At 44.4% G+C, this 126,570-nt stretch overlaps 2 protein-coding genes across 3 annotated transcripts; one reads left to right on the forward strand and one right to left on the reverse strand.

Annotated features, from left to right (window-relative positions):
- The first annotated feature begins 15,006 nt into the window (after positions 1–15,006).
- ADORA1 (adenosine A1 receptor) lies at positions 15,007–70,821 on the forward strand. The gene is made up of 3 exons (XM_081010606.1): positions 15,007–15,331; positions 20,752–21,117; positions 69,853–70,821. The coding sequence occupies exons 2-3, from the start codon at positions 20,777–20,779 to the stop codon at positions 70,499–70,501; spliced, it is 990 nt and encodes a 329-aa protein (XP_080866732.1). The 5' UTR covers positions 15,007–15,331; positions 20,752–20,776; the 3' UTR covers positions 70,502–70,821.
- A 13,370-nt stretch (positions 70,822–84,191) lies between these two features.
- On the reverse strand, positions 84,192–109,675 carry MYBPH (myosin binding protein H). Of its 2 annotated transcripts, none has more exons than XM_081009867.1 (11): positions 109,219–109,675; positions 107,821–107,955; positions 105,401–105,568; positions 98,318–98,406; positions 91,851–92,049; positions 91,224–91,363; positions 89,427–89,586; positions 88,255–88,391; positions 87,104–87,290; positions 84,901–84,954; positions 84,192–84,529 (listed from the first exon to the last, which is right to left on the reverse strand). In XM_081009867.1, exons 1-10 carry the CDS (start codon positions 109,427–109,429, stop codon positions 84,944–84,946), a joined length of 1,437 nt encoding a protein of 478 aa, XP_080865993.1. In that variant the 5' UTR covers positions 109,430–109,675; the 3' UTR covers positions 84,192–84,529; positions 84,901–84,943. The 2 variants fall into 2 exon arrangements, with proteins under 2 accessions (XP_080865993.1, XP_080865994.1); XM_081009868.1 differs by lacking the exon at positions 109,219–109,675 and adding an exon at positions 108,973–109,096.
- Positions 109,676–126,570: the final 16,895 nt, after the last annotated feature.

Consider the following 126,570-nt stretch of genomic DNA (forward strand, 5'->3'; position numbering starts at 1 on the left):
TCTAGCTAGTGTGTTATGGGATTGACTGACCCTATGAATGCTTACTCCAAAGTTAGTTCCACTCTGTTCAGTGGGGCTTATCAAAGTGTGCACAGGATTGTAGCCTGAGTTCAGACTCCACTGAATTTCAGAAAGTTTGGGGGCCATTTTTTACAGGTGAATCATGGGCCATAGTCTGAATATTCAAACCAGCTTGCTGATTTGCATTAAGTGGATATATGCATTGAAGTTTTATATTGCAATATGAATGGCCCTTGTTGTACCAGTTTGTAAAGGTAAAGGGACCCTGACCATTAAGTCCAGTCGCGGATGACTCTGGGGTTGCGATGTTCATCTCACTTTATTGGCCAAGGGAGCCGGCGTACAGCTTCCGGGTCATGTGGCCAGCATGACTAAGCCACTTCTGGCGAAACCAGAGCAGCGTACGGAAACACCATTTACCCTCCCGCCGGAGCGGTACCTATTTATCTACTTGCACTTTGACGTGCTTTCGAACTGCTAGGTTGGCAGGAGCAGGGACCGAGCAATGGGAGCTCACCCCGTTGCAGGGATTCAAACCGCTGACCTTCTGATCGGCAAGCCCTAGGCTCTGTGGTATAGCCCACAGTGCCACCTGCGTCCCTATTTACCTCGGGACTGAAAAAGAAAAGGTTTGCAGTAGGGGGGAGGGGGAGAGAGAGCAGTATCAGCGGCCAGCTGAGGCCAAGACCTGATTTTTGGACAGAACAGACACCTAACAAGCATCTGGAGAGAGAAAATCTAACTTCTTTTGCTATCATGGCTGCATCGTTTTCTATATCCATCCTGGGAAGCCTCCAGAAATAGACTCCTTTGTCAGAAAAGCAGTTGTTCTGCAGGGCATTGGTGTCCTCCTTTTGCAGCTCATCTCCCCTCCATCTGCAGCGGATGAAACCATCTCTTTCTTCTCTCAACCTGGGAGACCTTGCCAACTTCATTCAAGCACAGATTTGGTTTGGAACAAAACTGCCTTTCAAGAGTCCCTGGGGGAAAAACAGGTCAGCATCCACTACGTATCTGCTCCTGCTCACGTCTCACCAAAGGATCCAACATCAGCTACCATAATTCCTTTTGGAGTATTATAATAGGGGGGAAACCCACCCTCTTTGCTCTGAACACACACACAAATATCTCCATTTTCTAGAGGATGCCCACATGCTGCTGCTGCTGTGTGTTCTTGCAGCCAGAAATGCAACATCTGAACTGGGACATGCAGATCAGAGTACATTGGAAGAATTTCAGTGAATGTCTCAGTAAGTCTAGCTTAGGGATGAGCGGATCTATCAATTCCAGTTTCTCATTTTCTCAGCCTTAAGTTCTGTTCTCCACATTCCTGCATCAGTTTGTGATCCGCCCCCCCTAAAGTCATAAAATTAGCATTTTAAAGTGATTTCCCCCTAATATACACATTTTTCTATCCAATTTTACTTAATAGACACATTTTTACAAGCCAGCTTCTCCTAATATGATGCATTTTATGCTATCTTCACCAATATATGCCTTTTAAAACACACTTTACCTAAGTATATGCAATTTTTAGTATATGATTTGGCTGAGGAACTGAATTTCAAAATTGGGAGGATGTGAATTTTGAAGGATGGCTTTGTTTCAGTTTGAGTTTTGTTTTGGAAAGTGTGAATTAGGTAAATTCCCCTTTAAATGATACCTTTTAAATGAAATATTTTGTTGATTTTGCAAGCACCAGTATGATAAAGCCAACATTTATAAAACAAGCAAATGTAAGTTTCATGTGAGTTATTATTGCAGGTTTGGCTTGGAAAGGAATAGCAGGTGTGAGAATCAGGTATGCATACGTGCAGGACAATAATCTGATATAATCTCCCGAACCAAGCCTGGGTACCTGAAGGTCATAAACCCTCAGGAGAAAGACAGATAAAGGTTAAGAATGGGAAGCACACTGTATCAAACTGGCCAGACTGGGCTTGACCTTTGTGCGCCATAAATTAAGCTCTCCACAAGGGCAGGATGTCAAATACGTCTGTACCAGTTACTGAGTGAAAAATCAGAGGATGTTTTCTTGCCTCCCACAGTCATCGATCTGACTGCCACTAAGAGAAATATAATAAGGTCTTTATGAAGCAGTTTTGGCCAGTGAAAATTGAAAGACGTGCTAAAGGGGCTGGTTTGGGGGCCACCTGATTAGTTAATTGGAGAAATGCAGCTAAAGACTAAGAAGTGCTAGAAGCATAAGGGCAAAACCACCACATGTGGAGGGATGAACCTGACCCAGCACATCCCCAGCACTCGGACAATGAAGAAAAATGGATAAAACTCAGTTTTACTGAAGTAAAGTACCATCAGTGAATCAGTTTCAAGAAGCTTCTCTCACCATGGCTGATATTACCTTGGGGGGCGGGGCCATAGGTTCAAAGGGATCCCCCAGGTCTGATTTTCAAACATTTTGCAGTCCTTGGAAACTACCAAATTTTGCATTGCATCTGATATCGTTCTGACACTGGACCCTTTCTAAGTGAGGCCTGGGGAGCGTCTCCACCCCTATCGCTATGCCCGGACACTGAGGTCCAGCACCGAGGGCCTTCTGGTGGTTTCCTCGCTGCGAGAAGCCAAGTTACAGGGAACCAGGCAGAGGGCCTTCTCAGTAGTGGCACCTGCCCTGTGGAACGCTCTCTCACCAGATGTCAAAGAGAACAACAACTACCAGACTTTTAGAAGACATCTGAAGGCATCCCTGTTTAGGGAAGCTTTTAATGTTTGATGCATTACTGTATTTTAATATTTTGTTGGAAGCTGCCCAGAGCGGCTGGGAAAACTGAGCCAGATGGGTGGGGTATAAATAATAAATTATTATTATTATAATTATTATATTGCAGTCACTTAGATCCATGCATTTAGCAAAACTATGAGCTTGCAGTGCTGCTAGCCAGTGTTCCCCACCCCACCCCGAATCAAGTATAATGCTTAGCAGTCATTCCAGGAAACCCCTGCCTGAAACAAGTCTCCAGATCTCTCCACTCCAGCCTTCTCCTATGTGCCAAATTGATTATCGTGTTCCAGGAGAGACAACCCAAGACGGTCTAGAAAAGGGTGCAACAGAGAGGAAAAGGGTGCCAAGCTCCCCCGCCACCTCCACCACATCTGCAGTGCAGTAGAAAGAAAGGGCTTATTTAGGCTCCAGAAGCACCTGAAGTGAAAGGGAACCAAGAGAAGAATCCTCCAGTGAAGGCCAGGATACCTCTGCACTGCGTTTAATAATTGGGAGAAGTTATTTAAGTTGGCAAGCCTTCTGGTACCGTCTAAGTTGAGGGTTCCCAAGCTCCCTTCTTTATATTTCATATACAGAACCATCCTCACTCTCTTCCCACTGTTAGAAAAACCATCAGTGTACTGTAGCCAAATTTGCAATTGGGAGGAGGGGGGGGGACAAGGGAGGTCCTGAGTCCCAGTGGCACAATCCTAAACACGTTTCCTCAGAAGGAAAGAGTTCCAAGTAAGTATGCTCAGAATCAAAGCTTCAACAGGCCCTGACACTGGCTGTCCAGTTCCTTTGTGGCTGCGTGAGGATTTGAGCCCAGATCTACTCACAAGCCAGCGTTTTAACTGCACTACCAACTGGCTCTCCAGGGTCTCATGGCTTGTGGGGACCAGAGGACTCTAAGCCACAGCATTGCAGAGCTGAAGGGCAGCAGACTCTGGCCTCTGCCGCCAGCCAGGGGACCAAGAGCCACTGCGAGGCTCACTGCTTCCTCTGCCGCCCAGGAAAAACATTGTGGCAAGTGGAAGACCAGCCTGCCATCATCTATTGGCAAGAGCTGCAGGGAGCTTGCTTGGGGCAGGGGGAACTACTCTGCTCCAACTGCTGGTTGTCCTGGGGCTTCACAAGCAAGATGGGTGGAATGAGGACATTCTGGCCCCATCTATTAGCCAAAGGCAAAGGAGCCACCAGCTGCTCTTCAGACGAGAACACCAGCAAGGGAAGATCAGCTTGGTTGAAACTGGATTGAAATACTTAAACTCAGCAATTTGCTCAGGTCCTGAAGATCTTTTATCTTTTCCCTCTGCTCTCCTTTCCATGAGGCCGTGAAGTAAATTACAGTAAAATATAAAATATAGTAAGTAATTAAATAATAATAATTGGAGTACTTTGCATGAAAGAGAGCTTTCATTTCCCTATACATATTCTTCCCTTGTAATTATCAACAAATCACAGAGATTGACTTAACCTTTTGTGATATTTTTCTTTCCAAGGGATTGCGTCACCCCTACCTCTCTTTCCCAGGGAACTCTGTTCCATTTCAGGCTGAAATTCGGAGAGCCCAGGACCCCTATTGCATCTAAGCCTTGAGGTCACCAGATCACTGGTTTGCTGTTTTACACTCTTCTGCATCTAAGAGTGCACAGGGGAGAGAAAAGGCTGAGGGAATTGATCTTATTTATTCTATCAGCTGAGACATACTAATGTTTTTGATGGAAACGTTTGGCCCACTCCTGCCCTGCGCCAAACATTAGATTTGTTATAAATGGTATTAGGAATTACTCTTGGAATGTTTCCCAGGTTGATAAAATTAATAATGTGAACTCTTTCCAGTGATGGCTGAGATAAAATGAAATAAAATAAAGACTCTGTGAGTGGATGCAATACAGTGAATTGAAATCAGGAGGATTCTATATAAATTCATCCCAGGCAGAAAATGCTGACTTCTGCAGGAGTTTCTTTCCCAGTAAATACACTAATCTGATTCAGGGCTTCAGAGTTCACTGCTCAAGGATTGTGGGGATGGGAAGGAAATACCATAATGAGTGGGGGAAGGAAATAATGTTTTGCTATAGGCAAATGAAACAGAACAAACTCGCCCCTAGCCGATTCTGGAAAGGGCAATGCCAAGGGTACTGCAATTTCTGGCACTTTGGAACCTCACCTGTTTTGCATTAATTTGGCAGATGTTTCAGTGCCTACTTACAGAGACTTTTCAATATTGTGTTTTTCCTCCAGTTGCAGCTATGTGACTAGCACCAGTATTTATGCAAGCCTTCCCAACAGAGTTGCCTCCTTTTTTCTGGTGGGCAGAAATAAAAGAAGTGGCGTCACATCATCTGCTTGCTCTGCACCTGGTTTAATTATTTTCCAGGCAGGTATTAAATGCAATAGCATCCTCTGTCTGCTCATGCCCTTCTTTGACTCCCAGGGTGCAGACTCAGCGGTGTGAAGGCACCTTCCCCTGACATGAACTACAAGAGGTCTCAGGCCCAGGCCCAGGCCCAGATCCCCAAAAGAAAACAAAAGAAAACAAGTGGAGATCAGCCACTGCTCTAGTGAGAAGTAGGTCAGAACCCATGAAAATCCTCTAACCTTTCCTTGTGGAATAGAAACATCCATAATCAGTATGCAAGGTGATGAGCTATCTCTGCATTCATAATAGCTCTGCTGCAGTGTGACATCCTTGCCTCACAAAGGCCTATTATGCACCTTCCTTATTGCATCTTGTTTGTGTTCGGCGCCGTGTCAAGTTCATGTCAATCATTTATTTTGCAAAACATTATCGCATCGCCGAACCAAATGTTTATTCAACTGCTGTAGTTCCCATCTTAATTTAGTATTTCAGTCACAGAGAGAAGAAGCTTCCAAACAGGAGTGCCGGGAAAGATTTTGCAAGTGCAGAAGTGAGAGATCTGGTCTCTTTCCCTCCTAGGTTCATCAGCTGCCGTCTTACCAGTAATTTCTTTTGGCGCTTGGAGCTCAAAATTCTCTCCATCAAGGTCCGCTTGCCATTTGCAGAGGCAAGCGTGTATCCCCAGGAACAACCTTTTGGCTGCTACATAACACCTTCTGTTACTCTAACTTGGAGAAGACCCAGTTTTATCACACAATTTACCATGAATTGGAAAGCAATTAATTTGCTTTAATTCCATTCTTAAGAACTTCCCAAGATTATTATTTTTTTTAAAGAACTTGTTACTGCTCCAAATCCCAGAGTGGGGATTGCTCACTCCATTAGACTGGAGTACCACCTTTTTTTGTATTGTGTAACCACCTCCACTTGCAAGAGGTGGCAAGAGCAGGCATTTGAGAGCCTATTGCAGCAGTCTGAGCTGTTGGGAAAACAGCTAGAGAAGACTAGTCTGCTTTGAATGCACAGGACATCAATAACTTTGAAGAGGGACAATACAAAATGGAGACAGGGTCATGCAGGGGCATAGTGTGTGTGTGGGGGGGGGCATGGCTCATGGTGCACAATTTTTGAGGGGGCATGAACCAGACAAGCCCCCCCTGGCCTGGCCCTGTGCTCCCTTCCACCTCCAAAGGGCCGCATTGACCAGCCAGACAAGTGGCTCAGTGTGGCCCTGCTTTGCTCCAGTGGGGGGTGGGGTTGCTCTGGCAGCATCAGTGATGAGGGCTGGGCTGCCCCCCCCCCCAGCGTGTATGTGCCCCCTCCTCAGGCGCCGGCAACTGACGCTACACTGCTGGGGTCTTGTGCAAGGTGAGGCAACTGGAGGCTCAAGACCCTACTGTTGCACACCACCCAATCTCCATGGGCCATGAGAGATTCCAGGGGTTTCAGGTACACTTACCAGAGTCTGTGTTTCCTTTGGAGATAATAAGGCACAGCAGAGTCTGGTGTCCTTATGATATATGTGTCAGGGAATGGTCTGAAGCTGAGGATTGGGGAATGCATTCTATGGCAGATCAGCTTCTCTCAGAAGAAGAGCAGGAGGAGGAAGTCACCCACCCCTCATCCACAGCATGTTCAGAAGCAGAGAGAGAGACAGAAGCTGAACAGCGTAGACAGGAGTTATCCAGCTACGAGATAGGAACAAGGGAAACAGAAGGGAGGGAACAGATAGCTGAGATGTCATTTGAGAGTGTGGGGGACCCCCCTCCTTATGGACTAGAAGGTCTGAATGTATCAGAGAGCAAAGTAGGCAGAGAGAAGAAGGAACTTCCCGTTGGTGTCTTGGATGTGGTGGAAGGCGGAAGATTTAGAGTAGCCAACTGCCCTCCTTCTGGAGACCTGTATATTTGTGCTTGCAACATGATGCCGTAATAAAAGGACTATAAATTATAAACTGCTCGTTAATTCTTATTTATGAAATTACCGAAGAGAGAGGAGGACTCTCCACGCCTGACAATATGGCTTATTTGCACATATATACAACCTGATATAATAATAATAATAATAATAATAATAATAATAATTTATTATTTATACCCCGCCCATCTGGCTGAGTTTCCCCAGCCACTCTACAGAGTATTCACATCCCAAAAAGGTTCTGTTCCTCCCATTGCTGCAGCCTCTGATTCCTAGAGACTCCACATGTCAAGTCTGACCCTTTCTGCAGCATAAAACAGACTGCCTGCCTCCTTCTTCTGCCCCCTCCTCCAGCTTGCATGAGTGACACTTTTTTCCTGTTCGTCTACTTCGTTGTCCACTGTCATCTTGGAAACTTTCCCCTCCCAACTCTGGGATTGTCTTTTGCTAATTACCCAGAGCTCAGGGTGGGGTCTCTCCCCCCACCCCTTTGTTAAAGAATGTATGTTGCCTTGTTGATGGATTTCACTGATGGGTTAACGGCGGGCCATCATTTATTCTCTTAACCACTCTGCCATTAGGGCTGCTTAGGACATGGGAAGCTGAGTCCAGCTATTAAGGGTCTGACTTCCCATTTTGAGTCTCCAAGCATTGAATAATTCTAACTTTTATTGGACCCAGGAATTTAGGGGGCATCTGGCTCCCCACAAACCCATTACAATACTTTGGCTCTTCTGCCCTCTGGCCACATGGCCACGAACCCTCTGCCCCATTCACACTGGTCATTTCTCTCACAGGAGATTGTTGTGAGGCTTGGGAAAGAGTAAGTGCCACATATGCTTTCCTTGGAGGAAAGGTGAGATAAAAGTGCAATAAAATACACCAATAAGGTGAATGTCCTCCTTTTGGAACATTAGCATCAACCTTGGAAGAAGTGAAACTTCAAGTGGACCCACTCCAGAGTCCCCCACTCTGTATAGACCTATCAATTGCCCTTCAGATCTCCTCTGTGTCATAGTAGTAATAATATCAAAAAACTACAAAAAACGCCCCAACAGCTGGTGGCCAGAGAGTATCCGGCTGTTCAAAATAACCTCTCATTGTTGTGCTGTGTGTTTCTCACCTACGTGTTGCATCCACCAGCTGGATTTCACCTAATGCACTGAATTTCCTGAAGCTGCCTTTACAAAGTAGCTGCCTTTCATATGATGGATAGGGTACTGAATTCTAATTGAGGTCCTGAAGGATTTCTGTAATGTATATAATACATGATGACTAGCGCAGTAATGGACTGTGTCTACATCTCCGTCGTTATTGTAGTAATGCAATGCCAAAGTTACATTCAATCAGTGGACCGAAGGATATGACAGACCTTCCCATTTTGTTTCAGGAAATCGCAATGCAGCCATTGCTTTTTAAATTTAATTTATTCATTGCCCTTCATATACATTGCAAGGTGATTTACAACCATACAACAATACAACTAAAACTAAGCTTAAAAAACACATGCACAAACACGAACCAAAGCAGATATCTACTTCTTTTTTACTCCAGCTGGGGAAGCTTGATGAAACAAGAATGTATTCAATTGTTTCCAGAAACTACAAATAGGGGGCACCTGTCGTATCTCAACAGGAATGCTGTTCTACAAAATAGAACTTTGGCAGACGTTTGTTATCATAGTACACCATCAGTTTATATGAAGCTTTACTGTAAGCAAATCTAAGTCCTCAAAGGCACCAGAAATTCAGGGGATGGGGGGGAGGGGATGGCAAAGGACACACAGATGTGGAAGAAACTGGGAAGTCAATGATACCAAGGGCTGGACCAGCTTTTGTGCACATTCACCTTTGTTATCTTTAACTCTCCCTTCCCTTCCTCCCCTCACTAAAAATTTAGACTGAAAAATCTTTGGAGCACGGAACTGCCTTTTGCTGAACTTTGTGGCTACCAGTCACGATGGCTCTCTTCTACCTCCATTGTGAGAGGCATACAACCCAAGACAGGTAGAGGCAGTATGTCTCTGAATGCCAGTTACTGGAACCACAAGTGAGCGGAGTTCTGTTGTGCTCAGATCCTTTTTGCAGTCTTCCCACAGACATCTGGTTGGCCATGGTAACAACAAGATGCTGAAGTAGATGGACCAGTGGCTTGATCCAGCAGAATGTTCTTCTTACATTCTGCCAAACACATATAAATGTAAAACCACAGATGGAGAGCCTGCAACCCTCCAAGTGTTATTGAACTACGATTCCAGCAGAGGTGCATTCCAGCCACAACTGGTGGGCCACAGGTTCCCCATCCCTCCTGTTCATAGCCATGAATATTGAATGTGCTTACTTCCATCTGTTTCGGATTCTTTTTAGCTGGAGGTGAGATTTCTGTTCGCACCTGTAAAATGAAAATGGCAATGGTTGTGTGGATGAATGTAGGAAAGTACTTCGAACTTTCAACCTCCTTAATGACAGACATCTTGCATGAACATTAGCTGTTTGCAGAGTTCCCATAGGCATCTGACTGACCACTGGGAGAACAGGGTGCTGAACTGCATGAGTCTTTGGTTAAATCCAGGAGAGCTGGAGAAAATTTTAGATGTTAGTTAGTAAAGTATCCTTAGAAGCTCTACAACAGCCTTTCTCAACCTGTGGGTCCCCAGATGTTGTTGTCCAACAACGTCTGGGGACCCACAGGTTGAGAACCGCTGCTCTACAGAGTAGGTGCCCCACTCTCCCTTTCATGTGCTTTTGGATACTTGGCGGTAAGTGTGCTGGTCCAGGGGGCTAACCGAGAGGCAAGGTCTGAGTCCAGTCCGAGGTCAATGGTGAGGTATGGAGGCTGTCCATCAAAGCTGTAGCTGAGTCTAAGGCGGGGAGTCAGGTGGGGCCAGGAACTCTGGCAGAAGAGCAGGACAGGGTGCAGGCAGGAGCAGGAACATTGCCCCTGCAACCTGGGACTGGGGCTGACTGGCTTTTATCTGCCCCGAGGCATAGGGCGGGCCCGGTCCACAGGGGACTCGCCTCTCCTGGCCTGGAGGCGAGCACTCCTCCTGCGGGAACTTAGTTCCCTCCACCTCTCTGCCTGAGCCTCTGCAGCTCAGGAAAGGCTGGAGGGTTACCGGACCCAGAGGCAACCTCCTCTTCCCCTGACGGGGCTGAGAGTTGAGCACCTGCAGGCAATGGGTCCTCCATCACCTCAGGGCCCAGAGCAGACTCAGCTGGTGCCTGCACCTGAGGATCCAGCACAGGTGAGAACCCTTCAGGCTCAGGCCCCAGCCCTGGCTCAGCTGGTTCTGGAGGCGGGTACTCCTGTGCAGGCTGGGATTCCTCAGGTTCAGCCTCTGAGTCTGAATCCCAGGCCATCACAGTAAGAATCTGTCAATTTCAATTTCTAGCTTGGTCGCCATCAGCAATTAGAAATTCCACACAAGTATGGTGGAAGAAAGAAAACAAGTGGATGCTAGAAGAGGGGAAGCCTCTCTGCTCTCCCACAAGAGAAATGAAGCTCCTTATCCATCTTCTGCCAACCTCCAAGAAGGTAGTAAAAAACAAACAAACACCGGACAGGTAACTTTTGAGGGCTGATTTACAACGCTGCCTTATCTGTTTGGCCACTTACCTTGCTGGTACAGTGATAAGAAGCAAGAAGGACAAGGATTCCATGCCATTCACAGCTTTTCCTAATGGCCATAACCTAGCCATCCCTTTCCACAACAGACCATGTGAAGAGGTGTGGATTGCACCACCTTCTTACATGCATGTGAGAAGAAGACAATTTTCAGGGTGCCCCTAAAATAGATGCAGTAAATAAAGTGGCACTTGGCAGAACATCCCCATCATAACTAACACCTCATTTCACATTACCATCCTGTCACTTATGAATAATCATATAGTATATTTTTAAAAAATCTAATTTGTGTGAAGAATGATGATACAGGGAACCAAGATGTCAGCTGAAGCCCAAGAGTGATGACAGGTGCACTTTCTTGCAAGCAAAGAAGCCAAGCTTGATTGCAGCAGACTGATGGTGCAAACTCAGCAAGGGAAGAGCAGAAATTAGTCCAGACTCCCTTACGTGCCAGAGATGTGGCAAGGATCAAAGAAACTTAGTTGAGGAGCCTCAGGGATAAGGCCAGGGCGGTCTGAGAATGCATGGAAGTACAAGGTTGCTCCAACAATTGGCTTTGCCTGCCCGGCACGCTTTGGAACAGAGGTGAGGGAGGTCTCTCTGGGTCATGTGACTTGTGCAGGAACATGGCCCTGAAAGACGCACCTCCTGGTTTTCTCCCGAAACATGTTGGAGGGTATGCCTGTTCTATCAAGCCATGTGATCTTACTGAGGGGTCTGGGTCTGCTCCTGCTCCTGCCTCTTGATGTGCTGCCATTGCTTCAGAGACAATGCCTGGCTTTCTGCTTTGCCTGGTGGAAAAGTAGTCTCCTTGGCATTGCCAGGGCTCACCCTGAGCCAAGGCAGGAGGACTGGAAAGACTTCTCAATGAAGTCTCAGTTCCAAATTGGGGAACCTTGAGTGGGAAGGTTCTGATCTGTGGTCTCTTCCATTTCCTTGGTATCCTCATCAAAGTCATGGGAAGACACTGGGGACTTCCGGGGTGGCGCCATCGGCAATGGCGGACTCCCTCTGAACTGGAGGGACTAGCTCCGCGCGAAACGGGTCTTTTCCGCTACGGCGAAGCGGGGACCCTTTTAAAAATCACAGGCGGATGAAGCCTGTGACCATGGGACTCGGCGGGCACCCTTAGCGCCCCCCCAACCCGCAAAGGAACCCACTAACGGGCTCCGAAGCGAAGAGGGGGAAGTGGTGCGGTGCTGTGAGTCAACTGCTAATTCCGTGGAGCGAAGCCGCATAGCCGTTGCCGGAGAGCACTGCCTTTTTCCTGGGACAATTTGGCTTCTAAAATAAGCACCCGTGAGTACTTAAACTTTGAACAATTGGACTTTAAATAAGGACTTGCGAGCAGAAAGGAATTGGACTTAAAAATTTACTTCAATTTGGTACTGAAACGGGAAGGTCTAAACAGGAAGTCAGCCTTCCGTTTCTTTGTAGATAGAATAAAGCAAAGACAACGTAAACTAGAGCTCAGAAAATTGCTTCTAAAGGATTGGCTTTCATCATTTAAAATCCTTGAACCCCCCTTCGGCAGCAGGAGAAGAAGGGGGATCTTTTTCGGACTGTTTAAACCTGCAGAAGTGAGTTTAAAGTAAAGTAACTTTCCACCGTCCTGATCCTGGAGTGGGGTGTCAGGACTGACGTTTGAAGCTCATTGACCAGAGACAAACGTTTTTGACGGATAGCTAAAAGAAGAGAAACATAGTGATTCCACTGTTTCCTTTCGCATTTTAAAGGAACAAATATTGACAAAATATCTCAAAAAAGAAACTTTGTTGCAAGAACAATTAGAAGTTTTCCCCCTAGAGGGAGACTCGGAAACTGTAACTAATTCCAGGGAGCTTGCAGCTGTCACTGATTACAATCGTGGTAAAAGGCTTGTGACCCTGTAGGACAATGTATTCAGAAGCTCTGTTGTGTGCTCTCTGTAAAATAAATGCTCTACTGGAACAGTTAACTGAGAAGACGGATTTGATGACTAATGCGGTCAGAATTTTTGAACAGGCAGTGGGAAACTATACGGAGCCCACCCAGGAATTAAATCAGGAGTGTGCCCTGACAGAACAGATGAGAGAAGAGGATGTTGCGGAATCTTGGGCGCCAGAGATGGAGGGAGCTGCGGCCCAGCAGGAACATGAGCTTTTGGATTTGACAAATGAACTTGGAAAAAGCCAGATTAGGAAAGATAAAGTTTGGACTGGTTTGGAAATGGGGGGTTGGATAGACCCCCCTATGCAGGGATGTTTGGACTTTCCGAGTCTGGCAATGGGCCGTGAGATGTTTGGAGCTGTGGGGGCTCTCAATTTTGGAGGGATTCTGAAACATGTTTTTAAATACTACATGGAGTTTAGTCTGGACTATAGAAAAGGGGCTGATTTGTTGAAAAGGGTCAAAAACATTACCAAACTGGAGTTCCCACGAGTGAAAGGAGAATATGAAGAAGAGCCGCGGGAGGGACATGGAAGGGACTTAAGGGCCTCGGATATAAGGTTACCAGGCTAATGCGCTAGATTAATGGGATAAAAAGGACTGACAAAACCCGTGACCAGGAGGAAGGGACGCTGGATGAAGATTGGATTGTTTTTATTGCTTTTTTTAATTACTAGGATTGTTTTATAAAATTGATGAATGTTAGAAAAATGTTGGAACGAAATTACTTGGCTCTAGCAAAAATGTTTAAAGAATTAGGCAAGAATGTTATGGTTATGAGAAGTGGGTAAAATAAGATTTAAGTTTTAAGGTTTAAGGTTTTTTATAAGATAAGATGAAAATAGATTAAGGTAATGTAATGACAGAATATTATGAAATATGGAAAGGATTTGCTGCGATAATTATTAATTGGGATACAAAAAAAGGGAGGAGGAGGAGGTCAAAGAAAGAAGGTAATGAAAGTTGAAGATTTGAGAATGATGGTTTTATTTTTATCTGTTTGTGGTGTATTTTTGTTTTTTGAATTTGTATTGTTGGATGTGGCTTGTTTTTTTTCCTTTTTTCTTTTTTTTCTTTTTTCTTTCTCTGCTTTGTCTTTTTCTGTAATTTTAAAATTTTTTCAATAAATATAATTTAAAAAAAACCACAAAGTCATGGGAAGACACTGATCTGTCAGTGATTTCCCTTAGTTCTCTGCCTTCTGGTGTTAACTAGATTCAGCTTGTATCAAGCTTTACTGTATCTTCATAACTCACGTTTTTATACTGTGAACTGCCCTGAGATCTTTGGAAGAATGGATATATATAAATACAATACAGAAAGTAAATAAATAAAAGTAATAAATATTTTGACATTTTCCATCGGGATGTTCTACATCGGGGTCAGCAACCTTTTTCAGCTGTGGGCTGCTCCACTGTCCCCTCAGACCATGTGGTGGGCCGGACTATATTTTGAGGCGGGAAATGAACAAATTCCTATGCCCCACAAATAACCCAGAGATGCATTTTCAATAAAAGGACACATTCTACTCATGTAAAAACGCGCTGGTTGCCGGATTGAAAAGGCAATTGGGCCACATCCGGCCCCTGGGCTTTAGGTTGCCTAGCCCTGTCTTTTGAAATCTTTTGAAATCGGTTTAGATTATTATTATTTTATTATTTTGAAATGTTTTAAAATGTGATTTTATTTTATTTTAAATTCTCTTGTTTCAACTTTTTGATGTTTGCCTCCCTGGGCTCCTATTGGGTGGAAGGGCAGGATAAAGATTTAATTTATGAATAAATGTGGGGACCTGTTTCTTAATTGTTGCCATTTGGTTGGTAATGCTGCTGTTAATGATCCACCCTAGATCAGACGTCAACTTGCCAGTAGGTCTACCAGCTTCATTCCAATGGAGTAGAGCATCAGCAGAAGTCCTCAGCACAATCACAAGAGGATGTCAAGGTAGTCATGTCTTCAGATACCTCTGAGTCCACTTTTTGCAAGCAGAAGCAAGAGGGGTCTTCTCACTGCCATGGAGATAAATCTTCCTAGGGAACTCAGCTCTGAAATATTTTTTTAGCAGCAGACCGAGTCTTGGAATGGGTGAAACATTAATAGATAAAAGTGTCTCTGAACATGTGCAGAGATTTCTTTCTCTGGTACTGAGCAGATGAAACCTGTTCTGCCATAGCAAGGGCTAAAGAGAAGAGCCCACTCAATTTTTGAATTAAGCATTTTGCAGCAACAGTGGCTGACTTCTTAGCAAAGGATTTCAGTACTCTGGGATATGGAAGCAAGAGAAGCTCTCCGATGTGGCTCTGTCTGGTGCAACATTCTGTTGCAGGTCAGCGAGCCAGACCCCACCCTCCACCCTGACACACAAACACACATGCACAAAACAGGCCACTACCTCTTTAAAATATTGCAGGCACAGCCGGTGCAGTGTGCTGGACCATGTGATAGCTTGAAAGGCGGTTAGAAGCTGCAGGAGAGGAGACGTGGGGATGAGAGCTGCCTGCCTGCCTGCACCAGAGTTAAGAATACACTGCAGTGAATCAAGTGCTCCTTCCAACCGGGGGAGTAAAAGTTCATGCCGTAGGGAGAGCAGGGCAGGTTTCATTCATCTGCAGGATGCCAGGAGCCACGGGGATCTAACGGAGCCATCCGAGAGCAGAATGGTACCTACGCTCCCACAGCCTGCCTGCCCTGGGTGTGAAGTCTTCACTTGGAGGAGGAAACAGTAACACACACTGGAATCTGTGTAGGAGAAAGTGAGTCTGAATCTTGTACTTCCTTGCTGGTTTGGGTCTCTCTCTCTTTGACCACAGTGTGCAGGGTTATTTCTGCTATGTGTTTATTGAAGTGGTGGGGTTTAATCTAGAGGCAGGGAAATGTTCAAGAGCAGCAGAGGGAGGCGTATCATTTGAAGGGGAAATCACGGTGAGGAAGGGCTGCCTTTGTTACAGAAATCAGGTCTAAGCATGACAAATATTTGCCAGGAATCTGCTGTACATTTTGGATTCGGGGGTGGGTAGTTCGGAGAGAGTAAGAAATTCCAGGAGGAGAGAAAAGTGAGATTAAAGGGGAGGGAAGGGGCTGGAGATAGTCAGAGGTCAGAGGGGTGAGTGTCAGGAAAATGTATGGATATAGAGAGCAGGACGTTATTTCTCAAGTAAGCTTCTCCTCTCTGCTCCACAGAGATTTCACATGCCACTGTCCCTTGAAATGCTACCAATTTGTTCTTTCCAAATGAAATCTATTTTCTCCCGAAAAAAATCAAAATAGAAAGGTGTAAACAAAAGAGAGATGTATTCTGGCATTTCAGAGACAAACTACTTTATTATTATTATTATTATTATTATTATTATTATTGCTGCTGCTGCTGCTGCTGCTGCTGCTTGAGCTTTTGCTAGGCTTTGTATACAAGTAATTGTTTCTTTGGAACAATGGGAATGACTTGCTGCATTTGTAGGACTATAGTCCTGATCCAGGACTGATAGCTTTGTAACTGTAAAAGCATAATGAGAGAAGGAGCAGTGGAAGTGAGGATTGTCTCCTTGCAGGAAGAAAAAACACAGTTCAAAAAGTACTCTGGATATATACGTGTGTGGCGGGAAGGGTGTTATTTTTCATGCTGCTATCCAACAGGAACCCTTGACTGTCGCACCAAAGCATGCAAACACCTATCACAAGATTGCTTGTCACACCTCTTTGTGTGAAGGCTTTTCTGGGGACAGGTTGAAGTACCATAGGAACATGCTAACTCAGTTTAATCAGAGACCATGATGGGGCTCCAAAACTGAACTTGTGTACTTTCTCCAGTACCCATTTGTCTGCACAATAAATCTGCAGTTGCTTCCCATCTGTAGCGTGCAATTTGCATGTCTTCCCTCAAGATAGCACTCATATTGCAGAGTTGTCACCTTTTCCAAACATTCACGCCTTATGAGTGAAACATTGTGTAGCCAGGGACAGGTGGTAAATCCCTTGGATTGCTGCTTTAGTTGCTGCTGTGGTTGATGTGTGGAATGTGGTTGCACAAGTCCACCTATTGAATATTTGTCTGTGAAGTGATTACTGCAAGTACACCTCCTCCCTATTCTTGACTGTTTTGTGAAACTCTGATTCTGTTATCCAGATAGGATAGGCTGTCCCATTTCTCCAACTTCTGTCTGGAAGTGCACATCTTACTAATTTTTTAAGTTTTAAGGGGTATTATTATTATTATCTTTCTATACTGTATTTGCATAAGGATGCCGTGATGCTGTAGTTCACATGGCTGCCAACAGATGGTGCTGTGAGTTCCAGAGTTATAAGAGAACAGCACTGCTACTGGAAGCCTTTCTCTTTCCCAGTGGCCACCATTACCAGGGGCAAAACAAAGCAGAGAAACCTTTCTCCCCTTTGTCCCACTGCTGCCACTTCCACTACTGTTGAGGAGAAAAGCTTCTTTCTCGGCTGCCATCGAGCACAAGAAAGAAGACTTTTTTCAAAATTCAAGCTTCTTTCTCATGCAATGAAGTCTAAGGAGAAGGGGCGATTGGTAGGGTGGAGTGGGGCTGGCTAGTGAGGTGAAATAAAGCAAGCAGCCCCTAGTTAAAGAAATTTATAGGTTGCTTCGCAGCATAAAGTCATCAAAAGGTGTACAAGATAAAATCAGAATAAAACACAGCAACAGAAGCTCTAAAAACAACAAAATCAATGCAACAAACTTGCAAAACAATAAAACCACCACTACAAACTCCAAAAACAGCAAAACCATTTTTCAGTGAGCCCCTAAATATCATGATACAAGGTGCCTATCTGAATTCAGCTAGCAGTTGACTCCAGAGAGCTGGAACTGCAACACTAAAAGCCTACTTTCTGGTACAAGGCATATGGTATTCTCAGCAACACACTGTCTGAGAAACACAATTGCCAGCTTTTGCCAGATATATTTGGTGAGGAAAACCTCAATCGGTGCCCAGTAGTATATTGGCAGCCAGTGGAGCTCCTTTAGCAGATAAGTTATATGGTGTGAATGGTGTGCCTCAGTCAACAACCTAGCTGCATGGCCAGGATACTGCAGTATAGTTCTGCAGAGGTTACTTGCAGAAGTCTCCCCTGTTGGCTACAGCACATCTCTTGCAAGTTTGCTGGGGTGATATGGAAAGATATTCCCACAAAGAAAAGGGAAGTGGACACAGCTAAGTGGCAGAGCACATGCTTTTGCATGCACAGGTTCCTGGGTTCAATCCTTGGTATCTGCAGTCGAAAAAAGGAACTAGGTAGCTGGTGATGTAATTGGCTTCTCTCTTCCCAAGACTCTGGAGAGCTCTAATCCAGCAGAATAGGTATTATTATGCTAGATCAGGTGTGAGGAACCTTAGGCCCTCCAGATGTTGCTGAACTGCAACTCCCATCATTCCTGGTAATTGGCCATGGTTGCTGGGTCTGATGGGAATTGTAGTTCAACAGTACCCAGAGGCCCAAAAAATCCCCACCCCGTGCTAGCTGAACAATATTCTGACTTGCATTTCAAAAAAGAGGTGTTTATTGGCTCCGCCTGATGCTTCCTAGAGAGAGAGAAAAAATGAATGCATTAGGAGGAAGTTTGGGAAGTGCTGTTTAAAGTATACTTCATACAAATGTAATGGTACAAGCCTGTATTACTAGAGGGAGAAGCAGACAGGCAGGCAGGCAGACACATTATAAACTTGCTGTGCTGAAGAAAAGGAAGGCTCATTCAACAATATAGCTCTCCTGCATTAGTGGCAAATGCAAAATGATGCTTTACATTGTTATTGAATGGTAATTGATTGGCTTGTTGTTCCTGCTGAGTCCCAAGCACTCGGAACGAAGTCCCATTGATTTTGGTGAGACTGACTTACTTCCCAATGTAACTGAGATATAACAGTTCAGGGGCTGAATCACGCTAAATATCTTTTCTGGGGCAGGGGAGCTTGCGAAGCCCAGCAGCCCCACACTTAAGAGCAGAACATCTGGAGCCATGGGAGCACTTCTCATAGCTTCCCACAGCAAGTAGGTTAGCATCAAAAAGAATGCAGAGAAACAACAGGGCGTTCCAAATTCATTAATCCACCACCACCTTAATAATACCGGCCTAAATCTGTCCTAAATTTCATGGTCAGTGTAATATGCCGGTTTATGAGGTTCCCCTGGTGGTAACCCATGGAGGAGCCTTTTTGGTGTTGGCTCCGCATCTGTGGGATGGGTTCCTTATTGAAGTGCATCTTGCCCCAGCCTTACATTCTTTTAATTGCAAGGTAAAAAAAGAACACTATTTTTGGTCCAGCTTTAAGAGGCTGCTGGGCTAAGTCGTTTCAGTGATGCAATGAATTATGTTATTTATCATAATTATTTCCGTGTTTCTTTTTATTGTGCATTATGTTTTTTATCCTACCTTGTTTTTGTAAACCACTCTGTGACCATTTTTGGTGAAGGGCGGTATAGAAATCTCCTAATAAAATAAATAGAGCAATAAATAAAATAGGAAGAAAACAGGGATTTCAGGGATGTAAGGAAGACGCTGCAGGATCAGAACAAAGGCCTGTCCCAGGGAAGGTGAACCAGCAGTCTTCCAGATGTTGTTGTACTACAATTCCCATCCAACTTCAACATCTGGTGGGCTACAGGTTCTCCATCTTTGTCCAGTCTAGTCCAGCATCCTCTTTTCTTCCTTGACCAACCAGGTGCATATGGGATGTCCGCAGGCAGGACATTAAGGCGGTCCTGCTGTTTCCCAGCAACTGGTATTCAGAGGAATGCTGTCCCTGATTCTGGAGTTAATAATCAGCCATCTTTACTAATAGCTATGGAATGTGATTTACCAGGAAGAGAGGTTTCTAGAAAATGTGGGACAAACAGGGATTGTCCCTGTTAAATAGGGACACTTGGAGCATTTGCAAATTATCAGTATAGCTTTAGTTACATAAAGATGAAATCCTCCTCTCTGGTATTTTCTTGTAAACCACAAAGCCAGCATATAAAAGACATCCCCAGTGACTGCAATCCTGGGGTGTGTTTTTTTTGGGGGGGTGGGGGGGATACTTTGGAAGTTTGCCAAAGCCTGATAATCTTGTAGACACAATGGAATCTATTTTTATTTAAACAAGAATCTTGGAACTAGGCATGTGTGGACAAGGGTGACCACTTCTCTTAGGAACTTTCATAAGGCTAGTCTTCTGCAACCATGTGACCAATCAGCAGCATTCAGAGATGCTCTCTTAATGCTGTTTAAAAACTACCTGGCTGCTGAACTGGAGAGATAGGGACCAGAGGTGGCAACAGTGAAATTCTAAATCTCTCATTGCAGCAGCCAATATGGGCAGAAGGGCAGGTTCTCTGCGCAGCAGACGCACTGAGATTGCACAGCCCTTTAGTGTGAAGTTCCTGGTGGTGACCAGGCTAGGGATGGCAAATTTGAGCTGGAAATAGTCGGAGCACAGTCAATGGTATGGAAAGAACAAGAGACCATCATCTGCCAGCACTGGGAAATCATTTGAGGAGTTTTGCAGTGTTCGTGAAGGAAATTGTGGCATGCAAGGAAATCTGTAAACTTACTGAAGTATAGAGTCAGGCTATATAACTATTTTAAAAGTTGGTAATGTTTGATTGTGAGGTTATTTTGGATGCCTCTAATGTGGATATCGGGATGCGGGTGGTGCTGTGGGTTAAACCACAGAGCCTAGGGCTTGCCGATCAGAAGGTCAGTGGTTTGAATCTCAGCAACGGGGTGAGTGCCCCTTACTCAGTCCCAGCTCCTGCCCACCTAGCAGTTCGAAAGCACATCAAAGTGCAAGTAGATAAATAGGTACCGCTCCAGCGGGAAGGTAAATGGCGTTTCCGTGTGCTGCTCTGCTTCGCCAGAAGCGGCTTAGTCATGCTGGCCACATGACCCGGAAGCTGTACGCCGGGTCCCTTGGCCAATAAAGCGAGATGAGTGCCGCAACCCCAGAGTTGTCCACGACTGGACCTAATGGTCAGGGGTCCCTTTACCTTTACCTTTAATGTGGATATATTTGTGTATGGTTTTAATTGCTGTTAGCTGCCCTGGGTTCCAGGAGGATTAAAGGCAGGGTATGAAAGCAATACCTAAGCGAAGAAATTCAAAAATGAAAGATGTTTGGGTTTTGAATACTTTGGTGGTCGCTTCTGTCTTTAAAACACATGACTCCTTTGATCCTTTCAGGCAACACAAGGGTTCTCAGAGCACCATGCCGCATCACATCTCGGGCTTCCAGGCTGCCTACATCACCATCGAGGTGCTGATCGCCCTTGTCTCCATACCTGGGAATATCCTGGTGATCTGGGCCGTCAAGGTGAACCAGGCCCTGCGGGATGCCACCTTCTACTTCATCGTCTCCCTGGCCGTTGCAGATGTAGCTGTGGGAGCCCTTGTCATCCCGCTTGCCATCATCATCAACATTGGACCACAGATACATTTTTACAGCTGCCTGATGGTGGCATGTCCTGTCCTCATCCTCACTGAGAGCTCCATCCTGGCACTGCTGGCCATTGCTGTGGATCGCTACCTCAGAGTAAAGATTCCGATGCGGTAAGAGACACCCATGCCGGAGGGAGAAAATATTGCCAGAGGCGGAGTTAGATTTCTTTTGGGAGGGGGTGTCATATGGAAGGTCATGTTGCACAGGGAGAAATCTGTGCTTCTTCTGTGGAGTCTGGTGGCTTTGTCAGGATTCTCAAAATCTCAAGGGCTTTCCCCCCCTTCTTCTTCTTTTTCTTGAACCTGGTCCACTGAAGCATTTGCCAGTGAAGCTGATGCCTTGCCTTGCTTGCCATCATTTGGGACCCTCGGTGGATGGGCTGCTGCAAGCTGTCAGCTTCCGCCTTGCTCTGACAAGTGAGAATGTGTACACGGCAGCGATGTTGTTGTTGTAATGGTTTGTGGACTGAGTAAGTGCAAGGAGGCCCTGCTTAGTTGTTCCTTAGCCTGCGCTAAGAGATAAAAGGAATCTAAGCAGCATAACAGGTTGTATTCCTTTAAATTATACAGCATACTGTACCTGCTTCGGGGGGGGGGGCGATGAAGGAGAAAATTGACTCAGTTCACTTTTAAAGGTGAACCGACCTATTTCACAGCTTCTGAAACAATATGGAAAATCAAACAGCTGTCCTTGGAAATTCACGCTTCTCAAAATTTTGCAGTTCCAACCAAACAATGTTCGCAAAAATGCATTTACTAAAGTGTGCATTGAAATGCATATCTTCGTGAAAATAACATACAAAATGCATTATATTTGGGGGAAATGTTTTGCAAAAATGGATACAGAAATGTGTACGTACATTAGGATGAATTTGAAAAAAAAAATTGCCAGTGAATTTTCATGAGGAATTTAAAAGAAAAATCACAAACTGAGGTGGAAATGTGGACAACCGAGCTTAAGACTGGAAAAATGAAAAACAGAAACTGATGAATTCACTCATCTCTAAAATGGGCTGAAGTTACTCATGTCTCTTAATTTGATGGGTCTGTTCTGAATAGAACTGACATTGAACACAACCCTAAGTAAGTAACCCATGGGTGAGAAGTTGTCAACCCCATATTGCAGTCATTAATAATTACTCAACTTGACACAATGTCTCATGTATAGGACTGAGCTGAGGGTTGGCCCCAGGATCTTTCTGGAGGCTGGTCCATGAGGGCAAATGGTAAATGACCACATCAACCTCAGCCTTCCCTCAGCTGCCTGTCTTCCTACTTACAATCAGTCCATGCAGTGCCACTACCTGTCAGCTTCCTTCCCCTTAGTCTCCGTGTTGCCCTTGTGGATTCAGCAGAGATGGGGGTGGGGCTTTAATTAGTTGGCTCTGCCTGTCATTGATTCTGACTCCACCTATGGGTGGTCTCCCTGCCTGCTGCCTGGCCATTCCTGGTGGGCACCACCAGCCCCATTGCATTCTACATCACATGTCTTTAAAGATACATTTCCTCTATTTCAGATCTTCAGGCTGTGAGTGCTGTTGTTTATGTAGCCAGAACAGCTATTGGGGAGGACAGGGAGATAATAGCCCCCATGAGAAGCCCCCTCTGCGCTTCTCACAGAGAACCCAGGTTTGAGGGTGAATATTTCAAATAACTCTTTGCTGATTGTGCAGCGTACTACGTGTTTAAGAGTAAATAATATAATTATCCTCACTTATGTACACGTTAATAACTATTTGCGCTGACTGTGTACTTAACTTATTACTAGCTTAGCCACTTTCCTTGGGGCTGGCAGAGGGCCCACCCCACATATACTTAAAGGTCACATCATCCCAATATGCCTGACTGAACGGCCTGAGCAGGCTGGGATTTGGGGCATCGTTTTCCGTGGCAGCAGAATTGCTGACTGCCACGTCTCAGCCAGGTGACAGCACAGAACAGCATGTGGAGCTGTTGGCTGTGCTGTGTTTCCACCCACACAGTTAGCGCAATATGCTCTAGCACCAGATCTCAAAATAGGATTGATTTTTTTTAAAAAAAAGCATTTGGCTTGCAACTCAGCCACATAAGGGATCTTTGCTCACCCCCTTCATGAGGCTGAGAGTAAGGAAACCTTCCTCCTTGTGAAAGAGTAAGTCTAGCTGAGGCAATTTGGCTAGCAGAAATGTAAAAGCAACCTTTAAATACCTTTAAAGTGCTGTGGCACCAATTTTAACCAGTCATGGCTTCCCCCAAAGAGTACCGGAAGCTGAAGTTTGTTAAGCTGAAAGTTGCTAGGGATTGTTTGTTAAACCAAAAGGAGCATCTCCACCCCCATCGTTCTGCCCGGACACTGGGGTCCAGCTCCAAGGGCCTTCTGGAAGTTCCCTCACTGCGAGAAGCAAAGTTAGAGGGAACCAGGCAGAGGGCCTTCTCAGTAGTGGCTCCTGCCCTGTGGAATGCCCTTCCATCAGATGTCAAGGGAATAAACAACTATCTGACGTTTAGGAAACATCTGAAGGCAGCCCTGTTTAGGGATGTTTTTTAATGACTGATGTTTTAATGTATTTTTAATCTCCTGTTGGAAGCTGCCCAGAGTGGCTGGGGAAAGCCAGCCAAATGGGTGGGGTATGTAATAAAATTATTATTATTATTATTATTATTATTATTATTAACCATCTTGTGAGACGAATAGGGGCCTCCCAATAACTGCAAACCACAGCTCCCATAATTATTTGGAGAGAAGCCATGACTGGTTAAAGTGGTATTATAGCATTTTCAAGGTACGTTGTGAATGTGGCTTGAAGTTGCCTATCAGTAGACAAAGCAGGCATATGGGCATAGCTGTCAACCTTCCCTTTTTTTGCGGGAAATTCCCTTATTCCAGCACCATTTCCCGCTGCTTCCTGCTGCTATCCCAGATTGTTAGATATCTCGTAGACTGTCCCTGGGACAGGTGAGGCTGCTGATCCCTTATTTTCAAATCTGAAAGTTGACAGCTATGCATATGGGTCACCTGTCCACAGCCTTCCCCACTATGATGAAATGTGCTGCATTTCTTTTTAAATTATAGTAATAATTCCTAAATGTCTATCTACACATATAAATTAGCACAGGCAGGTTCATGCAAAACTGTGTCCTCGTTTAGTCCTCTTTTTTAGACAATGTATTTCCTATTTGTGGTATTGTGTTTGTGGCCCCCACCTTAAGGATGGTGCACATTTGTATGAACCAGTGATAAAGTGCATTCAGGAGAGCTATTTGTCTTCTGGTCCCTCTGCTGTACTTTGGCATTAGTAGCAACAGAATAATTAACAGTTCAGCTGGTAGCCGTATGAGGAATATTCTCCACGGCCAGGAGGAAGGCAGCCAGTGGTGTAGAAGCACTGCATAGGGACACTCATTCCCTTTCTCTCCTTGTTCTAAGCAAATAACTCTCTCCAACATCTCTGTTGGCTTCAGGCTGATTCAACACTTTTGCATTGCTCTTGGACGGTAAATTGAATTGTTAGTTCAAGTGCAAGGCTGAATTGCACTGTATAGTACATGTAGAAGTGCTTGTAGCTCATTGGTAGAGCATGTACCTTGCATGTAGAAATCCCCAGATTCAACCCCCAGAATCTTCAGGTAGAGCTGGGAGAGAACTCTCTCTGAAACTTTGGAGGTAACTTTGAAGCAGCGGCGTAGCGTGGGTTGTCAGCACCCGGGGCAAGGCAAGTAATTTGCACCCCCTAACCCGGGGCAAGGCAAGTAATTTGCGCCCCCTAACCCCTAACCTGCCGTTGCTGCCAGCTTCTTCTTGCTGCTGCCTGGTCTGGTCTGGTGTGGTTCTCTCCCGTGCTCAGCGCTGCGCTGGGCGGCCGCTGCACTGTCCCTCCCCCAGATAGTCCCTCGCTCTCTCTCCGCACCGCACGCCTGGCACCCACCCCCTCCACAGTGGGCAGCGACCCAGCGGCTCGGATCGGATTCGCACAGCCAGCACTGCAGTGAGAGAGAGAGAGTGAGCCAGGTAGGGGCAGAGAGCTGCGAGTGCGAGCGCGCCCCCCCCCCGATGTTGCGCCCGGTGCGGCCGGCCCCCCTGCACCCCCCACGCTACGCCACTGCTTTGAAGATAACACTGAGCTAGATAGACTAATGGTCATCTGACTTGGGATAAGTAAGCTATGTGTTGAACACATTTAGAAGCTTTCTATGTTTTTGACACATTTAGAACTCAATCTCTCTCTCTCTCTCTCTCTCTCTCTCCCTCTCCCTCTCCAACTTTTCAATCTTTTTGCAGTAAAAAATATCCTCTTGATTAGGACCCCCTACTCTGTACTGATGGGACGCGGGTGGTGCTGTGGGTTAAACCACAGAGCCTAGGACTTGCCGATCAGAAGGTCGGCGGTTTGAATCCCTGCGACGGGGTGAGCTCCCGTTGGTCAGTCCCTGTTCTTGCCCACCTAGCAGTTCAAAAGCACGTCAAAGTGCAAGTAGATAAATAGGTACTGCTCCAGCGGGAAGGTAAACGGTGTTTCCATGTGCTGCTCTGGTTCGCCAGAAGTGGCTTAGTCATGCTGGTGACATGACCTGGAAGCTGTATGCCGGCTCCCTCGGCCAATAAAGCGAGATGAGCGCTGCACCCCCAGAGTCGGTCACGACCGGACCTAATGGTCAGGGGTCCCTTTATCTTTATCTTTACTCTGTGCTGACCTTTTTGTAGCTGGGATGTTGGCTCCCAAAAGTACAGCTGCTCCCTAAATGATAGAGTCTGGCATGGAGCAAAGCTGGTTCAAGGAGGAAGAATAGCTGTATTATAGGAATCTAGTTGTAAAACAGTAAATTCTGGGTTGGGGATTCCTGTTGGAAATAAAAGGTTCTGAGATTAACAGATCAGGATGAGTGGTTCGGTCTGCTTTCCCCCAGAACATAATCCCCAACTGCAGGCAAGGATACAGTCATACAGATGCATGCAGAGTTTTAAAAACTGTATCGTCAGTATGTCTCTGCAGTAGATTGGCGGAGAGCGTTTGGAGGGAATGGGGAGAGGTGGGCTCCCTGAATGGGGACCCCACAGAAATGGCTGCAAGCTGGGAGAGGGCAGGTAGAGAATACTGCAAACACACTGTCTCCTTGCCCATAGGCTGATGGCAGGGTCCAAACAGATAAATGCCAGGAAGAGCTTCCCTGCAGGCTCTTGCGATCCAAGCAGCGGGATGGCTGCAGCTGCGGCACACTGGGAGCCCAGCTGCGATCGGATTCTGGAATGCGTGAGCAAGCAGCATTGTGGAAATTTATGCTGAGGCATTCTCTGCTCGGAGACACAGCACAACCCTTCAGCGCGTGCCGAGCCAAAACCTGTCTGCCTGCTATAGTCCTGTGGGAGTCTTGATTGACAGCATAAAGACAGAAGCAAGCCCTGGGCGGTAGCAGGCAGTGCAGAAGGGGCACGCCCGTTGTCTGCCCACATGGATGCAGTTTAATATCTTGTCGGTAGGCTGTGCAGAATTCAGAACCAGAGAAGAGAGGGCAGGTGGTGGCCTTTGCTATAGCCATGGAACCTGTAAAGCAAGATTGCTTCTCTGATTGGATGTAGAAGCATGAAGGGCATTTTCCAGTGCTTCTGCCTGGCTAGGTCACGGAAAGGACAAGCGCCGCTAAACCTCCTTGTTTTGTCTCAGTTGTAGGCAGAGTCCCCTCTTTAATTCTTTGGTCTGGTTATCAGCTGCAAACACACTGGGCCCTGCTTGCAGCCTGCCTTCTTGTTTGCAAAGTGCGGGCGTCACGGGTGGTGTTCTGGCACGGGAAGCTAGGGCTGATTTTCTGGTGTGACTGGTTGCTGGAGCCACCGGGTCCCCGGAGCAGAGCAGACAGCGTGAGTGGCAGTGACTCATCTCCAGACAGGTTTGCTGCCTGAGGTAATAGAGCCTGCCCAGCTTCTGGAACTTGGCTGACTGAGCCTTGCTCTGAATTTCATGACTCACAAACGAAGGTGGTCTCCTTGTACTCAGGTTTTTACGGGAATATTTATTTTTTCTGTACATGATGACCTTTAAGCACAGGCTGGAGATTAACCCCCATTGTTGGCAGAGACAGATACAGGGCTTGTCCACACTTAACTTTCCCCCACTCTTTCCAGGCACAGCCTGCGCTTCAAAGCTCTGTGTCCAGAGCTTTCCCTGCAAAAAAACCAGCACTATTTATTTATTTAGTATACTTCCCTATACCCATAAGTCTCAGGGCAGTTCACAGACAATGGCGGAGGAACAGGGGTGCGGGGGGAGTGCACCACACCCAGCGGCACAATCCCAGTGGGGTGCCATCGTGGCTGCCCCTCCCCCCCATGCTGGGTGCCAGGCCCCCAGGAGGCACGCGACGCCCCGGGACACGCGCCAGCCACGGCCCCGCCTGCTCTTGCCCCCCGCCCCCCCCGCCGGAACTTGAAGTTCCGCCACTCTTCACACAATAAAATCGCAAGATATATTTTTTTTCCCTATTTTTTAAATTGATTTTCAAAAATTCAAAACATACATACATACATACATACATACATCCTGTTTAAATCTTGGTAACATTAATAAGTGACTTCCTCAAATCCCCTTGGTTGAATTTCATTATATATCGTTTCGACAGTTTTCCAAAATCGATTTTCTCAAAAAATTAACTTGATCACTTAACATATTTCATTCTTTCTAATTTAACTTTAAACATCTTATCCTTACATATTTGAATCCTAAGCCTATCTATTATTTGCAAGGTTTTCCAGTTAAGTTATCTTAACATATTTAGCTAAATAGTCTTTAAATTTCATTCATTCTTCCTGATACTCCTCCTCCTTCTGGTCGTGGACTCTTCCAGTCAGGTCGGCCAGCTCTGAAAAATCCACCATCTTCATCTGCCAATAAAATCGCAATATAAAAATACAGCACTATGGGTGGTTTTCCACAGCAATGGTGGTGCCAAACGTAAGGTGGGAAGAAGAATAACGTCAGAAGGAAGTGCTATCAAATGAATTGGCCCTGCTCTTGTGATGGTAGTGCCCATAGTCCTGCTAGTCTTTTTGCACTAGCAGCAATCATGGGAAGTGACAGTCACTGTAGGATTGTATACCAAAGCCTTCTAACTTCCTGTGCTCACCACTTGAAAAAAGAACTCATTGTGCCCACTGCAATGGGAGTTTTGAAGGTGTATTCTGCAACATGCCATTGATGCAATATTAGTGCATTGGTGGTGGAGTCACATTGGACCATCCACACATCATTCTGCTTTATTAGTTGTTCTGTGATGCTTCCCCGGTCTTACTGCATCATTGCAGTCAGAAGGGGCACTCTTGCACTATGGCACTACAAGAGCAGGACACACACAACTCCTAACCTTTGTGGTGTGGAAAACTACAGGAGTTCAGCAGGAATTTGTGGGATGTGCACCAACTGGAAACAAAGCAGTATGTCCACCCTGAAACTTTTGCAAAAGCAAACAGTCAGTTTAGATAAAACTGAGGTAAATTGTCCAAGTATGAGGCAGACTCCAGTGTTTTCTCATGGCGAAATGCTGCTTGATCAAATTATGTAAATGAACAGTTGAACAAGTGAAACCAACCACCTGTCTCCTTGATCCTTGCCCATGCTGGCTAATAAAAACGAACCAGGAAGGTCTGGACAATGGGCTCTGCAGGGTGGTGAATGCTTCCCTCTGTGAGGGAGTCTTCCCAGCCCTGCTGAAAGAGGCAGTCATTAAACCGCTTCTTAAAAAAAATATCTTTGGACCCGGCAGATATGGCCAGCTATCGCCCAGTCTCAAATCTTCCATTCTTGGGCAAGGTGATTGAGTGGGTGGTTGCTGAACAACTACAAGCACGCCTGGATGTTGCAGACCATTTGGATCCCTTCCAGTCGGGATTCAGGCCTCAACATGGGACTGAAACTGCCTTGGTCCCGCTGGTCAATGATCTCCGGCAGGCTAGGGACAAAGGTGAAAGCTGTTTCCTAGTTCTGCTGGATCTCTCAGCGGTCTTTGACACCATTGATCATGACATCCTTCTGGACCATCTAGAGGAGCTGGGAGCTGGGGGCACTGTTATACAGTCTACCACAGGCATAGGCAAACTCTGGCCCTCCAGATGTTTGGGACTACAATTCCCATCATCCCTGATCACTGGTCCTGTTAGCTAGGGATGATGGGAATTGTAGTCCCAAACATCTGGAGGGCCGGAGCTTGCCTATGCCTGGTCTACCAGCTCCATCTGGTATGTAGGCTGAGACCTGCATACTGTCTTGCCAGAGTGGTGCATGCTCTAGTTATCTCCCACTTGGATTACTGCAATGCGCTCTACATGGGGCTATCTTTGAAGGTGACCCAGAAATGTGGCAGCTAGACTGGTGACTGGGAGTGGCCACCAAGACCATATAACACCAGCCCTGAAAGACCTACATTGGCTCCCAGTACGTTTCCGAGCACAATTCAAAGTGCTGGTGCTGACCTTTAAAGCCCTCAACAGCCTCAGCCCTGTATACCTGAAGGAGTGTCTCCACCCCCATCATTCACTGTGGTCCAGCTCTGAGAGCCTTCTGGCAGTTCCCTCACTGTGAGAAGTGAGGTTACAGGGAACCAGGCAGAGGGCCTTCTTGGTAGTGGCATCAGCCCTGTGGAATTCCTTCCCATCAGATGTCAAGGAAATAAACAACTATCCTACTTTTAGAAGCCTTCTGAAGGCAGCCCTGTTTAGGGAAGTTTCTAATGTTTGAAGTTTAATTCTGTTTTTAATGTTCTGTTGAAAGCTGCCTAGAGTGGTTGGGGAAACCCAGCCAGATGGGCAGGGTAGAAATAATTTGTTGTTGTTGTTGTTGTTGTTGTTGTTGTTGTTGTGTGACCTCCCTGCAACTTCTTTGGGTGCATTTGTTGCTTTGATTCCAGTTCCACCTCTCCCCCCCCAGCCCCCCACCTTGCAGACCTAAATGAAGTGATCCCAGTGTTGGAATGTCTGTGTGAGAGAGCAGGCTATTTGCAGTACAAACCTTATCTGCAGCTCTCAGACAAGGATGCTGATAGCCAGGGGTTTGCTTATTTCTGCCCTTGCTTTATTTGCCACGCTAGAAGATTATATGTACAAAGCAAAAACAGAGAAGATTCATCCACTCAGCAAAGGAGAATGCGGTTCAAACTGGAGATTACATGCTCTTTCTGCCACAGAACCACACATCAAACGTGGACTTCCACGGTTATTATTTTTTGCAAACTTAATTTTTGTAGCATGTGAAATGTTGAATGCTAGCAATGACGAGGTTTTTCATACTCATAGAATCATAGAATTGTAGAACTGTGGAGTTGAAAGGGACCCCTGAGCTGACCCTCTGATTCAACCCTCTGCAATGGGGACCTGAACGATTTAAACAACTGTGTAATCTAATGTTATGTACTGAGTTGAATAGGATCCAAAAGGCAGCAGTCTGATTGGTCCTAGAACAATAGGATCCAAAATGCAGCAGTCTGATTGGTTCTAGAACAATAGGATTCAGAATGCAGCAGTCTGATTGGTCCTAGAACAATGCAGAAGTATGATTGGTCCGAAGGAGCCACCCAATCCAGCTCCAGGTGGAAGTGAATCCACAACCTGATTGGCCTAAGGAGAATCCCGGAATTAGCCAATCACGTGCAGCCCATTGTGTAAATAATGTATATAAAGCAGTTATTTTGGGGGAACTTTCATTCCTTACTACTATGAGCTGAATAAAGAGCATGAAATCCACACTCGATTCCGAGTATATTTCATCTAACAAATAGGTTTCAGCAACAAAACGAGAAGAAGCTTGACTATTGTAGTCAGAGAAGCTCTAAATCTGCCTTTCCCAACCTGCTGCCCTCTGGGTGATTTGAACTATAATTCTCATCATCCCTGACTATTTGCTATGAAGACCAGGGCTGATGGGAGTTGTAGTCAAAATATTTGGTGAGCACCAAGTTGCTCCAAATCTCTCCCACCACCTCAAAGCAATTTAATGTTTCCATCACCAACTAGACCTAGTCATGAAGCCTCTGCAGTGTCATGTTATTTGCAGGCTTTACAAAGACAATGCGCATGTGCAGTGGAGCGCATGCACAGTAACTGTTGGAACCAAAGCAGCAAGAGCAGCAGGAAGAGAGGCAGTGCATCCGTGGTTGTGGTACCACCAGACCTCTGTCACCATCTTACAAAACTAACAGTGGTGTGTAGGTGGGGTAGATGTTCAAACCCCCACGGACAATAACACAGGGTATTTATATGGGAATCAAAACACACATTAATGTAACATTAGTGATGAATGCAGTTGGATCTAGTGATCTCCTAAACCTATTCCTACCCAGCTGATTTTAGCTACTCTCCACCCTCTTCCTCTTCCACCTATCAAATAGCTAACTTTCCACTCACATCATTGCACATTTGGTGGGGGGAAAGCAAAGAAAAACTTTCAGAAAGTTTCTGCTTTAATTCAGACTGCAAGCAATTGGCTATACTAGCACTGCAAAAAACAACAACACCAATTTGCTTTTCTGTCTGCCTGATGTTCCCTTTCAAATCATTTTTGTTTTGTTTCTTATTCTTTGGGATTGTTTCTGATTCTTCTCTCAAGCCAGGATGTCATGTCCATTTGGACTCGTCTGCTTGAAATGAAAGGTGGAGATCAAGGTGGGAACGACGGCCTTTAAAATCTAGCCCATAGCAAATAAACACTCAAGTTTGCACAGAATAGCTGTCTTCCTGCGAAGACAAATAATAATACTGGCTCCAGCTGGCTTTTGTTTGATGTAAATGAAGAGAGAAGCGGAGTGAAGCCGCCACCACCGGCATGGCCTTTGCTTGGTATTTGGCAGATTGCAACACACAGCTGGTGAGCAGCTGCCGGCCCAGGCAGATGTGCTGCTTCTCCTAGGAAATAGCAAAAGAGGGTTCACATTTGCAGCCACAAGGGCCAGTCCGTGGCCTTCCTCTCTGGATGGTCATAGATGAGTTGTAAATTGCAGACACCTCCAGACAGTCAGGATTTTGCGGGAGGTTCAAACACATCCCTGGAAATTTTGGTTCGTGCAATTAAAATGAATAAAGACACTCTGTCGCCCTAGCATGGGGTGGGAAATCGGGCCCAGCTGGTGGGCTGCAACCTGGGTTCACCCACCCTTGGTGGGGCCATTTTGACAGGTGGCTATGGCCTTGAGACCCACTTCAAGACCAACTTTCTGCAGGACCTGGTGTGGTGTGGTGAACTTCCTGGGAGACTCTGTAGTGCAGTCAGTGCAATGCACTCGAAGCCTCTGGCTATCAGCTCCTAGGTAGTGACTTCAAGACCTGCTTTCTGCTGAGATAGGCTGCAGTGTCCAGTAGCAAAGATGCCCTAGCAGGCTTGCTCTTGCTGCCAATCATCTGGCTGGCAGTAGCATCAAACTTCCCTTGCCAATGAACAATCGAGACCACACTTCGAAGTACCTGGTTGTACACTGGCAACCACCTCTCTACCTGCCCCAGACCTGGCATCATATATGGGCAGGTGGCTGTGGTTTTCGGGAAAAGCCTTGAAGGCCAATTTGGGACCCTAATTCGGCCCATGGGCAGGAGGTGTCTTCCCCTTGCCCATGCGTGACAAATCCATATTTTTATTTTTGGGTAGGTTTTACAGTGATGGGGGAAAGTATCGAAAAGCAGCATGAATGATGCCCAGCCAGAAGATATACAAACACTCCACAAGCAAATCAGGATGAATGTAGGTTGTGTGTTCATAAGCGGCATATATAACCTCCCCTGAAAGAAACCAGAATGAAGGCTCAATAAAGACCAGATATAAGTTTCATGCATGCAAACCAGGATGAAGGCTTTATGCTCAGCCTTGCTGGACTTCAGTTCAGAAGCAGCAGACAATCATATCAAGTAGGACCCCAGTTAGAGTAAGGACTCCTGGCTTTGATGCCAACTGTTAATTTTTTTCAACTCCCCCAGCTCAGGTAATGCACTCTTGCCAGGGATGCACTGCAACATTTTGTTAAGTGAACCCCTGTAGTACACTAAGAGCAAACTCAGTTCTGTGACTGCTACTCTTCATGGGCTGTTATAGCAGCATGGGGATATTACCAAGTTTAGGGAACTCCACATTGTATAGAAGTACATGCAGTCATTAGAAGATTAGCTAAAGGACAGGAAAACAGTCAATGGGGGCTGAGAATGTTTCAGTGGGCATGAAATGCTGATTGACTGTTGGGGGACAGAAAGAGAAAACTGGGAAGGGGTGTGTGAATGGAAGAGCATATGGCTGGAACTCTGAACAGGATCGTTCCACATAGCAACAGTTTGTGGAATTCGTTCTCTCTTAGTTCTGAGCATGGAAGCTTATGAATGAAGGGTTATGAATGGAGATTTCCTACCATTGTATAAAAGCACCTATTTAACGCAATGATGAATGAGCTCTCTCTCTCTCTTTCTCTAATCTATAGCTGTACTCTTCCAGAACAGATGCAGTGCTGCTGACTGAGTGCATGAGCCACGAGAAATATACAAAAGTGTTTGGAGATGAAGGATTGTCAAGGATAAGGAACTCCCTCCCCTGATTGCCTGCCCACTAGTCTTCCTGTAGCTCTAGAGTGAAAACAGGAGGAAACGTTGTCTCCTTGCCTGCCTCTGTGTTAAGGCTAAACATTGTCATGCCTGCAGGGAAGCTACAGGGGATCTCATTGTCTGAAAGGAAACCAAGGAGCAGATTTAAAAAATGTATTTCTTGTTTGAGATAGTGAACAATAAAGTATGCTGTGAGACTCTGTCCTGGGAATAAAATGGAGGCTTGGAATATCACTCCCAGTCCCAACATCAGGAAACATGTGGATTAATGCAGGTCAGAGATATGACTAATAGTGTTTTGAAGTCTGCAAAATGTGTGTGTTTTTCTATATATCTATATGACGGATAGATAGCTAGATAGAGCTGATGAGAACTGCATGTCTGAGCAGTTCAGTCCAAAAGAGAGACATGATTTCTCCCTGAGTATTGATGACCATATGAAAGAGGCACTGCTGCTGGGCACACCCAGTCTACTGTTGCCTTTGGTAAGCATATATTGGGTTTTGTTCTGTTTCCAAGCCCCACAAAAGCTTTTTGGCCTAAGGACAATCTCCATCTTGTTTCAAGAAAATATTCATCCCCTGCTAAAATTGAAAAACCTGTGAATTTTGGGGGATGAGGGTTGCTTCTTACTGTACTAAAATCTTACAAGGTTGCTGAGGGGTTTACCTCAGTGATCGCTTCCAAGGCATTCCAGGAACTGCAGCCAGCAGGAAGCCACTCAGAGACACATGAGCAGGCCTAAGTCCTATCTAGACCTTCACCATATTGTCAAGGAGGCCAACTAAATGCCTATGGGAAGCCTGCAGGTGCAACAGGACTCTACCGTCCAGTGATTACCAGCAATTGATATGCAGAGGTATACCAATCTCTGATACACAGCCTTCACGGTTAAAAAATAAATAAATTTCAGTTCAGCTCTACTTTGTCTAGTGACAACAGGGCAGACAAATGAAATGTGTGTGCAATAAGACTTTCAACTTTCTTAAAAGCTATTGTCTGTCTTCAGCCCCAGTGGGCTTTAGGAGCTGCCAACCCATCAAGGCAGTTTCCATAAAATGCAAATCTGGGTGCTAATCATGCAAATAAAGTAACTTAAATTAGGGAGCTTAATTTGTGTAATCTCATGCAGGTGCTTCATCCCTGCTTCCACCAATTATCTGAGTGCCAGGTTTGGAGCCCCCAAATTACTTTTGAGTCCCTAAACTCGGCTGAGCTCATTGTCCTTCCACAACCAAATTCATTCCTGATTAACCTAAGCTTTCTTCGTTTTAGGATTATAATGGGGGTTCGAGGCAATGGAGTTGTTGTTGCTAGTAAGAAATCCTTGTTGAAATGCTTCAAACATCCTGAGATCTATGGATAGATCCTGATTTTTGCTTCTCCCCTTCCCTTTTTGCAAACCCCTTGGAAAAGTCCATTGGAATAAAAGCAGATTTTAAATAGAGATGAGTGAATTTGCCGATTTTGGTCTCCACATTTCCACAGCAATTTTCTCGTGATAATTTGCCAGCATTTTAGTGCAAATTTCTCTTAATACTTTTTCAGATTTTCAGAACATACCCATTTTTGCAAATGTATTTATAATGTTATTTTAACACTGGGCAGGAATTATTTTAACACAAAAGCAGGAATTTGCCAGGCTGGTTTCACAATGGGATATCTAAGGGTGGTTTTCATGGAAGAGGCTTAACGCAGTTTTTGCATAATCCGGTTTGTAATATGAATGTAAAAGCATCCTTTTACCTTTGAGAGTACATTTGAATGGCAAAATGCCTCCTTGTTTGCTTTTTATGTCAGATTAACAACATCAAGGTACATCAACCAGCATTCCCCAACCTGGTGCTCTCCAGGTCTTCTTGGGCTCCCTCAATCAGACAGCATGGTCAGCATTAGAGAATGATGGGAATTGTAGTCCATAAGTTTTGGAGAGTAATGTCAGGGCTGGCACAAGACATTGTGCCACCCAAGGCACATGCCACAGCTGCTCCTCTGCCCCTCTCTAACCTCCTCTGGCTTGCTTGGGCATTGCTTTATCACTGCAAATGTGGCTGCACAACAGGATCTGTCCCTTTGCCTCCAGAACTTTTGCACTCACCCTTTGACTGAAAATGCAGATTGCATCACTGTTATCTGGAGCAAACCTTGGGAGAAAGTTGTGATTTCAGCCCAGTGGAAAACAGCAAACATAGAGCTTATCTTCAGACCAGAGACGCAGAAGGACATGTTGTTCTTTGCCGTGTGCCCTGATATCGAAAGGAGATATAGATGTTTAGAAATAAATAAGGAAGGAAGTCATAATAAACTTCATCTTCAGTTCTATTCCTGATAAGTTGCTAAACCAGGGCACAAAACAAATCATCCTTCAATGTTTTGTTTCTCATGTTCTTTTGTTAATGGCTTCCATGGATCAGTGACTTAGTGGGGTCTTCCTCACTAGGTATTTATTGTCAAGTAGAAGCTGTGCAGCCATATGTTGCAGATGCTCTAGGTTTTCTGCATCAAGTGGGGGTTTGATTAGATCTGGGGTAACCAATGGGCATCCCTCCAGATGTTTTGGACTACAAGTCCACACCTGGAATACTGTGTCCAGTTCTGGGCACCACAATTTAAGAAGGGCGTTAAGAAGCTGGAACTTATGTGCAGGCAGGCAACCAAGATGATCAAGGGTCTGGAAACCAAGCCTTATGAGGAATGGTTGAGGGAGTTGGGTCTGTTTAGCTTGGAAAAGAGGAGACGGAGAGGAGATATGATAGCCATTTTCAAATATCTAAAGGACTGTCACATGGGAAATGGCGCAAGCTTGTTTTCTCCTGCTCTGGAGGGTGGGATTCAAACCAATGGATTCAAGATACAAGAAAGGAGATTCCAACTAGAAAACCAGGAAGAACTTTCTGACAGTAAGAGCTGTTCAGCAGTGGAATGGACTCCCTAGGGAGGTTGGAGGTTTTTAAGCAGGTGTTGGCTGACCATCTGTCATGGATGCTTTAATTGAGATTCCTTTATTGCATGAGTTGGACAAGATGACCCTCGGGATCCCTTCCAACTCTGCGATTTTATGATTCTATGAAAGCATTTAGCTCTGGTCATCCATCATTAATTAATTAATTAATGAAAAGATCCTTTACGACTGATCTGTCTAGCTAGCTCATAATCAGAGGGAAGGATTTTATTTGGAAAGCAAATCCCTCCCACCCCAAAATCAATTTTAAAGGTGCCCATTACAAAAGCTGCTGGACCTATTTGTATGCAGTTTGGCAGGTTTCTTACCTGGGGGCACCTCTTTCATGTCTGTGATTTTCAGACCAATAGCCAACAAAACACTGCGGGAAATAAATCTGATTTCTACCCTTGAAACTGTGATGGTTGCCCTTGTAGGAAAACCACTGCAGCTCTCTATCTGAAAACTGGCAGTATTCATTCCCTCAGAAGAGACAATCTTGCTTGTAAATCCTATCAAATTCTATCACCCCCAAAACCAAATAAAAATAAAACTTTATAGGTGTCCAGAACAAAAATACCTGGAGCTATCTACCTGCAATGTGCCAGGCCTAATCCATTCTGGAGGGCCTACTATTTCATCCAGTTCTGCCAAAAGGGGAAAAAAGTTATAGCCGCTTTTTGATTTCCCAATAGGGAAGTGCAGGGAACAGAAAGCAGACTCCAACTACTAGAACAAATTGGGCAGCCTCCATATTGGCCTGAGCCTAACTGGGTTGTTTAATGAAGTGTCCGTTGGAGTCTGAACTGAATCTTGTGGTCAAGGCATACCCTGCTACTGTGTAACATGCCCAGGGCTATCATTGGCTGCTCTGCCTCAGGCAACAAAATATCTTGAGATGTTCCTGTGAACTGGCCCCAAAGGCAGTAGATAAGAATTTCCAAGTCTAGGAATCACCTGCCCTATGGGATTCTGCTTCTGCTGCTATGTTCTCTTGCAGGTGGTTGTTTTTAATCCATACAGGACACCATTTCTCACGTTCAAAACATGGCACCTATTAATAGTGACCAAATAGCATTTCAAAACAGGTACAAAAAGCTGATTCACCAACAACTAAATTAATTAAGCTGTAGCTTAATTATATAGCACAGTAGCATGTGAGGGCAGGGTGTGGAGCAGCAGGAGTTGCACTGCTGCTGTGTTCCAGGATGAGGATGGGGCGAGATGAAGGGCTTGTCCACATTTGTCTCATGCCTTCCAGGGCTGGATTTAGGTTTGATAAGGCTCTAAGCTACTGAAGGTAATGGGGCCCTTTATATGTGCAGCTGTCCTTTGTCAACAACAAATTGTTGATTTTTTTGTGTTGAATATATGCTATATGGTAATTTATGGACCTAATAGGTATCTAAAGCCATTTGCACATAACACAATATGTATTTTATCAAAGCAATTGTTGAACTGAAATACAATTAAGAAGAACTATATTAATAGTGAAATACAATTAAGAAGTATATTTGGGGATGGAGCAAGAGAGTGGGGCCCTAAGCTATAGCTTGTTTGTAAAGGTAAAGGTACTCCTGACCGTTATGTCCAGTTGTGGATGACTCTGGGGTTGCGTGCTCATCTCGCTCTATAGGCCGAGAGAGATGGCGTTTGTCCGCAGACAGCTTCCAGGTCATGTGGCCAGCATGACTAAGCCGCTTCTGGAGAACCAGAGCAGTGCACAGCAACGCCATTTACCTTCCCACCGGAGCAGTACTTATTTATCTACTTGCACTTGACATGCTTTTGAACTGCTGGGTGGGCAGGAGCTGGGACTGAAAAACGGGAGCTCACCCCGTTGTGGGGATTCGAACTGCTGACTTTCTGATTGGCAAGCCCTAGGCTCTGTGGTTTAGACCACAGCGCCACCCTTATACGTAACTCTGGTACTGCACTGATCTGAGAGGTTTTCTGCTCGCCCTGTGCTTTCTAGGCATGGGTAAGAGGGGTTTCTCTTTGCCCTGCCGGTTTCCCCAGGAGAACTTGCTCTTTGAATCGGAGCAAATGTTGTTGTTGTTGTTTAGTCGTTTAGTCATGTCTGACTCTTCGTGACCCCATGGACCAGAGCACGCCAGGCACTTCTGTCTTCCACTGCCTCCCGCAAATGTCAATCTGCAAAAAAACCCTGATTGCTGTTTGCTCCAAATCAGCAGTAAAGTGTGGGTTTTCCTGGGAGAAAGCAGCGGGAAAAGTGGATGAGCCTGAAGAAGTTGCAAGTTCAGGGGAGCTCCGGGTTACTGTGCTCCTGTGGGATGCTACTGCCACAAACCTGAGGTCTCCCAGCCTCACCACTGTTTCACTTAGCTCCATCTCTGCAAGTGGGAATGCCGCTCTGCTTACTTCTGCTCATGCACCACTGCTGGAACACATAGCCAGCAGCTACAAGTTCAACCCTGGGCATCCCTACATAGGGCTAGGAAGGACTCCTGGAGTGCCACTGCCATTCATTGCAAATAATACAGAGCAAGATGGATCAATGGCCTGGCTCCATACAGGGCAACTTCCTATGTTCTAATAAGCTCCATTTCAGACAGAACGCCTATGTTTGCAGTCCATGGATATACACACACCTCTGCAAAGTTAAAAAACAACAAACCTTCTTTCCTGATTATCTGTTCAAGAGGCATGCATGAAACCAGCTTGGAAAGTGACATGGTAGTTTAAAAAGCAGAATCACAACTGGGATGTCTCATGGATAAATTTCTTATAATTGGGTCAGACACGGCTGTAAATTTACTAGGAAATGGACACTGGAAATGCAATAACGAAAGAGAGCTTGGTGCAAATCTCTGCAGTTTGTGATTGATTGGCACAGGATTATTCTTGCCGCAACGCATGTTCTCCAGGGCCACCAATCAGCCTGAAGCAGGACCCTAAAAAGTGCCTTCAGGGATATATGTGTGGTTGGAAAAGTTAAGCTAGGCCAGTGGTATAAATCTTCCTAAAGTCTCCTCTAGTCTGCAGCAAGGCACTGTTTTTCCTGCAGGGAGCTGCAGAGAAGAAGAAAAATTCCAGACAGCTTTGCAGCTAACTTGTGACATGGGAAAGAATCTCACCACACAACATGCCTTCCCTGCAGCCCACAGCAGTACCAGAGATGGAGAGAAAAATCCTGCTTCCAAGGCTTTGGGATAATTGAGTGATTGACCTATAGGAGAAAAGACCAATGGATTTCAGCCACAGGCTGACGCTGGTTAACATGAGAGCAAACCCTAATTAAGATCTTACTTTCCCACTCCAGGAAAGGAAGGGTGTATATACACTGAGTGAAAAGGTAACATGGCTTCAAATGAGGTTAATAGCTTGTTTGAAGTGTATGTGTGTGAATATATTGGTTATGTAACACAACTTGCCGTCATTAAATTTGACAACACTTTAATTGTCACTCTCTGAAAATTCCAGCCAAGCATCAAAGACAGGCAGAGTTCTAAAGAAGAGGCGCTTTTAAGCATTGTGTTTCGTTCTTGCTCTTCTCTTTTGCCTATTCTCCTTGCTCTGAAGTTATCTTTTAAAGGGAAATCTCCAAAATCTCCCTTATAACAATAACTGAATACAGAGGATCCAAAAGCCGGTTCTCAACCTTCTTTCACATTCTTGTGTGACCAAGAGACTGAAGCAAAGATGAGGACACATAGGTGAAGAGACAGGACTAGGTGACTAGAGTGAAGTTACCAGGAGTGGGGAGAAGGTTTCATCCCTACCCTAAAGATGTTTCCAAATGCACTCCTTCACTTTCTCCCCATTTAAGTTGATTGCCCCATGGGAATAAAAAGGTAAAGGGACCCTTGACCATTAGGTCCAGTCGTGGCCGACTCTGGGGTTGCGGCGCTCATCTCACTTTATTGGCCGAGGGAGCCGATGTACAGCTTCCGGGTCATGTGGCCAGCATGACTAAGCCGCTGCTGGCAAACCAGAGCAGCGCACAGAAACGCCGTTTACCTTCCTGCCAGAGCCGTACCTATTTATTTACTTGCACTTTGACGTGCTTTCAAACTGCTAGGTTGGCAGGAGCAGGGACCGAGCAATGGGAGTGCACCCCGTCGTGGGGATTCGAACCACCGACCTTCTGATTGGCAAGTCCTAGGTTCTGTGGTTTAATCCACAGCATCTCCCGTGTCCCTTATGGGAGTAAATGGAAGCAAAGTAAAGTGTTACATTAGAGGACACTTATAGTGAGGGGGAAAGCTGCCCTCTGCGCCTGGCACTGTATAGTCCAGCCCAATAAAGAGATATACTATGTTAACTGTGCATATTCTCAGGAACTGTCCACAAATATAAAACTCTTCATCCAGACTCATCCTTTCTGTCACAATGATGGGTGTTTTTCTACTGCAAAAAGGAAAACAAGAACACAGTCTCAAGTACCAGACAACCAGGTGGCAGCTTGTACTTAGAATTCTTCTGGTCCAAAGATTTGGTGTCATTCCAAAAAAGAAGTGTAGTATCTAAAGGGATTTTGATCTCTTGTGGATGCGGGTCTGTGCCTTGGATCTTTCACAGTGTGTTGTCAAGAAGGCCAGCCATCTTGTCCATGCAGTGAGCCTGCTCAACTTGGACAATGGACATAGTGGAGCAGCACATAGAAAAAACTGAAAGAACCACCTGCGCAATGGCCTAGTGAAAATCAGCTTCTCAGATATGCCAGGTCCCGGGATCATGCTAAGACTTGTGGGGTGGGGAGCAGAGACCATGACCATAGCTGTCAACTTTTCCCTTTTCTTGCGAGAAATCCTATTCAGAATAAGGGAATTTCCCTTTAAAAAGGGGGCAAGTTGACAGCTATGACCATGACACAAATGTGTTTGGGAAAATGAAGGTGGGCAGTGGACAGTGTGACAGATCATCTTGTAAACAAAGTTTTTTTAAAAAACCAAAAGGTTTAAAAAGGGGGGGGGGGAGACAGTGATCTGGGGGTCCAGTCCCAAAGAAGCTTAGATCCCTCAGGACATCCACTAACAATGCCCTTGGTAAGGACCCCTAGACTGACATTCAGCTGTGTTTCCAGACTTAGCAGTTTAAAACACTTACCATGTGGTAGCTGTTCATGTAAAGCCACCCAAAGCTCTCTGAAGAAAGGCATAGTTCCCTTCCGCTGATTCCAAAACAGCTCCATTGCATTGTGAATAAATGCTATGGCAAGCCAATATTCTTACTGCCAAATGTTTGTTGAACAGGTTGAATTGTTGCTGGGCCAGTTTGCTGGGCCAAGATTGGTTTCCCTATAGATAGACCTGGTGTTCTGTGGGAAGCAACTGAAGAGAGCAGACAACAGAGGAGGCCTGATGTGATCATACTAGTAGACTATTTTTGACCTTCAACTAGTTTTCGTTTCTCTGTATTATCATTGTTGCTCTGAGATGGGAAGTGACCAAGAGACTAAGAGGACTATGTGATTGTCTTTGAGAAGGTGGTTGGAGTTGAGGGTGTTTTTTTATAAAGCACCCTTGTGCCCTGAGTCTGTGAGCACAGATGTTTCCACAGAAGTTGGCTGTTATCTTGCATGCACTTCATAACTGGAGCTGGAGAATTTCCATTTGATCTGAGCCTCTTCAGACTTAAGCAATTTATATGGCTGACAAACAACTGGAAGCGGAGCAGACATTCATTAATCTCTTCCCCCTCTTTTACAAATGCCCTGCCTAACAACCTCCCCCGTTGTGCCTCTTCAAATTCCGTCTTACAGTCCTTCTCTAGCATTTCCCATCACTATGCTAGTCTCTGCCAAAAACAATCTTCATAATGTCATCTGCGACAACGGACTGCAACATTTGCATTATGTAAGGAAAAGATGCATGTTCACATGTAAATATTTTGGTTTTTTTCCATGCATAATTTGTGGTAGGTGACAAAACAAATAAGATGTCTACGCGTAGTGGATAGAAATCTTCCCCAAATGCACAAACAGCCATAAGCAAGACCCAATAGATCTGGGGTAGGAAACTTCAGGTATCAGGGTGGGAGTGGGGCAAATGGAACTCCTTTTTGTCTGGCCCTTGAGACTATGACCTTCCCTAGACCTCACTCTTGCCTGGCCCTGCTCCATACTATTGTTATGGGTTAGCCAGAGACAAGGATCCTCTGAAATTCCTGCATGCCAGTTTCTCCCCATAATTTCTGACATTGTTAAATGTAGGGTTTGAAGTCAAGCCAGCTTCCTTAGGCTATTGGCTTAGAAAGGTGCCATTAAAGAACATTACTCTGATGAAAGGTGAAACATTCAGTGTCAGACATGGAGTTGGGGTGGAATTCCTCCCCACTCCCCAGTTTGTGTTAGTTAGCAGAAGACAATAGTAAAGTTGAGAGGGGAGAGGTTGTAACGTTAACATATGAGAGTGCTGGAGGTGAAATAGTTAAACAAGTTACCCAATCAGAACCCAGGGGGTGGAGTCAGAGGGACTAGAATACCAGCTCTGGGAGGGGCGGAAGGGAGGAGTTCATTGGGAGTTGGGTGGGTGGTTGGAGTGGGGAGTGAATTGGGATAGAGTCTGTGGTTAGGTTGAGTTAGTGTAGCAAAATAAGCTGAGTCAGGAACAATTAGGGGCTAGGAAGACAAGTAAATATCTGAGAGGTGGTTTAGTGAGTGACAGCAGGTAGCAGAAGTTATAGGTCTGGATAGGCACTCCATGATTGTAATTGACCAATATCGTTTATGAAATCACACGCTTTAAACTGCAATAAATAAACAGAAGTTTATGTTCCAATTTAACGCTGACTGGACTCAGTATTGTACCAGGTAGGGCGTGGGTGGTGGCAGCGAGAAATAAAGTGGTGGCACAGGGATCAATAGACGGTGAAACATCCAGGGACCCTGGGTGATCACCACAGAGGTTGCCAGGGGAACAGGTTGTGTGATGTCACCACAGGAAAATAGTGTGTCCTTTTAAACAGAGAAAATATTTTCTGCAAAGGCTGCTGGGAAAAAGGAACACAAAGTGGGCAGAACTCCATGCGGCGCTGGCTGGGAGGGGTTGCACTGAGAGGCCAGGGACCATGGCTGCTTGCTGAGGCTATGAGGACCCCCTCCACTGAAGGTTTCAGGTGTAGATATGTGTAAAATAAACCATATTTCTTAAAAGCACTAGTCTCTGCTGTGCCTCATTTCAAAGGGGCACAAACCCTGGTTAAGTGCCAAGACTCCTAGAATCTTGCACCTCTTGGTAGAGATTGGGGTGGCCTATAACACTATCCTGCAGTTGTTTTGCCTGGCTGGAATGTGGGCTTGAACTGAAAAAAATGCTTCTTGCCTGCTTGGATGAAGAGATGTACGTGTAGAAACTGCTGGCTTTTGCATGGCAGAACTGTAGCCTACAGTACAAAGATGCAGGTTGCCTCCATTGCCCCAGCCACCTCTGGCATGCAAATCCCAGAAAGTTGCTATCAAGAGGATGTGGCCCTTGGGTTGGAAAGTATTCCCCATCCCTGGCACAGATCAACCTGTACAATCCAGAAGACACAAGTAGTGGCGTCAGCAGGAGTAAATTGCTCTTACATTTGTTCCCAAAAGAACACATGTTTATTTACAGTATATTGTTACAGTTTCTGGCCTCATATTCCTTTGCTCTTTGCTGATTCATAATCCAGTGTCATTTGTTGATGGTTCATCAATGGGAACTAATTGTTCAGGGATAGTACTGTGGTGAAAACACTCCATGTTTTTGGATGAAATACCTATCAAGGCTTGAAGAAAGTGATAATCCTATATTTGGTAGAAAGAAGTCGTATGTGAGAGTGTGTGTTTGTGTCAGAATCAGCAGCAGCTGACGGTTTGGGGACACACAGAGGCAGGGAGAGAAAGAACTGATGGTGGAATTCAATGTTGTGCTGTTACAAACATTCCCTCTGCGTAAGCAAACCAGCTTGGCTAGATGGAATAACCCCCCTCCTCACCCCTGCTCGGTGTTCTGTTCTGGGGGGTTCTCCTGATCCCCTGAGCCAATTTTAGGGGGCTCTATTGTACAAGGAAACAGACTGAAGGGGTTTGCTAGTTGAATCCCACCTTGATTTTCTAGCTAGAATCTGCTGAAACTGGGGTTGCAGCCTAGTTTTATGCTGTGAACTGCCCTGAGCTCTATAGATGAATGGTGGTATACAAATTTCATTAAGTAAGTAAGTTGCTGTCTTAAGGTCCATCTTTCTTGTAGAAGTGCCTGTTTGTCTCCACTTATACTCTGCTTGTATATTTGTAAACACAGCATGTACTGCAATGATGCTGTAAGACTCCATCCAGAGGAAACTACATCTGGCAGCATCACATTATATTAATTTTAATATGGGCACGCCATCAGGAAAAGGTTTTTTTTTAAAAAAACACCCAGATTGTCATGTGCTTGTTTAACATTCATGTTTAGTTCCTCAACACCCCCCTTTCCCTTCTCTACAACATCATTCCTACAAGGTCAGCCTTTTAGAAAATGTCCGCCCTGTTAAAAACTTTGGATCTTGCTGTGAACCTTCTATATATATTCAGCCACACACCCACATCATTCCTATCTCCATATGCACCACCAAAAATATATATTAAAGAATCAAATGAACAGAAAGCCAGAGAAGAAAATAATGGGATGGGCTGATAGGAGGAGGAATGAGAAGGGGAAATAGTGAACAAACCGGTGCTCTTGGAACAAGACAAATACTGGGCTAGTAGTGCTGGACATCCATTGAATGTCAGCGATCATACTGCCTTTAGGGCAAGAAGTTGAGATTGTGCTACAGATCCATCTCTTGCAGCCTACATGAAGCTACGGCTACACTGCCTGGAGATGTGGGTTGACGATCCCATTAAGAATCAGGTCACTTCTATAAACCACGAGGACAGCAGTCAAGACAGAGAGAGAGATTAATCTCAGCTTTAATCATGTCGTGTTCACAGTGCAAATGCCTGGGATATTTCCCCCCTTTTTCGTATCAGCAAACCTCTCTGTGCAAGAAGCAAAACAGAAAGGCCCTTCAGATTGTGCTCCACCCAAGTGGGAACTTTTGGCAAAGCAGGTGCAACTAGAATGAGCAGGGAGGATGAGCGAAGGTTGGTGGCTTGGTGCTGCATTTTCCTTACATGTATACAGCATTACACATTTGTCTTCCGTACTCCATCCCCAAGGAGCAGGATGTAGCCAGGGAGATGTCTTGCTATGGGCCTTTGCCATGTTCACCAAATGGAAGATGAAATGGATGAGACTCCATTATTTCTGGGTGCTCTGCAGCAGCTTTGCAGAGGGGAAGTGGCCCAGATACTAAAGGTTCTGATAAAGATAAAAATAAAAGTTCTCATGGCGAAAGGGGCAGGAATTGCATCACCAGTAAAAACAAGTCATGTTATATGAACAATCCAGTGTGGTCTACTGGTAAGAGTGTTGGACTAAGACCTGGGAGACCAGGGTTCTAGTCCCCACTCAGCCATGAAGTTCATGGAGGGACCTTGGGCCAGTTCCTGTCAGCAGTGGTTGTGCACTCATCAGGGTAAGGGGAGGCATGGGTGAGGTGGGGGGGGGGCTTCAGGGCATACGTGCATGAACTGATGGGGTCATTTCTGTCAACCTGGAGTTCCCTCAACCTTGCCACCACTGCATCCTGCCCTATTCCTGCCCTAAGGAGTAAAGCATCATCACAAGCCAGATCTTGAGTACCTCTCAAGATTAAGTCAGAGATTAACCACTTCTGCCTAACTGGCTCCAATGCACAGTTATTTCGCATATTAAAAAATTTACAGAGCAAGCTCATTTTGTTAGGTTGGTATAGTGCTCTCCCTTCTGCCAGCTGAAGAGAATGGTTGTCAGGGGCTGGACTGTGGAGGAAGGGGGGGGGCAGTCCCCCTTCTCCTGAACCTTTCCGAGAACAGGAGGACAGTATAGATTTAGAAGACTGGTTTGCAGAAGGACATAGTTCAGAGACTGCAGAGGGGGAAAGCTGGGAAATATTGGAAGAGGAACAGCAGGAAGAAGAAGCACCAGGGGAGAGACAGCTGACAGACTCAGTGTCTTTGGAGAGCATTCCTGAGCCCCCCTCTCCCAGAATTAGGTGTGCATTAAGAGTAGTAGAACAGAAAGCTCAGAGGCAGAAAGCTCAGATCAGCCGGTGCAGGGATGACGTAGGATAAGAGAAACAGAGGGTGTGGGGCTTTACTCAGAGCAATGCCATTATTGAATAAGGACTACATTCCTTTCTCTCTCTTTGTGAATACTGAATAAATTACTTGGTAAGGACTCTTTGTGTTATCTGCTTCTTTGGATTCCACCGGGGGAGGGATAGGATTCCCTGAACCTTCACAATGGTGGAGTCAGCGGTCACTGGAAAACAGGCAGGGGTGAGCTGGCTCAGGATCCACTGGATCCAGTCCTGCTGCTGTCACATGGCAGCATAGGACCTGATTGGTGCACCAGCTCCCAGATAATCCCATCACTTCATAAAGCCCTGCTGGGTGGGCTGGGCTTGCTTTGGCATTACCTGAATGTACATTTTCACCAGTTGTACTCTGAAACATTTGGAGGGCACCAGGTTGGGAAAAGCTGATTTATTCAATTAATGTGTGGGTACTGAAGGGCCCCATTATGACATCCCTCCCTTCAGTTTTCTAACTGCACTTCTGAAGGCTTCAAATCTTTTTAAAAATTTGAAGGTTTTAAGCTCTGTTTATGCTGCTGTCTGTCCTACTATTGAATTGATATTGCCTCTGCTGTTGTTTGTTTTTTATGCTGCATATTTCTTCGTTATGATTGCATTTTAATTGATTGCATTTTTATTTTTGATGTAAACCACTCAGAGAACTCTGGTTATGGAGCAGAGTTGCCATCAATAAATAATTTGTTGGACTCCATGTATTAGATTTTTAGTGCCACACCTCCTCCAATCCACCCTGTTCTTTCTGTGTATTTCAATAGGGTTGCCATTTTTGCAAACAGTGAAAATCTGAAGTTGTTGGGCTTTCTTTGGCAAAGTTGATGAGCTTTTGGGGCAAAATTGCAAAAAAATAAAAAATGCTGACATGGGCTGCCATACGTCCAGATTTCCCCAGACATTTCCCCCAATTTCCACCCAGACGCTGCTGCTGACTGCAGTATTCTGGTTGTGTCCAGGAAAATCCAGACGTATGGCAACCCTAGATTTGACATACAGAGAACTCCTATGCTATGAAAATCACAATAGCAGAGCTACATCAGTTGCATAGGGAGTCTTAAGGTTTAGGGAAGAGAAAGTGTGGGGCAGCAGTAGTTGGAACGGCACATGGACAAGGAAGCACAAGGGGTTCACAATCCCCATTAAGTTGAGGTTTGGGTGGGCCCTAAGTCTCCCACAGTGTAAGCCTGTACATGTTTATGCCAAAATAACTCCCACTGTGTCCAAGTTCCAGGAAAGTTTGGAGGCAGCCCCGGTTGTTTTTTTCCTCCCAGCAGAGAAACCTTGCTATTTCACAGTCCTTGAACCTGGCTCCTTCCCATCTCAAGACTGTGCCCACATTATCTCGTCTTTTAGTTCCAAAGATTTCTCAAGGCAGCTTAGAAGGTCATAATAAGCAATTTAAAGCAGGCATTAAGAATTCAATGAAACCCATAAAAACAAGAATAGAACCATGAGCAATAAAAAAAAAGCTGGAGCCCAAATCACTCATTAGATGGAGATCTTGTAAAACGGAAGCATATTTTGCACACATCTCTTAAATTCCGATAGAGAGGGATCACACCTGTCAGATGGTTGTGAATACAGTTGTGCAAATGCGACATTTTGTAAAATAAAAAGAAAGAAAGAAAAATCCAAGCACGCAATTCCAGGAAGAGTTAGCAGGTTTACTGGAAACACACAGAGATTTATTTTCGGAGATGCAAAGCTAAAATGAAATGTGACGTGAATGTTGGTCTGGAGATACTCCTTAAACCTTGTGTCCATGAGGAATTATGGCCTGGTTCAATTCTCTTTGAATTGGGTCAATCCCTTAAAGGGGATTGAAGTGGGAAAATTCCCTGCATTTATGTCTAATGAGGCTTTGATACCAGATTTGGCAAAGAGCATGCGCTCATAAATACTCATTTTTCTACTCTTGTTTGAAAAGATACAGGCCTATCAGAGCATCATCTTGGCTTGAAATTACGGTTGCATATACACCATACATTTAAATGACATGACTTCCCCCAAAGAATGCAGAGCTTCAGTGCCCAGGACTCTTTAAAAAATGAAGTTCGCAGGATTCTCGGGGTGAAATGCTTCAAATGTGCTTTAAAAATCTATGATATGTATGTATACAGCATCTCTGATGATGTCACAGCATGGAGGATGCAGCAGATGATTGTAACCATAAGGTGATCTGCTTCAGCACTAAGGATGAGGGGGAGAAACTTGATTTAGTTCATATTTAAAGGCAGACTTACCTAATTTGTACTTTCCAAAACAATACATGAACTGAAAAACAGCCATCCTTCAGAAATTGCACTTGTTCACATTTTGCAGTGCAGTTCTCCAGCTAAGTAATGTGTACAAAATGCATATATTAGGGACAAGTGTGCATTAAGATGCATATATTACTGAAAATAATATACAGTAATGCATTCTAGTAAAGGAAATTGGTTTACACAAATGTGTGTATTTGGTATAACTGCATACAAAAATGTGTATATTAGGAGAAATTTGTGCAAAAATGCTGGTGTTTTTCATGAGGACTTTTTAAAAGTTACAAACTGATGTGGAAATGTGGAGAGCTGAACTTAACATTGGAAAAATTATAAACTGAGAAAAACCTAGCACTAGTATCAAATATATTGTTCGGCTCAATGCTCAATGGAGAAAAGGAAAACTTATGAGTGGAATGCAGTTGCCTATTCTACTTTAAAGTTCTAATTACAACAATCAAAGTAATTTCTGTCAATTTTGATCAAAGCACAATCAATTGTTAATACTAATCAACCCAGTCACCACTGAGTAATAATAATAACAACAACAACAACAACAACAACAACAACAAATTTTATTTATATCCCGCCCTCCCCAGCTGAAGCCGGGCTCAGGGCGGCTAACAACAGTAGAATCTCAGGCTCCCTGGGTGCCCTAGGAACGAAGGACAGGACATAAATTTAATGATAGATAGATAAACAAATCTCCTCCTTACTACATCAAGTTTGGCTAAATTGCATTTGCCTAAAATTTATCTCTTTTAGAAGGCAGTGTAATTTCAATTTGAAGACTTCATTATTGGTAAACTTTCCATCTTGCTTCCCAGCTGGTTCCGATGGATATAAATCCAATCTGAAGAATAAATTGTGCTTTCTTTTCTATGCTAAAAATGTGTAGCCTTACCTCCTAGGCACTGGATTAGTATATGCCTTATTATGATAGATTTATACAGTTGCAGGTGTTATGAGATTTATGAGCTTCTATCAGCTCATCACTGTAAAGTTTTTCAACATTCTTCCAGTAGCATATTTTCACCTACAAACAGTAGCATCTTGCCCCCTGTCACCCCCAGCCAGAGATAAGGTTGATGAGAGTTGGAACCTGGGAATCAAAGCCAAGGAACAAACCCAACCCCCTGGTTTTCCTCCTGCTGCTGCAAGCTAAGCCATGGTTTAGTTTAGCATTCTGTTCAAACAAAGGCCCATAGTTTGTCTTGCTGTTTGCCAATCCATGAGATGTGTAACCACTTATAAACCACTTATAAGCCATCTCCAACTCCTCGAAAGATTCCATCATTGGTGTCTCTGAAAAATTTTGCACATCACTTGGGAAGACAGGCAAACTAATACCAATGTACTGGAAGAAGAAACAATCACCAGTGTTGAAGCAAAGATTCTTCAACATCAACTTCGTTGGACTGGTCATGTTGTGTGGATGCCTGATTATCGTCTTCCAAAGCAACTACTCTATTCCGAACTTAAAAATGGAAAGCGTAATGCTGGTGGTCAACAAAAGAGGTTTAAAGACTGTTTCAAGGCAAATCTAAAAAAATGTAGTATAAACACCAACAATTGGGAAACACTTGCCTGCGACTGCTCCAATTGGAGAACAGCCTTTACCAAAGGTGTCTTGGGCTTTGAAGACACTTGAACTCAGGACGCAAGGGAGAAATGTGCTAAGAGGAAGGCACATTTGGCAAAACCTCACCATGATCAACTCCCACCTGGAAACCCATGTCCCCACTGTGGAAGGACGTGTGGGTCCAGAATTGGCCTCCACAGTCACTTACGGACTCATTGTTAAAACCGTGTTTATGGAAGACAATCTTACTCAGCTACGAGTGATCGCCAAAGAAGACAGCCTGTGGTTGTCTGGTGGGGACAAACCACATCCCCAAGTTCAGAAAACACGCTAAACCAAACTATGGCTTATTCACAGCAGGACTAAGGAGCAAAGTGGCTGCAATCTCTTCTCTGGGGACCTGTGCATTTGTGCTAAGCCATTATTTGGCTTGGTGTTCCTTGTGGGCTAGCTAATTGACTCAGTCAAAAGGGAAATACTGTGGTTTTGCATTCTGTATAAATCTAGGATTGAACCAAGAAGCTAAAGAGCAGTCCTTGATCCCTTGCCAGCTCATCAGGTGCAGCCACTACTGCAGTGGTAGAAGCACCTTGCAGCTGGGTGGGCAAAACAGCTTTGTTGGCTGAGCCAAGCAGGTTGGCAACACCTCCATGCCATGTCAATGAGTTGGAGCATTAAGACATATCTTGGACACAGAGCAGGAAGGAGGGTTGTGGGACAAGACAAATTCTGACACAGGCCATGGGACAGCATCCTCCACCATACCTAAATGCAAGGCAGGCCAAGCAGCACACACAACACCTCACGGGCACTGCCTGCCCCCCAGCATTTGCCACCTGAGGCAGCTGTCTCACTTTGCCTAATGGTAGGGCCAACTACGATGGTTAAGTTTGCTCATGGGGAATTAGAGAATTCACCAGAGATTTAGGAATTATGCTGGAAGCAAATGGACTGTTGAAAGGTGTTTTAAAGATAAAACCATCACCATAATAATAGAAAATAGTAGCCGCAGTGGTTCTTTCCATTCAGTATGTTACACTCACTCTTGTGTGACTAAGTGACATAGCAGCAAAGAAAGAGACCTCCAGGGCTTAGTGAAACATTTCCCAACCCTGCCATATCACCCCTTGGGAGGTAATGGAACAAAATTAATCTTGTAAATACCATTGGCACGATGGAGTTTTCATGGGAGCAGAGGAATGGATCTACGACAGCATGCTTGGTAGCAAATTGGCAATTACACCTAAGAACCTTTAGAAGGCAAGAAATATCCTTAGAGGCTAGAGACAGACTAATGGCATTGGTGCCAGATGCCGTGAATCAAGATGTTAAGACTCATGTTGTGTGAAATGGAAGAAAGCCTTTACTTGGGAGAGCTGTAATGCATAGATGCACATTTTTTGTGCCTAGTGCCTCTTCTGTTACCTCACAGCCTCTTCAGGGATTCATTCATAATGCTATAAATCTTAATGTTATGGTGCTAATAGAAGCCCAAGCCCAAAGAGATCATTAACCAGGATGTGTGTCAGAGTAGAAATGATCACCTCATGTTTGGGCTTATGTCTCCTGTTTCGATTGCTCATCGCACCATTCTTCATCCAGGGACAGTGCATGATGACCCAGAGATTATTTGTGCGTATTGAGGTAGCTTTGGTTTGTGGCGAATGAGTCACATGACCTGCTCCCCAAGAACACAAAGCTGACACAAGTTGAAGAAGGAAACAGCAACCAGCAGAAATCTTCTGGTTGAATGAATCAGCTAAAAGTATGATGATACTTAATTTCTCCAGAGGCAGACAAAATTCTCTAACACTTTATCATTATCAGTGGCAATAGCACCACTTCCCCTCCCACTAAGGTTTTGTCTGAACAGCAGCAACTGTGTTCAGAGCCTGGCCACCATTTTGCATCCTCCACAATGCTCCAGTTCTACAGCCATTAAATGTTTGTGTCACTATGAAGGGAGGGGCTGTGACTCTGTTCACTGTGAAACTGCGATAGGTGCATCTGAACCAATGTGCTGTTACTTTCTTTTTCTTTCTATACACATAAATTGAGAGATTGCATATTTGTTAACTGCCCTGGGAAAAAACAGGACATCCAGGTTTTTTTCCATGAGAGCACGGCAGCCATTTTGGCTCTCTCATGATTTCAGGCTGAGATCTTGCACACCCCCACAAAGTGTTAGCCTGCATAAGTCTAATTTTGTTTGCAATATTCATTATTACGCCTTTAGGATTTTTTAAGGACATATTTCCCTTTTTGTTCAGTTTGTTCCCAAGCAGTATCCCATCTCAAGGCATTCAATCCATTAGGAACAGACTTGGTAAGACACACTCAATTTGAAGATTATGGACCATGATAAAAAAAAAAAATAGCCACAAGAACTGCATCCAACTTTTTGCTACTCCATCTCTTAGTATCGGCAAACCTTTTTGAAAGTAACAGTGCAAGCCCACACATTTATTCAGAAGTAAAGTGCCCAGGTAAGTGGGTATAAGATTGTAATATATGGCAGGAGGATTGGATGTAGCTATACCACATTCTTCAGAAATGTAGTCCCATGCTTCCCCTACTCTGCAGCAATATCTGTCAAATTTCTGTCTGAATATCTGAGAGAAAATATTGGCCATAGATACCTGATATGTAAATGGCTAAATGGTAGCAATAAAAAGTGGGCTTGTTATCTGTGGGCTCCTCTTAGCCATTAATGGACCTGCTTGGATGTAACCGAATGTCTATGAACATTCTAATTTCTGAGGGTGAAGCTATAAGCCACAGAATGCTGATAAACTGTGCAGCTGCAGAGGGGAAAGTAAAGGTATAAGAAAGGAATGGCATAGCAATAGACTTTTGTGGGTCAAGGAGCAAAGAGAACAGAGGTTCTAAATGGTATGCTGATTTTGAACTAGTAAGCTAATTCTCTGAAGGAGAATATTTTAATATATATAACAATGACGAAGAATCCAGTAGATAGACTATTGGATGTTGTGACACAGTGATCTTTCTTTTGCAGTTAGTTTCATAATGGTTCAGCTTCCATTTCATGTGTGATGACTTTGTCATGGAGTTGGTTTAGTGCTGAGGCACATCTTGCCTCACACCTGTGCTAAAAAAGAATATAATACATTTTTCATTTAACGAAAAAGTGGCGGGGCGGTGGAGGCTGTGTAAAAACATCTTAAACCAAGCTCATGGTCTTATGGGAGTCATTGTTAATTACTGAGCATCTGAGGCTGCTTCCGTTATCCAGATAATCTAAAGTTGGACTTCCTGTAACACTACTATCTCAAAGCCTCTTCCTAGTGCAATACTCGTGATGTAAGACAGTTGATAACATTTTGAGATGTGTCTTTGTTGTTTTTTACATACATCCCCCCAACACTGTTTAGTGATTTCAGAGAATGAGCAAAAACTTATTTAAGCCAAAAAGAGCCAAACCACCATATTTGAGGTACTGAGTGAGACATTTAGAGCACTCCATAAAAGTGGAGTTAAAAAACTTTTATCTCTAACATTCACTGGAGGTTATGAGGCCATTCTGCTCTCTTCTTTGTGAACAACGGACAACTCTGCTCCACTGATTGGGATGACTGAAGAGCATTTTCTAATAACCAGGAGGGAGCAGAAGGGGACAGCAGGAAGTAGTCAAACTGAGGGTCCTCTGGATTTCCCTTTTCGACTTCCCACGCTTTCCCCCCATGGTGTTCCCATTGCTGAAGAAGTTGCTGCCCAGAAGCACAGTTACAGTTCATAGTAAGGGCACTAAGGGATAGATAACATCACTCCATTACATCACCCTGTTTTGAATCATGGCACACTGTGGCCACCACCTCTAGCAGAGCCTGTGGTAAAACAACACAGCACATTGTTTCTCAGGGATCAGTCAAAAGCTAGCAGTGCTCAAGTAGCACGACCACTAAACTTACTCAAGAATTTCCAACACAACAAAAACATTATACAGTGGTACCTCGGTTACGAACTTAATTCGTTCCAGAGGTCCATTCTTAACCCGAAACCATTCTTAACCTGAGGCGTGCTTTTGCTAATGTGCCGTGCCACCGGCAGGCAACTTCCGCTCGCATCCTGGGGCAAAGTTCTCAACCCCAGGTTAGTGGAGTTTGTAACCCGAAGCGTTTGTAACCCAAGCGTTTGTATCCCAAGGTACCATGCAATCTGTGTTTACTTAGTATGGTTCCAGTCTCTGCTTGATTATTTTCCTCATTCCCCGACCTCATCATGGGGAGAGAGGGAGACTGGCAGAGCTGCACATTTGACAGGTGTGTGGCCAACGCTCACCTGTCCAAACATGTGCCATCACAATGATGTGGTTGATGTGTCATCCCTGCCCACCTGTCAAATTTGACCCATGAGACTAATCCTGATAAGGATCTGGCTGAGGGAGCCAAATAAGTTTCCACACCCTGTTCTGTGATATAGCCAAGGAAAGAGTCTCTGTCAAGTGTGGAGAACCCCAGGCCAAATGCTTCACTCTAAGCTTCTTTACCTGAACCTCAGGAGTTTCCCCACCCTAAACCCCCTCTCCCCAGACCATGTCCCTCACTGGCCCTGCTTTTCACCCTCCTTGAGTGTTTTTGCCTGGCCAGAATGTGATGATGTGTGCCATGATGGAGGATAGAGAGGCGTGTGTGATTGTGTACCGTTCTGCAGATTGATAACATCTGCATCAGTTTTCTCACCATTTTTGCCTCTGGTCCTGCCCCTTGTTGCCATGTGTCCCGTCCCCCCACCCCTTGAAAATTACCCAGAAAGAAATGCAGCCTTCAGGCTAGAAAAAGGTTCCACACTCCTGAACTATGCTAATCTGTCACAAACAATAGTGAAACTCGGAAGCCTTGTTTTCATTGCATTCACTTGCCAGAGCAGGGGAAATCCATCAGTTACTCTGGTGACTATTGCTCCTTTTCTGAGAAAAGTCCCAGAGCTATTCTCTGTAGGCTTGCCATATGTCAGGAAAATTCCTGACATGTCTTGGTTTTCAGGTGAAAAAATGGCGTCAGGGGGGAATTTTGCCAAATCGGCAAAATGTCAGGGAAAACCTGGATGTATGGCAACGTGATGAAAAAAGCAACTTAAAATCACTATGTTTGGGTTAGGTTTACCCAAAAAAGCTCAACAATTTAGGTTTGTTCCCAAATATGAAATATTGAAATATGGCAACCCTAGCCTTCCCCTCTCCCCTAATTTGTGCTGCAGCTCCAAATACCACCTCCGACAGAATCAGGGCACTCAGAACATCGCCATTGCTGTGAGAAATGCTTCTCATAGCAGCAGGCACTCTTTTTTATTTTAATGAAATCTTTATGCAAAAAAGATACCCTGAGAAGAATATCAATACTCCTGTGGATCAGGGGAACCAGCTCTCATTAGTACTTGTTGTATTCAAGAGCGCATTAAGAAAGAGCTGGGAGACAGCTAAGTTTCCAGCCTAAAGCAAATTAAAGCCACCTTCTCGTCTCCATACTTGGAAGGAAAAAGTCTTCCACCAATTCTTTTAGTTAGCTGGTCCTTTGCCCATAGAGTTCCAGCTCATTCACCTCTGCTTGCCCCATGAACCTGTCTCCTTGTACTCCCTCCCTCGCTGTCTTCCAGAGCCACTGTGAAGGACTGATAAAGTATGCCTTGTGACTTCTTTCTCATTATAAGTGAGCCATAAGGTGGGGAGGCAATATTTTTTAATTGCTGGATGTCTGCTGGCTTAAACATGGAAATTTCATGTGATGTTTACAGTTTACTTCTCTCCTTACTGTTCTTATCAGGGCTTAATTTGAATTAGGGCTTAACTTGCCAGGATTTAGCCTTCGTGCCTATAATCATAGCTGTCAACTTTTCCCTTTTCTTGCGAGGAATCCTATTCAGAATAAGGGAATTTCCCTTAAAAAAAGGAAAACGTTGACAGCTATGTATAATGGATCTATACATTGTTCTGGATCTATTAATGCTATTTGTCTGATTTGTGAGATTTACCCTTCCCTCCATCTGAGGGCCATTAATCTTTCCTTGTTGCTTGATTAATCTTAACTCTATGGCCTTTCCCACTCTTAATGACTCACATTTTAAGGCACTACAGTAGGCAATAAATAAAGTATTTTATTACATGCAATGATTTATTGAAGGCCATGGGTGCAGAAAGAGATATTAAAGTGCTGTAGTGGAATGTTATCAGAGTTTGAGATACATCACAAGATTTGAATCTGCACAGGAATGAAAGTTGAAACACATCAAGCATCTCCAGGTGCCTTAGCTACCTTCTCTTTCTGGATGCTGCATATTGGTTTGTGCAGGTATGTTCTGACAGGCTGAAGCTGGCATGTGTTAATAAGTGATGGTGAGAATGCTTTGCTCCAGTCTTCCCTTACAAAGAAAATTGTGATTAACTTGGAGAAAGCAGAAGAAATAATAGTAAAGGGTTACTAAACCAAAATGGTTACTAAACCAAAGGGTTACTTAACCAAAATGGCTGCCATGCTCTTGTGGGGAAAAAATGGGATGTCCCCTTTTTCAGGGTGCTGAAGGAGGTTGTGGGCATTATTTCAGAGCTGCTGGCTATAATTCTTTAGAGAACTGGTAAGGTTGTGGAAGCCTGATGATAGGCAAATATTGTCCCTGTCTTCAGAAAGAGCGGGGTATGGGAGAACAGGGAAACTACAGACAGGTTGGCCTGATATTAATGCTGGGCAAAATTATAGAACAGATTATTAAGTGGCTGACCTGTGAGCATCTAGAAAATAATGCTTTGATTAATAGGACTTATTCTTAAAAACCCTATGCTGGCTCCTATTAATCAAAGCATTATTTGATTAATGCTGAACTCTTTTTTTGATATAGTGACTAGTGCAGTAGATCATGGGAATGCTGTGAACATAGTATATCTTGGTTTTAGCAAACATTTGGCAGTGTCTTTCATGATATCCTAGTACGTATTGGCAAGATGAGAAAATCTGAATCTGACAATGTGCTATTAAGTGGATTCACAAGTGTCTGTGCGATTCAACAAGTGTTCATTAATGGGCTCTCTATCAAACTGGAGGAAGGTCTTGACTGTAGTGCCACATAGCTTCATCCTACACCCTGACTAATTCAACAATTTTATAAATGACTCGGATGAGGGCGCAGAGGGGATTCTTATCAAATTTGCACATGACACAAATCTGCGAAGGATAGTTAACACCATGTAGAAGATAGAATCAAGGGTCAAAATAATCTTGACAGGATAAAACCAGCAAGTCAAATAGGATGGGAAAGATCTGTCTAGGCAGCAGAATATATGAAATGGGTCTAGGTGCAGTAGAGGCAATCCAAACTCCTAGCTAGCAGTGGCAGAGCTTAATGGATCCTGTGCCAGCTTGGGCCTTTCCCTCTCTGCCCCCAAAATACCCCATTTCTGGTTTTATTGCCAGTTGGGTGCTGACAGCAGTAGCATATGCCCATTGTCTGGGTGGGCACATTATGGCATTCCTCGTCAGTGAGGCTGTCCTGTGGGGGTGGAGCTCTCCTACGGACAGAGACTAACAGATCCAGGCAGGGCTGGATGTAGGGATACATCCAAACTCCCTCCAGCACAATGGATCAGTGGTTTGGATTTCTCTGCCCTTGAGCCAGAAGTATGAGACAATTGCTTAAAAAGCTAATGCCATCCAAGACTGCATTAACAGGACCATTGTGTCCAGATCATAGGAAATAATGAGCTCTCTTCAGGCATTAAAAGCTTGTCCACATTTGAGCATTATTGAGCTGTTAATTCACATTCCCTCCCCCCCCCCCCATTTGAGTTAGACCAGAATAGTCTAACCCTGCACGTATTTGAATTTGCATTTGAGGAACAACTTTTCCCTTCATCCCACCAGGCATTCCCTTTTGTGTCTGTCCCTATCTTCTAATTTGTTGATCCTTTTATGCCGATTAAGTACAGATATGGCAAACGTACAGATAGCTGCACTTGAACCTTGTTGGGTTGTTGTTTTTTAAGCTACCCAGTAAGTGTGCAAAAGCACACTATCATGTAGTTGTAAATTTGCTTGTGTTCTGATTTTGTGCAAATCTGAGGGATCAAAGTGGGGAGGGGGGAGGGGAGGGGAGAGAAATATTTGTTCATTCAGGATCACACCAGAAATAGTTATAAGCACAGCGAGAAAAGAAAATATTGAGGAAGTAGTGGGCATGGAAAGGGGAGTAGCAGAAAGTGACAATTGATGCACCCACCCCAAAACACCAAAACAAATGGTCTGTGACACTGAGCGGTCTGGAGACCAATTTACCAGATTAGCAATAACTATAGGATAAACCAGAATTTACAGTGAGAAAGCATTGAGATTGGTATTGTTTGGCAGTAATGTCATGCGCATGGGTAGGCAAACTAAGGCCCGGGGGCCGAATCCTGCCCAATCGCCTTCTAAATCTGGCCCACAGATGGTCTGGGAATCAGTGTGTTTTTACATGAGTAGAATGTGTGCTTTTATTTAAAATGCATCTCTGGGTTATTTGTGGGGCATAGGAATTCGTTCATTCTTTTTTTCCAAAATATAGTCCGGCCCCAGACAAGGTCTGAGGGACAGTGGACTGGCCCCCTGCTGAAAAAGTTTGCTGACCCCTGGTCATGCGGATTACACAAACCAAATGGGAATGCGAACAGCTACAAACGTACAGTGAACTCCAGTGCGGACAAACCCTTTACATTCTAAGCCGCAGCTTTTGCAGCATAGAACAAACTATCTGTGCTAATGGTTTGCCCATACAGCTGTATGGTCTTCAAACATCTAAAGGGCTGTCATGCAGAAGATGGAGCAGACTTGCTCTGCCCTGCTCCAGAGGGCAGGACCAGAAATTGCAGGGAAGCAGATTTGGACTAAACATGAAAAGAAATTTCCTGACAGTAAAATATTCCCCGGTTGCTATTTATATAACAAGAATCAGGCATATTGCATTTACTATATAATATAGTTTGGCCCTCAGCTCATGAAAGGCAGGATAACAATCCAACAGATAAATCAGGTAAATCACATTCCTGGTTGTCCCTAGTTAATAGATACTTTGTGCATATAAAATACATCTTTGATGCCTATCACAAAAATGAATCTTGTAAAACTCTGAAGACAAGTAGATTTTATTGTGGCATCAGCTGTTGCAGACTAGAACCACTTCCTCATATGAGCTCTAATCCATGTAATTCCCCCCACACACTTGGCATTCCCTTCATGCAGCTAAAACAGGATCAGGGAGCCATAGTGACTGTCATAATGTGTAGTTTCAACTTTAGCAGCTATGCACGTTTCATAGTGAGCCACTGCTTATGTTCTGGAAGGATGCATTTGTATTCATTGTGGAGGAATGATGAAAGTATATCATATCCAATCAAATTTGCACCTGGAGCAACTTTGGATATGAACTTGACACACCAAAAGTGCTTAGTATATATGGGACTACTGCCAACAAAATATTATGGAAATAGGGGATTAATTTATCATTAGTGTGGGAAGGATTGCATTTATATAGGTAATAGCTTGCTCATGTTAACCTAAACATGTTCTTTTATAGCCACACACACATGGTTGCAAGACTTCACAGCTAAACTGTCATTTTTGGATGATGTTAGATACTATGGTTATCACAAAACCTCTGTGTGGATAGGAACATGCCCCTCTGGAGCCCTGGGAGCAGGCAGGTCCTTAGTGAAGGGGCCTAAAGCAGTGGGGATGGTCCATAAGGGTAGATGATACACTGCCCCACCAACCTCAATCAAGCTTAATTAGTTTTTAACACTTGCTGGATTAGAAGCGTCTGGCACACAGTTTAGCACCCCAAGCCTTGATTCAATTCTAACACTTGCTGGATCTAGGGCTTATAGGAATCTGGCACCCACAAACTCATAACACCATCATCAATGCAGCTAAATGTAATGTGTAAAAGGAAAATAAAGCTGATAAATTGTCACCATTTTGCAATGTGCAACTTCTATATATATTGAGTAAGACCAGGAACAGAACATCTACATGTACTGAATCAGGGAGGGGGAGTTGTGTGTGTGAATTAACCCCAAGCCTCTTTATCTCTACATAGTCAAGGCACAGATCTGAGCTGATGTTTCCACACTGGGTCCCCTCTCTGTGAAGCCTCCAATCTCACAGGAGATTCCAAGGCAGAGCCAGAAATAGCAGCCAACAGCAGAGCAGATACTTTGCCTTGAGCTTTCACAACCGGGCTCCTTCCTCTCTTCCTGCCCCTTGCAACTCTCAAAGGAATTTGCAGGCTTCCACCCAACACATCTCCAAGGATTTCCCCATTTATTAAATGTCTCCATGCATATGTTTATGGCTCAGCAGCTGGAGTTGCAGAGATGAGAACTCAAAGGTGCTGTGAGAGCCAGGAAGTTAGGAGAGAGACAGCATGGGGATTACCAAAGGATCCCATGGGATGAAGAGAAGCTCTTGCACAAAAGGGTATGCAGCTTCCGCAATAGCTCTGCCCGTTTGGCTCCCTCCTTCCGCACATTGGGAGACAATGAGACATAAGAGCTCAAGTGTTGGCCTGTGTGAGGGAGATCTGTGTTTGAAACATCCCTCAGCCATGCAGTTCACTGGACCAGACCCAGACTAAGCTACTCCACAGGGTAGCTGTGGGGTGGAGCACACACTTTGCATGACATCTTAAGCTCCTTGGAGGAAGGGCAGGATAGAATGAGATGAGTAAATGGATAGGATATTGCATATCAGTTATGGATTTGATAGCTTCGCCAGGGTAATATAATCCCTCAGTGTGTGAAAATTTATCATTTCAAACAATGTGGACCATGTGCCAGACATGTATTTCTAATTGACATTGATCCTTAATTTCCAGTGCAGACATTCCAAGTTCAGATGCAAGCTGGCTTGATCATCCGTTCCCAAACCCTGGAAATTGCCAGGGGCTGTTTCAAGACTGTGGGATTACAGCATCAAACAAACTCTGCATTCTAAACCATCTTCAAGTTTTATTTAGGACTCTCTCCCTCTGTGACTGCTGTCTCCTCTAGTCAGAGGAAGTCACTAGCATTCTTAAATAATTCCTGGTTCCTCCCAGGATGTGCAATGCACTCAGGCTGCATCTAGTGTCTCTTTCAAATTGTTTCAGGGGCAGGGCATTTAACAGAATTCTCAGAACCTCACTAAAGCTCACCTGTTAAACCTTGCCTATTGAATTCGGACTCCACACAGATGTTGGCAGCTTGAACTAATTTATTTACAGGGCTATATACAGCTCTCCTTTGGCAGGGCTCTTAACATAAGCCTGCAGCAGGGTACCTCTTTAGGGTGAGGGGAGTGGCAAGTATGGTGGCTAGGTTATCCTTTAAAGAAACCAGGGCAGTTACGTCACTATGCCTCAATACAATTATTAAGCTATAGCTCCCACTATCTTTTTCCTTTCTTTTCTTAATGACATCACCTGTTCGATGTTTAAACAGCATGAAACAGATACTGAGCGCTGTGTAGCTATCGTTTCAGTGAAGAGGATGTGAAATATACTCAGAGTCGAGAGTGGATTTCATGCTCTTTATTCAGCTCATAGTGGTGAGGAGGAAATGGAAGTTCCCCCAGAAGGTCTGCCTTATATACCGTACATTATTTACACAATGGGCCCCACGCGACTGGCTAATTCCGGGATTCTCCTGTAGGCCAGTCAGGTTGTGGATTCACTTCCACCTGCAGCTGGATTGGGTGGCTCCTGTGGACCAATCATACTGCTGCATTGTTCTAGGATCAATCAGACTGCTGCATTTTGGATCCTGTTGTTCTAGGACCAATCAGACTGCTGCATTTTGGATCCTATTCAACTCAGTACATAACAAGGATGCATAAAATAAACTAGCAAATGCACTTTTATTAAACTGGGACTGGGAACAAACACCCAGGTCTAACTTAAACTGCTCGATGTTCTATACAAAGCGCCATAGTTTCAAGAACTTTGTGGATAATTGCCTGCGCTTCCGCGTCTGCTGGGCATCCAGGAGACTTTTCAGATCACAAGCAAGGACAGGAAGAGAGTAAGAAGCAGAAGCCGAAATGGAGCAAGATCAAAGAGCTTTTGTTGAGGGATTTTCAAAGTCTTCGATTCTGCCTCTGGAATAATAAATTCAAGGAGCTGCATTTTAGATTTGCCCTTAAGCTCCCACTTATTTTGCTTCATTTTGTTGATAAGCTTGGCATTTTTCACAGATGTTGGGAAGCTGCAGTATGAATTTCTATGCTGGGCCAGCATCCTGTTTGCCTCTTTTAGGCTTGCTAGTGCTTCAGGAAGATGCAGGGCAAGAAAGTGAAAACCACCCACTTTTGTGACAGCCAAGCAAATGGTATTCAGAAATATACTATCTTTGAACCGAGTCTTTATGCTGTTATTCACTGTAGCTAATAGCCACAATAAGTCAATCTTCCATGCAGGAGTCCCGTGCTCCCCACTCCTCTCGCAATTTTGGCATACCGTACTCGGTTTACTTATATACATCATTTCCTACAGAAACAATTGTGCTCAAAGCGGTTCAACATAAAAAAGTCTAAATACAGTAGCCACAATAACAGTATGTTAGAAAAAGTATAATAGCACTACAGAAAACCTACAAAATAAACCATTAACAGTTCATTTAACATATACCAAAATTTAAGTGGGCCTAAAGATCACCAGTTTTCAATTACCTCACATCCAAAAGTATCTCCAAAAGCTGATAACCACACACACATACACACAATCTTTTATGACTTAACCTCAAAAGCTGGAAAGTTCCTTAAGAATTCTTGTGCAAGCAGCTTCCTCAGGGCTGGAGGGTAAGGCACAGACAGAAACAGTCATCCCCTGATAGCAAAAAGAGTCTCTCTTCTCCCACAATTTAATAAACTTCTTTATTTTAGCTCCAAGCTGTTCGAGCATTTATTTGTTTCCGCTTTTAGAAGTGGGTTTTATTTGTATCATTTTTTAAATGAAGGATTTTACTGCTTCTATGCTGCAAGTCACTTTGAAATTCAAAGAAAGAGGGTCATAAATATTTGAGGAAAAGAAAGAATAACATTATTCATAGCGAAGAGAAGAGGATCTGCCCCTGAGTTATTTTTGTGCTGGTCTTATCTTGAAACTCCTGACAAGCAGTTTTACTAGTTAACTCCATTGATAAATTGCAAGAGACAAGTCACTGAATGTAGCCAGGGCCCCTGCACAGTATATGAAGGATTTGTATTACTGTAAGTGCATTTACTCTTTCTGCTCATAACACTGGTAGGTGTCAAGAAAGTGACTGTAGTGCAATAAAGCTTGCTGGTTAAATTCTTCAGATCATTGCTGGAGGCCTCGTCCTGGTGTCTCTGCTGTCTAAAGTTATGCAGATGACAACCATGGAGGGGATTTCTAATCCCCTGAGCAGGTAGATACCTGCCTTTAAATCTGTCATCGTCAAAAGATAGCTACACTACTGGGTGGGTTGTATCTAGAAATCATGGCCTCGGATGTGGAAGCTGCTCTAGCTTTCCTATATGACAAGGATGAAGAACCTGTGGTTCCCTAGATGTTGTTGGACACCAACTTCATCAGCCCCAGTCGGCATCACCAGTGGTCAGGGATGATGGGAACTGAAGTGCAGCAACACTGGGAGGGATACATGTTCCATCCCCACCTGCTCTATGAGTACCATGCATTGACTTGTTGTGGTGAGGGGGAAGCATTTTGCACATGCAGACAAAAATAACAAGTTCTGTTTTGGAAAATTTCAAACGCATTAAAAGGATTGACAGCGGGATTGCGTTATCCCTAGCTGTGAATCTCCAAGCTTGAAGCACAATGGAATTTATGCTTACTAACAGCTTGGCTTCAGGAGGGAATAAATCTGTTGCGTGAATTCAGTCAGGTGACTCGGCTTGCTGAAACTTCAAAGACACTTAGGGATGTGATTGTTGTGAAGAGGCAGGCTGCTCATTTAGCAAAAGTGCGCCTCATACGAGTGTCTGATCTTCAGAAGCTCCATGGCAACGGCTCCGCTGAGATTTGTTGAAATAAATTCTCTTTCTTGCTTCCATGGGTGAAATTACTTCTGTACGTGAGGCAGTGACAAATGTCCAACCTCAATTATTATTATTTTCCCCAAATCTTAACACAATTTTCAGGTAATCTCTTAAACTGGAAAACCAGCTCTTGTTTTGTGTGTGTGTGTGTTCAGGTAATTTTGTTTTGTTTTGAAGCACTTTGCTTGGCTATCCTGAGGATTCAAATAGTTATTTCCATTAGAAATATTTTGTGTTCCATTCCATTTTGTGAAGTGGGCTTTAACTCGTGAAAGCTCAGGCCACGTTAGTCTGAATTGCCACAATATCAGTTGTGACTGGTGACTAGTGGGACTGGTAGGACAAAAAGCAGGAAGGCCATCAGTAGGTGGAGCCACCACTGCCATGGCTCTTTGCCTTCGTCTTCTGAGGTTTCTGTATGGGGTTCTCCAGCTGGAGCCTCCTACCACTCCCCATTATCCAGCCAGTCCCTGACACTGAGGGCAGACTGGGATTGATGGGGCAATGCCCTGTTCTCCTTAATAGAGCAACCTCTGCTGGGGAAATTGCTCCTTACTGCATCTCCTTTCCCGCCATATCGGAAATAATGTTTCTTATTACTCTTTTATGAGGCACCTACTCTGTTTCCTAAACATTTAAGAAATGGTCTTCTTCATTTATGAAGATGTTGTGATGGTACTCCTCTGCGGTGTGCCTTTGTGTTCTGGATGCATAGTGTATGAAAGGATCGATGGGTATCTCAGCTGACAGAAACCTATGAGGCATGGAAGTTCCCTGGCCACAATCCAGCACATGAATAAGTGGTTTAAGTGCCGCTGCTTACTTTGAGCTGAACTGTAGATGTGTACGTTATCCACTCTAGAGCTGAAAAATGCACCAGCTGAAAAATGTTTCCACATAATATTTCTTCTCATTCTCTACAAGCACTGTAAAACCACTCATTGCCTTACTACCACAATTTTTGGTCATTTTATGCAGTCTCCCTTGAGTGCCCAGTATGAACCCTCCACCATCATTCTGTCCATTTGCTTGTAAACCTTTGACCCCAAACAACTACAATACAAGTAGGACACAAATTAAGCAGCAGAGAGAAGAGGTTTAGTTCCACTCCATTTAAGACAGAAAGAGACCACAAGGGCAAATATAATGTTCTGGCTTTACAGAAGCAGCTGTGGTCTAACAAGCAGAACCTACAGGCAGAATTTACTACTACTTTGCCATGTTATGAAAATGTGGACTCTACTTTTTTTCAGGACATGAAAGCACCGCTTGCACAAAGTCAAGCTTACACTTTTTAAACAGAGTAAATATAAAGGGTTTTTCAAAGTACAGATATACTTCTGAAAATCTGTGGGGTTGTATCCAACTAAGTTGTGCTCCGAGTAGATTCACTGAAATTAAAATGCCTCTTACTCATGCTCATTCATTTTAATGGGTCTACTCTGAGTGTCTGACCTTCTCCCCTTGCAAAAGCCTAGGTATATCCTTACTGAGAGCAAATTTTCACAAGTAAGGTTCTGAGCAAGGGAGGGCATGGGTCCCAAATCCTAGCAGATGCCAGTCCTTGTCAGATGCAAGCAATCTTTGTGCATGAGACAAATGTTATGTCCTCTCACTGCTGTTTTCTCTAACTGGAATGGGATATTGTTTGTTACCCTGTGTACCGGGCTGACACTCCATGTTGCAGATTTATTTTCTGTAGCCTCATGATCAAAGTTTAAACATCTCAATTCCTGGGGATTTTGGCACTGCCTGCATCTCTCCTCATTAGCCCTGATGCGTTCCTACTGGAGCATTGCCACTCGCTTCTCCTGCCTCCCAAATGATGCTTGCAAAGGATGTTAATAACCTTCCTTGGGCACAGTGTGTTTAGAGTACTGGTCACTCATCATCTCAACGTTCCAGCCATTAAACATAGGAGTGTAGTGCATCTATGGTAGACCTCTATTTCAGGGTTTTATGGGTTTGGGATGGACAAAAGTCATTTCAGAGTCCAGTTCAAACGACTGGTATTAACCTATAAAGACACATAGGGCTTTACGTTCTTTCCTCTTTTGACATGAGCCTACCTGGACCCTGAGGTCATCACTGGAGGCTTTGAGAGTTATTCAGTGGGTGTGGGGGGTGATAAAAGATCATTTTCAGCTGTTGCCCTCTGTTTATGGAATTCTCCCGCAAGTGAGGCTCATCTGGTACCAATGCTAACAAATTTTCTGTGTCAGGTAAAGATGTCTTTATTCTTCCAGATATTTGTTGCTTGATATTATTTGGTTTTGCTGAGCTGGAACAATAGTTCCAGTAATGATTATCTGAACCTTCGGAAGGAGTCATCATCACCCATAATGTGCATACTCATCTCTTTGGTCTCACTGTGACCTCCAGACATTGCAGATTAAGCTGGTATCCTTTGCTTTCATACTCTAGTTAATCATGCAAATTAAAATACCTACTCTGCAGATAACCAAGCAAAAGTATTGTGTAGCAGAAACAAGCTGCACTTACTATCTTGAATGTGAACCTCCCAGGTTGCATCTAATTTGTGTTCCATTTTTGAGTCACTTAAGGTGATTAGAGTCCTCTGGATAGTGGCTGTCAAAGCAGAACAGATTTCTGGCTTTCTGTACACTTGGACATTTTCACTGCTTTGAGCCTGACACTTTTACAAAATGAGGGTTCCTTTGGTCTACTCTTCACTTGCCAGCACATTAGAGATGATTAGTCCTCCATGAGGCACTGGCCTTGGGCTGAACGAAGGTTGTTGCTGTTGTTGCTTTACTCTGCCCCCTGAGCACCCCCTGACTGTTTCCCCTATGAGATCATCCTCCAACTCAGCAGGCGAAACTAGCACTCCCTTTATATAAGCAACGTCAATGAAAACGACAAAGTAATTGCTCTGTGTCACCCTATTATTGCTGCATTAGATTTGCCAGCACATTGCATTGTGGGAATTTAATTTTCTCAGAAAATGATATGGCATCATCACACAAACTTAATTGTCAGCCTATCTCTAAACAGGAATGGGCAAATGGAAGGATGATATTCTTTGGTTGACCTTTGGTGGCACTCAGAAGTGGTTGAGTGAGGCAGCCGCCTCATGCTATCTAATGGTAGAGCCATTCCTGCTACGGGTAGTATTTTTTTTTTAGTGCACACAATTCAAGCAGTGCTCTGGCAATGCACAAAATTTGAAGTATTCTAATTATCAAGTAGAAGTGCAGAGAATATTCTCTCTGTGTGCTTTCTTCTCTTGTATAGGTATGAATGATGCTTGTTTATAATAAATTACTTTTTAAAAAGAACAACTGTTTAGCCACTCCTTTACTATCTGCTTGCTTTAGGGAAAACCCAGATTTACTGCATTTTGACTGCAAATTGATTTTTAATACAAGGATTCCAATTGTTCTGAATTTCTTCAGGACTTCTGTAGGCCACTCATATTATTCCCATGATACAGGTTGCAACTAGCCTTACGCCACTCACTTCATGGCTCAGATGAGATTCAAAGTGGGGGCCTCCAATTAAAAACCTGTGCTGTTTTCACTCCTTGGCTCACTACAAAACCAATTCACCTATGGACTTTAGGTTCAAATACAGGGAAACACATATAGTAAAACGTGGTTTTGATGCTAGGACACTCTTTGTACAATTTATGATGGATGCAGTTTGGGAGCCAATGTGGTGTAGTGGTTACAGTGGTGGACTAGGACCAGGGAGACACAGGTTCAACTCCCCCCACCCCTTAGCCATGAAGTTCACTGGGTAACCTTGGGCCAGTCAGTGTCTATCAGACTAACCTACTTGTGAGGATAAAATCAGGAAAGGGGAGAATTGTATGCTACCTTGAGTTCCTTGAAAGAAAGGCGAGGTATAATTCATCTCACTAAGGAAGATTCAGCCTCTTTGTGACAACAGATTCATTTTGCTCTGAAAGGAGAGCTGAATTATTCCCTGCATACTTTTCCTATTGTTGCTTGTCTTGTAAGGACACAGGCAGCTGCTGGTGTTGACCTATAAAGCCTTACACGGCTCAGGACCTCAATACCTTAAGGACCACCTCTCCCTATACAAAGCAACACAGATCCTGCTCTTGTCATCTGAGGCTCTTCTCTACATCTCCCTCTCCCTGAAAAGTTTGGACAGTGACAACACAAGAACGGGACTTTTCTCGGTTTTAGGTGGAAGTCGCAAACTATACCTACAAAGGAGGAATGGATTTGTAAACTAAATGAATATTTAATTTTGGCAAAATTAACTGCTATAATAAGAAATCAGTCGAATCAAAAATTAAAAAAGGAGTGGAAATGTTTTGATGAATATATGGCAAAATATTGCTCAAAAAAAGATACGCTAATATGCCTAGATTAAAATGTGAAGTACTGGAGGGAAGAAAAATTAGTAAGGAAAGATAATAAGAATATATAGATGATTTCAGAAGATTGTAGAATGCAAAGATTATTGTAAATTGTATAATGTGGAGGAAATCGAGTGGGGGCAGAGGGAAGTGGGAGGAAGGAGAAAAGAATAATATGATGGATTGAGGAAATATAAATGTAAATGTATGGTGGGATGGGGAGGAAATGGTGTTGGTTTTGGTACACCTGTATTGTAATGTAATATGTGAAAACCAATCAATCAATCAATCAATCAATCAATCAATATTATTATTTTTTAAAAGAACGGGACTTTTCTGTGGTGGTCTGTGGAACGCTCTCCCCAGAGAGGCTTGCCTGGCACCATCAAAACATGTCTTTAGATGCCAGGCAAAAACTTTACCCAGGCCTATGGTTATTAAATAACATACGGCCTGTAAAAGTGTTGGGGAGAGAACTGTTAGGGAGAGGAATGTCAGTATGCTTTTTTACTATGTTTTTATGATGTTCTTATAATTGGTGTTTTGCAATGTGTTTCTAATGTTGTACACCGCCTTGAGATCTTTTGAAAAATACAAATTGGTATACAAATTGAATAAATAATAGTAATAAATAATAATAAATGCCAGGTAAGACTAAATTGTCCATCTTATTACCCCAGTATTGTCTGCTCAGAGTGGCAGTGACTCTCCAGGGTCTCAAGCAGACTAAGGTCTTTGCATTTGCTTGCAGCTTATGTTTACTTCTGCATGCAAACCATCTACACACCAACACTTAATTATGTCCCCTGTCCAAACATTGTGAGAGCTGAACTGTGTTGCCACTTGACTGGCTGAAGAAGTGTTCATGCACACGAAAGCTCATACTAATAACAAACTTAGTTGGTCTCTAAGGTTCTGCTGGAAGGATTTTTTTTTTTTTGCCTGTTAAAGACCTTAATACATATTTTGTTTGTTATTTCTGCAGCTACAAGAGTGTGGTGACTCCTAAGCGTGCTGGAATCGCTATTGCTTGCTGCTGGCTGGTTTCCTTGCTCGTCGGGCTGACCCCTATGTTTGGCTGGAACAACTTGAACGAAATGCAGAAGAGGGCAAACACCAGTCAGCTGATGAACACCAGTCAGTCAGAGTTCACCGTCAGTTGCCAGTTTGAGAACGTTATCAGCATGGAGTACATGGTCTACTTCAACTTCTTCGTATGGGTATTGCCTCCGTTGCTCATCATGCTCATTATCTACCTGGAAGTGTTCAAGATCATCCGCAAGCAGCTTAATAAAAAGGTCGCCTCCTGCTCGACAGATCCAGAAAAGTATTATGGGAAGGAGCTGCAAATCGCCAAATCTCTTGCCCTCGTCCTCTTCCTGTTTGCTGTGAGCTGGCTGCCTCTGCACACTCTTAACTGTATCAGCTTTTTCTACCCGTCGTGCAAGACCCACAGCAGCCTCACCTACATTGCAATATTTCTTACGCATGGGAACTCTGCCATGAACCCCATCGTCTATGCCTTCAGGATTAGAAAATTCAGGACCACGTTCCTGCAGATCTGGAACCATTATTTTTACTGCAAAGGGGACAAGCACATGAACAATATTGATAACACTGACATTGCCATCTAGGAGTCGTCTGGTGCCAGGCTGGCCTGCAGCCTTCAAGCCACATGGGGTGCTCTATAAACATCCCTTTCATTGTCCAAATGGCCAAGTTGGCTTCATCTCCATTATACGCAAGGCCTGCTCCTGGGCAGAGCAGACAAAGCCCAGAGCCAATCAAGGGCATTATTTATTACTACTAGTAATATTCATTTTACCATCTGGTATTCTAGGAGCTGTTCTTTCCCCTCCCATTTTTTGGAAGCAAGGTGACACTTATAATTATGCATTTAAAGGGGGACTATGCCAACAGAATGTATATTTCATTCCAATAAAGAGGAAACAAATCTCTGTGGTTTAATTAATGGGGAGTTGTACTCACTATGGAATTTAATATTATCATTGGTAGCAGTAATCTTAATTGCATTTATGAGTTGCCTCTGCAAAAACCAAAAACCAGCTCTGGACAACTTACAGGTTTAAAACAAATACACAACATACAATTTAACATATACAGGGTTGTATCTAACAGTATCACACAGCTCAGCCAATGATAAAGTGAAAAGGGACAGAAGCAATTTTCAGTGATTCTACCTCCTTGCTGCAGCCCCCATATCCTTAAATATGGGGACTGGCATAAATAGTTCTCTAACCAAGCACTGCCAGGACTTAACTGGAAAAAAAGAAGCCGCTGACATGATCATAATGCTGAATCTGTCTTCAAACCCTACTGCAATTAATGAACATTTATTAGAATTATGGTGAGGCAGCAGGTTAACTTCTACATTTGTCACAGGGGATTATTTTGTATGTCCTGACAACAATTTCATTTAACGGTTTCAGCAGCACAGCTGCCTCATGTGGTCTTGTTCTGCTGACCCATAGGCCAATGTAGCTTATTTCTACAGAATGAAAAAACAACACCTCACAGAGCGTGATATCAGTGCAAGTTGGCTTGTGTGTATTGAATTGCTTCTTGCTGGAAATAAATGTTCCTGGCTTCAGAGCGCAGATTCAATCTTGCTGTTTGAGGTAGAGCCTGAGTTCAGATGCAAGTTGGAAGGGCCTCCTTTTCCTCTCTCTGCAAGTACATGCCCTGCTGTGCCCCAGAGGCACGAAATGAATGCAAGAAAGAAATCAAATAAATAGGTTACTTGGTAAATAATCAAACGCACATACGTGACCAGTCCCCTGAACCTGCTATGTAAGTTGGTGATTTGGAGAGGCCTCAGGGACATCAGCACACTTTGCAGGTGTGGGGGTACCCTGAAAAACAAGCAAGGGCTCCAAAGCTGAAATTAACCAGGTACCACAGGATGCTTAATAAACTTGCATACATTGTGGACCCAATTAACTCAAGTTTCTGTGTTGGTCAAAAGTAAACTAACACTTGCAAGTGTTATTAGCACTACATTCCCAAACATCCCTTTTATTGAATTGTTCCTATGTTATTCCAGGTTATATGGCTGCATTTTTTCCCATAAAGCAGCATGTCTGTCAGATGTGACAACTTGAATAAAATATTGGGGGGGGGGTGCAGGTAAGCCCCACCCCCCATAATGATCACATGACTCAGTGCGCGCTCGCGCGCGCGCACACACACACCTCATTTGAATGGCAATGCCCATCAACTTTGGAAGGGTCTGTTCTCCTCAAATATTTTAGGCCTGGGGGGGGGGGGTATAAAGGGACCACAGTCCCTAAGAGTTGGCTCCTATGATGTCTGTTGAGGTGGCTAAAATGAAATTGCCAAAGAGAGCAAAACGGATAAAGCCTACATCAAATGAATTAGGTGGATACTGATAAGCATGAAAATATTATAGCAAAGCTAACAGAAAACTACTGTTTCTTATGTTTTATTAACCCACAGTAAAGCAACCTAAAAGTAGGTATCAACTTGTAAAAATGGAAATGGATATGCAGTCATACCTCGGGTTGAATACGTTTCAGGTTGAGCGCTTTCGGGTTGCACTCTGCGGCGACCCGGAAGTAACGGAACGTGTTACTTCCGTGTTTCGCCACTCGTGCATGCGCAGTCAAAATGATGTCACGCGCATGCGTGGAAGCGGGGAATTGCAACCTGTGCACGCGCAGATGCGCAGTCGCGGGTTGCGTTCGCTTCAGGATGCGAAAGGGGCTCCGGAACGGATCCCGTTCGCATCCTGAGGTACCACTGTATCTGCTTTGAAAAGGTAAGTCAGGCTTGAATTTCTGAGCTGGCTAGAAGAAGTCTCCTGGCTCTTGTTTTGCACAGGATGTGGGGGTGGGGAAAGTACACTGGATTACCTGGTCATCTTTTGCCCTGCAGAGGGCTGAGGAGTGGGGTTGCAAAGGAGGAAACGGGATGACCTATGACTAGGGATGGATGAATCTGCCAATTTTGGCTTCTCTCAAGAGGCAGGCCAGGCAAATGAAGGACCAGGTGCTTCCCTACCCTTCCCTGCAACACTCTCTCCCAGTAGAATGCGAGAAATGAAGTTGGTAGAGAAGCAGCAGCAGCAGCTTTCATGCAGGTGTACTTTCCAGCTAGGTGCGTGCAACCCGTCAGGTTTTACATGAACTAGTGGATGGGGAGTGGTCCCCAGTTGCTGCGACTGCTCCACAGAGCATGAATCTGGGAATAAATTCCTAGGTGCCAGATTGGTGCGCTCCAGAGCTGTCAAAGTGACTGTGTTATCTTTGACAATAGTTAAGTTTCTGCTGTGTGCATTCCTTTGACTGGGAAGCACCCTCGACAGGACATAGCAAATATAGCAGGATGCAAATAGCTCCCTTATATACTTTAGTGTCTCCTGTCCCGACAAATGAATGTCGGCCAAGCAACATGGCTAGGGTGAAGTCGTGGCTTAGGGTAGTGGAGGGGGAGCCACAAGGGTGGTTGCCCCGGGTGCAAAATTGTTAGGGGTGCAAAATTTCAACATCTGATGCTCCCTCAGTACAGCTGTGTGCTTCCATCACTGAGCTCTGTTGAAAACAGCTTCTTCATGTGAACCAGGAAGTGACCTCTCCAGACAATGGAATGACTTTTCTTATCTCTTCAGCCACGATCTCTTGGGTGACGCAGACGCCGGTAGTTGAATGCCCATGCATACTTCGTCCATTTCCCTCCCTCCCAGAGGAAACCCAACCAGATGGGTGGGGTATGAATAATAAAATAATAAAATAATCTCTCCCACTCACCCGCTTTGTGCTGCCCTGGGACACTGGCAACCCACACTATGCCACCAGTGCCGGATCACTTTTGTACTGTAAAATATGGTGGCAAAATGGAGTATCACTCTCATTAGCACACAACTTCTTTCCCTGGTATAAGATAAAACAAACTGAGTTCCAATCACTGTGCATGGCAGGAACAGTCTTCTATGCAATCTTTATTAAGAGACGGCAAGGAATGAAAGGAGGGAAAGGAATAAAGACAAGGTATGTAAGGTATTTCCATTTTTCCCTTTTTCTCCCTTCTCTACAAGATAAGAATGGCTGTGCTGCCACTTTGTCATATGCAGCTGTCTCAGGCAGATGTAGACTATTTACACTCTGTGTGGGTGAACAGAGAATGCCACATCTCCCGACAACTGCAAGGCAGGAGAGCTGCTACTGAGGCAGGGGCCTTCATGTCTTTTTATCACACGATCAGTTACCAGTTAAAAATCAAGCACAAAACTCTTCCACTGGGCCAAGTTGCTCGTAGGTAGCAGATGAGGGTGGGAACTCAGTCTTCAGCAGGAATAATTTACTCTTAACAAAACATGGCCACATTAAGGAGGAGGAATATGCTCCAGCCAAAATTAAGGATTTATGGGTTGCCGCTTTCAGCAAAAACTGCCCACTTAACTCAAAGGGCTTTAATAAACAGTGCTTCACTTGGCTACCTTTTCCATTCTTTTCTATTAATACATAAATAATTAGTGCTAGGTGGGGTGGGATGGTGAAATGTGTAAAGAGTGAAAGAAATTGAAAAAAGGAACAATCACATGCTACATATTTCTGATACAAATTTAATGTTTAATAAGCTAAAGGCAGGGGAAAGAGCTTCCTGACACCTCAAAATCTGATGTATTTATGGTGGCATATGTGTTCGTGGACTAATAGAAATCACATTATCAAATGCATGAAGTTTGTACACACACACACACACACACACACACACACAGTACATTGAGAAAACGATGTTTCTTTTCCCCACAGCTACAAGAGCGTAGTTTAACATTACTATGCAAAACTCAATTTTCTATGCAAAGTTCTATGTTGACCCAATTTTCCGCAGCTGAGAAAAAGGCACAGCCTGTGCTAGGGATCATTAGGAAAGGAATTGAAAATAAAGCTGCCCATATCATGATGCCATCATACAAATCTATGGTGCAGCCACATTTGGGCAATTCTAGTCACCTCAGGTGAGGTAAAGTTGAAAAAAAGTTCAGAGAAGCGTGAGCAAAATGATCAAGGGGGTAGAGCAACTCCCCTGTGAGGAAGGGTTGAGGACTTTTTAGTTTTGAGTCAGTGGTAACATGATAGAAATTTATAAAATTATGCATGGCATGGAGAAAGTCGATATGGGAAGGTTTTCTCCCTCTCTCATAGAATCATAGAGTTGGAAGGGATCCAAGGGTAATCTAGTCCAACTCCTTGCAATGTAGGAATCCATGACAGATGGCCATTCAAACTCTGCTTACAAACCTCCAGGGAAGGAGAGTCCACCACCTCTTGTGGGAATTCGTTCCACTGCCGAACAGCTCTGACTGTTGTCATAATGACTGCTCCCCACATCAAATGGGGGGCGCCTTTTGCGTGGTCGCACGCAGCCCCCCAGATCCCAGTGCAGCTCCCGGTAGTACGGGCTGGCTTCGCCCTCCCCAGGCTAGATACCTGGAGGTCTCCGCCTACCTCAGCCAATCGCCCAATCCTGCCTGGGGAGGCGTTGCCAGGGGATCGGCCAGGTAGGGGGAGGGACCGCCCTGCCCACACAATGGAAGGTGAATCCTACCTGCGAAGCATCAGTTGGCTCCAGAGCTTCTCCCACCCTGCCCTCATTCAGTTAAGCCTTCTTTTGCAGGTTAACCTCTTCTCCACAGGTATGCGGGCCCTGCTACGTCAGGGTCGCTGTTGAAGGGCCGGAAAGGAATTTTCCTGCATTGGCAGGTTTTGCCTTTCCCGTAGCAAAACGTCACAACTTTGGCGGTTTCAGGCCTTGGGCGGAATCCTTATCTTCCTAAATGGGAGTGTGTGTGTGAAGCGGTGACCCATGCCCCCCTTGCGGTGGTGATCTCAGGGCTCCATGTTCAAGCGGTCTTGAGGGGAGGCATTGGCCATACGCCGAGAGGTTGTCATTGCTCTCCCCTGCGACGGCGGTGAAACGGGGGGGGGGGCGGGCTCTCTGCTTAAACATATGTTCTCCAGAGCCAGCCCAATCCCCAAACATTCTGGATAACCCTGATGTCTCCCAGATCCCCAGCTGGGGACTGGGAAGGATAAACACCCAATGCCTGAGCCAAGGTCTCCCTACATCTGAAACTTAATAAAGTCGTGGTCAATTTTAACCCCATAGCATGTTGTCTTGAGTCATTATTCCGCTCTGGGGTTGCCTGGGGTTGGGGGAACTCCGCCTGTCCATGCAACATAAGAACTCATGGCTATCCAATGAAGTGGAACATTGAAATGTTGGAAGATTTGGGACAGATGAAAGAGAGTGTTTTTTCACACAGCACAATGGAATTTGCTCCCATAGGAAACAGTGATGGCCACCCACTTGGATGGCTTTAAAAGAGGATTAGAGAGCAGAGGCAGGACTGAGATTTGGAGATATGCTTCAGAGGTCCAGACTAAGTCAATAATTATAATTTGGATTATAATGTAGTCTTTTTTATTTTAGTTTCTTATTTTAATTGGATTATGATTGGATATGTTAATTGGATGTTTTTTATTGGAAAATTAATAAAAATGATTAAAATAAAATAAGATTAGAGAAATTTATGCTCTGCCTCCACAGTGGGAGGCAGTTTCCTTTTGAGTCCCACTTGCTGGAAACCACAGGAGGGGAGAGGGCTGCTCTTGTGCTCAGGTCCTGCTTTCAGATTTCCCACAGGCATCTGGTTGGTCACTGTGGGAAGAAAGCCATTGGGCTGATCCAGCAGGTTTTTGTTGTGTTCTCATGTTTCTATTAAGTTATACACCTGAGCTTTGGGTAGAAATGTCACAGGCTGTACTTCTTACATTTCATAACATATAGACAGACGCTCCCCCCCTCCCCCAATCTATGTTTTCACATTGCTAACCAACCAGCAAAATCTGTCTGTTGCATGACCTATAAGGGCTGGTTTATAGAACCATGTTTCTCCCATGATGAATTCACCATGAGGTGACGAGTGAAGTGAGGGAGGCACTATAAGTGCCAGGAAGTTACAAACTGAGAACCAGCAGTGGATGGCATGGTGGAGCAGAGGCACTTAGCTAACCTCCTACTGCTGTTCGCTGGGAAGGGAAAGATTATGTTGAGGTCAGCGTAGTGCAAATGCACCAGCAGAACCAATCTGGTTCTCCTGTCTATGTGTTTGCACTGCACTGCCTTGTTCCTTCCCCTCCCAGTAAACAATGGCTGGCTGCTGGAAGACTAGCTAAGTGCCTCTGTCCCACCACACCATCCATTATGGCTGAGAACACATACACTGTTATTTTTGTGTGAGAAATCCTGTGCTTCATTGTTCTTCCACTGTAAAATGTAGCAACCAGCGCCTGCTAAAAGTTACGTATGCAATACAGCACATATTGTGTGTTCTGTTATTTGTTTGCCGTGTGTATGGTTTGCCTCAGTGATTTTGTCATCTGGAGCTGTTGGTTTGCATGCACGTCCAATTCCTGCTTTATGCTTGTGACATGTTTGAATCTGAATGGTCTTGACTGTGCCACTGTCCTTCGCGCAATTCCAGACTACATTCCTAGCCACATTCTGCTCATGCAGCTGTTCATGTCCTTATTTTGTCTAATGCTGGAGGATATGAATCAAGTCACTTTTATGTACTCTGTTGACCTGGGATAAGTGGCAGTCCCACTGTCATGAGAAAGAAACCTATGTTGCTAGGTATTTGAAATTGTTTTCACTGGAGCTACTTTGCAACTGTGCAAACCTGTAAATTGTGAGAGTTATTTACTCAAGATTCCGTAATTAGTGACTTGTTTGCATGTCTGCGATAATATTCATAAATGCTGCCTGTTTCTAGTTATTCAGAGTGCAAAGAATGTGGAGTGAGTTCAACTGATGCACAGATGTCTGACTGCGTATGCAGAAAATCCACAACAAGTTTTGACCTGTGAGGTACCTGATCAATATATAATTCTCAGCAGGTTCTCTCCTGTATGTCACTATTAATAATGTCAATGCCAGTACTGTTAAGCATCTCTCTGCTCATCAAAGCAGATAAGTTTGCAGCAGACCCATATGTTATTTTTGGCAAGGTTGAGGTTGCAACTCCATGTGGTTGAAAGCCATGTTGTTTCTCCTCTACACAATGAAATCAAACAGTTGGGGAAAGCGGGAATGTGCTGTTGTAATTCAGCAGCAGAGGCTGACACTGAACCAAATTATGTGTTATCGCGCTGGAAAGGGAGATTAATCAAACAGAAATGTGTTCAGTTCCAGGAAAATACATTTTAACATATTTTCCAATCTTATGCAATGTTTTCCCTGCTCTTTGAAAAGAGTGACAAAGCCCAGGATCAAGAGGATTCCTTCTTCCTTCAAGCCAATGTTGACTGGAATGAGGGATTTCTAAAACTTTTCTATCTGGAAACTGATTCTGCAACCCCTTTCTACACTTCTAAAATTGAACCTGTGGCTGTATTTGCAGTCATACATACGCAGTCAATTGCACAAAGGTAGATGCATGTGCATTCATTATATCACAGCAGAGGCGCCAACTCCTGGGGGGGGGGTGAGGCACTTTGGTCCTCCCAATGTTTTCTTGAGGGAGGGGGCGGGCAGCCTCAATGTTCAAAGAAGAAGAAGAAGAGTTTGGATTTGATATCCCGCCTTTCACTCCCTTTAAGGAGTCTCAAAGCGGCTAACATTCTCCTTTCCCTTCCTCCCCCACAACAAACACTCTGTGAGGTGAGTGGGGCTGAGAGACTTCAAAGAAGTGTGACTGGCCCAAGGTCACCCAGCAGCTGCATGTGGAGGAGCGGAGACGCAAACCCGGTTCCCCAGATTACGAGACTACCGCTCTTAACCACTACACCACACTGGCCTCTGCCAGAAGCTGGTGCCTCTGCATCACAATCAATACTTTTGCTTTTCACTGGTTCAGATGATATATGCAGGAAATCAACATAAGGAAGAATTATGGCTACTGGCCCAGCTTCCCACATCCATGCATTCACCCCAAATTATAAATGTGCAGGCTCTGTGTGAACCATCTGAGACCCTAGAACAATTTGTACTCTTGGAGGCTGTTTACTGCTTTGGATGAATGATGGGAGCTGAGACCAGCAGGCTAAATCCTGTTCCCACCCCCTGTATATGCACCAATATGACTTATCTGTCATGGACTCTGTGTGTTTGGTAGCTGCAGTAATTTAACAATGCCATTTCAGAAGAGCAAATATAACTACAACTGTTATACTGTATATAACCCACTGTTTTCTTGGGAACCATCCGGAGAAGCCAAGGGGCAGCCCCTCTCTACCAAGAAGCCACCCTGGGGAATTTGCTCCCCTCCTGAGAAGTCACAGTGCGCTTGGATTTCATTATGAGCAATGTTTGTGGAATGCAAGGGACCTGGCCCCCTTGGTTATGTAAATAACATGCCAGTCGGGGTATGCAAAGGTGTTCAGAGGTCTTAGGGCTGGGTTGCCTATAAATTAAAGGTTGTTTTTATTAATACTCTGAGCAAAGCTCTTGCCAGATTTCACTGGACTTTGCCCACAGGGAGTTCTACTCTGTTTGGAAACAGAAGATCAGGGCCTTCATCCATCTCATTAGCCTGTGAGTTATTTAGGTAACATTTTGGGGGAACATTTTTGGCTCCAGGAGACAGAACCTTATCAGGATCAGCCTTGTGGGTCAAATTTGACAGGTGAATCAGACAACTCACCTGTCAATTATGTGATGCTCACCAGCTGAAGGCGGGCTGCCAAGCCAATAAGTATCCAGACCACACAACCAAAAAGATTCCTGAGCCCTGCCTTATGGAATAGATAATGGGTGGGATTCACCTAACTGGTCCTATCAGCAGAAGCCCTCCATAAGGATTTCTTCTTCCACGACAGGGCTTTCCCCCTTTCCCAAGCATCCTGTCCCCCTGAAATTGGCTCGGAGTGGGAGATCAGGAACATCTTTAAAACAGCATGCAGGGTGAGGATAAGGGATATCATTCAATCTGGCAAGCTGGAAGGCTTATGCAGCCAAAATGATTGGAAGAGCATAAAACTGAGCAGACTTAGCTATGAAGCGTGGTGGCACAGAAAAAAAAGGAACTGTATCAGAGAGGCAGAGTTGAGGGGAAATTGGTGCTGGGAATTAAATGAAAGTACCAGTGGAAGGACATGGGGTCATGAAATGGTACAGAGTTTAGCTGAGGGCCATTTTCTTATGTTCATGTAATTCTTAGCATGATTTTCATATAAAAAAAGGTGTCAGACAAATTGGCTCCTAATGGGAAATAGAGTGCTTTAACAGTGTCAAAGTCACTTTTAGGACTTTGCCACCTTGGAGAGGCGTTTATTAACCCAAAGTAAGAACTGAATTGGAAATGCCAGATGGTTGTACCATTTCAGAAAGCAAATGGGAAATCATATATGAAGACACATCAAAAACTATTTGCATTTGGAAAGCTAACACAAGAGTGAAAAGAACTAGCCTACTTTTTTCCAGATGTGCTAGCTTTCCACATTCAGTGAGGGAGTTTTTGCCATGATGCGGTAATCAAACACATAATTCAACATACTTGTTTTGATTTTGTATAGTACCAAGTGGACTACTCCGTAAGTTTTTCTGTAATGTTTAAATTGCCTCTAAATGGATGAAGAAAGGCATAGGGTGAAAGCAGGAACTTGAGAATGAAAGAGTTATTTGAGAATTAAAGGTAAAGGGTAAAGGGACCCCTGACCATTAGGTCCAGTCACGGACGACTCTGGGGTTGCAATGCTCATCTTGCTTTATTGGCCGAGGGAGCCAGCGTACAGCTTCCGGGTCATGAGAATCTTGAGAATTAGGGTGCATCATATGGCATCTTAGAAGCCAAAACAAATGGATGTCCTCACAATTTTGGCCCATAATAATTGGCTTTCTATATTATATTTGCACTAGTCTGTCACCATGCTATTTTCACACATTTGCTAGAAATTTCTTCTAATATACTGTATTTTTTATGTTATTCTCAGTAAATGTTGTTTGCAGATGATACAACCTTGACAGTGGATTCCGAGGAAGCTCTACAGAGACTCATCAACCATTTTGCCCAAGCCTGCAGGGAGCTCGGCCGTACCATTATCCTGACAAAGACTAACACCCTGGGTCAAGACGTCACTTCTCCAAAAGGGTATGGGAGAATGTGATGCTAGTGTCCAATACGAGGCTTGCATGTTGAGCACACCAGGAGTGACACCTCAACGTCTTCTACAAGCACTGCGTCAGGAAGATTTGGGGCATCACATGGCAGGACAGAATCCCAAAGAAAGATGTGCTCCCCTAAGCCCTCATTCCTAGCACGTTTGTATTCCTATCTCAATAGCATCTATGCCAGCCTGGTCACATCCACAGAATGCAAAGTGGCAAGATCCCTAAGGATCCTGGCTTCAGGCACCGGGCCTGTTGGCATGTGGGAGCCAGGAAGTCATGAAAAAGGCTTGTAGCGCCACCTGGTGCCTCGCTGACCTCAGTGACCTGCATGTCCGTGCCTTGCAGTGTATTAAGTGCATAGCCTTATATGGAGTTATGTTCCCCCTCTGGGCAGTAATAACCCTATATGGCGATGGGTGGGTTTAAGCCATGACCGGATGTAGGTAATGTGAGACATTGGAAAACGGCCATGCGAGAGGAGAGAACAAAGGATAATAAAAGTTACGGGAGAGAAGAGAAGTTCGAAAGGAGCTGCTCATACCATCCTGAAAATATTGCTGGCTCTCTGTGTCTTTATTTTATGCTAAACTGCGCCATTTGTGACGGCTGGCTCCGTCATTGGCAGACCAACTCTGTGCTACAAACCTGTTTGCAAACGTGACCTGACCCCAGAAGCATTGTTTCCACTACCTGCTACTTGGCTGATCCTGCCAATGTACATACTCACAATAGTAGATGAGTGCACTAATTTATATGTCAGATGCCCCAAGTGATTTGTTTTTTAAAGGGCATTGATGAAATCCAATGAACTAAACATTGCAAGGCTCAGTGATGGAAGTGGGGAAGTGGGTTGTGTACAGATGTCATCAGCTATATTTTCTTTTAAAGCTCAGCCCCAAATCCTGGGATTTTTTTAAAAAAAGCACAGACAAAATGCATGACTTTTGGAATACCGTTCTGGCAAAAAACTGAAGTGTTACTAAGTTACAAACAGAAACATAACACTAATTCCTTGCTTTCAAATAAATGCTTGAAATTGGCTCCAGTATTTTTGCATCTAATAATTTCTGACATTTGGCAGATTGCAGTATACAGATTGTGTAGGGTGGTAGCAGCAGCAGCAGCAGATTGCTCCAGCCCCAGAAAAAAACCTGATGCTATGGTGCCATCTGGTGACCAGAACTGAAAGGAAGCAGCCAGGAGGAAATGGTTGTTTTGTGTGACGCTTATGTGATGGGTCACAGAAATGTAGATAAGGGTGATAGGCAATGATCTCTGAGAAGTGAAGAAATCATCTTAAAACAGCTCAACAGAACCATTCTTCCATGTAAAGCCTCATTCAGTGTGATCTCCTGGAGGAGAATGTTGTTGCATCCTCCGATGGCAAAGCTCATATACAGTTCAATTGCAATTCCCCGTGTCTTATTTCACGAGTGTGGATTCATCATCCTCAGGGGCTGATAATGTTTACTTTCGCCTTCTCACTGCTGCCCTTCAATATTCAGGACTGAGGTGGGATATCAGTAGAAACAAGTCGCTGTGCCAAGAGAGTCAAAATACGACATAGCTCACACAGAGAGGTAACAAATGAACTTGCCTGTTCAGTGTTTGGCAGACTCATGTCTTTCCCTTGATTCTGATCCTACACAAAGTATTTGGCAATTTTTCTTTTGTCCTGGTGCTTTACGGATGAGCAATCTATGGCCTATGTGGCCCTCAGCCTAATTTCTTGTGAGCTGTGCCCTGATTTCATTCAGGTCACAAAAGGGGGAGAAAGAAGGTAACAGAAAGGACTGGCAAAGATGGGGAGAAAAGGCTCTGGCCCCACAAGCATGTTGGTCTGACAGATTATGCTGTGTGGAACGTGACCCTCAAAGAAGCCTCATTTGGGCCTATCAGGGCAGAGAAGCTACTCCTTTAGGCTTCTCAGATACAAGCAGGAGTAGCTAGGGTGGCAGTACCACACTTTTGTTCTCTCAACAGTGAGACAGTGTGAAGTGAGACAGGGGTGTGGTTAAGGCTGTGCAGGCACACTGCTGTTGTGAGGCCTCTGAATTGTTCCTGGGTGGCAATGAACAGGCAGTCAGTTTGCCCCAAATTTGTACATGACGACATATGGCAGTTCAGGCCAAGAAGCAAACTCTGGTAACATATCTACGATACAGGAGACAGGCGGCATTTTCATTTCTGTCTCTTAAACTATTTTCTTCATTTTCCTTATTTCCGTAAACGGCAATGAATTTTAAAAAATCACACTGAGCAGCAGGCACATTCAAATTAAAATGAATGGGTTGCATTCAATGTCATAAGGCTAACACTCTGTCAGTGCAATGATTTTTCCTTGCACAATGAAACATTCTCCCCTTCTCCTGCCCTTATGAAACTCCTAATCTGTTCTGGAGTTTCCCCCGTCCATCCAGAGCAGATTTGGGGACAGCATGGGGGTGATCCCATTGCGCCAGCACTAATCCTTGCATTAGTGCAAAAGGTTAGTCAAATACCACCCGGCGTCTGCTGTTTTCTCTCTTACATTGACAATATTCACAAGAGGAACATTCTGGACTGAAATAGCATTCAGTGTGCCAGTTTGTAAAAATGCCCAGGATCCTGCTGAGTAGAAAAAGGAACTGATGGGATTTCTGATTTCTGAATACTGCTTAATATCAAAGCCTGTGGAGGTGAAAAGGAATGCTTGCTGTGAGGAATCACAGAGGAGGCTTTTGGCACTGCCACTTGCCACATGTGGCCTTCAGTCTAATATCACATGGCCCTCAGGACAGTGACTAGGGGAAAGAGAAACCTATGCAACCCTCCAAATTCCACCCATGTTTGGCTCTGACCCCATCCACTTTTGGCTCTGCCCACCACAAAATACAGGGACCCCCCCAACAGATTACCCACAAGAGAATGCAGCCCTTGAGAGGGGGGGGGTTCCCCAATCCTGCTTTAGAACTTTCACTAGCCTTTTACTCCACTAGCTGTCAAATCTTTCAGGAACAGCTTGTAAGTTGAAAACACCCCTTGTGATGGTTCAGTCCAACCTGACAGGGTAGCTTCCGAGGGTAGTAGTGAACTTCATTTTGGAATGCAGTATCACCCATACATAGGTGATGGGATGCTGGAGCGAGCCAACTGCAGAATGTATCACTGAGTAAAAAGTCTTTTGTAGGATATTTTTAAATTATTAATTTATTGCTATCACGATCGGCGGCGTCATCCTAAATGAACATTTCCCCCCAAGACTGATAACAACTGTATTGTAGGGTGAAAGACCATACAAGGAGTAAAAGGCATTTAACAGGAGGCATGGTCAGTGTTCCCTACAGAGCCATCCTAGTTGCAGGTTCTGTCCTCTATAAAGCTTCTGTTTTTGAAAAGACGCAGCAGCAGCTTCACCTCCAAGCGGGAGATTCCTTCTAGGAACCATGGAGCTGAGTGTGTGAATAAGGCATTGCTCCAGAGCAGGGATACCAAGAGGGAGTTTTGTAGGAGGCCTTGAACAGGAAACACTGAAACAAGAGATATGTGCAGACTCAATGTCTGGAGTGGATACTAGGCACCCAGAACAGAAAGCATCTAATTTAGTTCAGCGCTCATTCACTCCTAATACCTATGAAGCAGTCAGCTTTTCCTTCTCCTTGCCACCATGCACCCCTTAAGCTTGTTCTGCGCTTCAGTGCCATGGAGGATGATGTTCTGTTGCCAGCATTGAAATAAGATTGAACCACAAGTCATTTGTAGAAGACAGAAGTGAGAGAGACCTTGCCCTTCACTCCAGGCCACAAAATGTTTTGGGCCAGCCCTAGCCCAAGCTCTGATATGGCTCCTGAACCAAATGCATTCTGGATGATCATCTTTAATTCTTCCAGTGACATCTTACCTCAAACTCACTTTGTTCTTCATCTGGACTCACCATGTCATCCTCATTCTGGGACTGTAGAAACATAAGAAACTTGCAAGATTACTTTCTAGGCATCTCTTCAAGCAATGTGTCTTTTTTTGCTTGTTTGTTTGTTTGTTTGTTTTGTCCTGCTGGTGACATTAATGGTAGCACAAGCTTTTGCCATAGAAATAGACCAGAGAAACACAGTGATTGGTTGCAGTGCAGTAAGCAAGAGCTACTCCTTTGCAAACACACAAAAAACCCCAACAACTCCAGGCTTATAAAAATGCTTCTTTATATACTCTGCGATGTTAAAATGCAAAGCACAGATAGTTGCTTAGCTGACTCAAGTCTGCTGGGAGATGTTTAGAGGCAGTGCACTATATTTGAAACACTATATGCTTAAAGGGCTCTTTTTTCTTAGTATCTCTCTCATCTCCATCTCAAATTGGTTATGTTCTGTTTCACTCCTGCCTGCAGTGGGAATGTCAATAGCTTTTTGCGGTGGATATTTCCTCTCCTAGTAAATACAGCTCTAGAATCTCCTTCTGGCTTTGTTTCTAGTGTTCATTCATAAAAGACTTGCTGCATGGCTGTTCGGGGGAAGGGAAGTGATTTTTGTTTTGCTTGCTTAGCCTTGATAACAGAATCTAGACAAGTAAGAATTTTATTGTACAGCCTTCATAAAATATTTTAAAATATGCATGACAGGACACAATGCAAGCTGAGTGTGAAATATCAAATGCTTCCCAAGCCCTTGGGACTTTGCCATACAAAATGTGAGCCAGGTATCTTGCAGGCTTGGGCCTGCACTGAATGTGCTGCTTGGGTTAGATCTCTGCAAGTAAGAGCACCAAATCTTTCTGGGTGGTTAAGTGTTGCGTTTGTTTTCTTGTCTTCTCAGATTTGGGGGTTGAAGTGGAAGGGGATAGAAGAGAGCTGGGGAGCTGTTTGCTGAAGCAAGGAAATGTGATCAGGAAGCCTTGTGTGGGCAATAAATTACAGCCATTCAGCTGGGCTGCAGCCACTGCAGATGGAGAACACCAGTTACCCACTTACAGGAGGTTCTCTGCCATTAATAGAGTGGAGAGGAATTAATATCTCAGTTACATAGTTAAGGCTAAATGGATCCTATTAGAGAAATATTACAAGGCTGCAGGATTCCAGAGCCAGGAAACATGATCAGGTGCAACATATGGTATTTCATCATCTTGACTGCCAGGTTCGCCAATGGGAAGACTTGCACACTCTCTCTTAGCTAGTTTTTGTTTTGTTTCTTTCTGTTTTAACAGCATTGCAGATTTGCGATTCTATGGTGGAAAACCATAGAAAACCATAGTTTTCTTCTTGAAAACTTACAAATAATTTATTCCACCTTCTTACAACCAGGCCACTTGACTGCTCTTACTTCGTATAGACAGTATTTCACAATATTCAATCAAAATCTACTTTATTGTAGTTTTAAAAACCACAGGCCAGGTTGACTGAGTGTGCCTCTGGTTTAGTTGTACCTCTGCCAAGTTGTTCTTAAACAATTCACAATCCCTGAGCCGTCTTCCTGCAAAAGATTATAATACTGACCCACCTTAAAGGGCTGGTGTAAGGGACAACATGTAAAGGAAGCAATTTGAAAGAATATTCTGACGAACAACATAAATGCTAAATATTGTAATTAAGCTAGCTTGTGGTCACCTCTTCTGCTCTTCCTTCTGCTCTTCACAAGTGTTGATATTGCACCATCGAATCACCTCTGGACTGAAGCACTTTCTTAATGAATTTTAATAAGCTGAAGTAAAATGTGTAGCATTTGGCAAACCTTCTAAGTCACTACCTGCTGCTGCAAAGTGTTTCCTTGGGAAATCAATAAAGAAGGGCCATCAATCCTGGGAACCAGCATTAACAATGTATGAAAGTGATTCTGGGAATGTCCCAGATGGAAACGGTTGCCAGCAATCCAAGCAAATGGATGGCAGTGCACCAGCCTTCAGCTGCATCTAGCAAACACACCCTGCCTGTCAATCACATCTCTCCAGGAGGCTGAAATAATTCGTTACATGACTATGATTGGAATTCCCATCAGGGACAAAGGATTCCAAGCCACAGTAGAATTCACCCAGAATGGTTGCAGTTCCCTTTGAAAATCTTAGCAATTGCATCAAAATAGGCAGTCCCAAAACAAACTCAGTTATTAAATACATACCTGTTACATTCAGCTTGCAGTTTACAGAGGCTTCCCCCAAAGGGTTCACGGCCTTGCAGGTATAAACACCACCATCGAAGGGGCTGGGCTTGCGGATTTCTAGAGAGCAAATACCTTGGTTCATGAGGGCTAAATACCTGGGGTCTTCTCCAATTTCCATCTGGTTTTTCATCCAGATCACTTTGGGCTGAAATACAGATAAGGCACCAAAATGGCAGAAATAAACACCTCTCTCCAAAAAAGTGGGAAGGGGCTGATCACTGGTCCCAGGTGAGCAGCAGCTTCCCATTACTTAGTGATAAGTTTCTAGAGTCTCTAGACAGTGTCTCATTACTTTTTCACCCTCAACCCTCCTGCCTACTCATTGGGACTGCTTTATGATGGATGTCACTGACAATCTCCCAGTGCTGTCATAGACTGCAGCACCCATCGCATGTTTGCTGAAACAGGAAGGCACTACAAAGCCACTTCTCCATAAGACTGGACATTTATCTGGAAATTGATGGGGAAATGCAGTGGAAAGTGTGGCATAACACTTGCTTCAATGCAATGCCATCCAATCTCCACCCCCCCCCCATATCAGAATGACTGTTCATTAAGCAGCCCAAGTCATCTAATCTCCCTGCAAACAATTCAGGGTGAATGCTCAATAAACAGGTCTCCTGGAAGCCCCATAAACTCTAGAGATGCTTGAAGAATTTGATGCAAATTGGCCTGATCTGCATCTCCTGGACTAAAGTACAGATCAGAATGTAGCTCTTATCTGGTAGACTTCATGGTTCTCTGAATGTTGCGATGTGGACCTCAGCTCAAAAAAGGTATGCATCTAAATGCGTGTTGTAAAATAAATTACAGTTAGAAATTCATATTTTGAAAGAAAAACATTCAAATGCAGCTTTAAAAAAAAGTTTGCAGATTACTGTGGAAGCAGGACAGAACAGGCTGAGGAGTAAACACATGCAGCAGGGACACTTAACCTGAAATAAATGGATCCACCTGTCTGTAACTTATCCCCAGTAACAAAAGAAGTCAACCCATGTTCCTCTACCAAAGGAAACACCTCAAGCCTCTCATCCTATACACAATGTCAGATTCAGTCTTGCTAAAGACGGTCACTGATCACTTAGCTTCCAAGAATGACCAGCACTCACCTTTGGGAAGCCCCGGACACAACAGACAAGCTGGGTACTGTAGCCCCGGGTGGTAGTTCTGTCGGTGAGAGGTTGGGTGAATTTTGGAGGTTCAGAAAGATCCTTGCTATTGTACTTCTCTGCTTTGTATGTGATTGCTGGGGGAGTGGGGGAGAAGGCAGATCAATATAACTCTACATAAGAGGGGGAGCAGATTGTGAGACTTTCTGAAACAATACAAAATGACAGCTCTGTATATTGAAATTGGAAAAGGTAAAGGACCCCTGGATGGTTAAGTCAAAGATGACTGTGGGGTGTGGCGCTCATCTCCGCAGGCAGCTTTCCAGGCCATGTGGCCAGCATGACTAAACCGCTTCTGGCGCAATGGAACACCGTGACGGAAGCCACAGCGCACGGGAAACGCCTTTTACCTTCCTGCCGCAGCAGTACCTATTTATCTACTTGCACTGGTGTGCTTTCAAACTGTTAGGTTGGCAGAAGCTGGGACAGAGCAAGGGGAGCTCACCACCATCAAGCAGATTCGAACCGCCAACCTTCTGATCTTTAGCTCCCTGAGAAAACTGCCAGCAGCCTCCAGCCATGTATTCATTTGTAACTGATATCTTTATGAAAGGCAGAAAGAAAACGTTCCTTTTTTCACCCCAACTACACCATTAAAACTCACTCCGTCATCCCTCCCAGTATCTGCCATGGCTTATCTGGCTTTACATCAGAGTGAGGGACGTCCAGCCTCTGGGTTAAAAACTGCGCCCTCCAGGCTTCCCAATCCTGCGTTCAGGTCTTTCCTCAGGTTGTGATCTCTCTTCCAACCCATGTGTCCCTCTCTCCAGACCATCCCCTTCACTAGCCCTGCTTTACACCCTCCCCTCCAGCTCCTTTGTGTGGCTGGAACATGGCCTACTGAACAAGAGTCACATGTCTGGTTCTGCCTACTTTTCTTGCTGTCCCCACCCACTTTTCCTCTGATACTCCCCTCCCCTGCCACCTCAGCATACAGCTGCTGGAATGCTGCCCATCAAAGAAGATGCTTTAGACAATCTGGCTGGAATGGTTTGAGCTGTCATGGCTGCCTTCTGTTCTCGATGTTCCATGCACGTAACCCACCAGCCCTACAAGGGAAGGGGTGGGTTTCCACAACCTTGTCTTTCCTATTGTGCTTCTACAGCCCGTACCTGATTTTTTGATGTGAGCCACGTCCTTGGAGACAGCAGGCTTCTCGCTGAGGCCGCAGGGGTTCTCCGAGAAGACTCGGAAGGAGTAGCTGTTGCCAATTATGAGATCGGAGACGGTGCAGTTGGTGCGGTTGTAGTGCTCCATAACTGTGAACCATTGCTGGAAAGCAGTAAAGGTCAGCCTCTTAAACACGAAAAAGGTTCAGGTTCAGGGCACAGGGCTGCCCTCTCAGCAGAAGGACCAAGAGCTTCCCAAGCCAAAAAAATACTATGGAAGCCACCCTGGGGTGCTATTTTGTTTTGGTGTTAGGACAAATGAAAGTGGGTGACGGTGGCACCATTAGGGCCTCCTATTCATACCGAATAGCAATGCCCAAGGCAGGAGTTGCTGGAACTGTAGCACAGGAGGAAACATTTAACTCAATCTTTAGTGTGTTGTTTTGTTTTTTAAGAACTGTACAATTCTTGATAGCTACATCTTTCAGTGTAACAGGTTCTCTGGTCCCATGGTTTTCACTCTACCACTTCTCCAGCAGTATTGCAAGAGGTGGGAAACAGCCCACCAATACAATTTGGCAAATTGAGAAGGAAGAGAGTCCCCACTTGACAAACATTCCATTGCTGTCATGGGGTGGGGAATAATAGCAAGAATTCTTCTTTCCACAGGAAACTGCCCCCACCAGTAAAGCAGAGAAAACTCACCCTCTATCCAGCCACGTAGCACATTCTCCCACCAAGCCCTTTCTTAATTGCCACCATATATAAATATAGCATACCAAGCTAACTTGCTGCATTGAACAAGCCAAGACTCTCTTATATGTTTGCATAAAAGGGTGCTTTTGCACCTTATAGAAAAGACCTTTGATACTATTTGATAAGAAGAAGAAGAACTTCACATTTATTAATATTATAATATGTTGCCCTCTCTCACCCCAAGATCCCAGAGAAGGCTACAATATCAAAAGGCAATATTAAAAACAGTTCAAAACAGATGGCATTCACAGAAAAAAGGTGGGTCCCAAAAATATTTGGCAGCAATGTTGTTTTATGATGATCTGCATGTTTTTAATTTTTTATTGATTTTAATGACCCTTATGTATATTTTGAACCAAAATTTTAAATGAAAGTTTGTGTATTTGTTTGTTTTAAAACCTCATACAGTATCAATGCTTCCACAGAGCAACTGAAGCAAGGCATAGGTCACAACACCAGGTATATAAAAATAGCTGAGTGAATCAATTCTTCCAGGGGGCTTGTGATTGGACCCCAGGAATAAAGCTCTATTACAAAGGCAAACTGTGTTGACCTACTGCCATTTCTGAAATAAACGCTGCCGATGGAGGATTAGAGAGGAAAAGGTTCTCAAGGGAAAGATTTGTTGGACTAAATATGGATACATTTAGAGGGTTATTTACATTTGCTAGTTAAAAAGAAAAAAGAAAACAGTTCATACATGAGCTTTTTTTTTAACCTTGATTTACATTTTTTCAAGATGTTATTGATTCCATTTATTGTACTATAAAAAACATAAAAGAATAAAAAGCATAAAGGTTCTAAGTAATGTTCTTTTCCCATTCCCATTTTCACTGTTTAAACCACCTGTGACCAAATTCTGTATTGTCACGGAATTTGTGGGCTGTGTTTTTGTGGAATATGCATTGCATTTCTTATACTGACTCCTTTTTGTTGGGATTTGTAAACAGCTGTGAAGTGATGGCGGCTTCAGGACCCACCACTAATCCTTGCACAAAGTACAATGCCCCCCAGGCTGTATCTTTCCCAGCCCCAAGTCCTTACCCCAGTCTTCTTGTCTGCTTTTTGGACTGTGTACCCTTTGAGATCAGCATTGCCATTATCTTTGGGTGGGCTCCACTCCAACGCCACATTAAAGCCCCATACATCCACCAGCTTCAGGTTCTCAGGAGGGCCTGGTCTCTCTGAAAAGATGAGCCACACATTACTTCTGAAATATCAAGACAGTGCTACCTGCCATGGCACATCACAGAGAAGTTCAGCAGCAGGCACCAGATAAAACAGAGAGCAGCCATTAAGCTATCCGGAAGAAGAGGGAAATCTATAACCATACTAGAATATATTATTATTATTATTATTATTATTATTATTATTATTCATTCATAACTCTCATGCAGGTGTAGTTTCAGTATCAGAAACAATGGCTCCTAATTCTATCTTACCCTGTTATATAAGGGATTCGAGACTGAGACAGAACAGTCATCTCACTACACATTCCCCATGGCCTAAGCACACATGCTCCGATGCTTAATAATGCCAGGCCCAGCAAGGTGCCATATGCCACAGTACACAGTGACTCTTGAATTAGAGAATTTTGTTTCAAGGGAAGAGGTATCTGAGCTAGCCACCCTTTAGATACCAAATCAAACCATATGGTTTCATCGCCCTTACCAATCACCTGAAGATTAATGGTGGCCTTGTCTTCTAGTTCATCTAAGATCTTAACACTTATTTGGTATTTTCCAGAATCACTGCGCTGTAGTTGGCGGATGAATAGGACGGAGTCCCTCTCACTGTTGCGCAAATGCATTCGCTTGGGATCCAGAGGCTGGCCATCTTTGGTCCAGGTCACCTGTGGCTTTGGCTTTCCCTAAGGAAAGGCATATGTAGAACAGTTGGTATATCACGGTTTTCTTCTATTTGTCTGGCTACTAACTCTTATAAACATACAGTGAATCTTCGGCATGATTTTCATGATTTTGATGGTTCCTGGTGTTGCTCTTATAACTACAGTTGTCTGTTTTTTGTTTTGTTTTATTAATTTGATTTCACTGATTAGAGTTTGCTTTATATTAGTATTGTGGTTCTATTATGTGAACTGTGTTGATTGTTCTTCATGGAAGTGAAAAGTGGGAATAAAGTTTCAAAGAAAGAAAGTGCTCATTTGCTTCCACTTTCTAGCCACATATGATTAAACTGTGATGCAAAAAGCCAACACCATTTTTGGACTCTTATTCAAAGGCAGGACAGTTGCCGACACACATTTATGTATGTGAGTGCCCATGCACAGGAGAGGCAAACAATTTCATATTGATGTTTCTACCCCAAACCTGAGCTCTGAAGTCCCCTCCGCAACAAAAAACTTAGGGGCAGTTGAAGCTAGTATGAATGTGTGTCAAATGCAGTTGCTTCTGACAGCTGGCCCTTTAAGGGAGTGGCCTAGATCCACAGCAAGTCTACAGATACCCAAGAACCAAGGAAATGCATGGAGTGCTATACCCTATTATAAGTCTCTCTATGCCACTCCATATGGCTTGCACTTGCTATTTTTAGTCAAGAGCTATTTTAGGCTCTGGGCTACAAACCCCCCCCCCCCCAGTGCCTGACTGGAACATACTGCCTCTGCCTTCCAAACGCACATAACAAACTTGATCACAATGTCAAAGTATTCTCTTGATAAGAGTTCTTTAAATCAGAATAACATAAAAAGAGATCCAGTGTCAGAATTTAGTGCTAGGAAAAGATCAAGTATGACATGAGACACTTTTTCCGTCTGTGTTTAGAGATTAGGAGGCTGCCAAGAGCTGGTGAGTTTTATATGACTTGCAATATACAGATGTAATGCATATGTCAGCCAGTTTAGGATTCAGTGGTTTGTGTAGAGTACCTTGTTTCTAGTCTTGCCTTGTCCTGAGACAGCTCTCTTCTCAAGATCCAATGTTTCCTTTTTCCCAAGCCTGTCAGTCCTTTATTTTTCTCAGTGACCAGGCCACATTCAAGTGAAGCTGGAATTCTTTCCAAAACATCAATAGTTTCTGCTTTGGAGGCTGCCCACTGTAGCCAACCTGAGAACTAGTTCACCTTTGCAAGCTTTCTGCAACTATTCCTAGCTTCTTGACCAATTATGCAAAGGCTTTTATCCCCGCTCAAAGCCAAAATGTCAAAATAAGAATAAGGATCTGTTATGTACTGAGTTGAATAGGATCCAAACTGTAGCAGTCTGATTGGTCCTAGAACAATAGGATCCAAAAGGCAGCAGTCTGATTGGTCCTAGAACAATAGGATTCAGAATGCAGCAGTCTGATTGGTCCTAGAACAATGCAGCAGTATGATTGGTTGGCAGGAACCACCCAATCCTGCTCCAGATAGAAGTGAATCCACAACCTGATTGGCTTACAGTAGAATTCCAGAATTAGCCAATCATGTGCAGCCCATTGTGTAAATAATGTATATAAAGCAGATACTGTGAGGGGACAATTCATTCCTCCTCACCACTATGAGCTGAATAAAGAGCATGAAATCACTTTGCGACTCTGAGTATATTTCACTGGCGACGAAGGTGGGATCCCGCTGAGCTGACTGCCACACACAGCACCGCAGCACCGCCAACTGCCGCACCGCTGCCTCGCACCGTGTATCCAGGCTTCAGCTCCGGGGCACAAGGAACTCAGAATGGCAGCCAACAGCAGCTTCTCGCCATTCAACCCAGCATCTGGAGACTGGGAAGCGTACGCCTCCCGTTTCACCTTCCTCCTAGAAGCCAAAGGGGTCACCGACGAAGAAGACGCCAAGAAGAGGGCGATATTCTTCAGCGTCTGCGGAGAGGAGACGTTTGAAATCGCCCGGGCTCTCCTTGCGCCTGAAGACGTCGCTACTGTTCCATACAAAACAATAATGGAACAGCTGAAGGGGCACTTTTCGCCGCAGCCCTCAGTGGTGGCTCGTCGAAATGCCTTCTACGCAAAGCGGCAAGCCCCTGGGGAAACCATAACTGGGTTTGTGACCTCTCTCCGCCAAGCCGCCCGGTTCTGCAACTTCTCAGAGCTGGAGAACATGCTTCGTGACCGCCTCGTCGGTGGCCTGAAGGATGAGAAGCTGCAACGACGCCTCTACGCTAAGAAGGACCTAACGTTCCAGGTCGCTCTGGAGGAGGCCCTGGCAACAGAAGCTGCCGAGAGGTCGACCCAAGAGGCACGGCCGAGCCTGCCATCCCAACCGAGGGTCCACCATGAAGACCTCACCGACGACTCAGGATCCGACAGGGAGGAGGTGCACCGAGTACAGCAGCGCACTCAAGCAGCGCACAGACCACAGCTGCCTCGACGAGAAGGAGGGAACTGCGCAAGCTGCGGGGAGAGTCACGAGAGGAGGACCTGCCGTTTCCGCAACGCAGAGTGCAGGCAGTGCAGAAAATCGGGACACATCGCCCGGGTGTGTCGGGCTCGGCCCACCCGACACCAGGCATCAGATGACCAATCCAAGAGCCCCAGGTCCCGGGGCCCAACGCACCAAGGCAACTCGACGGAGCTCACGGACTTCCAGGTATACCAGTTGCCCCACCCCAACGTAGAGAAAATTTATGTAGAGGTACAGATAGAGGGGGCCCCATGCCGCATGGAGCTTGACACGGGTTCAACTCTATCCATAATCTCGGCAAGGACCTTAAGGAAACTGTGTCCCACTGGGGGTCCCAAACTCAGGCCGGCCCCATTCACCCTCCGGGACTTCCAGAAACGTAAGGTCCCCACAATGGGGGTGGGGACCTTCAGGGTGCAATACCGAGGGCGGACGCGGCAACTGGACTTGCTTGTGGTCAAGGGCCCCTACATTAGCTTACTGGGATTGGCATGGTTTGGACCACTGGGGCTAGCTGTCACCGGGGTGAACCACACTAGCTTACAAGTGGACGTGGACGCCATATGCAAGGAATTTCCAGGGGTTTTCGATGGGAAATTGGGACAGTATACGGGCCCCCCCATTGCGCTACAGCTTGACCCCGCAGTACGACCGGTCAGGCTCAAGGCCCGCCGGGTCCCGTTCGCCTTGAAACCCCGTATAGACGAGGAATTGGACCGACTCGTAGAGCAAGGAGTGCTGGAGCCGGTGCCTAATGCTCCCTGGGAAACCCCAATCGTCACACCCGTCAAGCCTAATGGTTCGGTCCGCATCTGCGCAGACTACAAATGTACCATAAACAAGGCCCTCACGGCCCACGCATACCCAGTGCCAGTGGTCAGCCATGTCCTTGCCACCCTGGCTGGGTCGAAAATTTTTGGCAAACTGGACTTGGCCCAAGCATATCAACAGCTGCCAGTAGATGAGGCCACAGCAGAGGCACAGACGATTGTGACGCACAGAGGAGCGTTCAGGGTAAAGCGGCTGCAATTCGGTGTCAGCGTGGCACCAGGCATATTCCAGAATATAATGGACTCTCTCCTTAAAGGGATTCCTGGCGTCACCCCCTTCTTCGATGATGTGTTGATTGCCGGCCCCACACCAGAGGAGTTTGAGGACCGCCTCCGCACCGTTCTGCACCGTTTCCAGACGGCGGGTCTCAAGGTGAAGCGGGAAAAATGTCTACTAGGAGTGCCTCAGGTGGACTTTCTGGGATTTATGGTGGACGCAGAAGGGGTCCACCCGACTGGGGACAAGGTACGGGCCATTTGTGATGCCCCAGCGCCCAAGAGCAAGACTGAACTTCAGGCCTTCTTGGGGCTATTGAACTTTTACCATTCCTTCCTTCCCCACAAGGCGGCGGTAGCGGAGCCCCTACACAGACTCCTGGACAAGCGGGCCCCTTGGGTGTGGGGCCAGCGCCAGGAGGCCGCATTCCAGGCAGTCAAGGACTTGCTTGTCTCAAACTCGGTCTTGGCACACTTCGACGAGAGGCTGCCGGTGGTGCTAGCATGCGACGCCTCACCCTATGGCATTGGAGCTGTCCTGGGGCACCAACTCCCGGATGGAAGAGAGGTACCGGTGGCGTACTTTTCCCAGACACTCAACACAACCGAGCGGAACTACTCGCAAATCGACAAGGAGGGTCTGGCAATCGTAAAGGGAGTAAAAAAATTCCATGATTTCTTGTACGGGCGGCCCTTCACCGTGGTGACTGACCACAAGCCGTTGCTTGGCTTGTTTGCCCCCGAAAAGCAGACCCCCCAAGTGCTGTCTCCTCGCGTCCTCAGGTGGTCAATTTTCCTTGCCAGCTACCAGTATGCATTGATTCACCGACCTGGGAAGGCGATGGGCCATGCGGACGCCCTCAGCAGGCTACCACTACCGGAAACAGGCCCTGACCCAGCACCTGCACAAGAGGTTATGAGCCTGGAGCTGCTTCCCGACCGCCCCATTCAGGCACAAGAAGTTGCACACCATTCCAAGAAAGATAGGGTCATCTCCCGGGTCCTGGACTGGGTGTGGAGGGGATGGCCCAGCAGCAGCCCCGGGCCAGAATTCGCCGGCTACACAACCCGCAAACATGAACTGTCGGCCCACAAGGGGTGCCTGTTATGGGGAAGCAGAGTCGTTGTTCCCCAGCCCCTCTGCAAAAGGGTCCTCACAGCCCTACACGAGACACATCCAGGGGTAGTAAGAATGAAGGCCCTTGCCAGGAGTTATGTGTGGTGGCCGGGGATCGATGGAGAGATAGAGGCCTGGGTCAAACACTGCCAGGCCTGCCAAGAATCCCGCCCAGATCCCCCAAGGGCCCCAGTCCAGTCCTGGGAGTCCGCCCGAGCACCATGGTCACGCCTGCATGTGGATTTCGCTGGCCCCTTTCAGGGGAAAACATTCTTCATAGTGGTGGACTCCTACACCAAATGGCTGGAAGTCGCACTGGTACCGTCCACTTCCACGTCCGCAGCCATCCGGGTACTACGCAGGCTGTTTGCAACCCACGGGCTCCCTGACACTCTCGTCTCAGACAACGGGACTGCATTTACGTCAGGAGAATTCCAAACCTTCACAGCGCAGAACGCCATCCGCCACATCCGTTCGGCGCCGTTCCACCCTGCCACCAATGGCCAAGCAGAACGCATGGTGCGGACCACCAAGGACACCCTTCGCCGCATGACGCAAGGGGACTGGGAGTACCGCCTTGCCACATTCCTTCTAGCACAGCACAGCACCCCCAGCTCAACGACTGGCCGGAGCCCTGCTGAACTACTAATGGGTCGGCGCCTTGCAATCAGATTGAACCGCCTTCACCCCGATAGAGCTCAGGATGAGATAGTGGTGGGGGAAGGCAGGAACCCCCGGACCTTCGAGGCCCAGGACCCAGTGTACGCAAAGAATTTTGGGGCAGGCCCAGCATGGGTACCCGCCACAATCACCAGGGTCACTGGCCCCGTGTCGTACGAGGTGCTAACGGATGGGGGGCAATGCTGGCGCCGCCACTGCGACCAGATACGGCGACGATTCCCGGGAGAAAACCAGGAGGAGGACAGGTCAGAGGAGTCCCAAGGGAACAGCGGGGCAGTGAGGCCCATAGAGCAGGAGGGGCCAGCAGGAGAGGCAGAATCAGTAAATACAGAGAGGACCCGTGAGGCCGAAAGGACACCGGAACCAGAACCACGACTGAGCGAGCCGGTTGCACCAGACCAAACAGCCGCATCACAGCCAGCATCCTTGGAACACGAGCCAGAACCCGGAGCCCGGACCAGGGAACACCCCAGGCCACAACGCACACGTAGGCCGCCGGCATACCTTGAGGACTATGAATGCGACCTCCCGGGCAGGACTGGAACTTAGAGGGGAGGGGTGTTATGTACTGAGTTGAATAGGATCCAAACTGTAGCAGTCTGATTGGTCCTAGAACAATAGGATCCAAAAGGCAGCAGTCTGATTGGTCCTAGAACAATAGGATTCAGAATGCAGCAGTCTGATTGGTCCTAGAACAATGCAGCAGTATGATTGGTTGGCAGGAACCACCCAATCCTGCTCCAGATAGAAGTGAATCCACAACCTGATTGGCTTACAGTAGAATTCCAGAATTAGCCAATCATGTGCAGCCCATTGTGTAAATAATGTATATAAAGCAGATACTGTGAGGGGACAATTCATTCCTCCTCACCACTATGAGCTGAATAAAGAGCATGAAATCACTTTGCGACTCTGAGTATATTTCAGGATCCACATACCCGAAAAGGAATCATCAGGTTCAACACATCGCCCACAGTCTTCATGTACAAGTCCCTCAAATAGCGTGGCAGTCGGATCTTGGGCTGCTCTAGAGAAAACAAAATTATAGTGGTTTGTCACAGGTACTGCAGAACTTTGCTGTGGAATGAATCTCCTTTGCTTGGATCATTTGGCTTGCCTGGAATGCTTAGAAGCACTAATGATTAGGCAGTATATAAATGTCTTAAATAAATAAGAATGTGGGGGGGGGGCAGCACTGAGATACTCATATGACCAGAGAGATTCCACAGCAGTTTGGAGGCAGAATAACCCAAATATCTCATATTTCATTGTTGTTAAACCTTGTAGGATCAAGGGTACTTTCTGTTAGAATTCCTGCTCCAGGATTGCAGTCATGGGATTTTTGTCTTTCACATGACGGTGTATGTTTTGACTCCACAGAGAGGGAAGTGACGGAGACAGGATGTTTGTGTTACTGTGTTCCGTGAAGTGGGACTATTGTCCTTTGTTCTTTTTTCTCTTTGCTGTCTCTAGAGAGGGAGCCATGTTGCAGTGCTCCGTGTGTATTTATATGTAAATAAAGTAGATTAGCCAAAATGCTGAGTCGCTGAGGTATGTTACGCAAGCTGCAAAGACTCTGCAGATCCCTAAGTGTGCCGGTGTCTGTTGGCATTGGTCGCTGTGATGTTCGGGCTGAAGAAAGCTCCCGAAGCTCCCAAATGATCGACCAGGAGGGAGAGAACATTCCAGTTGGGCATGTGTCTCTGCCAGGGTCCTACTCGAGTGTAGGACGAGCTCTTGACACTTTCCCCTCAGCACAACAATGCAACTTCCTTGGACCATAAATACAACTCAGGCCAAGGAGAAGATGCCACCAGCTCTTGAAGCGACCAGCAGTGGCGTGAGAGAACTGTTGGCTCAGTCCTTCCCACATTCCCTGACTCTTCTTAAGAAATACCTGTGAGGAGAGAAGCCCAAGCCAGGGAGCCCAAACCATCAGCTCCTGAAGTGATTATCCATGGCCTGAGAAAACGTTGAGTCAGCAGTGCCCACACCTGCTATAGTCTTCTTAAGAAAAACTTGTGTATCCCTCAGGAGAAATCCAGGCTAGGAAGTTTGTGTCATCAGCTTCGAAATTCCGACTGAGAAAGCTCTGTTCTGTATTCTGTAATGCAGAGCTTTCCAAACTGTGTGTCGTGACACATTAGTGTGTCGGCTGCAGTGCGTAGGTGTGTCGCGCAAACACTCCCCGTGCTCCTCCCAGGGCTGGAATGGGGTTAGTTCAAGCTCCGGTTTGCTAGTAAAACTGAATTACTGTGTCACGAAATGAGGCATGTCTTTAAAAGTGTGTCACTACCATGAAAAGTTTGGCAAGCTCTGTGTAACATTTGTTTTAATATTTAAAATGGTAAACTACAATGAGTGCCTTGGCAGAACGGTGTCATATAAACACAGTAAATCAGTAAGCCCAGGGAGGTAAGGCAAACGATTAGCTCTTCCATCACAGTCCAGAGAATCAAAATGGAAATGAATTCTGGCCAAGGCTGCACTGGCAGAACCCTGCGGTTTGTTTGTTATTAAATGACACATTTGTAACCTGACCCAACCATGGAGCCCCAGATCAGGTAACTGTGCTTTATAAATTATCAGAGGTGAGAATTTCTATTAACTCTGGCAATTCTTTGAGCTGAGTTGGTTAGCTCCATGAATGGAGAGCTGGGATCAGGACTCATAAATAGTACGAGGCATGCATTTCATAATTTAATTTAATCCACTCAGCAAGAAGAATCAATATCAAGTGCCTCGTAGCAACAGCATACCTTCTTGCTGTAACCTCACCAAACTGTTTTTTAAAAAAATATGTATTTTATTAAAGACTTTCTTGATTTACAAAAGTACATGCATTCTCTCTTTTTTCAGGTTGTACAGTCTTTCTTACAAATCAGTTACATTTGTTGTGAGACATTAGTGTTGAGTACCATATAAGGTAGGGGGAGAGAAGGGGTGGGGTGGTGAGGCTTATATTCTTTTATATGGTGTATGTGTGGGGTTTTGTGTCAGCGTCAACTGGGTAAGTTCTCTTTCTATTCATTTATTACATTTCCTTGGTAGTGAGAGGTATTGGGGGCAGGATGTGGTTGGTTGTCTGTGGTTGACTGCAGTGGGGTTTGTTTGCATTTGTGAGCGGGGGAGGTCTTGTTAGGTCAGGTAAGCCAGATTGATTCATATGTTGTCGGGGGTTCTTGTTGGGCTGTGTATGTGATAAAGAGGAGCCATACCAGGGTGAAGGCGTCCTCTTCTATTTGTCTCCGTGTCAGTTTCAGTTTACTGGTTAGCTTTTCTAGTAAGGCAGTTTCCCATACAATTTGATACCATTGGTCCGTGTTTACTCCTGACAGGTCTCCCCAGTGTCTGGCTATGAGGCTTCTGGCTGCTGAGAGTATTTGGGTTATAAGCCCTGTATAATGTGAGTGGTCATTATGATCTTGGAAGATGCTCGGTAGGGTCAGATATGGGGTGAGTTCTAATACCTGTTAAGTTATTTTGCATATCTCTTGTAGGACTGCTGTCCAGAAGGGTTGGATTTTAGAGCATTCCCACCACATGTGGAGATATGTCCCTGTGGAGGTGCAGCCTCTCCAGCATCTTGGTGTGGTTCCTGGGCGTATCAGCACCAGTTTCCGTGGTGTTAAGTACCACCCATAGGTGAGCTTCAGCGTGAGTTCCCTTCCTTTGGCTGATACGGACTTAAAGGGAGGTTTAGATCACATTCTAGTCCATTGGGTGGGGTTAATTTCATAGCCTATGTCGTGCTCCCATTCTTCTTTCATTGAGTCAAGGCGGGTTGTGGGATTTTGGAGTATTTTGTATATTGTGAATATCATCCCTTTGCCGTGTCCCTCTGCTGCCAGGAAGTGGTTTTCGAAGGTGGTCAAGGGCTAGTGGCTGCTGATTTTACTGCTGGATTGTTTAAAAAGGCAAGTAGTTGATGGTGTGTTAGCCAAGGTATTTGCGTGTCCCTTAGTTTGTCTTGTATATCTTGTGTTGACCTCACCGAACTGTTGACAGATATCCTTCCTCCTTCTGGTATTAAAGGTAAATACACTGCCACGTTTGGTACAATTCTGCTGGCTATAATGGCTCAGTGGTGCAATGGAAAATGGATGCATTGACACAACTCAATCCTGGAAAATGAAGGCTGTTGCCATTCCAGAATTAAGATGGTGCCTGATGAATGCCAAAGATGTGCAAAGTAAGCAAGAGAAGTCTGCTGGGTTAATTTCCAAATTCTACAAGGATTATTATTTGGCACATTTTAGGTCCAGCTGCAGCATAAATTTTGTTTGTTTATTGGTATGCCGCCCATCTGACTGGGTTGCCCCAGCCACTCTGGGCAGCTCCCAACAGAATATTAAAAAAATGATAAAACATCAAACATAAAAAACCTTCCCTAAACAGGGCTGCCTTCAGGTGTCTTACAAAAGTTAAATAGTTTTTTTCCCCTGCACGTTTTTGCAGGCACTGTAACTTCAAATTCCAATTTTCACCCACCTCCAGAAGTGATCAGTCACAGAATCATAACACTGTAGAGTTGGAAGGGATCCCGAGGGTCATTCTAGCCCAACCCCCTGCGATGCAGGAATCTCAAATTGGTGGGGTTAGTGTCCTTTTTGGGGGTCCTAATAAAGGTAGATTTGTAATTCATCCCAAGATAGTAGTTTCCAATATACAGCTACAAAATTGGTTTTGTACCAAATCAATGTCAGATTTTCTTTCAGCTCTAAAACTATGTTCCTACAATGTCTGGATTTTACTTCAAGTCCCTCTGTTGTATACTAAGCCAAAAAGATGTGTGTGTGTGCTATGCAATGAACAGCACATACTTGAAGCAGAGCTTTATACTTCCCTTGGGAAAACAACCTGGTGAGAGTCAAAAGAAGCCTGTATGCATTTAATCACTTGCCGCTGTCTTCACTAGCATCAAAATAGCAATGGTGTAACTCTAGCATGCTATATTTGACAATGGTAGCCTGGGTGGTAAAATAATTATGTTGGGGTTTAATAAAAGAGCTATGCATGCCTGTGAGGCTTAAACGTGCAGTAGCCTACGTTCCAGAAGTGATCGTGTAAAGGAGGACCCAGGATTAAAAAGCTGAAAGATACTTTAGCAACGCTGTTCATAGAACACCAGCAATGCAGTAGGATATACCAGAGGAGAGCCCTGCCAAGAACTGTAACAGCATCTTCACTCACCCATCTCTTTCCCCCTGGAATCCCTTGCTGGCATTTATTCTTATCAACAGGGCCAGCGCAGCCATTAGGCAGGGTGAGGCCACTCTCTCAGGCAGCGGAAGCCCCCAAGGTGGCACTCCCACAGGCCCTGACGCCCCTGCTTATCAGTCAAGTGAAATCCAGCACTCCAAGGAACTAAGTTAATTTCTATATCCCTACATATGGAGGAAAGCATAGCTTGTCTGTTATCTTGCTAACTGCTTAAAATTGCATAAAGGTGGTTTTATTTATTCAACTGTTAGAATCAAACAGCAACAGGGGCAAACAGCAGGCTGACATTTTCAAACACAGAAACCTATGTAGAGGACGCTGATGCTAATCTTTCAAAATAAAAGTGACAGCATTAAGCACACTTTTAAAAAAGAGCCAGTCCTTTCAACACACAATAAAGTAGGCCAGTAATATTATATCAATATTGTGCAATGAGAGAGATTGTGAGTTTCCTGAGCTGAGAACTGGTGCTGCTACGCTGTACCAATTGGCTAGAAAACTAATTGAAGATTAAGTGTGTAAATAGACCATCAGTCTCAAAATGCCATAGCATTTTTTTTTTGTCTACCTGCGGCTACACAGGCACTCAACTGGAATTTGCTCCCAGCAATGTACATAAAGTAGACTCGCTAACTAAACAGCTGGAATTGCAAGAACAATTTAAATATAACATGCTGGTCAAGATTTTATATTTGCATAATCTGAGACACTCAGACTATAGAACCTACCCCAGCACAAAGAAAACATTCATGCCAGTACAGTACTGCTGATATATGAATATACAACCCGCATCTGACGCATTCAGTCAGGTTAAAAAGCACTGTGTACAAATTTCATAAGACAGTGGCAGATGCCTTTATGTCCCTACTCCTTCCACACCTTATGCTAGTGGTGCACAAGTAGTGAAAGGTAGCTCTGTAAGTCCAGTGACAATCTGTGCTGGCAGGCAGCACAAATACATGCTGCATTAGAGAACTCACTTACCAACTAGCTGGCAGAGAAATATGTTCATCACCGGCATTCATCGTTTTCCATTAAAACATTTGTCTAAAAATAATTCCTCTTCGCAGTAGAAATAGAATTTAGGTTAGTTTGAAGTGTGACCCTTCTGTCCAAGCTATACAAGGTCTTAATATTTCAGACTCCACACAAGGTCCCTACTAAACACACTATGGGGCCAGCAATACCTAGAGGAGGCTGAAGAAGCTTTCAAACTCCTAAGCAGCACTGAAGGTCTTGCTGCAATCTGAAGTGAAGGAGCCAGGGGTAAAGTGACCAGATGCAAAGAAGGACATGATCCCTGAATCTTTAATAGTTGGGGGGTGCACTCTACCAGCATTTTATGCAGTAGTTTAAAAAGCGGTACTTGGTAGATTCTCCTCAGCTGGTTTCTAGCTGCAGGAAAATGTATACATGGGTTCCAAATTACAGCACTCAGATCCATGACCACTGCTGCTAAGTGAGATGCAATTAACAGTGCAATGTATGTTTCATTACACTGTGGTGCCACATTAATGTTATCAGCAGCTGACACCATGGAAGTCAGAGGTGTGTCATACCCAGGACTTGCAGATCAGACTGTTCTTGCAATCTGTAGATATATCTGCACATGATTTATTTTGAGAACTAAATGTAGTTGGGAGGTATACTTCTTCATCACTGACTTCAGCTTCTTCTGGTCTCCTGTTACCCAGAGTTCTGTTGATGACTGAAGGATGAGGGCAAGGTAATGTCATAGCCACAAGGGCATCCCAGGTTAAAAGGAACCTGCCTTGCCATGGATGTTATCTAGTGCTTCCAGTTGAGTGCTAAAATGCTGAAGAAAGAACATGGGAAGCTACCATGCCCTCAACAGAACTACTGAAGTAAGCCAATTGAAAATAAGGAAATTTAGTTCTGAATAAACATGTATAGGATTGCGCTATTATTCCTGTATTCGGAAGAACAGTTTTATATTAACATTGGATGAAACATAATAGTACTTCCCAATGGTGCACCAAGAAGGCCTATCAGATGCATGTTTAAGGTCCATGTGCAATGCCTGCCGCTCACTGCAATGCACAGTCATAGGAGATATCCACTTGCCCTACATATTCATGGGACTGTCCAAAAATAGGTGCATCAATGGCACCTTTTTAATTTATTAAAGCGGATTTCACATAACATCAACTGCATGTTGTTCTCACCTTTAAGTAGGTAAAGTATGCTCCATTTTTACACAAGCAGGTCTGATTGCGCTATGCTGGGATGTCTGCTTCATTTTCATTTCAAGAAATTGCAAGAATGAGTCAAAGCTGTTCATAATTTTTAAAGCAACGAAGAAAGGACAACAGAAGGAAAAGTAAAGCAACCTTTGCCAGGGCAAAATGGAAATAGCCAAAACCAGAAAGTCATCTGAAATTAATTCTCCATTGCATACCACAGTGCAACCAGCTACAACAAATCATGACACCAAATGCTAGCAGGCTTTAGTTGTGGTAAAGAAAAAACTCCAAGGGTATACTAATGTGAGCCAAAGTCTCTCTTATGGAGATTACAGGAGTTAATGAAAGCCATTAAGCAAATTTGATCTGCTTGTGTATAAGGGAAGGAGTGTTGTTTAACCTTTGCATACCACATCACTTTGCTGATAGAAATCATGGTCCCACAAAGCTCCTGGGGGTGGGGGAATAATTCCCAACAAGGTAAACAGCAGCTAGAGGGAGTATTTTGACCAGGAAGATGATATTAAGGACGTCTTTGAATAATCCATGTTAATGAACATGTTCTGTTATGCTAAATGCACTCAAGATACATACCAAGAACCTCTCTGATGAGGAGTGGCTGGTCCAGGACGGCTGGCTCACTAACTCCATCACCTTTCACAGCCTTCACGCGAATGATAAGTTTATCTCCAGATGTTAGATCGCGAATTACATAACGGGTGGAAAGGAAGGGCTTTGTGTTGGCGGCCACCCAGTCTGTAGCTAAAACAAAAATATGCAACAGGTGAGTCATATGATTAGAAGCAAGGATGGCACGGTTGGGTTATGGCACTCGTTTGACCTTACAGCAGAGTCACTGCTACTTACCAGGAAGGAGGGGTCAACACAATGTAAACACACCGGTTGGAATGCCAGATTGGCTCTGCCAGTATATTTGCACCATGTCATCCTCCCCGCCCCCATTTCCAGGTAAGCAGCAGCAGGTAAGCTGCCAGGAGGTCTAATGTTTATTGCTGCCCACTACGTCATCCACAACAGAATTATTGTAAAAAGTCAATTCACTGGACAATGAGGTCTCTACTCTGATACATTTAAAATGTATCTGTCTACAGAGTCCACTCAGTTCTTTCTTGAGAATGAGATGAAAGATCCAATGCTCAGAACACTTACTTCAGAAAACAGTAGCACTTACTTCCAATTCAACAGTCTTAAGACTGTGTTGTTCAAAAGCAAACCTATGCTTTGCTAACCTATGTCTACTGGTTTGTCTGTCTGTCTGTCTTTTTTTTTAAAAAAATTAAGGTTGCAATATATCAATTCTAGCCTCCCAACTCTAGAAAGACCATGTATAAGGTCATTCTTACATTCAAATTATCTAAGGGTGCCATACGTCCTGGACATAGCCGGGATTCGTCCGTCGAAAATGGTGTCTGGGCCGAAAAGTGGCTAAAATGTCTGGGAAAGAAAGGTCAACAACTTTGCCTCCACCCCCCCAAAAAAGCCTTTCACTTTTGAAATATGGCAACCCTAAATTATCCCCATTGGGATATAACATTTGGATACATTTGTGCTACAATTGTGCTCAAGCCATCTTTTGTGAACAGTTCTGCCATGTTTCAAGGACATCCTCTTCTAATCACAACAAAAGCATGCTTTTATTGGATTCAATTAACAAAAGAGGTTACAAAGGTTGAGGCAATCTAATCAGTGAGTGGAAATGCTACCCTATGGCAATAGCTCTCCAAATACACCATGCAGATATGGAGTGACAAATATGTGATAATGCACTCATGCAGGTCGAAGAACTGGCTTGAATAAAATATTCAGCAAACAATCTGGAATGCAGGAAGTAATTTGCGAGCAAGGAAAAGAGCTAAACTCAAAATAATTTATTTATGAGAAATGATTCACCCAGCTATCGCTCACAAGAAACCCCAGCTAGACAACCCATGAAAAGGGACAACATAAATTGTTTGTAGCAATCAATAGGGATGTCATCAATTGCTGAAGACTTTAGTAGACGTCACCCACTATTTATTACCATTATAGCATACTCAGTGTGTATGATAAACCTTGTTTAATACACAACATCTTCCACTCAGGCTGTGACATGATTAATCCATCACTGGTGGTTTACAAACCAAATTGCTCACAAATGTAATCTTGTTTCCTAATATTATTCAGTTTTTTAAAAGCAGACATCATAGACTGCAACCCTTTTTCGTAATATAAAGTGCTACTATACCGTACCTTTCTATGCTATAGAGAAGCCTTGCCCAGGAGGTGCGTATTTGGCAGCTTCTATGGTATGGCATCTATACTTGCTACATAATGGATTCAATTTGCAAAAGTGGTTGAAAGAGGGGAGAAATAACTACTTTCTCCACTTTCATGTTTGGAAAGCCACTTCCACCATTGCCATATACAGTATAAGAGGCTGAAAGGCAAGGTTGTCATTTCTCAACTTTAAGTAGATTTCCTTCTTTCAGTAGTTCCACAGCAAGCAGACTTTCTACATGTGCAACATTTCCTCCTCTAGCATGCAAGTTCTGTTTCTCAGCAGTTGGACAGAACCAATGCAGTGCTTGAATAGAAGAAGCTACATCTGTGGAATCTCTTCTTGCCTGAGAGCTCCTAAAAGAAATGGACCAACCTCAAGGTTCTAGAATTTGCAATCCCGTGACTTGCTGCTTCTAGTATTCCAAGCCTTTCTCAACTTGAGCTCACAGAGCATGTCCATTGCACGTCAACATGGCATGTGAGCAACTGATCGGGTGTGTGGAGAGGATGTCAGGCTAAGAAGAGAACACATATCATTTTCTTTACACACCTGTTCAGCGGTTTAAGGGTTCAACGAACATTTCATGAGAACTATATGGTTCTCTCCTCACCTCCAACTGTGGCTGTAGATATGTCAAGAGAGGGACAAGCAATTTATCCTGACCATGTTATCCTATTTTCCACATTAATGCATGCAGCTCTTCATGCTCACGAGAGATAAAGCTCAAGCCTACTTCCGTATTTGCAGTGCTCCACCACATATCCATCCAGGCCAGAATGGCCCACAACCTCTGGGGCATCCCACGTCAGAGTCACAGAATTGTCGTTCACATCGTCCACTGTTAGATTTAACGGTGAGCTGGGAGTGCCTGGTATCACAAATATAAAAGCGTTAGTAAGGCATTTTCCATCCCCACCAGTTCAGTACTTAATGCTGTGTAAATTCATTAATGCGCTTTTCTTGGACTAAGGGCTTTGTCAGAGAATGCATACCCCCTTATTTTAGCCTTTGCATGATAGCTATGCAAATTCCCATTTCTCACACACTCAGTGAATGCGAGAGCAGGGAGCGGGGTTGTGTCCCACTCCCCAACACTGGTGCATCCCTCTGGCAATATGCCCCAACACCCAGCATTAAGTTGAGCACATCTCCATACATACAGTTGTATGGGCATAGGGATTTTCATGTGATCAGGAACCTCAATTGCACTGGATTTATGACTGCATGGAAGCTCCAACACATGTACAGTTGTATGTATGCAGGTCTCCCTTTCACTTGTTCAACTGAACAAGAGAATGTAGTGGGAGGTTGTGACCAGAGGGGTACACCGACATACATATTGCTGATGCAGTATATTCCCTGGGGAACCAGGTCTCCTTCCTACGACCTTCAAATTTCTGGGGCTGGGGTAAGAGAACACTATCCTCCTTCTCCAGCTCCAGCTGCTTCTATGATGCTCTCAATAGTAGTCAGTGGAAACAAATAGCTGTAGGTGATTTCATGAAGGGTTGTTGCTGGTGGTTTTCTCATTCATTTCATTTCTGACACTGATAGAGGGCTACAAGACCTCTTTTGGTGCTTCCGGGCCATATACGGCTCATCCAGGTAATTGCAAATGAGACATCGGTGGCAATGGGGCTTTGAAGGCTGCAGTCCCAACCCTATTTAGTTCCCATTTAATTCAATAGGACTTGCTTCTAGGTAGCCATGGTTAGGATTGCATTGCAATTTATCAGAGAAGTGAAATCCGTCTTAAATGGAGGAGGCAGAACACGGCCTGCAGTTAGGATACCAATGGCCTAGCGTAATTTATTATTGTTGTTGTTGTTATTAAAAAATGGAGCCAGCACTATACCACAAAAAAACACCCCTCTGGATAAATCACCGGAAACAAGCGTGGCGCAGGTTGTGGCGCTGCACTCGCCACCACTTCTTTTTAAATATGAGAGAAGCCCCACAGGTGCTTTTTGGCGCCCAAGCTCAAAGCGCCTCATTTCAGCGCGCGGCCTTGGAAATGGCCTCCGGCGTCCCGGGTTTGCGCCCGGAGCAAAGAAGCGCACGCGCTGCCGCCGCCCTCCCGCCTCCGCTGCTCGAGACCCTTTTCGGCCACCTCGTCGGCCGCCGCCCTCACCTTCTTTGGGCTTCTTTTTAGCTGTCGGCGGGGCGCTTTGGGCCGCCGGGGGAGCCGGAGCCGGAGCCGGAGCCGGAGCCTCGGCGGCGGCGGCTGCTGCTGTTACGTCCGGTCCGGGAGCTGCTGGAGTCGGTTCTGCTGGAGCCGAGGCCGGCTCTTCGGAGGGAGCAGCCTCCGGTGGGGCCGTCGGGGCCGCCTCTTGCTCGGACATCTGCGGTAGGCTTCGAGGACTCCGCTCTGTGCCCCGGGGTGGCGGTCGGTGGAGCTGCCGTCGGTTAGAGGGTCAAAGTCCCGCCCGGCTCCCCCTTTTCTCTCCTTTCTTCTTCTTCGGCGGCGATTTCCCCCCTGTGCTCTCCGCCGGGTCTGGGGGGTTTTATAGGTCCCTCCAGGCCGCCCCCTCCTCTCTCTCTCCGCCGCTTGGACCCACCTGCTTGGGCGGGCGGGGGAGCCAGGAATAGCCGCCCAGCAGCTGCGAGGTGCAAATTCAGCATCTCCTCGGGAGTAGCTGCGCTCCGCGGGACTCGCGGGACTGGCCCGCAGAATGATCTGTCCCTGGAAGCAAGGTTTCGCAAGGCTCTCTAGAGTTTAGCTGCGTTCCGTTAGCAGGGACGGAACTGTGCCCTCAAGCCGGCACCCAATGCAAAGCATTGCCCCTGAGCATGTGCAGAGTGACAATCCTTCAGCCTTGCCATCTCCCTTCTCTGTACCTCCTTTTTAAAGTAAACCAAGCCCTGTAGAGAAGGGGTGCCAAACCTTCACAAGCTGCCAGTTCAGCATGAAACTGGAAATAAAGAAATCAATGCCGACCTCAAATCCTGTGTGGAGTAGGAATTGGGGTGTCCTTTCTCCAGCCTTGCATTCCAAGAGTGGCTGGGGAAACCCACCCAGATGGGTGGGGTATAAATAATAAATTATATTAATATTATTATCGTCCCTCTGATTCCTCCGTTTTCCAAATAGTCCTAAGACCCTCATCTGTCATTGCGGCTTGCAGGGTCCGGACTGCACTAACAAAACTGCTTGATTATGGATCAAGCTTCTATGGGAAACAGCTGATGAAGACAAAACTGTGCCAAAAGGCAAAGTTCTCTAGACAAACTATAAATTCCAGAGGAATAGTTGTGTTAGTCTGCTGTAAGAAAAATAGTAATCTTGTGATTTGCTGCAGCATAATATCTTGTGGAATAAAAGAATCTTGAAAGTTAAGCTTAATAGTAAACAATAAATGCAACATGTAAATAGCAAATATAACATGTAATGACATTTCACTTTAATAAAATACCTATTAATCTTTTTTTTGCTAATTTGAGGGGGTTTGGGAGAAACGTGAGTGTACAGAAGCTGGAAACAGGAGTGGTTTTAATATATGTTTCCTAAATTGTATGATACATCTGAAAGTTTGCATAGGGAAGTAGATGATCTTAATTTATTTATTTTGGAAGTGCTACAGAATTAGAGGGGGCTAGTGGTATTCATAAATGAGCATTCAGTACTGAGCTGCTCGTGGTGGTAGCAGCATACTGGTATAGTCCCAGAATGGTCAGTTCTTTTAGGATGCTGCTTGCCTTGTCAGATCTGAGTGTGGGAAAATATTTAGCAAATAGCTCACTGTTGGGGCATGTCTGCACTACTGATATTGCACAATTGGCTTTGGTATGTTCCTGATTTCTAAACCTATTGCCAAGCATTGTTCCTGAAAAAAACCCGTTCCTGAATTGATTGTCAGAGTGAGGAAAAAGGAACCATTTTTGTTAACCTGAATGCTGATTGTCCAAAGAAGCCATCAGGCAACAGAGTTTATGAGCACTTAACTTCCTAGACTTATGTCTTAATTCTGTTCTAACACCCTAACAGGTGTTTGGTTTGATATACGTTCATCTCCAGTGACTGAGTTAAGAAGCAGCCAGCAACTTTCTGTAGCTTGAGAAAGCAGTTGATAGAGATTTTAAAGGTCAAAGGGTTCAAGGCTAGATTTTCTGGAAGAATAAATCTTCATGTTACTAAGTTTTTTCTTAAATGCATTTCAGATCTGCCTCCGTGCTTGGCAATTGTCTGCGATTAAATTTAACATGAATTTATTTGCTTAATGTATGCAGATAATAGTTTAGATGGTCAAGGTGGTAATTTTGGTATGTCCTGGGGAGGCAGATATTAAATATCTTCAGGCGTCGGCGCAAATAGCTCACCATGGATAAACATGAGAGCCCTGTGAGACATGTAGCACATCTCTTTGCCCTGATTAGAACAAAAATAAGGCAAAAGAATTGTGATAATGGTGTCAGAACATGGCAGCCAGGCATCATTGTATCATAGGTCAAACTATGAAACCCCAAATATTAAGATACTTCATTTCAGAAGATGTGAGAACTTGCTACTGTGCTTCACTTCAGAGAAAATATAGGAAGCACAGCTCAGCTTTCAAGAAATTTTGGATGGAGCTAGATAGCTCAGTTGGTTAGAGCATGGTGCTGATAATGCCAAGGTTGCAGGTTCGCTTCCTGTGGGATAACTGCATATTCCTGTATTGCAGGGGGTTGAACTAGAAGTAGATGATACTCAGGATCCCTTCCAACTCTACAATTCTTTGACTCCACGATTCTATGAATTCACCTAAGTCATACCCAAGATAGACATACTGAACTCAATGGACTCATAACCAACTTTAGCAGTGCCTTTATTCTAGAAAAATGGTCTAGTACTCACAATGAAGTACCCTTCTTTGCTAACTGGCTACAGCTGATGCTGGGTGGGCCGCGCTTCCAGCTGGGCTCAGTGTGGAGTGAGCGCCCTCTGAGTGCCCAAAACTGGGCTGGCCACTGCTGGAAAACATGACCTTCCACCTCTGTGCCATCCATGATGACTTCAAGGAAGCCAGAGTCCTCTTGTTGCTGCCCGGCTGCCACAGACCTGGCCCATCTGCTGCCCGCTGATCTCTTTCACCTGGCTGAGTGTTGTCAGCAGGCACAGTGGCACCTGGCATCTTCCTGTAGCTATGCCACCATGCCACCACAGGACAAGGAAGAGGAGGAAGTGCCGCTGTCAGGAAGTGCCGCTTTCAGGGCCAAGGGGCCCAATGCCATGGGTGCAGGAGAAAAGGCACACCCTCTTCACACACTTTAGTAGCCAAGATTTGGTGAGTACCACCAGGAAAAAAAGGACAGAACTTAAGTAAAAAAATTTCAATGGGTCTGGTCTTGAGTATGACTGGACACAAACCTTAATATTCAGTCTGCAAATGTGAAAAGTCACCCATACTCTCATCACACCGCACTCTTTTTAGTTATCCGATTTCCACAAGCCGTGTCACCTGCAAAGAATCAAAGGGCATTTTTTGCTTCAGGCCTCCCCCTTGACCATTTAACCCTTGCCATCTCTTTCTCCCATTAATGACAAAAAGAACTATACACAATCTGAAAAGATCAGGAGGAAAGTTCACAAATGCTGCCTGCAAATGCTACTGAGGGGAAGGCCACCTTAAAGGCAAAAGCCAATGCTGTTTCATATGTCTCTAGGCTTTGTGAAGTAGCATTTCCAGACTTGCTGTCATCATGACATTCAGAGCAGGCTTAGTCACATTCTCTCGGATACCCAGCAGGTGGACCAATAAACAGAGAAGCTTCTCATTATATGTATGGCACACAATTGCATACTTACCTCACTCGTGAACAATGATGGCAGGTGTGAGGCTGGGCAGTGTGACAGGGCCCATCATTCAGGAAATTGTCATTGCAGGAAGACAGCACATTCTGGTCTGTTCTTAGCATTCGTGTGTTTGGGGGATGGTTTATTATTATTCATTTTATTAAGAACATAATTCATACATACTGTAGTTCAGCTGAGAGGGTAACATCTTAAGCCAATTTATTTTCATTGAGTTCAACGGGATTATATTTATAAATCTTGCTGGATTGTGGAAATGAGGGTATTCCTTGAGACAAAAATAATTACATTGACCAATGTTCATGTAACTGGCTCTCCCAATAACAGTTTAGTTTATTATTATTTTTAAAAATAATTTTATTGAGTTTTTTAGAATAATAGACCAAGTTGAGTTTATGCACTGTTGCACACAACATGTACCTATTACAAAAGACAAAATGTAACATAAAATGGAATGCCAGCAATTCATAATAATAGTTAAGTTTATTACATTTTTATATTACTTCAGGGTCCTGAATTATAAAAAAATAAAATACACAGTAAATTCAATATAACAAAGCAAATGTCAAATACTAAAAGAGTTCATCCGAAGTAAAAGTAATCTAAAAGTACAAAATATCCATACCCCCACTTCCACACAGAATGCACACCAGTAGCAACCAAAAGCCCAACTAAGAGTGCTGTTCAAATGCCCAGGGGAATAAAAAATATTTGCCTGGGGATGAGAGCATTCCATAGTCAGGGACATTAATTTTTCGCCTGTGCCAACACCTGCCTCGAAATACAGGGACAGCTTAACTAGAAAGTATTCCCACGGAAATAAGTTTGCAAAACTGAGAAACCAGTTCCATTATATAGTGATACGTAAAGATAACTGAGCAGTCATTAAAGACTTCTTCATTTTATCTGTATGCCACTTTTCCATAGTTAAAAAAACCATGCTCAAGGTGGCTTACAACATGAAAAACTTACGTAATTATGAACATAATGAAAGTAGTCATAAAGAATGAATAAAACATCAAAAAGTACACAACCAAATTGAACAATTTCCATATGAATCATTGTAGCCTTATGAGGCTTTGCCCTCGGGTGGGAAAAATATTGCGCCTGGGAAAGGGAAGTGGGAGTCAACAGACACTCAAGGAATAGTTTCGGAGAAAAGGCTTTTATTTCTACCATCCATGAACTGGTAGAAGGAGCAAGTGTGATAGTCCACAAAAAGCATGCACGAAGTTCACAATCATGTGCACAAGCATATATACCCCTTTCCAGTTCTCTCCTCCTTTCTCCTCCTTCCAGAGTCCTGCCCCATGAGTTCCTCTGGGCATGAACAGAAAGCTGTCTTGGGACTATTGGACTCTTCCCAGGAAAGGGGGAATGAGAAGCCGAGGGGGTGGGTTGAGGAGCCCTGGTGGTTCAGCATGTCCAAGATGTTGCAACCGAATGAGATAAGATTTGTTTCTCAGGCCTGAGTATTCTTGGCAATGGCAGAGCCTATTCATTAACCTTTAAAAGTAACATTTTGCCTTTTGCCACAGCATCTTGTGAGAAAAGCAGAGAAGAGCAGAGAAAAGCTGTTTTGGATTTTTTAGAAGACAAAAGGAGTTTTGGACAGTTTTGAGGCCTGGTGTGATTATGGAAGCCTGGGGTGATTTCAGACAGGATTTGGGTATTCTGTCCCTTCATCATAATATCTAAAATAAAGATACAAAATACCAGCAACAGCAAAAACCCCACCCAACAAAAAAACCCTAAACAATCCCTCAGCTTGGATTTCCTCCCTTAGTTATAGCAGAGCATATTCTTTTGTAGATAGAAACCACTTTATTCAGCACATGCTGCTGTTAAAGTTTGTTTTATCTGATTGATTCCTTCACTGAAATTCAAATATAGCAGTTGTGAATTGCAATGCAAACATTTTATACTTGGTCTGTTATGCTGAGTAGGTAGATAGGAGCTATCACCTTATACCCAGAGATGGTGAAGAAAGCTGCAGGTATTACATGTTCTACACCAGAGGTAAGCAGACAACAGGTTTCTGATATTTACTTTGCTTTTTTTTTTTTTTTAACTATATTCCCAAAGTCCACCAACTGCAGCCAGGATCACAATCGTGGTTTGGGTAATGCCCATGGAATTAAAGCAGCAGGATGCCTCTGAGCATATGTTCAGCCCAGAAATTTGCGTTCAATACCAGAATAGAGCACACAGTAATTCCATACATAAAACTACTCTGGCTTTTTTCTCGCGCTTTCTTCATTAGAGAGACCTAATTTAGAAAGAAAATGCCTTTTGCTGTGGCTTTTTAAAAAAATAATAATAATCGGTATATGTGTCCCCAAAATCCTTGATGATCTACTACAAGTCATCTAGAAATTAGCAAACCCTGATCTGTCTTCTGCCTGCCCCTCTCCTGTCCAGTCTTTTCCTTAACCACCTCAGTTGCTTTGAGTGGGTTTGAAATTTCACATGTCTGTGTATTGAAAATTCAAAATGTGCCTACTGAAATAGAAAAATATGCTGAACTCTTATGAGCCACACCTAAGAATTAGGGCTGATTCCTTTCCCTGTACATGCAAGTATATTCTGAGTAAGGTAATGCATAGAATCATGTTCTAGGGAAGAGCTGGATGTGCCACATGCAAATATGTTTTTCTTCTTAGGGAATGGGTAAGTGAAATGTCTCTTGGGATCCTGTTTCTACTATACATGCTTTGAAAATGGCACCTAAGTGTTTTCTTAGCATGGAAGTCATCTTTGGAGATTTCCATGTATTGGGTGTTGATAGCAACCATCCATCCTTGCTTCTCTGTTGCAGCGGCTGCCTCACTCCTATGAACCGCACAATCCGAGACAGCAGCTGGGAACTGTAATAAGGGTCTGACGCATGGAAGTGCTGCCAAGCAACCAAATTTTGTTTTTTTGGATTCACATCCAGACATACAACCTGAGTAACAGGTCAAATTTGTATTCCTGTGCCCTGTGTCAGATGTACTATTAAGTTGATTGACGGACTGAAGGCATCACTTTCTGTGTATATAAAGAAGTAAATGCAAATCCTTGGCTTGTTTCTGATCTCTGTTTCAGGGTGTAGGTGAATGAAAACGATACTTGCTGACATCTGAGGACACTCAACAAGACACCCAGGTATCAGTACTAACATGTGAGAGGCAGTGTATTTAAAAATAGTATTTTTATAAGGTAGAGAGAGAGACCACAGCTCTGGTCACTTGTCGAACGCATTGGTGAAACGCAACTCTAATGGGTATTGAAAGAGCATATTCTTGCTCTGCTGAGACCAGACACTCCTTTTAAAGCATGTGGGAGAGGAAGGCTCTGCGGTTGTTAAAGCAGGGAATTGCTTTAGCAGTACCCATCAGAGCAGGGCAGGCAAATCTGTGACCCTCCGGTTGTTGTTGGACTACAGTTCCCATCATCCCTAGCCATCAGCCATGCTGACTGGGACTGATGGGAGTTGAACAACTTCTGGAGGTCCGCATTAGGTAAAAGGTAAAGGGACCCCTGACCATTAGGTCCAGTTGCGGACAACTCTGGGGTTGCGGAGCTCATCTCACTTTATGCCGAGGGAGCCAGCGTACAGCTTCTGGGTCACGTGGCCAGCATAACTGAGCCGCTTTTGGTGAAACCAGAGCAGCGCATGGAAATGCCATTACCTTCCCGCCGGAGCGGTACCTATTTATCTACTTGCACTTTGACGTGCTTTTGAACTGCTAGGTTGGTAGGAACAGGGACCGAGCAACAGGAGCTCACCCCGTCACGGGGATTCGAACCGCCGACCTTCTGATCAGCAAGCCCTAGGCTCTGTGGTTTAACCCACAGCGCCACCCGCGTCCCTCCACTTCTGCATTACTCTTGTCTTTTTGCTGAAGAGGAAGGCTGGGACAGGTGTTGTGTGCATGTATTGAGTGTGGGTGAGAGAGACGGAATGGTTTGGGAACTGTTTCTGTGACTACAGCGCCTGAGGCCTTTGTGTGTTCACTTTAGGAGGAAGTTGCTCCATTCGGGGATTTCAGATATTTCCACTGTGCTTGTAGATTAACTAATCCTGAATTTCATCTTTCCATCTTTAGATATCTCCATGTTGTTAATGAGAAAGTGTCCCACTTTCAGTAGTGACAGTAGAAGTGAACAATGACTGCTTCAGCAGAGCGTTCATTTGTAAGGGAAACAGCTGCCTTTGTATGGACCCATCATACCTATATATTGCGGGATAACCAGCTTCATATAACCAGTATGCTCGAGTTAATTTATGCATGAAGGGGTTAATGCTATAGAGTAAGCTGCCCTGCCAGGCTTAGCTAGGTCACATAAGGAGTACTTAACATGACAAAGGGAAAACTAAATAGGGGTGTGCATTCTTGAAATATGATGCCATCTGGGCTGCATTCTGAAAACATCCAAGCATGCTTCTGTGTGAATCACTAAGCCCTAAAACATTAAAATACTCTCAAACATGAAGCTGACATTGCTGGATCAGAATTGATAGTATGACTAAGACTTGCATATATATAAAAAGGCACCGACCGATGTTCTTCCTATTTCTTGGCATGACATATAAGACAGAATTGATCTTATGTGTACAACCTTTAGTTTATGTAACGTGAAAAACAGAAGAAAAGTCAAGCACTAAAATACATTTTAAAAGAAAAAACCTATTCACTTATACATGACCTTCAAAAGGCAGCACAAAGAAATACATCTTACAATGTTTCCAAAATACACAATTTCTTCAAGCGTGCATCCTCTCCATTTTGTCCTTCATTTAGGCAACTCTCAGTGTGTGCATATTGGAGCTATCTAGAAGAATCACTTGCTGACAGACCTAAAGGGAAGGGGAGCATTTCTAAATTGAGATCTCTATCCCTGTCATGTACGCAAAACAATGCTGAACCAAAAACAAAATCAGTGACTTTTTCTTGGCTGGGAATTTTCAAGATAACAGAATAGGCAGGGAATTTCAAGAAACTTCGAGAACAAACACTTAGTCTTGACACATTTGCTGAGGAGAATAGGAGAGGTACACTTAGATTTCAGAACAGGGCTAAGTTGTAGAGAAATATTCTGAATGGAACTATGCATTTATTTATTTTGTATAACACAACTGTTCTCTGACAACTTCACAATTTAAAGAAAATAAAAATAGAATCAACAGTGCTAAGATAGAATCAAATATATAAAAGCAATATTAGGACAAAATTAATTTTAAAAGTAGAATAAAACCACACAACAGCATAAAACCAAGGTGCAGAAGTTTGGAACCAACTAGGGAAAAATAAAATGGTCCCCTAAAAAAAGCCCGAGAGAAGAGAGGAATCTTCACTTGCTGTAGGAGATTCTAGGCAAGGGTCTCCGAGGGGAGCATTTCATCACCATAGTACCGCCACCAGAAATACCCTCTCTACTTCTTCTATATTATAAACCACTGGGATGATGTGGGGTTCACAAGACATGTCAACCAGATGTGAAGGATCACCCATGTTTAAAAAAACCAAGTTCTGTAATGATCTGTGCATTTTTCCTCCTGGTCTTGCAGATCCAGAACTCTTCTCTCTCCAGGTCTAATATTAAAGTAATATATCCACTGTGGCAGCTTTCTTTGCATTGAAAAGCAAGGTGTTTTCCCCCTCCATTTGGGGAGATAGACCTTGATCGACCTTGAACAACTGACCCTCCAAGTGAAACCCAACCTACCACAGGTCACAGTGCTCTCATGCAAGAGCACTATACGCTCCCCATGTTAATTGGTGATGGTAATGTGTGTCATTGGAATTTCCACCTTGGGCTCCCAAACTCCTTGCACCAGCATTAGAGTGAAAACCTCCAGCTTAACCCATAACAGATGGGCAGGAGATATTGAAGGATGCAGTTCCTTTTACTCATTGACAGCCCAGCTAAGGAGGAAGAAAGGTTGCTAGGGGGTGCAGATCTCACAGAGTCTATAAATGCTCCAGGACTCTGCCAAAGAGAATCTTGGCAGGAATGTGAGGGATGAGTTTCACTTCATGGCCTATAAAGCCCTTTGGGATCCTCTGGGGTGAGAACTGCTGGAATGCACAGGATTCAAGTTATCACCCAGCCTGTAAATCTTTGGGATCCCAAGGGAAATGGGGTGCTATATAGCTTGGGAGGTTAGTCCATAAACCCTTTTAAGTATCTGGCTGGGAGTGGAAGTGCCTTGCTGTGTGAGGTTTACTTTAAATTTTCACAGCTTGTGAGGCCCTGAAGGATCTTGCAAAAGGGCACTTGACTTCCCAGACAGACAGTGTGTGTCTCATGGGGAAATTTAAGGCTAAGCTTTCCAGTTAATATTTTCATGCTGGTCATTATTTGCCTGCATATTAGCAGCTCAGTTTGTTATTTCTCCATGGTATAGGCAGTGGATCTCTACCTGTCCCAGACTTTCCAGTTGCTGATATATGTGGAATACTTCGCAGACTCATAAAACATGAAAGCACAAAACTGAGTTTATTGGAAACTGTCATTAGTATTTATTTTGTTATTATTGATTATAATAATTTATTAACCCGTTAGAAAGATGTATAAACTGCTGAAATCACAAACAAAAACGAGTAAGATAGTTCTAAGAAACAGAAGGAAACATTCAATATTGCTCACAAGTGAACTCGTTTTGAAAAAGCCTTTTAACAACAAAAGGTGTTAGCATCTCACCAAATGTATATGACGCTGTCATCTAAACATACTGTAAAAACATATAAAGCAGTTATAACCAGACGTCAAGTAACCATTGTGGAAGGATGTATTCTTAATTGCCTGCATAGGCTGGGTGGAATAAAAAAGTTTCCAGCAGCTATTTAAAAGTTGGCACAGAGGGTGTCCACTGAATCTCTCATTGACAAAGCACTCCACAGGACTGAGCTGATGTTTCTTGTTGTCAAAGGAGCCTCACCAACTTGTAGAATAACCGACACTCCTGCAGATGACCTTAATGATTGAGCGGGGATATAAGGGTTCTTAGCATCCTATGTTTGGAGACCAGGGCTGGCCCACCCATGAGGCAAGCTGAGGCAGCCACCTCAGGTGGCAGGATCCACAGGGCTGCAGATCCAGCCTCCACAGAATGCATCATGCCCCACCATTGTGTTCCTACGGTGGCCGATCAGATTCTTACAAGCACTAGTACTCAAAAGCTTCTGATACTGCAGATGGCATATAGCCAGTCTGAATAGCCACAGATAGTCTTGTCCTCCCTGAATTTGTCTAATACTGGTTTAAAGCCGTATAAATTGGTGGCTATTACCCTTATGACTTAGTAGATTTAATCATCTCTGGTGCTACCACTACCCCATCCTCATCTGCTCTGTGGGTAGGGAGCTCAAGGAACTTGCAATGTACACATCTGTCTTATCCCCGCACTGAAGGGTGTCTCTCACAGTATCCTCTCCAGTAGGGCTAATTTTGTCTGACATGTGTGAGTTTGTAGGATGCTATGTGGTTTTTGAACCTACCAGTGAAATGCACAAATCCGTCAAGGTCTGCAAAGTGAGAGCACGAAAGGAGAGAGTACACCCCCACCAAGATACCTGATACTGCAAACTCCAGAGTAAACTTAGCATGGCCTTTTGGAAAGTACTCCATGTGGCGAGGCACATAGTAAATTACTGCTTCAAATGCCAACAAATACTTAGGGATTATCAGAACTTATTAAACAAGACTTCCAAACTGATTGGGCAAGAAAGCTTCCAGCCTTAATTATCTCCTGGCAAACCTAAGCAATGGCCGACACAGACCCCTTATATTCCACTGGGAACAGAGATGATTTATTGTAATCATTCTTCCAACGTGGAAATAGCTACATGTGAATGAGAATTTCACAAAGTCATTGAGAACGCTGCAAGGTATTGAGGGATACTAGAATTTGTCATCACTGGGACAGACACAACAGTCATTCATAACAAGCTCTCCAACAATGCCTAATGAGAAAGTACAGCTTCTGTGCAGTTGTGTATGTGTGTCAAGCTTACCTGTCAACTGAAGGCATTCTAAGGCCACCGTAGCCATGAAGTTAATTGTGCAGGTGCAGTTAACATGCACATTTCTTGTCTTGTAAATTGCAGCTTAGGGGGAGCCTAAACAGTCTCAGGACAGGGGTGGTGTGTAAATAGAGGCTTTGCTGAAGTGGTTTTTGTTGGGATCATACCGGGGGAGAGAGGCTGCATACACACCTATCCATTTGCGGCATAAAAATTTAGTTTTTCTCAATATGGAATAGTTTGTTCTCATCCTTAGCATGCTAATTTCAATCTGTATTGATTCTGGATCCTGCTATCCAAAAGGATGTATATGGCTACTTGATAAGTATTTCAAAATCCTTCCCGATTAGGATATCCATGTCTTTTCCTCCTGCAAATGCCCCAGGTGAGTGAAGAAGGAAGTGGCGATTGTGATCTTGGTGCATGTGAACTTCTATTTTGTAAACTGCTTTTGAGGTTTATTTCTACAATCAAGCGGTATGTAAATTTTTTGAAATTAAATAAACATGTCACTTCACATGTGGAGTAATGCTGAATCGATTTGCAATCAGCTCTTATTTTCAGAATGGAACCAGCTTCTCAAGAAGTGTTTTTCAGGAGCAGAAAGTATGCAATAAATCAGGACTACACTACATAGGAAAAACCAGTACTCAGTCTCTAATATTTTGGAATAAAATGTCACACGTAAAAAAATCAGACAAACTCCTCATTCTCCGTGAACCTGAGGCTGCTCAGGTTTCCTTTTGCCTGCAATTTACATAACAAAAAACAAGGAAGCAATTAGTATCATGCCTAGTTTGGCCCTGAGAAACTGAATAGCTACTAGTATATTTCAGCTGGAAAAATCTGCATTTTGGGGAGGGGTGAGATACTGTGTAATAATAATACAAGCAAACAACTGTTATGACATCTGAAGAGGGAAATGGTCTAATAATAATTGTCTACTAACCCCTTGTTTCCATTACATAAGCACGCCAGTTTCCCTTTGGCAAATGTCAGAGTGATGTTGCTGTTGCTACAGAAATCTCCTTTTGAATTGTATTCCATGTGGGGTAGAGAAATGCTACTCATGGTGGCTTTAGGTAGAAGAAGAGTTTGGATTTGATATTCCGCTTTATCACTACCCGAAGGAGTCTCAAAGCTGCTAACAACCTCCTTTCCCTTCCTCCCCCACAACAAACACTCTGTGAGGTGAGTGCGGCTGAGAGACTTCAAAGAAGTGTGACTAGCCCAAGGTCACCCAGCAGCTGCATGTGGAGGAGCGGAGACGCAAACCTGGTTCCCCAGATTACGAGACTACCACTCAACCACTACACCACACTGGCTCTCTGGTAGGAGGAAGAAGGGCAGCTAACATATTCCTCATCAAGGTGAGACAGGGACTGGGGAATTAAACTCTTACCTTTTGCACGCTACATTTCAACTACACAAAAGCTTGAGGGTTCAATACACAAACACACACCTCTATCCTCTATCCAGGAACATAAGAGGCATCATCAGACTTTTAAGGGCATTTATAGCCAAGCAAAAGCACTCAAGGATGTGGAGCAGGAGCAGTTAAGAGTGGGGCCTGGGGAGAGGGAGAATAGTCTCTAGGAAGAGTCTCAAGGGCATTCAGCCCTCAGACTTGAGGTTCCTCACCTGTGTTGTACAACCTCTGACAAGAGGGCCTCCACAACCTGCTCCATCAGTACTGCTTTCCTTACATCGTCAGATAATAAAAGTACACAGGCACCACCTCAGGTATGAAGCTCTTCCAAAGGCAGTGTTTTGCTTCAGGATGGTCTGACACAGCAAGGAATCCCTTTGTGCTGTTCCTGCCAGGAGGGCCGAGGGTGCCTGTTGAGGTATATGGATATTGGCTGATATGAAGTTTCTTTGTTGTTATCCTGACACCTAGTGGTAGGGAAAAAAATCTGCAACAAATCAATTCACTAAGTTAACTTTCAGATCATGCCTGCTTACTGGATGTTCATCCTTATTTGTTTGCACAAAGGCTGCAGGGAGACAGGTTAGATGACATTGAGGTTAGCTGAATTAAGCATTTGTTCTGGTTTCTTTGTGGGAAGTTTATAGAATGTCATGATACCCCATACTTTCTAGTGCATTTCCGTATCTTTTGCGGGGAGTGGGGAGGATGCTGGTTTGTTGCACAAGAGCAGCAAACCTACTTTAATCAGTTCTGGCTGGGGGGGAAAAGCCCTGACTAAGAATAAATAGGTGCTGGCATTTGAGCACCTCTTGAGTTTGCGAGGGTAAATCCAAGAGTATAAACCTTCCTATGAAAAGTAACAGAAATAATTGACCAGCAACAAGCAAGTGGCAGATGAGCCACTACTAAATGCAAAATAACATTGAACTGTTAATATAACCACAGTTATAATCACACAATTTACTTAGGAGTTGCTGTGAATATCCCCAGAAATACTGACGCGACATATTGGAGCCAATAAAAAAAGCTGGGGATTATTAGGAAAAGTACAGAGACTGCTGTAGAGTGTATAATTAACAGTGCACAATGAGACTTTAATTTATTTTGGCATTTATACTCCACTCCAGAGAGTTCAAGGTGGCATTCACAGTTTTCCCTCTCCCCATTTTATCTTGATAAAAGATTCCTGCACTACAGGGTGTTGGGCTGGATAACCCTTCCAACTCTATGATTCTGTGATTAACCTTGTGAGGTAGGTTAGGCTGAAAGATAGTGACTGGCCCAAGGTCATCCAGTAAGCTTTATAACCCAGGGGAAATTGGTACAGTCTTCTCCCAGGTCCTGCGGCAGCACTGTAACCATTACACTACAGCGGTACCTCGGGTTACATACGCTTCAGGTTACAGACTCAGCTAACCCAGAAATATTACCTTGGGTTAAGAACTTTGCTTCAGGATGAGAACAGAAATTGTGTGGTGGCGGCGCAGCAGCAGGAGGCCCCATTAGCTAAAGTGGTGCTTCAGGTTAAGAACAGTTTCAGGTTAAGAACAGACCTCCAGAACGAATTAAGTTCTTAACCCGAGGTATCACTGTACACTGGCTCTCAAATACAGTATAGCAGTACCCAGTATAATACAATAAAATGTATAGTGCAGAATGTATAGGAACAACCCAGGCAAAGCTAAGCACTTCTGCTGATTCACTGGGAGACGGAGTGACGCACATCAACCGTTGTTTCACTTTGGCTTTACAGTCTACAGTTTTAGCACTTAATAATAAGCACCTTAAATACTTATTGCGAGGTAAGTATAAGCGCATAGCTGGGTCCGTTCTTTAGTAGGGACCACTTTCCCTACTTTCTCTTTGGGCATCGTAGAATAACTATGACTGAGTATAATCGCTTTACATCACATAGAACATTCCTTAATGTTCCATAGAGCGGGTGCCAGGGTGAGACCATGCATGCACTTTATGGGTGTGAACTTAATGGATGTCAGTTGATAAATTATAGTTTCAAGGACTTTGAGTGACCCCAAAGCATTCCCAACCTGCCACCTGTTATCTATTTACATAGTCTGAGAGCAAGTCATTTCCTCAGGGAGAATACAATGTTGACAGAAAATAATTACCCGGCTTCTGCTGATGGGCTCTAGAGAAAATGTCTCCCTTCTGATTGTTTCTTCTGAGAATCAACGGGGAAAATGACCTTGCTGTATGTTCCGTTGCTTCTTTGGCTACCAGCCCAGTCAGCATAAGAAGCGTCCTATGAGGGGACCATTCTTCCTTTCACACTGTGGGTGGCTGTTATTGTCTCCCCAGAAAGAGAATTCAGGCCAATTCTTCAAACTGAAAACTTCAGCTGTACTGCCCATACAAACGGGGTCCTTTTCCTAGGGTAGCAGAGCGTAAGAAACGTTAACTCTGTTCATGAGACCAGTCCTATCATTAGGCTAAGTGAGTCAGTGGAATCAGGCAGCAGATTCTGCGGAGCAGCTAGCAGTAGTGAGGTAGTGGAGAACAGATCTGTGTATTGGTTGCCTGGGATGGTGCACTAAACTAGCTTGCTGCCCTCTGGTGTGGTGGAAAATGCTCACCCATCACCTGTCACCTGGGCTGAAGTAAGATTCAACAACCAGTCCGGTTGGCTTAGGTACATGCAATGGAGAGGGGCTGCCATCTTTTCTCTCAATTCGGGCAGCAAAATTACTCTGATTGGTGTCCTTAGACCAAACATAATTAATTCAGATGCTTTCAACCAATCACATTGCAGCTGCCACAGTTCTGTTCTGAGAGAGCACATTAAGGTAAAAAGGTAAAGGACCCCTGGACGGTTAAGTCCAGTCAAAGGCGACTATGGGGTTGTGGCGCTCATCTCACTTTCAGGCTGAGGGAGCCGGCGTTTGTCCACAGACAGCTTCCGGGTCATGTGGCCAGCATGACTAAACCGCTTCTGGTGCATGGAAAGGCCGTTTACCTTTCCGCTGCAGCGGTACCTATTTATCTACTTGCACTGGCGTGCTTTCAAACTGCTAGGTTGGCAGGAGCTGGGACAGAGCAATGGGAGCTCACCCCAATGCACGGATATGAACCTCCGACCTTCTGATTGGCAAGTCCAAGAGGCTCAGTGGTTTAGACCACAGCGCCACCCACTGGGAAGCACCAGTTAGATTGTGTTAATTTGGTTAAAAAGCATGGGAGGCAACTATGACAACAAGATTGTTTGGTTGATTTGCTGTGCTGAGAGAAACAGATTTCCTTCCTTGCTGCAGAAATAAACCCACCTTTTCTCTCATATGCTAGCAAATAGCCTTTTTCTTTCTCCACACCACCCCTTAACCTATTCTTTCCCTTTTTCAGCCCACAGCCTTGCAATCTTTCCCATATACCCCTATGTGCACATCTGTGTCTAGTCTTCTCTCCCTATTTTAACTTCTGCCTGTCCTGCCCTCTGCCCCACAAGCCTCAGTGGACAGTCACCCTTGAACATTACTAATGCAAAGTCCACACTGGCTGGAACAAACCATAAGAGCATTTATCCACATGGCAAATTCAGTCTGTCTAAACCCAGCATTGTAAAGTTTCTTCATTCATTCAGATATATATGTTACATATGTGGCTCCCAGAATGGAAGATCTCATCCAAGAAGCAAATAATTACAACCAGATTAAAGACAGTTCATTATAAAACCACAGCACCAAAACAGACAGAATACGTGGATTAAATAATATTAGACACAGCCCTTCTTTAATGCACCAGAATGCAACAAAACATATTACTCTCATTATCAGTGCGTAATTGGGCATATGACCTAAGGCCTTGGCTGGACAAACAGATTTGCAGACTAATCCTATCCCAAATACATGTTTAAAAGACTTTCTTCTTGTAAGAGACTGGAATCCTTTGGGAGTTTGCTCTGCTTTATTCTCCCTTAATTTACCAGTTTAACTCCTGAAAGCAGCGCTTTCATCTTTGGAAAATTAAGGGAGACACAATAAATTCTGACTGTCTATGAAACCCACATAAAATTGTGCATTTCAAGGGTTACGTTTTCCCAGTGTGTGCACATTGCACTTGCAGTTGGGAACTGAGAAACTTACTATTGTGTGTTTTCAATAAGACTGATCTTTTCTTACCTTTTGTAGCTGTATTTTTACTGTATTATGTGTTTGTGTAGTATTAAATATTTGTTTTCTGCTCCGCAGACTGTATTTATTTCATGCTTGTATTAATATTATTATTTAAAAAGTT

Source organism: Podarcis pityusensis (assembly GCF_964106645.2).
Source record: "Podarcis pityusensis genome assembly, chromosome: 6".
In the NCBI taxonomy this organism is placed as follows: Eukaryota; Metazoa; Chordata; class Lepidosauria; order Squamata; family Lacertidae; genus Podarcis; species Podarcis pityusensis.

What these genes read in the sequence shown, in the direction of transcription:
- ADORA1 (XM_081010606.1), top strand. Translation starts at nt 20,777, where the DNA reads ATGCCGCATCACATCTCGGGCTTCCAGGCTGCCTACATCACCATCGAG. An exon ending in AGAGTAAAGATTCCGATGCG is followed by an intron (nt 21,118 to 69,852) that starts GTAAGAGACACC and finishes TTATTTCTGCAG; the next exon opens with CTACAAGAGTGTGGTGACTC.
- MYBPH (XM_081009867.1), bottom strand. Translation starts at nt 109,429, where the DNA reads ATGTCCGAGCAAGAGGCGGCCCCGACGGCCCCACCGGAGGCTGCTCCC. An exon ending in TAAAAAGAAGCCCAAAGAAG is followed by an intron (nt 107,956 to 109,218) that starts GTGAGGGCGGCG and finishes TTGTGATACCAG; the next exon opens with GCACTCCCAGCTCACCGTTA. An exon ending in GGCTCACATCAAAAAATCAG is followed by an intron (nt 88,392 to 89,426) that starts GTACGGGCTGTA and finishes CCACTCCCCCAG; the next exon opens with CAATCACATACAAAGCAGAG.